General features: G+C 40.1%; 1 protein-coding gene and 1 long non-coding RNA gene across 2 annotated transcripts; both read left to right on the forward strand.

Moving 5' to 3' along the window:
• The first annotated feature begins 4,748 nt into the window (after window positions 1–4,748).
• On the forward strand, window positions 4,749–55,621 carry LOC126108250 (beta-1,3-galactosyltransferase 6-like). Its single transcript, XM_049913479.1, has 4 exons — window positions 4,749–5,231; window positions 13,564–13,751; window positions 33,906–34,022; window positions 55,324–55,621. The coding sequence occupies exons 1-4, from the start codon at window positions 4,749–4,751 to the stop codon at window positions 55,619–55,621; spliced, it is 1,086 nt and encodes a 361-aa protein (XP_049769436.1).
• Window positions 55,622–71,016: 15,395 nt separating this feature from the next.
• LOC126108112 (uncharacterized) lies at window positions 71,017–75,638 on the forward strand. Its single transcript, XR_007523503.1, has 2 exons — window positions 71,017–72,884; window positions 72,949–75,638. It is a non-coding gene; the product is annotated as an uncharacterized LOC126108112 (long non-coding RNA).
• The last annotated feature ends 33,003 nt before the right edge of the window (window positions 75,639–108,641 follow it).

Raw genomic sequence — 108,641 nt, forward strand, 5'->3', positions numbered from 1 at the left:
ATTAATCTCTTCAACAACTTTGTCCCTGTTTATCTTCAAGTATTCCGGATCAAGTTTGACTATTTTGTTTCGTGCTGTTTTTTTTCTGTCTTGGGATTGTCCTGATTGCAACTTGTAGTAAATAATGATCAGACTTGAAAAATCTCTTACATGTTCTGATATTTAGAATTTCCCATGTACATTTGGTGGAAATGGCCACATGATCAATCTGGAATTCTCCCCACAAGGTGTTGGGTGTTTTCCATGTTGTAAGTTTTCGTCTTGGCTTTTGAAATTGCATTGAAATAACTTTGAGACTGAAATTTTGACAATATTTTATGAGGTGTTCTCCATTTTTGTTTGTATGAACATGCACTGAGTGCAGACCTGTGATTTGTTTGTACTTTCTTTTTTTGCCTAATTGCGCATTAAAATCTCCCATTAAAATGTTCATGTGTCTTCCTGGAATGTTGTTGGTAACTTCCGCCATGTCTTCCCAGAAGTTTTCAACTTCTTGTGGCTTTTTTCTATTATGATCATTTGTTGGTGCATGAGCATTGATAATTGTGTATGCTTTATTACTTGATTTGAAGGAGTGTGTGGAAATATGTTCTGATATGGAACTGAAGTCTATGATGTTTTCCATCACTGATTTATGTACAGCAAATCCTGTACCAAAAAATAATGGTATGCCTCTTCTGACAGCAGGTCCCCTTTGTAGATCCTGTAATTTTCTGTACTGAAATGGTTTTTATCTCTGAAGCGCATCTCTTGAATGGCGAGAATTTTGATATGAAGTTTTCTAGTATGTCTGTGAGTTGTTTTAGTTTTCCAAGTTTGAAGAGTGTGTTTGTAGTGAGACTGCCAATGTAGTGTTTGCAGAGAGATTTTGAAAAGCTCAGATTCTTTTCCCCATGATTTTCCTGGATCCCAGAAACCGATGACCAGGAAAATCCAGAGTTGACTGCAGTAATGGATTCATTTCATTTTGTTCCATCACAATCACTTCAAGTTGAGTTTAGCTGTGGTGATCTTTGAAAAAGATCACATTGATTGCAGACTTGATTTTTGAGATCAAGCCATATTTCACAGCTGCACCAACTAGGTGAACAGATGCTGATCACTAGTCTCTGGATCATTATTACTATTGTTTTTTTCTTTCCTTTCTCAGACATTATGTCTGGTTAAAAATGGAAAGTGACGCAGACCTTGATCAAGCGTGACTTCCTTTTAACTGTACAGTATATGTTACATTGCATTTAGGAACTTTCGGGTAATTGAACATGTATCAATAATTACAGATTTCTGTAGTTGTATATATACATTTGGATGTAGCTGTATTGCGTTGATGTACTGGTGGATATTGTGTGGTATGACTCCTGTAGTTGATAGCATAATTGGTATAATGTCAACTTTATCCTCATGCCACATGATCTTGACTTCCTCAGCCAGTTGGATGTATTTTTCAATTTTTTCTCCTGTTTTCTTCTGTATATTTGTTGTATTGGGTACAGATATTTCGATTAGTTGTGTTGATTTCTTCTTTTTATTGGTGAGTATGATGTCAGGTTTGTTATGTGGTGTTGTTTTATCTGTTATAATGGTTCTGTTCCAGTATAATTTGTATTCATCATTCTCCAGTACATTTTGAGGTGCATACTTGTATGTGGGAACGTGTTGTTTTATTAGTTTATGTTGTATGGCAAGTTGTTGATGTATTATTTTTGCCACATTGTCATGTCGTCTGGGGTATTCTGTATTTGCTAGTATTGTACATCCGCTTGTGATGTGGTCTACTGTTTCTATTTGTTGTTTGCAAAGTCTGCATTTATCTGTTGTGGTATTGGGATCTTCAATAATATGCTTGCTGTAATATCTGGTGTTTATTGTTTGATCTTGTATTGCAATCATGAATCCTTCCATCTCACTGTATATATTGCCTTTTCTTTATTATTTATTATTGTTATTATTATTATTGTTATTATTATTATTACTATTGTAGGTACAAATAATACTGCAACCTAAATGCAATACAACAGTAACACTTTCATTTATACTACATTGTACGTATGCATTATTTTCATTTAAGCTATACTTACCTCAAAAGCTCCCTCAGACAGTATCATAATGGTGTAGTCTTTGCTGGAGTACATTGCAGTCATGGAATCAAAAAGTTACCCCAGTATTGGCAGACTATTGTAAATTAACGCAGGAGAATATATTATTGACGAGTAAAGTCTCTGGCATGTGTACTGTTGCATTTATTAAACTTATGGAAAAATAGTATGAACTTATGCATCAACCCAGTACCTTTTTCACAGTTAAACATAACTTTTTTATAACTATTTTATAAACAAATTAATGATATGAATATAATAGAGGGAAACATTCCACGTGGGAAAAATATATCTAAAAACAAAGATGATGTGTCTTACCAAACAAAAGTGCTGGCAGCTTGATAGACACACAAACAAACACAAACATACACACAAAATTCAAGCTTTCGCAACCAATGGTTGCTTCATCAAGAAAGAGGGAAGGAGAGGGAAAGATGAAAGGATGTGGGTTTTAAGGGAGAGGGTAAGGAATCTGCTTGTGTCTGTGTATATGCGGATGGATATGTGTGTGTGTGCGAGTGTATACCTGTCCTTCTTTCTCCCTAAGGTAAGTCTTTCCACTCTCGGGATTGGAATTACTCCTTACCCTCTCCCTTAAAACCCACATCCTTTCGTCTTTCCCTCTCCTTCCCTCTTTTCTAATGAAGCAACCATTGGTTGCGAAAGCTTGAATTTTGTGTGTATGTTTGTGTTTGTTTGTGTGTCTATCAAGCTGCCAGCGCTTTCATTTGGTAAGTCACATCATCTTTGTTTTTAGATATATTTTATAAACAATCTGTGCATACCCACTGGTGATTCCTGCACCACGAACAAACTGTTATGCTCCTTGCAATCCATCCTGTCTATTCAGAAATCTTATTCCAGGCTATTCCATATGCTTGTCTTTGTTTCCTCCCTTCAGTCCATCTGTTGTTATGGATACCATATAGTATAATTGAAAAGAGTACTGCCTGCTCAGGAAGAGCAATGTCCACATAAGATTTCTTAATCTGACTTGAAACATATATGTATGTAAGATATGAAAGGGTAAAAATGTCTAAAATTTCTTGGTCGATGTACTTAAAAGTTTCTACATTCAGGTGAAACAATGAAGAAAATTAATGAAAAATTAAATGCCTAACAAATGAAAGATATCATAGTAAACTGGCTTAATTCCTATTGTGAGAATAAACTACAGTGGCAGTACCCGCCTTGGAGACAGTACCATCAGATATCACTAAATTGCAGGATGAGGAGCTCAAAAATTATTTGCAAAATTATATTTATTCATTAATTGCTATTGTTACATATGCAACGCAGCAAGGCTGGCCGTGAAGAACTTATTGGTGAATCTAATAGAGGCCACCAACATCATGGGATGTACCTCAGATGAAGACGAATTTGCTCCACTCATTCTGTCAATACCCAGTTATTTAAATATACCCTTCAATTTCAAGTGATTGCAGTTTCCTCCCCTTCACAAGTACTGACGAGGTACAGGGCCAGTCATTGTGTGTGGTACATATGAATAGTGAGACTGAACAGTTCAAATTTGTAGATGTTCAGATAAATAGTAAACTTGTCACGGAAAGCCCCTGTTCGGGATCTTGTTCAAAGATGTATGCTGCCATTTTTATTATTAGAACAGTATCTAATGTAAGTGATAGTTTGACATGAAAAGTAGTCTACTTTACTTATTTTCATTCGCTTATGACATATCATATTATATTTTCGGATAACTCTTCCTTCTGAAAGTGTATTTTTGGCTCAGAAATGGGCAATTTGGGCAATAAGAGGTGTGAGTTTGCTAATCTGTTGGCAACACATGTTCATTAGTCTGGGTATTCTGACATTGGCCTGTCCATATATATATATATTCTTTAGTGTCATTTCTTGTTAACAATATCAGCTTATCCCCAAGAATTAGCAGCTTTCACTCAGTTAATACTGGTCAGAAATCCAATCAGCATTTGGATCGCTATTCCTTAACTCTCATGTGGAAAGGCGTGTGGTATTCTACTGCATCCATTTTTAATAAGATACCACAAGAATTCAAAAATCTTAGCAGAAATCCATGCATTTTCAAATCCAGACTGAAGAGTTTCCTCATGGGTCACTCTTTCTATTGTATTTAAGACTTCTTTGAAAAATTATGAGCCGTGCGGAGTGGCCGCGCAGTTTGAGGTGCCACGTCACGGATTGGGGGGCATCTCCTGCCAGAGGTTCGAGCCCTCCCTCATGCATTGGTGTGTGTCTTGTTCTTAGTGTAAGTTAGTTTAAGTAGTGTGTAAGTCTAGGGACCGATGACCTCAGCAGTTTGGTCCCTTAGGAATACAACCACATTTGAACATTTGAAAAATTATGCAAATTCCTGTGTTACACTGTTGACTGATTTTATATAAACTTATAGGTTGTCGTCTTTCCAGGATTCATAAACGTTTAATTTTATCTATTATTACTTTTGTGTTGTAATTTTATGTCTGACACATTCCATGACTGAGGAACTTTTGTCCTACGGAAGTAGACGGGGGAGGGGGAGAGGGGAAGAACGGATAGTGCCACGTACTGCAGCTAGTTTTCAAGCTTTGTAACACTGCGAATGACATTCGTGTACACAGGCGAACTTTCTGCACCAGGTTAGCTCAAAGAGCCAGAGCCCTGCCGCCCACGGACATGTTTTCGAAAGTGCTGCTGCACGCGATCGTGCGGCGCGTGCTGTTCGCGACGTACACGGTGGCGGGCGTGGGGCTGGCGTGCCGCCTCACGATGGTGGTGCTGGCGCTGACCGGCCTGCCGCAACCGTGGCCGTCGTGCACCGACCGGCGGCTGCCGCCGGCGGCCCCGCAGCAGCTCTCCGCGCAGCAGCTGCCCGCGCAGCAGCCGCCCCCGCACCCGCCGAGGGACGAGGAGCCGATCAGCCAATTCCTGGTGGTGCTGGCCGTGTCGTCGCCCGCCTCCGAGGAGCGGCGCCGCGTGCTGCGCGACACGTGGTTCCGGTCGTGCTCGCAGGACTTGGACGCCAAGTGCTACTTCGTCGTGGGGATGGCCGGGCTCGACGAGGAGGACACGCGCCGGCTGCTGGAGGAACGCGACCTGCACCACGACATGCTGCTGCTGCCCGACCTCGTCGATACTCCTGCCAACCTCACACTCAAGGTTCACGTCTTAATATGCGTCCTATCCTCCTGTCCTTTCTGTTAATTATGAGGTGTACAACTCTGCTTCCGCCGTTTGCCGATAGGTGGTGACAACAGAAAGTAGCAGTTGAAAGAAACAGATCGCAGATGTCAGGCAGTTAGCTCGGACCTCGGTCAACGTAACCTCATTCGAACATTATTCGATTTATGTCTGCATCATAAAGTTGTTCTTGATGGGCACAACTAGTGCCACAATTTCAAGTAATCCTTAATGAATTGGCCTATCACATATGTCAACAGGATTAGCTCCTGTAGAAATTATGAATAAAACCTTTATAGAAGAACCCTTGTTAAAATTGTTAACAATGCTGAATTCACCAACGATTGACTTGGAAAAGTTGCGAGAGAAGGTACAAGCGAATCTGATGACGCAAGCACAAAAAAGATTCAGAACCTTAATGATAAGGCTGTTGTACCAAACTTTCAAGCCTAGTTAATAATCCGATCTATAAATTGACATTTCAAGGAAAATTTTGAAGATGTATGATGTACATGTAGTACATGAAAAGCCAAGAATAAGAATAATTTTAGCTCTATTATCCTATGATAGTAATAGAAAGTGGAGTAAGTTACAGTACTATGACATTTGCATAGATATGCTTTAAATCATAATGTCTTTGCATAAGCTATGAATATACAAGGTGTACAACTTTGCTTCTGCCGTTTGCCGATAGGTGGCGACAATGGTAAGTAGCGGTCGAAAGAAACGGATAGCAAATGTCAGGCAGTTAGCTTGGACCTCAGTCAGCATAACCTCATTGAATCATTACTCTATTTGTGTATACATCATAAAGTTGTTCCGATGGAAAATGTCAGTTTACAAGCATAATTCTCATCATTTGCAGGAGGTGTTACTGTTTTGTTTCAGTACGAAGAAAACAGTGGCTGAGTCTCATTGAATGCTCTCATGTTCATATGGTAAAGATGCTATTAGTGAAAGAATGTGTCACGAGTGGTTTTAACGCTTCGAGAACAGTGATTTTAACATCATCGACCAGCATAGTGGTGGAAGAGAGAATGTTTTTGAAGATGCAGAATTGGAGACATTGCTGAGTGAAGACTCACACCAAACTCGAGAGTAATTGGCATGATTAGTGGGAGTGACACAGCAAGTGATTTAAAAACATCTCAATGCTATGGGCATGATTCAGAAAGAAGGAACTTGGGTTCCGTGTGAGCTGAAACCGAGAGAAAATGTTGAACAGCGCTTTTGTGTTTGTGAACAGTTGTTTCAGAGGCAAAAATGGAAAGGATTTCTGCATCACATTGTGACCAGGACGAAAAATTGGTTCATTACAATAACCCTAAACGAAAAAAATCATGGGGATATCCCGGCCATGCTTCCATGTCGATGGCCAAACCGAATATTCACGGCTCCAAGATTGTGCTCTGCATCTGGTGGGACCAGCTCGGCGTCGTGTACTATGAGGTTTTAAAACCAAGTGAAACAATCACAGGTGCTCGTTATCGAATGCATTTAATGTGTTTTAGCAGAGCATTAAAAGACAAACGGCTGCAATACAGCGAGAGGCATGATAAAGTGGTTTTGCAGCACAACAATGTTCAACCCCATGTTGCAAACCAGGTCAAAACATACTTGGAAACATTAAAATGGGAAGTCCTACCCTATCCACCATATTCTCGAGACATTGCTCCCTCTGACTATCACCTGTTTAGATCAATGGCGCACGGCCTGGCTGACCAACACTTCCGATCTCATAAAGAAGTCAAAAATTGGATCGATTTGTGGATTGCTTCAAAAGATGAACAATTTTTTTGATGCACTGCCCGAAAGATGGGAGAAAGTAGTGACCAGCAATGGAAAATACTTTGAATGATGCATGTGTAACCAATTTGTTTCATTAAAGCCTCAAATGTTGGAGAAAAAATGGTGGAATCAAAGTTGTACACCTTGTAGTATTTTCTACATACATGTAAATCTCGTTATACACGTCAGCTACATTCCACAGAATTGCGCTGTGTACTGAATTTGTGTGAATTGAGAACCATATTATATATAAAATGTGGGGTTAGGTTCTCATTTACTGGCATTTTAAGTTCAAAATCGCAGAGTTTCATAGTACTTTTACCAAAAATAGCCATTATCATCCTTTTGAAATGCATTTTAATGCTAAATTAATAAACTTAATAATTTAATGCTGAGACACATAGTAACACACAAAAATCATTTTCTTTATTGTGTGATCTTCAGCAAATATTATGTTACAGTAGGACATTATGCAGAGAATAGAGAATTAGAATAGGGTATGCTGCTTGATATTTTATGGAGGACAGACAGAAAGAAATTTCATCATTAGATTCAGAAAACACATGAGACAAACAAATAACAACCAGTCCACCTTCTTTACACACCTTGAAAATATGAAAAACAAAGTTGACAACTTTGAAAATGCATCTCAAATCCTGCATAAAATTTTGGAGGAATCTGAAATATATGTACACAACATGATTATCCATACACTATACTAAATAAACAAACTGATTTCAAGTGCAGACAGTTTTTTAAAATTTTTATTGATATTTTGCATAGAGATAACAAATAATCAAAACACCGGAGATTACAAACACATCAGTGACAGTTCCATAGAAATATGACCCACAACAACTTTAGTATCTTTGACTAAACAGTTAGCTGTTACCCTTGAATTTCTACAACTTTCATATAATAAAAAACATATTATAATATATGTACAACAGCAAATTATCGAACAATTTATAATGTTGCTGAGAAATAATATTACATGCAACAACTGTGGACAGTAATAGTGGTTTACACAAAGTAGACATATGTCCATCTACAATGTCAGGGATTGAGTAAAAAAAAAAAAAAAAAAAAAAAAAACAAATCCTCATACAGCCTAAATAGCTTCTGGATCATCTAAGAGAGACATTTCGTAAATAATGCACAATATTTTTTTTTACTTACATGTCTATTTTTTTCAGTGTTTCTTTACAGCCCTCCAACATAGTCTTCCTGCTTTGCTATGACTGAATCCCAATGTCTTGGAAGCTCTAGTATTCCATCCAGGACACATCTTCTGTTCATCTGTCAAATGGCTCAGGTAATGGTGGTAGAAAGCTCTTCCTGAGAAAGATAACGACATCCACGCATATTTTTTCAACTTAAGGAACATATCAAAGTCTGCTGAACTCATATTCAGCAGCATATGCAGCAACACTTCCCATCCGTATGTGTGAACTTTTGGGCTGCGACACTGCTGATATAAGAGTGAGCGTTGTCGTGGAGAATGAGGGGCACAGCCTCGACCAACTGAGGTTGTGTTTTGTACATTTTTCTGCACAGGTTTTGCATGGAGGTACAATAACACACTGCTGTGACACTTGTTCCACATGGGGTCTAACTGTCATGATGATTCCTTGGTGATCATAAGCAAAAATCATCTGTTGCTTGAGCTGTGACTGAGCACATCAAAATGTTTCTGGATGGGAAGAATCTGAAGCTCTCCACTCATTGGACTGTCATTTCAGCTCCGGTTCAAAGTCTCTAACCCCCAGTTCGTCAGTAGTGACAATTCGACACAAGAATGCTTGACCTTTGTGGTCAAATCATTGTCTGAGCAAGGTTACAATGTACAGCAATTTCTGCTTGTCTTCAGCAGTCAAAACGGGGGGGTCCATCTCACAGAAATTTTCATCTTCTTCAAATCATCTGTCAGAATACAAAATACTGATGTTGGGGGAATTCTCGTGGCTTCAGAGAGTTCCTCACAAGTCACACTGTGATCTGGTTCAGGAAGCCACAAGTTTCACACTTTATTCATCTGTTGACATTTTTGGCCTTTGGATTATCATCTATGCTCATATGGCCATCATAAAAGTAATTAACCCAACACGAAACTGTACTACAGTCTACTGTAAACTCCCCACAAACTTCACTTAACACACTGTTGATTTCTGTTGGGTTTTTGCCACATAAAGTTTTGATCATGATGTCTGGCCTCTGCCCTTCAACAGTCACAGTACCTGAGACACCTGCAGTGTCCGTTTGTACCTCTAACCAATTTTTTGTTAGAGTACATTGTGAAAAAACAAAGACACATACTTCTTCCTCAAACTCCCAACTACATCTGTCATAATTTTCATTGTTGTTGCATTAAACAATACCCAGAATAATACCAACCGGTCACTTATTTATGAAATATTGGAAGAGTCTGATGATGCTGTAGTTGGTTCAATTTCTGTAATGGATTTTCTTCCATGCAAATCTTCATCGCTAAGATCTTTGTAATGAGAGTTTAGGAGGTCGCAAACATTCTGTTCGTCAACATCAGTGAATCTAATCTGCTGTGCCATGTCCACAGCTTCTTTTATTGCAGTGGTGAGATCACTACTTCTTCTAGAACTGGCACAGAATTGCACCACATTTACCTCCATTGACCATTCGCACATTTTGGAATGATATCAGTCCGTGTGCCTCTAATAACATCAGTCACTATCTTAATATTGAACTGTTGGCAGAAAATACTGATGGTAAGTTTGTCACTCAACTCACATACTTCTATGAGACTCAAGAAAGTTTTATGCAAGTAGTATGCCCTGAATGTAGAAATAACTCCTGGTGCATTGGTTGCAGAACAGATGTAGTGTTCAGTGGCAGAAATGGGCTCCAGTGTTTTGATTTCAATCAGTAATGGTAAATGGGTGGCTGGGAACTTTTTCAAGGAGGAGAAGAATTCTGAAAGATTTTTTTTATTTCTCACAGCAGGCCTTCAGTTCCCTATTCTGTTCATTAATAAAATAATTCTGAGTACAGCAGAAGTCATCCATTCTTTTTCACTCCACCTGAGTCGATCTTTTTATGACCCTTCAGTGCCCTAGGATTTGGAGAGCGGTAGATCATAAAGGGCTTTAATATGCTGTCCCTTGTAACATTTCCTCTGGAAAGAATAGTGCACCAGTCCTTGGCAGCCTTAAATCCAGGTGCTGTTTTTTTCAATAGAAAGGAATGTGCAGGTTGGCATCCATTTCCAAATAAGCCTGTTTCATTGAGGTTGAAAACTGGCTTCAGAATATAGCCTTTTTCTGTCACAATTTCCTTAAACCCCTTTTAAAGATCCTCAGCTCCAGCTTCAGGTACTACAGCTGCCTCTCGTGCCATTTTCAATGTTGCGAAAGTCAAAACAGTGCCATAAGCAATCGAACCGAGCTCAGCTGGCTGAGAAAGTTGCCAGATCTTCCTCTTCTTTCATTAAATCTGTATAAGAGCTCTCAACTTCAGCACGAATAGCAGCTCCAGAGAGAGGCAAATGCTGTCGGTCGTGGTGCTTGGTCGAAAGGCTTAGCATTTTTTCTGTTTTTTCCAATGTCTCCGAGCGAGATTTTGTCACTCTAGGTACACTTAATTCAATTGAAGATTGAGTGGTTTTTCAAACTGATTCCGCACTGTTGTGATCAGTTCTCACAGTGGATAAACTACATTCTAAAGCATGCCGAATGTCAACAATACACTCACCTTTCTCATTGCAATCCAAAACTTGTAACTTTATTTCTAATGAATAAGATCTTTGTACACTTATATTTCCCTTGAAATTCCTTTTACACAGTATTTTAAATGCAGAGCCTGTCAAGTGCAACTTCACAGCTCTACTGATCTGAACTGATGATTCAGGTCTCATCAGACATGACGTAATGTGCACCAACACATTACTGCTTCGTGTACTCATAACAAATGGCAGCATTGGACTTAATTAAACTAAAATTGTGTATATGTGAAAATGCATATAATGAATCTGCTTATAATGGGGTCGTCCTGTATTCCTTCCCTCGCCAATTTTGTGGAGTACCTTTCTATTGACCAATAAAATTGCGGGCATTTGGCTCTAACTAAAATTTGTATACTATTAGTATTTCAGGTGTGAACCTTTCTTCCATCTTCAGAGCTAATCAGAAAGACTGATGGTAAAGTGCTTCCACCCACCCTGTATACAAGTAAGACAAGTCAGCTGTATTTGAGTATGTGGCAAATCATAGTGGAATAAATACCGTGTGTGAGTCAGAGGTATGTGCTGCCGTGACACATCTGTGAAAGATGTTTCACTAATTCTGGTCAACAGGGGGTATCTATGAGAGTTACCTATTGCCTGTGCCAGAGTCCACATGTTTTCAAGCTTAAAATCATTATCATAATTAATTAAATCATTTGTCAAATGTATTTCAATAACTTCCCTGAAAACTTTATCCCAAAAGGATGAAACAGATGTTAAAACAGGATGTCCTCATAACCTGATTCCCTATGTACAGTTCTCAGTCACAGCAGATTTTTATTGGCTGCAGAAGCCTCCGTGTTCAACAATCATTTAAATGTGGGAATTGATCTCAAAAATTTATGCATTTATGCATTTGTATATGTAATATTAATGGCAGTAAGAAGCAATGAGATTCTTATCCTATGTGTTGTGCATGTAATGCATATAACATTGGTCAATTTGATTGTATAGCAAAGTAGTGGATTGTGGTGTGTACCAAAGCAGTGTTATCAGGTTCTATACTAAAATTAGTGTAACACACTGTCCACTTTCTTTACAGGAGCAACTGACAGTCATTTGCTCCTGACAGAGATCTACATCTACATCTACATGATTACTCTGCTATTCACAATAAAGTGCCTGGCAGAGGGTTCAGTGAACCACCTTCAAGCTGTCTCTCCACCATTCCACTCTCAAATGGCATGTGGAAAAAACGAGCCCTTAAATTTTTCTGTGCGAGCCCTGATTTCTCTTATTTTGTTTTGATGATCATTTCTTGCTACGTAGGTGGGTGCCAACAGAATGTTTTTGCAATCAGAGAAGAAAAATGGTGATTGAAATTTCATGAGAAGATCCCGTTGCAATGAAAAAGCCTTTGTTTTAATGATTGCCACTCCAATTCATGTATCATGTGGCACCTAATACAAAACGAGCTGCCCTTCTTTGAACTTTTTTGATGTCATCCGTCACTTTCAACTGATGCAGATCCCACACCACACAGCAATACTCCAAAATAGGATGGTCAAGCATGGTGTAAGCAGTCTCTTTAGTAGACCTGTTGCACCTTCTAAGTATTCTGCCATTGAATCACTGTCTTTGGTTTGCTCAACCCACAACATTATCTATGTGATCGTTCCAATTTAGGTTATTTGTAATTGTCATCCCTAAGTATTTCGTTGAATTTACAGCCTTCAGATTTGTTTGACTTATTGCGTAATTGAAATTTAGTGGATTTCTCTTAGTACTCATGTGAATAACTTCACACTTTTCTTCATTCAGGGTCAGTTGCCACGCTCCACACCATACAGATATCTAAATCATTTTGCAATTTGTTTTGGTCATCTGATGACTTTACAAGACAGTAAATGACAGAGTCATCTGCAAACAATCTAAGATGGCTACTCAGATTGTCTCCTATGTCATTAATATAGATCAGGAGCAATAGATGGCCTATTACACTTCCTTGGGGAACACTGGATATTACTTCTGTTTTACTCGATGACTTTCCATCTATTACTTTGAACTGTGACCTTTCTGACAGGAAGTAACGAATCCAGCTGTACAGCTGAGGCAATATTCCATAGGCATGCAATTTGGTTAGAAGACAGTTGTGAGGAACGGTGTCAAAAGCCTTCTGGAAATCTAAAAATATGGAATCAATTTGACATTCCCTGTCAATAGCACTCATTACTTCATGAGTGTAAAGAGTTGATTGTGTTTCACAAGAATGATATTTTCTGAATCCATGCCGACTATGTGTCAATAAATCGTTTTCTTTTGGTTACTTCATAATGTTCGAACACAGTATATGTTCCAAAACCCTACCGCAAATTGACATTAGTGATATGGGCTTGTAATTCAGATGATTACTCCTACTTCCCTTTTTGGGTATCGGTGTGACTTAGCAATTTTCCAGTCTTGAGGTACGAATCTTTGTGTGAGCGAGCGGTTGTATATAATTGCTAAATATGGAGCTATCGTATCAGGTGCAGGTGATTGTTGAAAGCTTGAGGTTTTGCCAAATTTTGGTGTGGCAAGCAAAATGAGATTGTTTTATACAAGAATTGCACCAAACTACTGATAAATACACTTCAATCTGTCAGTTTTCATTTTGCCCTCTCCTGAACGGGTCTTATGACCACACAATATAGAAAAGGAATACCAGAAAAATGGAAGAGCTCTTTACCATAATGGTCATTTTCTGTCAGTAGTGATGCCATCATTGTTTAGTCTTTTTGTGTCAGTTTGCATTCATTGAGAGCTAAATGAATTTATCCTTTGCAGGTGCTGAAGGCGTTCGTGTGGGCAGACAATAAGGCTCTCGCACAATACGTGATGAAGTGCAACGACGACTCGTTTGTCAGGCTGACGCAGATAATGAACGAGATCAAAGAAGGAGACACAGCCCCATCTGCAGCTTCTATATATTGGGGTTTCTTCGACGGTCATTCCCCCGTAGAGGCTGTGAGCAAGTGAGTAGCGGAGTTTGCAGTAATTTTCAGTGACTTTTCTCTTGGACGTTCTCACTGTAACTGGGCTGTTGCATACAATCCACATATCTCTTATTTTCAAAAGCTGTAATTTTGAAAACAAGGGTTGGTTTTAACGTTGTTATTTATTTAATTTATTCTGTGCATGGCATTTTTAAAAATCTTATCTCATTTGTATTGTAACTGGTTTTCATACAGAAAAGGTAAAAATGATGACATCATTCATTTAATGTATAAATGATTATTGTCCATTTACTTATACGCCTGCACCACGTGCGATCAATGCCATAATGAAGAAGAGCCTTCAGTGATGTGGAATGCATCAATTAATACATTAACAGGGGCAGTTGCAGCTGGCTACTTACTTATAAAGCATACTGACAACAAATTATGACTAGTGCTAATATTCTCAAACTCATGGTTATGGCAATTACTTCTAGATTACTTTGCATACATATGTTAGGATAAAAACACTTACATTGAAACAAACTATTTCCCCTCCTACAATAGTGAATGGCTATTTTCATCTCAAACTGTACTACAGGCAAATCATTTTATCTTTACAGATGACTATGTAATGGATCTGGGAGATGTGTTATTTTCTACCGGATTTGTCGATACCGAATCTAATGAGGGAGGTTCTAAATGTTTTCTTATATTTTTGCCAGAATATTTTTTTTGTGAATTGTAATTTGCCTTATTTTATGTTAATTTGCTTATATGTTCGAGAGTGACAGCATATTGATTAATATTAGTAGATGTGACGAAGAATATCAAAGAGACTGGTTACAAGCGGAAGCTTGCATGTTGTGTGAAATGTCTTTGACACTGGAGTCGTCTTTGACCGTAGTCAGTCGGCAGTGAACTCTCGGTGTGTGTGACAGTGGAACAATGTGCAGGTCACCGTTATAATAATTTGCAAGTGAACAGTAAAAATGAATTATGTTACTACTTTTTTTATATAAACATCAAGAAGGAACCACATTCGAAGAAATGGTATTTGAAGCACCAAAAATGAGGCAAACGCATTGAACCAGGTCATTTCTGCAGCCGACGAAACAGCATTGTGGAATCATACTTTCACTAGACGACTGAAGCTAACATAGAAAAGTCAAATATCATCTTGTAAACATTTCACGGAATAGTGAGTACTGTCACGAAATATGCTAAATTCAAGTATATAAAAATAGTGAGCATATTTCAACTACCAGCCATCAATGTACTGGCAAAGAAATATTGGAAGTACACAGAATTTACAATCTTGAGTTAAAGTTCTTCAGATATGTTGGAGAAATAGTGGATAATGAGTTATTCTTTTGAAACTTCCTGACAGATTAACACTATGTGTTGGACGAGGACTCAAACCCAGGACCTTTGCCTTTTGTAGGCAAGTGCTCTACTGACTGAGATGCCTGAGCATGACTCACAGCCCACCACCACAGCTTTACTTCTGCCAGTACCTCATCTCATACCTTCCAAACTCCAGTGAACTTCTCTTGCGAAACTTTCAGGACTAGCACTCCTGGAAGAAAGGATGCTGTGGAGACATGGCTTAGCTCCAACCTGGGGAATTGTTTCCAAAATGAAATTTTCACTCTGCTGTGGAGCTGTGCTGATATGAAAGGTCCTCGTGGATTAAAACTGTGCCAGACTGTGACTTGAACACAGGAACTTTCGCAGGCAAGTGCTCTACCAACTGAGCCACCCGTCCACAACACATCTACATCTACATACATACTCCAAAATCCACCATACAGTGCATGGCGGAGGGTACCTCATACCACAACTAGCATCTTCTCTCCCTGTTCCACTCCCAAACAGAACGAGGGAAAAATGACTGCCTATAAGCCTCTGTACAAGCCCTAATCTCTCTTGTCTTATCTTTGTGGACCTTCTGCAAAATGTAAGTTGGCGGCAGATAAACTGTACTGCAGTCAGCCTCAAATGCTGGTTCCCTAAATTTCCTCAGTAGCGATTCATGAAAAGAACGCCTCCTTTCCTCTAGAGACTCCCACCCGAGTTCCTGAAGCATTTCCGCAACACTCGTGTGATGATCAAACCTACCACTAACAAATCTAGCAGCTCGCCTCTGAATTGCTTCTATGTCCTCCCTCAATCCAACCTGATAGGGATCCCAAATGCTCAAGCAATACTCAAGAATAGGTCGTATTAGTGTTTTATAAGTGGTCTCCTTTACACATGAACCACATCTTCCCAAAATTCTACCAATGGACCGAAGACGACTATCCGCCTTCCCCACAAGTGCCATTACATGCTTGTCCCACTTCATATCGCTCTGCAATGTTACACCCAGCTTTACGTCCACCAGTACCTCACCTCCTACCTTCCTGTGTTCGAGTCCTGGTCTGGCACACAGTTTTAATCTGCCAGGAAGTTTCATATCATCACGCACTCCACTGCAGAGTGAAAATTTCATTCTGGAAACAGCCCCCCAGGCTGTGTCTAAGCCAGATTACCACAGTATCCTTTCTTCCAGGAGCGCTAGCCCTATAAGTTAACAGGAGAATTTTTGCAAAGTTTGGAAGGTAGGAGATGTACTGGTGGAAGTAACGCTGTGAGGGCAGGTCGTGAGTCATGTTTGGGTAACAAGAGAGTGAAAGTATTATTCTGGACATATTATTTTAAATTGCTTCTAAACATTTCGGGATTTTCAATCTTCCATTACAGACATTTTCACCAGAATATAAAACTGCATTCTGGAGACACAAGAGTGCATAGTCTATATGGAAATGATTTCTACTTCTAAAAATGGAAAATCCAGGATGGATATTAGCAATTGTTTGATTTCTGTTTCTGTTATTGTTGTTGCGAACTGCAGAATTCACTCTCAGTTCATTCTTGTTATTAATCACGAATACCAATATGTACTGACTTGTAAGTGTAAGAACCGTGAAACTTTGAATTGGCTTGTGCAAGAAGTTCAGATATCTGTTTTACACAATATTCCTATTGGACACTTATGTAGGACAAACACTTTTTTCACTTGTGCTGCAGATCCCCAGAAGATAATGCCATAGGAAAGAATTGAGTGAAAATTTGCTAGCAATCTTATCTTCGGATCAACACAGTGAGAGACATTTCTAAGTGCAAAGCAAGCAGATTTGAGCTTTTTGTTTAACTTATCCACATGATGGTCCAACCTCAGATAATTACTCATCTGAACTGTCAGGAACATCATAGATGAATCAGAATACATCCACACCAGAGACAATCAGGAGAAGAATGAAACAGATTTACAGCTGGTTCACAGTGAAAAGTTTAATCAATTGTCTATGCAGTTCAAAACAAGTCAAAGTAACTTTAAGGTTCCAGATTTAGAGATCAATGAGCATACACTGGGTGAGGTTCAAAGACAGTACAAATTAAGAACAAAGACATAGAATAAGTTGATGAGTTTTTACATTTAGGGCAGTTCAAGACATTGACTGTAGGGATAGCAAGGAACACAAACAGAAAAGTAAAAATAGCTGGAAGCGCTTTTAGCAAGTTAAATAGGACTTTAAAAACTAAGCCTTAGATGTGTCTGAAGAGAAATCTACACAAAAACACACACACACACACACACACAAAAGAAGTTGCATTGCCCCCCCCCCCCCCCCCCCCCCACACACACACACACACATACAAAAGAAGTTGCATTGCCCCAGTTCCCAGAACTCCTGAAGATAGACATTGACTGTGGATATTGTATCAGCGATACATTCCCTTTGACTGTTCAGAGATGTCACTAAACCTGCCTAAGTATGTAAACAACCATACATGAGCAGTGCCTATTAGATTGAGGGGGTCCGACAGCTGGTCATTTCCAGTCATTCCACATGGAAGGAGGTACATGGCTCATGTTGTTTGCAGTTCAACCATGCCTAGACAGTCAATTGTGTCTACATTGTTACTTTGTGCCAGAAAGGGCTCTCAACAAGGGAAGTGTCTAGGCGTCTTAGAATGAACTAAAGCGATGTTGTTCAAACATGGAGGAGATACAGAGAGACATGAACTGTTGATTATATGCCTCGCTCAGGCTGCCCATGGGCTACCACTGCAGTGAATGACCACTACCTACGTATTATGGCTTGGAGAAACCCTGACAGCAACACCACTGTGCCAAATAATGCTTTTCATGCAGCCTCAGGACATCATGTTACGACTCAAACTGTGCATAATAGGCAGCATGATGCGCAACTTCACTCCCAACATCCACGGTGAGGTCCATCTTTGCAACCACAACACCATACAGTGCGGTATAGATAGGCCCAACAACATGCCGAATGGAGTGCTCAGGACTGGCATCATGTTCTCTTCACCAATGAGTGTCGCATATGCCTTCAACCAGACAATCATCGGAGACTTGTTTGGAGACAACCCGGTCAGGCTGAATGCATTAGACACACTGTGCAGCGAGGTGGAGGTTCCCTGATGTTTTGGGGTGGCATTATGCGGGGCTGATGTACGCCGCTGGTGGTCATGGAAGGTACCATAACGGCTGTACGATACGTGAATACCATCCTCCGACCAATAGTGCAACCATATCGGAGGCATATTGGCGAGGAATTCATCTTCATGGATGACAATTCGCGCCCTCATTGTGCATGTCTTGTGAATGACTTCCTTCAGTATAGCTCGTCTAGAGTGGCCAGCATACTTCTTGCAAAGAATATGCATAATTTCAAACCTTTATGAAATTTCTTTCCCCTGTCACCCCCACAAAATGATTAGAGGGAGTCGCTACGCGCCCCACCACCCACCTCCCGGCAGGCAAAGACCAGCTGACGCAACTGTGCGTGCGCAGTATGCTGCTGCCATCTAGCGGCAGCCCACAGAGTTACCCAGAGGTGCCTCACACAGAGAGCATCCCAGAGTGCCCCTGAGTGCTACAACACCCAGAAAAATTGTTCTCGGCTTTTGGCAAGATCAATGTGTTTTTTTTTTTTTTTTTTTTTTTTAAGAAGGAAAAAGGTTCAAGGACACACACTTTATTTAATGTTTATAATAATAAAGAATATCACCAACAACTTTTATTTCATAACAAGTTCCGGATCCTTTGACCCAAAAACAAACACCTTCTTGTTCATTTATTTTGCGATGATTCCGAGTCCTCAAAACAAAAGCCGTGTAAAATAATATGTTCCCATGTCCCTATTGAACACCTCAGAAACTTGAAATGTATGAAAGGCAATTACATCTCTGTTATTAAAAGCCTCCAATCCAGAAACACCATTAATGGTACTACCATCGTACCGTACAGTAGCAACAGTTATCCAGCCATTACTATGCTGTGCAGCTGTACTTTTGGTAACAGTAAAGTTCAAAACCCCTCCACAATACGTAGACGGGCCCTGAAGGATCACTTGACCTCCAAGACCTGATGCAGTAGTAATTTCAACATCATCTATTGCCTTATAAACAGGGAGGCGCGAACGCCTAAACATTAAATAAAGTTTGTGTCCTTGAACCTTTTTCCTATTAAAAAAAAATAAATAAATAAATAAAACTACACATTGATCTTGCCAAAAGCCGAGAAGCGATTTTTCTGGGTGTTGTAGCACTCAGGGGCACTCTGGGATGCTCTCTGTGTGAGGCACCTCTGGGTAACTCTGTGGGCTGCCGCTAGATGGCAGCAGCATACTGCAGATGCAAAGTTGGCTCAGCTGCTCTCTGTCTGCCGGGAGGCGGGTGGTGGGCCACGCGGTGACTCTAGTTTTAACAAGTCGCTGCTGCATTTTCACTGTTCCTGCAGTAAAAATTCAGCAACAGTCATAACATTTTAATTTATTACTTGTTTACTACCAGCTCTATTGGCAATACAGTTTGCAGACAATATGCAGCTATATCACTGTTTGTACCTGCAAAATTATATAATTTTATAACTCATAGTTAAGGAAATATGACATCATAAACAATGAAATAGATTGAAACCTAGGTTTTGCTTAAAATGGAACACAAATTACCCAGTTTATATTCATCCAGTGTTTCATAATGAGAGTACTTGGTGACTACCATCAAACCTCAAGCATAATTTCAAACCTTTCCTAATTTTTTTTACTTACCTGTTTAAAGATAAATATTTAATACATTAACCCATCTATAAAGTAATCTGATGTTTGAAGCTTTTTTATTCATGGGAGTTTGATTCTTTAAAAAAACTGGAGGTTTGCTGGTGCTTGCAAGAATGAAGTACAGAAATCTTAGTGTATCTCTAACTAAAGGTGGTACCTTTTCATTTAATCATCTGAAATTACATCCTTGTATGATTGAATTCAGTGTATTCAATGAGTTACATATTAGTGTGATGTCCCACAGCTGTTATTGAAAGTCCTCCATAGTTCTGCTGCTGATGTCTTCCTTTAATTAGGTTTATGAAATGTTCGAAATTATAGATGCAATACTGCATCATTGTGCTTGACACTTCTTCAATTTGTTGGCACAGGTATCATTATAATGATTAGTTTGTCTAAGATAATTTTTCATATGACTTATTACCAATATTTAAATGAAACTATTTTGCTGTAATACTATGAAATATTCCAGGGGATTCTTTACCAGAGGTTAAATCATTAGCATTTCATAAATAAACATTTTCTTTGCATATAAAACACATACTTAGTCATATTTATCTTTCCACACTTCTGTTATCTTTCTAATTAAACCAAATTGTAGTGGGCAAATTCAAATCTGTTCTTTAATATTTTATTCTATACAGGCTCATAATTGTAATAACATCAAACATTTTTTTCTTCTACTGTTAGAATGAGCCTAGAATATAAATGTTAGTCCACATCACTTAAGAATTCAGTGATAAAATTTTCAGGGCTGCTATTTAAATATTAAAGATTCGTCTTTTCTGCTTTAAACAAACAACACATTTATTACTTCTTTTACTTACAGCTGCAGTGTAGCTTTCTGAACAACATAAAAATTCTATTTCCACTTCTACCTATTGCATTTACCTTGTAGATGTCCTAGAAACTAATATAACAAAAATGATTTCTGACTGACGGCATCACTTTTAAGATATCAAACAAAATTTAACATTTCCATTCAGATGTCATCTATCTAAACTACTCTCATTTTCCAAAACTAAGATAGATAAATTATTGAGTTTACATGTTAAACATTGAAACTCTGGATTGACAAAGTATTACAGTTTGGCATGTATTACGTGAGAAATGCTACAGATATGTGACTCTTGCTGGATCCAAATCCTCTTTGGGTGTCAGACATTAGTCTATCCCAAACTTTTTAACCAGGCCAAAATGAATAACACTTTGACCTCCTTACAACAATACATTCCATTATAGTATCATATGTCAAGTTAATTCATGATAATATATTATTCTGGTCCAGATTTGCTCCTCTCAAGTGTTATGGTGGATGGTTTATTCACTGCCCACCTGCAGCCAACCAGGTTGTGATTCCCATCACTGCTAGGAGATGTCTCTTCATACACCAGTGAAATAGATTACAATATTCATATAAACACTCATCATTTCTACAAATAGTATTCACTCTTTGCTTGTACCACTTGGTTATAATTAAATTCCTGCTACTCACGTCCCGTGTGAGCTGTAAATATTGTATGGCAGCAAAACTTGGTAGATATGCTAATGCATTAATATGGAACCGATTTATGCTGGAAAAAAGTTAGTTTCAATTTTGGCCACCAGATGCAAATCTGGCACTGTACGACATCTTCTGGATGTCTCCAGTGCTCATATTGAACACATTTTGTAAGTGGCAGCTAATAATAACAACAGCATTACACAGTTCTCACTTGTTTGACCTTTTCTGCCCATATCTTGTTCCTAATCCATTACGTGTGTAAATATCTCTATATGTCTTTCTTACTTTCACAGCACCAAATGCATATCTGGTGTCCAAATTTGGACCTAATTTTTTTTCCGGCGTAAACTGGTTCCACATTAACACATTAGAATATCTAGCAAGTTTTGTTGTCATACGATAATTACAACCCACATTGGACCTCTGTGAGTAGCTGGCACTTTAATTATAACCACCTGGTATATACAAGGTGGGGCAGAGTGGGCTCCCTGATTTGACAGGTGAATTGTAAAAAAGCCAATGAAGATGATTGAAAAAGATTTTTATTTCTGAAAACTACATTCAGTGTCATTTTATTTTCATTAGGTTTTGAAAATTATATCATCCAGGTGATGACCTTGGCGAGCGATGCACATACATTTAAAAAAGTTTTCAAAAACTCTTCTCAGCATATCTTGGATTATTCCAGCGATGACATCTGTAATTGCCCTCTTAAGAGCTTCCAAGGTCGTTCATTGAACTTTATAAACCTCTGTATTGAGATATTTCCATAGAAAAAAACACAGGGACTCAAATCCCTGGAGCGAGGGGACCACGGAACACCCCCTCATAAGGAGATCAGGTGGCCTTTCTTGCAAAATTTGGCATGAACAAGCGGCAGTATGAGCTGTCGCATCATCCTGTTGAAACTAAAATGCTTCTGTGTCATATTCCTCACCATACGCACCTATTTTGGTGAGTACAAATTTATCCATCATCTCACAATAGCGCACAGAGTTCACAGTAACAGTTGCACCTCGAGATTACAAAAAGTAAGGCCCAGTAATGCCTATGGAGGACATAGGACACTGAACTGTCTTTTTGGTGCAGAGGTCTTTGGTGAAGTTTATGATGGTTTTCTGCCTCCCAGTAACAAAAATTTTGCTTATTTACTGAGCTGCGTAGGTGAAAATGCACCTCATCACTAAATCACGTAATAGTGTTGGCTTGCACAGAGGCTAAGACTGCATTGCAAGCATCTGTATGATTCACACAATCTTCTGGACTAACAACCCTCAACTTGTAGGGGTGTTAGTGGAGGTCAGAGTTTGAAATTTTTCCTACCATTCTGGATGATATTCCAAGAGCGACAGCATGTTTCCATGCAGAGCACCATGGAGACTGTTCAATGGGCACTCTCACTACCACAATGTTTTCAGCTGTCCTCACTCTTTTAGGTCGCCCAGCTCATTTTCTAGGAAGTACACATCCTGTTGTCCTAACACTAGTAATCCATTTCTTAATGGTTTTAGCATCAGGAACCCTACCGTGACGATTCAAATGAAACCACCTATGAAAAGCCCTCTGTGTCGCCACCACGCTATTGTTTTTAAAGGACGTTTCTACAACAAAGCCTCGATGCTCGCCAGATCGCGACATGGTGACTACTGATAATGACATCATTTCCCCCACCAAATGCCACTACTCCCACTCCTGCATGCCCTCCAGTGATTGTTTGAAACCAGGGAGTCCATTCTACCCCATCTTGTACCTTGACATGTACTATTCCTGGCACAAATACCCCAGGGTAGTGGATTTTGTCACATGTAAAAGCTATGTTAAATAAATGGTGTGTTACAAAACATACACACACACACACACACACACACACACACACACACATATTTTACAGAAAACCTAGAAAGAACACATTGCTCCACTGCAGAATGTTACCCTAAGGAGTACTTTATCAAGGGCCTAACAAGTCCAGAAAGGATGGATTTTGCAGCAAGAGAAAGTAATGACAGGATAGACTCACTTCGTGGGACAACTGCTCACATGCTGTGTTGGTGTAGATGGATTGAGAACAACTGCACAACTGATCTCTTATCGATGAAATGCTGGCAGCTTTGTAGTTTCATTGTTCAAATTTTTCATTAATTGAGCCTTCCACAGCATGCCTCTGGATCACAATCACTACCTCGCAAAGTCAATGGCAAGCACCTCATACAGATGGCATGACACAGCTACGTAGTGCCGCAAACAGGATATGTGTGTTGTGTGCTGCTCCTGTGGCACCATGCTCTCAGGAATCTGGCTGTCTCTCCACATAATGCCCAAAATATGTGATCATTTTATTGCACCAAGACTTTTGAAGGAACCTTCCTGCACTTATTTGCAACATAACTGTTAACACTTTTGAGGTGAAGCCCAAAATACATTATGTGATCAAAAGTATCTGGACACCTAGCTGAAAATGACTTACAAGTTTGTGGAGCCCTCCATCGGTATCGATAATGCTGGAATTCGATATGGTGTTGACCCACCCATAGCCGTGATGACAGCATCCACTCTCACAGGCATACCTTCAATCAGGTGCTGGAGGGTTTCTTTGGGAATGGCAGCCCATTCTTCACGGAGTGCTCCACTGAGGAGATGTATGATGTCGGTCGGTGAGCCTGGCATGAAGTCAGCATTTCAAAACATCCCAAAAGTGTTCTGTAGCATTCAGGTCAGGACTCTGTGCAGGCCAGTCCATTACAGGGTTGTTATTGTCATGTAACCGCTCCACCACAGGCCGTGCATTATGAACAGGTGCTCGATCGTGTTGCAAAATGCAATTGCCATCCCCGAATTGCTCTTCGATGGTGGGAAGTAAGAAGGTGCTTACAACATGAATGTAGGCCTGTGCTGTGATGTGCCATGTAAAACAACAAGGGGTGCAGGCCTCTCCATAAAAAACATGACCACACCATAATACCACCGCCTCCGAATTTTACTGTTGGCACTACACACACTGGCAGATGGTGTTCAGTGGGTATTCGCCAAACCCACACAATGCCATCAGGTCGTTACATTGTGTACCGTGATTCATCACTCCACACAACATTTTTCCACTCTCGAATCATCCAATGTTGATGCTCCTTACACCAAGCGAGGTGTCATTTCTCATCGACCACCGTGATGTGTGGCTTATGAGCAGCTGCTCAACTGTGAAATCCCAGTTGTCTCACCTCCCACCTAACTGTCATAGTACTTGCAGTGGATCCTGATGCAGTTTGGAATTCCTGTGTGATGGTCTAGGCAGATGTCTGCCTAATACACATTACGACTCTCTTCAACAGTCGGTGGTCTCTGTCAGTCAACAGATGAGATCAGCCTGTTCGTTTTTGTGCTGTATGTATCCCTTCACATTTCCACTTCACTGTAACATCAGAAGCAGTGACCTGGGAATGTTTAGGAGTGTGGAAATCTCGCGTACAGACACAAATGACACCCAATCACCTGACCACGTTCGAAGTCCATGAGTTCTGCGGAGTGTCCCATTCTCCTCTCTCACGATGTCTAATGACTACTGAAGTTGCTGATATGGAGTACCTGGCAGTACGTGGCAGCACAATGCACCTAATATGAAAAATGTATGTTTTGGAGGTGTCCGGGCGCTTTTGATCACATAGTGTAGGTTGGGATGGAACTTTGTGTTAAAAAGACCACACCAGAGTATAGGTTGGGCCACGATTTTCCTGATTCACGAGCCACCTGTCACTCAAAAACTGTACTCATTTTGTATGAAAACAACGTACAGATGTCTCATGACCTACCACTTGACTAGTGCTGCAGTCTTTTGTGAATTTCTAGGATTATTTTGAAAGAAACTTTAGCGAATGTAAGAGCTGCTGTTGAGGATGGCTGAGCCAATACGATCGCTTTAACATAATGCTGTGTGTGTACTGGTTATATTTCGCAGCTAGTTGTAATTGTGCTGCAAATACATCATGTTTCCTGAGTGAGCAAGATATTTTGAAAACTTGCTCAAAAAGTCATCTCCACTCTTTTCTTGGTAAGACAATTATGCTTTCTGCCATCATTATTTTAGAATCTGTAATCTATCAAAGAACTGTGAATTATGAATTGTGAATTGTGGATTATTTGTCTCATAATGTACATAATGTAAATCATTTGATTCAGATACAGGAGACACATCAAAATTGCAGTAAAATTTCTCCATAAACAAGGAACAGCTGATGTTAATAAACAGCATAATAATGATAATAGAATTTTGTTACATATACGTACAATTAAATCTAACACTTAATTACCCATTGCTCAAATTATCATTTGATCATCTATGGATTCTTGTATTCAATAGTAGAATTTCTCCCACAAATCTGTTATAGCTTCATTTTTTAAAATTTCTGGCTTTATATTAAATATGTTTTCCCCATTAACTTGTTATATGTTGTCATCCCCATATATTGTGGAGTCCCTGCATATATTTTCAAGTGGCGTTTGGGTAGCATAAAATTAGTTTTAATTCTCATGTTATATTGATTCTCATCAAATAATTTCTGTCTGCTGTGTAGGAAGATTATAATTTTGTAAACATATATGGAGGGAACTGTTGGGATTTATAGTTTTTGAATTAATAGGTGACAAGTCTCTGTTTGCTGGACAGTACACATGTATCTGACAACTTTTTATGCAGTTTCAGTATTGGATATACACTAGTTGAACTTCCACCGAAAATTATACCATATCTAATAACAGATTCAAAATAGCTATGATAAGCAATATGAAAAATAAATCTTGAAGCTTGACCATTTTTTACTATGTATTAATTTTGATACATCAATAACATATGTGCCAATAACCATTTAACACTGGTATAAAGGTCCATTTTCCCAGAACTAAGATTGTTGTATTTGGCCAGTCTCCACTCAGTTAGTTTAAATAAATGTGGCTTCAATGTCACACTTACTGTCTGAAAGTGGAAGTGGGGGCAGTTTAATAACGTGACTAGCTATTCTGGCAATTTACAATTATTATGTTTAATTGGCTGATTAAAGATTGGTATGCCAAGGATGAGCCATTTTTAATTAATTATTTCCCACAAATGTATTCAATATATTCTAGCCATTAATTCTTCCAGTTAGAGCCATTAATCCTTCCAGCTAGCAGTACCCTACTAATATGTCAGTTTACACTGTCTTTTTACAGAAAGGATGGCAGTTGCGGTGTCTTGCACCTGTTTTGGAAACAAAGTGCTATTTGCTTTACAACCTATAGAAATTAAATTGTACTGCACAAGAAACTTTTTGATTTATCAGTATTGTAATGAGTTTTCAGCAATTTATAAAAATCGGTGTATGAGGGGTGTTTAGTAAGTAATGCAACACATTTTTTTTCTCCGTCAGTTTTGGGTTAAAAAATGCAGAATTTGTAGTGGAATATTCAGTGATAACTTCAAATTGAACAAATATATTTGAAGGAAGACGCAATACATGAAAGTCACAGATCAAGTAAACAGAGTAAGACGTGTATACACTTTAACAGCAAATCTTAACTCAGTCCAAGTCTAGCGGCCACTGGCTGGCTGGCCACTTAGGTGGCGCGGCTGCTGCACAGCTAGCAGACAGCGCCGCATGTAGAGGACGAGCGTAACTGTGCGGCGGCACTTTGAAAGATCGGCAAGTCACAACACTTTTCCCCCATTTGAATTTTTTGCACAGGTCTCGATGGAGGTGGCCTGTAGATTGCTAACGTCCATAGGTGTCGTTTGACTGGCTGTAAAGGCTCAAGGAGGAGGCTTCCCGTACGGACGGAAGTGTCCCCGATGATAATGGGTCGAGATGACAGGAGACGTGGGGGTCGAATCTGCTGGGGCCCCGTGCACCAATCTGCCCATTGCGGCAAGTCCGGTTGTTATAACAGGAGACACGGGCAATGTGTCCGCGTCCGTAGGAGAAGGAGGCGAGTAGAGTTGCTCCGACAGATGACAGTCATCCGGTTCCTGCATGGGCTCGTCTCCTGGTGGCGTCAGTTCTCGTGTTGGCACCGATATGACGGTGAGAGGACTGCGTTGTGAGTAATGAGAGATTCCAATATCCCGAGAATCAGGTAGAGCCGAAGGTGGTGTAGCAGCATCCAGAACAGGCGTTGCCGGCACACGAGGCCGAAGCTGGTTCGAATGACGCACTGCAACACCCGTGTCCGTCTGAATTTCATGCAGGCGTCGGCCACGGTGTCGTAAGATGTGGCCAGGACTCCATTTCGGCCGCCTGCCATATCCCCGTACCCATACGAGGTTGTTGTCGGTGAACCGGCCGAGCGAAGGCACCCGCGGCTGTGAGGTGGAAGGCCGCAGAAGATGAAGTAGTGTGCGGGGCTGTCGGCCGTGTAAGATCTCAGCCGGGCTGTGGTCGCCCATGGGGGTGAAACGGTAAGAAGCCAGATGTTGGAGAAGCAGAAGAAGTCAGGAGTTTCCTCATCTGAGCCTTAAATGTGTGGAACGGAGGGGCCGTGACATGCATGACGCCGTGATGAGCACAAAAATCCTCAAATTCGGAAGAGGCAAATTGCGGACCATTATTAGTAACAAGAGTAGAGACAAGGCCTTCCAAAGAGAAAATGCGAGCTAGAGCATTGGTGGTTTCCGCGGTGGTAGGCGACGTGCAACGGACAATGAAAGGAAATTAGAGTAGGCATCAATAATGAGAAACCAATAAGTACCTGAAAAAGGTCCCGCAAAGTCAGCACGAATACGCTCCCATGGCTTCTCTGGCGAAGGCCACGGTGACAAAGACGACTTCGGGGCGGCGGCCTGTGACGCACAAGGGCTGCAGGCAGCGACCGTGTGTACGATTTCAGAGTCGATGCCAGGCCAGTACACGTGACGGCGCGCCAGAGATTTTGTGCGAGAGACACCCCAGTGCCCTTAGAGAAGGAGGCGCAAGTCGAAGCACACAAAGACGCAGGTACCACAACACGCGGCGAAGCATTGTCGGTGGAGAGGAGGATAACACCATCCCTAGCCGTGAAGCGGTAGTAGTAGTTCCACAGTGGATCAGAAGTCTTAGTGGACAGATGATCTGGCCAAGCCTTCTGAATACAGCGTAAAACCCGGGAGAGGGTAGGGTCAGAACCCGTAGCAGCCGCCAGCCGGTCCCCGGTGATGGGGAACCCGTCCACAACCCACTGCTTGGCAACATCCTGGTGGAAACACAAAAGTTCAACCCTATCGAATGCCAGATCAGGACCCATGGGAAGGCAAGACAGTGCATCAGCATTCGCACGTTGAGCCGTCAGCCGGAAATGAATCTCATAATTGAAACGAGACAAGTAAAGAGCCCAACGCTGGAGGCGGTGTGCAGCCTTGTCGGGAAGTGACAATGATGGATGAAACAAGGAAACAAGTGGTTTGTGATCCGTAACAAGATGAAATTTGGATCCATAGAGAAAAACAACAATCTTATGAAGAGCATAAATAATGGCCAAAACTTCTTTTTCAATTTGAGAATAATTTTGTTGGGCATCCGTGAGCGTTTTGGAGGCATAAACAATGGGTCGTTCAGAACCGTCAGAAAAACAGTGCGCAAGGACTGCACCGACCCCGTATTGAGAGGTGTCCGTGGCAAGAACGAGATGTTGGCCAGGTCGATAAGTAGCCAGGCACGGGGCCTGTTTCGGCATAGTCTTCAATTTCTGGAAAGCCACATCGCATGACGCGGACCAGTGAAAAGGCACGTTTTTATGCAACAGGTGATGCAACGGCTGAGCTACTGAAGCAGCAGATGGTAAAAATTTGTGATAGTAAGCTATTTTCCCCAAGAAGGCCTGCAGTTCCTTAACAGATGTAGGGCGAGGAAGGGCATCGATCGCAGTGACAGTTTGCTGAAGTGGACGAATGCCATCCTGAGAGAGTTGAAACCCCAAGTACATGATAGATGCCTGAAAAAATTTTGATTTCTGAAGATTACACTTAAGACCGGCAGTTTGTAAGACATGAAAAAGTGTGCGGAGATTTTGAAGATGTTGGTCAGTGGTGGAGCCAGTGACAACAATGTCGTCCTGGTAATTTATACACCCAGGGGCAGTGAGCAATAATTGTTTCAAGAATCACTGAAACAGAGCAGGGGCGCTGGCAACCCTGAATGGCAATCAGTATTTATAGAGGCCAAAAGGCATGTTAAGGACCAGAAACTGCCAGGAAGCAGTGTCGAGAGGAAGTTGATGATTAGCTTCTGACAGGTCAAGTTTAGAAAAATACTGGCCTCCAGCAAGTTTAGTGAACAATTCTTCAGGTTGAGGCATAGGGTAAGTGTCGATAAGGCATTGAGCATTTACAGTGTCTTTGAAATCGCCACAGAGACGAATATCACCATTTGGCTTAGCAACGACAACGACAGGAGAGGACCAATCACTGGAAGTGACAGGAAGCAAGACCCCTGACGCAGTGAGACGATCCAGCTCCCATTTGACCCAATCACGAAGGGCCACAGGAATGGGCCGAGCCCGAAAAAACTTAGGCCGAGCAGTGGGTTTGAGTGTGATATGAGCTTCAAAGTTGTTTGCACGGCCTAACCCAGGAGAAAAAAGGGACGAAAATTTCGTCGACAAGGCATCTAATTGAGCATAAGGAATAGCATCAGAGACGAGACTGACAGAGTCATCTATGGAGAACCCAAAAACGCGAAAGGCATCGAAACCAAAAAGATTCTCCGCGTTACTATGGTCGACCACAAATATGGGAACAGTGTGAACAACAGATTTGTAAGATACCTCAGCATCAAATTGTCCCAATAGAGAAATCTTCTGTTTATTGTAAGTCCGTAATTGCCTAGTGACAGGTGACAGGATTGGAGAATCCAACTGAAGATACGTCTGAGAATTGATGATAGTGGCAGCAGAATCAGTATCCACCTGCATGCGAACATCTCGACCAAGTATTTGGACAGTGAGGAATAACTTCCCTGAAAGGGAAGAAGTACAATTGACAGACAACACAGAATCAGAATCAGCATCATGTTCACAAACATCATGTATATCGGATTTTCAAACGGATGACACGACCATTTTTTTTGCATTTGTGACACACGGTCCAACGTTGTGGAGAATCTTCTCGTGAATGTTTTGTAAAACACCGTGGACACGAAGGAAGTTGCCGTGGGTTTTGCTGCAGTTTCTTAGAGGTTTGTTTACGATTAGGCCGAGGCTGTGCGTGGGAGCGTACTGCGGCCACGTCGGCTGGCAGGGACACACCACACGCTTCGTCAACATCGCACAGAGGTTGTATTTCCCCGACGTCACCCCATGCCTTTCTTTGCGCTCCAGCGGTACGAGAAATTTCAAAAGACCGAGCAATGGATAGGACTTCACCTAGAGTCGAATTTGCCAAGTGAAGGGTACGTTGCCTAACTTCTTTGTCGGGCGCTGATCAGATAATAGCATCCCGTACCATGGAATCGGCATATGATTCTTTGTGAACTTCAGTAACAAATTGATACCTTCTACTGAGGCCGTGAAGTTCAGCAGCCCAAGCACAATAGGATTGATTCGGTTGTTTTTGAAAATGATAAAAGGCAACACGAGAGGCTACCATGTGCATTTGCTTTTGAAAATAGACGGACAGAAGTGAGCACATTTCAGCAAAGGACAGAGACGCAGGATCTTTCAAAGGAGCCAATTGTGACAACAACCGATACATTTGAGGTGGAATCCATGAAAGGAACAGAGACTTACATGTTTGTTCGTCTGCGACATGAAATGCCAAGAAGTGCTGTTGAAGACATTTTTCGTAATCAGACCAGTCTTCTGCCGTCTCGTCATAAGGAGGAGAAGTAGGTAGAGACAACGACGAGAGATGCCCCGCATTTGATGCCGTGATGAAATCATGAATTGCATTTTTGAGAAGCGTTAGCTGTTCTATGAGACCTTGCAATAGTTGCTCTAAAGTAGCCATGGAAACACGTGGGTCAATGATAGAAAAGAAAAATCACTACCTCATCGCCAATTGTTATAACTTCAAGCTGAACAAATATATTTCAAGGAAGACTCAATACATGAAAGTCACAGATCAAGTAAACAGAGTAAGACGTGTGCACACTTTAACATTCAAATCATAACTGAGTATGAGTCTAGCAGCAGCAGCTGGCTGGTTGGGCGCTTAGGTGGCGCGGCTGCCGCATGGCTGGCAGACAGCGCCGCATGTAGAGGGTGCGTGTAACTGCGCGGCGGCACTTTGAAAGATCGGCGAGTCACAACATATTCTTGCTTGAGCCCTATAGTTTCATGACATTTCGATAGGAGGCGGTGCTATATGTAGCCTTCAAAATGGCGTCTGTAATGGAGGTGTGTTCCAAGCAGAGGGCTGTCATTGATTTTCTTTTGGCAGAAAATCAGTCTCACCGATATTTACAAGCACTTGCTAAATGTCTATGGAGACCTGGTAATGAGCAAAAGTATGGTGAGTTATTGGGCAAACCACCTTTCACCATCACAACAAGGTCGCATAAACGTGTCCGATCTCCTGTGCACTGTGTGACTGCACAGAGCCATGACTCCTGCAATGTTGGAATGTGTGGACTCTCTGATTTGAATTGATGGACAGATCACAATCAAACACCTCACTGCTCGACTGGGCATCTCTGGTGGTAGTGCTGACTCATCCATCCACCAGGTGAGGTACTTGAAGGTGTGTACGAGGTGGATTCCTCACCACCCTACAGCCCGAATCTCACACCTTATGACTCCCGTCTGTTTGGCCTAATGAAGGATACATTCTGTGGGGAGCAGTACACGGATGATGGGAAAGTTACTGATGCAGCAAGATGTCAGTTCTGATGTCGACCAGTACAGTGGTACTGTACGGACATACGGCCCTTCCAGTAAGGTGGTGCAAGCCTGCCGCATTGAGCGGAGAGTACATTAAAAAATACAGTTTTGTAGCCAAAAGAGTGGGGAATAATATGGTGTGTTGGAATCCTGAATAAAACCATCTTTCAGAAAAAAACATGTTGCATTACTTACTGAAAGCTCCTCGTACATGCCATATGCGTACACAAAATTACTTGTCAGTGCAGACACTGTTTAAGACTGAGGTTCTTTGGTTATACACACATCAAAAAAAGTTTTGCATCACCTCAGTTCTGAGAGTCTCGGAACCTGTACAGATAACTGGAATAGAGAACAGCATAAACATCATTTCCACCCTTTTTATTGCTCATGAAAACAACACATTGCATGTTGTACCACCATACAGCGAGACCTTCAGAGGTGGTAGTCCAGATTGCTGTACACAACAGTGCCTCTGATATCCAGTAGCATGTCCTCTTGCACTGATGCATGCCTGTATTCATTGTGGCATACTGTCCACAAGTTCATCAAGACACTGTCAGTCCAGATTGTCCCACTCCTCAATGGCGATTCGGCGTAGATCTCTCAGAGGCATTGGTGGATCACAATGTCCATAACCAGCTCTTTTCAATCCATCCCAGGCATGTTCGATAGGGTTCGTGTCTGGAGAACATGCTGGCCACTCTAGGCAAGTGATGTTGTTATCCTGAAGGAAGTCATTCACAAGATGTGCATGATGGAGGCACGAATTGTCATCCACAAAGACGAATGCCTCGCCAATATGCTGCTGATATGGTTGCACTATCGGCTGGAGGATGGCATTCACCTATCAAACAGCCATTATGGCGAATTCCGTGACCACCAGCGGTGTACGTCGTCCCCACATAATGCCACCCGAAAACAGCAGGGAACCTCCACCTTGCTGCACTCGCTGGACAGTGTGTCCAAGGCATTCAGCCTGGCCGGGTTGCCTCCAAACGCATCTTCAACGATTGTCTGGTTGAAGGCATATGCGATACTCATCGGTGAAGAGAACGTGATGCCAATCCTGAGCAGTCCATTCGGCATGTTGTTGGGCCCATCTCTGCCGCGCTGTATGGTTTAGTGGTTTCAAAGATGGCCGTTTGGAGTGAAGTTGCGCATCATGCAGCCTATTGCGCGCATTTGAGTCATAACATGATGTCCTGTGGATGCACAAAAAGTATTATTCAAGATGGTGATGTCGCCATCGGGGTTCCTTCGAACCATAATCTATAGATAGATGTCATCGACAGTTCCTGTCTCTTTGTGTGCCCTCCATGTCCGAAAGACATCGCTTTGATTCACTCCGATATGCCTGGACACTACGTTTGTTGAGAGCCATTCCTGCCGCAAAGTAACTATGCGGATGCAATCAAACTGTGTAATTGACCGTGTAGGCACGGTTGAACTACAGACAACATGAGCCGTGCACCTCCAACTTAGTGGAATGACTGGAACTAATCGGTTGTCAGACCCCCTCTGTCTAATAGGCGCTACTCGTGCATGGTTGTTTATACCTTTGGGTGGGTTTAAGTGACGTCTCTGAACAGTCAAAGGGACTGTGTCTGTGATACAATATCTACAGTCAGCGTCTATCTTCAGGAGTTCTGGGAACTGGGGTGATGCAAACCTTTTCTTGATCTTTGTAGAATGAACTATCTTTGTGAAGTGAACAACATTCAGTGACCACTTGCTGTGTCCTCACAGGTGGTGGGACACTGACTGGGTACTGTGTGACTACTACCTCCCATATGCCCACGGAGGAGGCTTCGTACTGGGTTCCCGGCTGCTGCGTTACATCACTCGCAACCAGGATGATCTGCTGTAAGTATTGTTGCCTCTACATCTACATCTATATCTATGTCTTCATCTACTCTACATTAAGACTCTGAAAACCACCTCACAGTGCATGGTGGAGGGTACTTTGTGCACCAACATCACTTCCCCTCTCTCCTGTTGCAGCTGCAACGGATCCGCAGGAAGAACAATTGTCGATGACCCTCCGTGTGAGCTCAGAGCCCTCTGATTTTTCCGTCATGGCCTTTTTGTGAGATACGCGTAAACGGAGGCAATTATTTAGTATCTATTTGTCATTGTTGCTGTTGTGGTCTTCAGTCCTGAGGCTGGTTTGAAGCAGCTCTCCATGCTACTCTATCCTGTGCAAGCTTCTTCATCTCCCAGTACCTACTGCAACCTACATCCTTCTGAATCTGCTTAGTGTATTCATCTCTTGGTCTCCCTCTACGATTTTTACCCTCCACACTGCCCTCCAATACTAAATTGGTGATCCCTCGATGCCTCAGAATATGTTCTACCAACCGATCCCTTCCTCTAGTCAGGTTGTGCCACAAACTTCTCTTCTCCCCAATTCTATTCAATACCTCCTCATTAGTTATGTGATCTACCCATCTAATCTTCAGCATTCTTCTGTAGCACCACATTTCCAAAGCTTCTATTCTCTTCTTGTCTAAACTATTTATCATCCACGTTTCACTTCCATACATGGCTACACTCCATACAAATACTTTCAGAAATGACGTCCTGACACTTAAATCAAACTCGATGTTAACAAATTTCTCTTCTTCAGAAAGACTTTCCTTGCCATTGCCGGTCTACATTTTATGTTCTCTCTACTTTGACCATCATCAATTATTTTGTTCCTCCAAATAGCAAAACTCCTTTACTACTCTAAGTGTCTCATTTCCTAATCTAATTCCCTCAGCATCACCTGACTTAATTCGACTACATTCCATTATCCTCATTTTGCTTTTGTTGATGTTCATCTTATACACTCCTTTCAAGATACTGTCCATTCTGTTCAACTACTCTTCCAAGTCCTTTGCTGTCACTGACAGAATTACAATGTCATCGGCGAACCTCAAAAAGTTTTTATTTCTTCTCCGTGGCTTTTAATACCTACTCCGAACTTTTCTTTTGTTTCCTTTACTGCTTGCTCAATATACAGTTTGAATAGCATTGGGGAGAGGCTACAACCCTGTCTCACTCCCTTCCCAACCGCTACTTCCCTTTCGTGTCCCTCGACTCTTATAACTGCCATCTGCTTTCTGCACAAATTGTAAATAGCCTTTTGCTCCCTGTATTTTACCCCTGCCACCTTCAGAATTTGAAAGAGAGTATTCCAGTCAACATTGTCAAAAGCTTTCTCTAAGTCTACAAATGCTAGAAATGTAGGTTTGCCTTTCCTTAATCTTTCTTCTAAGATAAATCGTAAGGTCAGTATTGCCTCACATGTTCCAACATTTCTACGGAATCCAAATTGATCTTCCCCGAGGTCGGCTTCTACCAGTTTTTCCATTCGTCTGTAAAGAATTTGCGTTAGTATTTTGCAGCTATGATGACGATAGAAATACTAGATAACTATTTAGAACAAATACATGGTGACTCAAAAAGAAGAAACAGATTTCAGTTGTTTATTACAGACAACCTGCGAAAGACAGAAACACGATGTGCATGTCACTGTATAGAGGAAGGTTCAAAGTTTTGTGTCTGCACAAACACTATACTGTACACCCAACCTGAGCCCCGTATGTTGCTCAAGAATCATCAGAATAGTAGTCATTTCATTCCACACAAAAATCAACAGGTCCCTGTATATTGAATCAACAGCTTCAACAATTCAGATACTCAGATCTTGAAGAGTAGATGCCATAGACGGGACAAAGACTCCGTCTTTCACCTATGCCTACAAAAAAGAATCACAAAGTGTAAGAAATTACAATGAAATGAACACCCTTAGCTGCTTACAGGTGTTGACATACGTCAACAGGGACAGATGAAAATGTGTGCCCCGACTGGGACTCGAACCTGGGATCTCCTGCTTACATGGCAGACGCTCTATCCATCTGAGCCACCAAGGGCACAGAGGATAGAGCGACTGCAGGGATTTTATCTCTGGCACACCTCCGCGAAATCCACATTCTCAACGTATTGTCCTGCACTGGGTTTTGCAGGAGGCGTGCCAGAGATAAAATCCCTCGGTGGCTCAGATGGATAGAGCATCTGCCATGTAAGCAGGAGATCCCGGGTTCGAGTCTCGGTCGGAGCACACATTTTCATCTGTCCCCATTGATGTATGTCAATGCCTGTAAGCAGCTAAGGGTGTTCATTTGATTGTAATTTCATTCTAACGAGCTGCATGGTCACCGATAGTATCTGTTCTTTTGGACATGTCTGAAAGAACAGATACCGTTTTAGTATATACAAAGTGTAAGGTCTGGTGACCTGGGAAGCCAAAACTGATGAACAAGATCTTGTTGCCCACCTCTTCCAGTCTGATATTGTGGTTGGTATTGTTAATATGACACCAAATCTGAAGGTGAAAGTGAAGTGGTGTTCCATCATGCATAAAATCGAGATCACAGGAATTTTCATGAAGTTGAGGAAAGAACCGATTTTGCAGCATTGTCCAGGAATGACATCCCTGTCACATTTACCTCTGCAAAAATGAAAGGTCGATAAGCTTTTAAACAGAAACTGCACAAAATACATTCATTTTTGGTGAGTCTCTTTCATGTGCAATGACAACACCAGGATTTTGTGACTCCCCCCCCCTCCCCCCCCACACACACACACACAAATTCTTACATTATGGTGATTTTCATTTCCCAGTAGATGAACCATCGATTCATCCAAAAAGATTAGTCATTCAGAAAAAGTGTACTGTGCTGTACCGTGGAGAACTGAAATGCAAAACTTGTATTTCTGTTATGATTGTTTGGATGCAATTGCTGCAGTAACTGCAACTTGCTAGGCTTCATATGCAGGTATTGTTTCAGAACATGTCACGCTGTTGTCTGAGGAAGTTGAAGTCCTGGCCTACCTGACTTGTAGAGTTTGAGGGTTCCATGTGAACCCATTTCAGATACGCTCGGTATTAGAATTTTTTGTGCCAGTCATAAATCTGCTTGTGCAGAGGAGGCTTCTTGCTGAATTGACATTGAAATGCACATTGCACTTGAACAATTGATTGGATTCATGCAAATTTCAACATACAATGTGATTTTTCTCGTCGGATAATTGCCATTTTGGTCCAGAAAAACAACTGTTCAGCTTTGTCAAAACTTCGAACCTTCCTCTATCCAGTGAGATGTGCAATGTGTTTCCATCATTTATATTTTGTCTCTAATAAATAATTGAATCTGTTCTTTCTTTTTGAATCACCTTCTATATACATTTTTACACAGATACACACAACCTAAAGTTTATAATGGTTTCATAGTTTTAAATTCAGGTTTGAAATCCCTTCAGAAGCTTCCACAGATAAGCTGTTAAGGTCTTCCATTGTCCATTTGAATGCTTTGAGAGAGCATTCAAATATTATACAAGAAACTATCTACATCTACATCTACATCCATACTCCGCAAGCCACCTGACAGTATGTGGCGGAGGGTACTTTGAGTACCTCTATCGGTTCTCCCTTCTATTCTAGTCTTGTATTGTTCATGGAAAGAAAGATTGTCGGTATGCCTCTGTGTGGGCTCTAATCTCTCTGATTTTATACTCAGAGTCTCTTCGTGAGATATACATAGGAGGGAGCAATATACTGCTCGACTCCTTGGTGAAGGTACGTTCTCAAAACTTCGACAAAAGCCCGTACCGAGTTACTGAGCATCTCTCCTGCAAAGTCTTCCACTGGAGTTTATCTATCATCTCCGTAACGCTTTCGCAATTACTAAATGATCCTGTAACGAAGCGCGCTGCTCTCCGTTGGATCTTCTCTACCTCTTCTATCAACCCTACCTGGTACGGATCTCACATCAGTGAGCAGTATTCGAGCAGTGGCCAAACAACTGTAACCTACTTCCTTTGTTTTTGGATTGCATTTCCTTGGGATTCTTCAATAAATCTCAGTCTGGCATCTGCTTTACCGACGATCAACATTATATGATCATTCCATTTTAAATCACTCCTAATGCGTACTCCCAGATAATTTATCAAATTAACTGCTTCCAGTTGCTGACCTGCTATATTGTAGCTAAATGATAAAGGATCTTTCTTTCTATGTATTCCCACACATTACACTTCTCTACATTGAGATTCAATTGCCATTCCCTGCACCATGCGTCAATTCGTTGCAGATCCTCCTGCATTTCAGTACAATTTTCCACTGTTACAACCTCTCGATATACCACAGCATCATCCGCAAAAAGCCTCAGTGAACTTCTGATGTCATCCACAAGGTCATTTATGTATATTGTGAATAGCAATGGTCCTACGACACTCCCCTGAGGCACACCTGAAATCGCTCTTACTTCAGAAGGCTTCTCTCCATTGAGAATGACATGCTGCGTTCTGTTATCTAGGAACTCTTCAATCCAATCAGGCAATTGGTCTGATAGTCCACATGCTCTTACTTTGTTCATTAAATGGCTGTGGGGAACTGTATCGAATGCCTTTCTGCTCTTCACCACAGGCACATTTAGGGGAGGACTTAGCATCTCCATTGGTGCAGCAATGCTCCACAGCTGCTCCCAGTCAGTTGTGATCCAATTCAGTGTGCACCAGTGCCATCAGTGTAGATCGAAAATTAGTGGTTGCTCCTAGAGAGTTTTAACTAGTTGGTGATGCTTCAGGGAAGACTGGTCCTACCATTGATTGTCCCAGGCTTCTTGCAAGTTGAAGTAATCATCCCGCAAGCTGAAGGCTGCACACCGTGATAGTTTTCGCAGCCACGGGGCTTCTGAAAATAAAATTTGTGAATGAATTGGTAATTCTGAGGTGATACTGCATGAAGAGTTTGACAGAGCACTGAAAGACCTAAGCTGAAACAAGGCCCCGGGAGTAGACAACAATCCATTAGAGCTACTGATAGCCTTGGGAGAGCCAGTCCTGACAAAACTCTACCATCTGGTGGGCAAGATGTACGAGACAGGCGAAATACCCTCAGACTTCAAGAAGAATACAATAATTCCAATTCCAAAGAAAGCAGGTGTTGACAGGTGTGAAAATTACCAAACTATCCCGGGTTCGATTCCCGGCGGGGTCAGGGATTTTCTCTGCCTCGAGATGACTGGGTGTTGTGTGTCTTTCATCATCATTTCATCCCCATCGACGCGCAAGTCGCCGAAGTGGCATCAACTTGAAAGACCTGCACCAGGCGAACGGCCTACCCGACGGGAGGCCCTAGCCACACGACATTTCATTTTTCATTTCAGTTCAATAAGCCACGGCTGCAAAATACTAACATGAATTCTTTACAGACGGGTGTCCCTATGACTTATCTTAGAAAATAGATTAAGGAAAGGCAAACCTACATTTCTAGCATTTGTAGACTTAGAGAAAGCTTTTGACAATGTTGACTGGAATACTCTCTTTCAAATTCTGAAGGTGGCAGGGGTAAAATACAGGGAGCAAAAGGCTATTTACAATTTATACAGAAACCAGATGGCAGTTATAAGAGTCGAGGGACACGAAAGGGAAGCAGTGGATGGGAAGGGAGTGAGACAGGGTTGTAGCCTCTCCCCGATGCTATTCAATCTGTATATTGAGCAAGCAGTAAAGGAAACAAAAGAAAAATTCGGAGTAGGAATTAAAATCCACAGAGAAGAAATAAAAACTTTGAGGTTCCCCGATGACACTGTAATTCTGTTAGAGATGGCAAAGGAACTGGAAGAGCAGCTCAACGGAATGGACAGTGTCTTGAAAGGAGGATATAAGATGAACATCAACAAAATCAAAACGAGGCTAATGGAATGTAGTTGAATTAAATCGGGTGGTGCTGAGGGAATTAGATTAAGAAATGAGACACTTAGAGTAGTAAAGGAGTTTTGCTATTTGGGGAGCAAAATAACTGATGATGGTCAAAGTAGAGAGGATATAACATCTAGACTGGCAATGGCAAGGAAAGTCTTTCTGAAGAAGAGAAATTTGTTAACATTGAGTATAGATTTAAGTGTCAGGAAGTCGTTTCTGAAAGTATTTGTATGGAGTGTAGCCATGTATGGAAGTGAAACATGGACGGTAAATAGTTTGGACAAGAAGAGAATAGAAGCTTTGGAAATGTGGTGCTACAGAAGAATACTGAAGATTAGATGGGTAGATCACATAACTAATGAGTAGGTATTGAATAGAATTGGGGAGAAGAGAAGTTTGTGGTACAACTTGACAAGAAGAAGGGAGCGGTTGGTAGGACATGTTCTGAGGCATCAGGGGATCACAAATTTAGCATTGGAGGGTAGCGTGGAGGGTAAAAATTGTAGAGGGAGACCAAGAGATGAATACACTAAGCAGATTCAGAAGGATGTAGGTTGCAGTAGGTACTGGGAGATGAAGAAGCTTGCACAGGATAGAGTAGCATGGAGAGCTGCATCAAACCAGTCTCAGGACTGAAGACAACCATCACAACAACAACAACAACAACAACATTTACCAATGATTGTGATCTTCTTACAGATGGTGGTGTAATGTTACTAAGTACTGGTAGCCAGTACGTGTTTGTGACACAAATACAACCACTTCTAGGAATGTGCACTCTCGGAATTTTAACAGGAAACTGCACTGTGATGCAGTATGCCTCTCTTGCAGCACCTGCCGCTGGAGTTGGGTGAGCCTTGCCTACATGCTTTAACACTTTGAATGAAGTGGACTGCTCTCCTTTGACTCTTTTCATTTCCCCTATCAATTCCAGACTGACGAGTAATATTCAAGCATCGGTCGAATGAGGTTTTTTTAAGCTGGATCCTTGCTGGGTGGACTACGCTTTTGGAGGATTCTTCAAATGAATCTCAGTCTGGCATGTGCCTTAACCACAATTAGTGTTATTTGGTCATTCCACTTTAAATCACTCCGTACGCATACGCCTACATATTTTACAGGTGTGACTTGTTCTTCTGATTCTTCTGCAGTGGTGAAATGATGTTTCTTTCTGCCTATGTGTACAAGGTCTGTCTAAAGAAAAGTATCCGACCTTTGATTTTCCCGTGCAAAATAGACAATAGCGTGGCACAACTGTACACAGTAAATGAAGAGACCTTTATGAATGTGAGTGAATTTTGTCCCCACCTGTCAGTCGCTGAGTGAGATGCTATGCAACATGTTGATTGTATTATTGATTCTCTCAAGATGACTGAACATTTGAGCAAAGATACTGCATCAAATTTTGTCAAAAGCTCGGTGATTCTCAAAGCGAAACAATTTGTAAGATTCAGCAAGTGTTTGGAGAAGATGCGATGGGTGTAACACAAATTAAGAAGTGGCTCAACCGTTTCAAAAATGGCCGCACATCAGTGGAGAGTGACCAGTGTTCTGGCAGGCCCCGAACTGCTCAGAGTGCAGCTGTTGTTGAGAGGGTGCAAACTTTGGTGATGGCAGATCGTCGTTTGACTGCATGGGAGATTGCCCGAGAGGTTGGAGTGCATAAAGATTCTGCACGTGCAATTTTGTGTGACAATTTGAATGTGCACCGAGTGGCTGTGATATTCGTGCCCGAGTTGTTATCGCTGGAACAAAAAGACCTTGGTTCTGGCATTGCAGAGGACCTTCTGGACACCACCAACACTGGTCCTGGGTTTCTGAACAACGTGATAACTGGAGATGAGTCATTGGTGTATGGGTATGACCCAGAAAGAAAAAGACAGTTATCGCAATGGAAGCATCCCGAGTCTCCGAGACTGAAGAAAGTGCCGCACGTGTGAAGCAAAATCGAGGTGATGCTGACTGTCTTCGCCGGCAGAAGTGGCCGTGTGGTTCTAGGCGCTACAGTCTGGAACCGAGCGACTGCTACGGTCGCAGATTCGAATCCTGCCTCGGGCGTGGATGTGTGTGATGTCCTTAGGTTAGTTAGGTTTAATTAGTTCTAAGTTCTAGGCGACTGATGACCTCAGAAGTTAAGTCGCATAGTGCTCAGAGCCATTTTGACTGTCTTCTTTGATGTGCATGGAGTTGTGCATCATGAATACACACTGGAAGGACAAACAGTGACAAAGGATTACTATCAAGATGTTCTCCAGCAACTCTGTGATGCAGTTTGGCACAAAAGACCAGACACGTGGATGGCGAAAAACTGGCAACTGCATCATGACAACGCCCCTGCATATTCATCCCACTTGATCCCAAATTTCCTGGCAAAACATGGAATTACAACCGTTCGCCAACCTCCCTACTTTCCAGACATGGCTCCTTGCGACTTCTGGTTGTTTCCAAAATTGAAGACACCACTGAAAGGATTCCATTTTGAGAGTAGAGAAGAGAGAATGCGGAAAATGATGATGGAGCTGAACACCATTCCAAAAGAAGACTTCCAGAGGCATTTCCAGCTGTGGAAGGATCGGCGAGCTAAGTGTGTGCAAGCACAAGGGGCCTACTTTGAAGGGGATTAGAGTCCCAACCCCATCAGGTATTCAAAATATTTTTTCTGGCCAAAGGTTGGATACTTTTTAGACAGACCTTGTATACTCACAATATGGCACCTTTGTTTATGTTGAGGGTCTACTATAATGATTCTCGAAAATTAGCAAGCAGGCTTTCACAACATTGTATGCATTTCTCGTCAAGTATCTGCCAGTTTACATTTTTCAGCTTGTTCCTTCCTCGAGGAAGAGGGAGCGTTGTGTTTGGTTAAAGTTAAAAAAGGAAGGGTGGACCACTCAGATCCCAAGATGAGAGGGACCCACCTGTGGTGAGGATAAGGAGAGGCAAAGGTGAAGGGGAAGTATCAGAGACAAACGCTGTCTGAAAAAGAACACTGAATTTGAAGCTACTGTAAATTGAATTTATTTATTTGAAAGAAGTAAACACAACACACCATTCTTTTCAGAAGATGTTGAGGTTTAAATCTGAAACACAATATCAGGTATATGGCCCCCTCTACTAGTTTATAATTACAATTGTTTGGTCCTTGAAATTAACCTGCTGTCACATTTGCCCATCAACTTTGTCAAGGACACGTCAGATTTATTATTTGAGTTCCAACAAATTACAAGGTTTGTTCTTTTAAACTTGTAACTCAGAGCACCTCTGTAGGAAAAAGTCACTAGGTGTCACATCATAGCTGTGGTCTCTTTGCAATGAGATCAGACTGTGTGGGAACTTTTTCCACACCAGAGCAATTGTGTCTCCTGAAGTGTGGCAAGGCACACCTGTATTGAGGTGCAACCATATATTTTTGAGGTTCATTTGTTCTGAAAGGGGCCAAAGGAAAGCAGTGAGCATCACATGATGATGAAATCCTTTCTCTCTGACAGCCCTTTGTTGTTCATCTTCAAAAAAGTAATGACTGATTGAGCGTCCACTCTAAATCCCACACCAAACCATAACTCGCTGAGGATGCATGTCTTTTTCGTGAATTATTCTTGAGTTCAGAATGAGATTCTCACTCTGCAGCGGAGTGTGCACCGATATGAAACTTCTTGGCAGAGTTTGGAAGGTAGGAGACGAGATACTGGCAGAAGTGAAGCTGTGAGATTGGGCGTGAGTCGTGCTTCGGTAGCTCAGATGGTAGAGCACTTGCCCACGAAAGGCAAAGGTCCTGAGTTCGAGTCTCGGTCAGGCACACAGTTTTAATCTGCCAGGAAGTTTCATATCAGTGCACACTCCACTGCAGAGTGAAAATCTCATTCTGGAAACCTCCCCCAGGCTGTGGCTAAGCCATGTCTCCGCAATATCTTTTCTTTCAGGAGTGCTAGTTCTGCAAGTTTCGCAGAAGAGCTTCTGTAAAGTTTGGAAGGTAGGAGACGAGATACTGGCAGAAGTAAAGCTGTGAGGACCGGGCGTGAGTCGTGCTTCGGTAGCTCAGATGGTAGAGCACTTGCCCGCGAAAGGCAAAGGTCCTGAGTTCGAGTCTCGGTCGGGCACACAGTTTTAATCTGACAGGAAGTTTCATATTCTTGAGTTCTCCGATCCCCATATTTGGCAATTATGCTTCTTCACAAAACTGTTTAAATGGAAGTGAGCTTCATCTGAGAAAGTGATGTGCTTTGTGAAACAGTGGCTCTCTCATCTCTTTTCCAGGGCCCGTTGCACAAACTGCCATCATTTTATATCTTCTGCTGGTCTAAGCTCCTGTGTTAAAGGAACTCTGCACAGATGTTAAATTCAAATCTTTTTTAAGATTCTTTGCACTGTTGCTGGACACATTACACATTTCTTGAGCATCATGGTGACACATTTTTCACAGACCCACATTAACACAGAGTGGTTAGCACACTGGGTGCTTTGGGAGGACAACAGTTTAATCCTGCATCCGACCATCCTGATTTAGGTTTTCCATGATTTCCCTAAATCTCTTCAGTCAAATGCTGGGATGGTTCCTTTGAAAGGGCATGGCCGACTTCCTTCCGAATAGACCGATGACCTCGCAATTTGTTCCCCTCCCCCCAAATTAACCCTTAACCCACATTAACAGAATCACCAACAGCAACAGCATTTGCCTCCCTCCAGCCACTTTGAGAGTGTCCACATCTGTTGATGTCTACTGTTGAATCTCTTTTTAATCAAACTGCTGACAGTGGATTCACTTGGTGCATTGTTGTGTTCCTGAACAGTTTCTGCAGAACTTTCACCAGCCTTCTAGTGAGTTTTCACAATCAACATTCACTGTTTCATACTTTATCTTTCTGTGCTGATGCTGCACAAACAGTGACCTGGAAAATAAAAATGCAGTATCAAAACATAACGTCAATGATCACTGATAACAAAACATGCAAACACAATGTTGCCAACAACAATAAATAAAAGTAACAGGCTTTTTAGATCTGGCATTATTTTTGAGACACCCATTAGTACTTTGGTGAGCACTGTGCCACCTTTAGTCAGAAGATGGTGGAGACCAGCTGAGGTGTAAAGGTAGGTTAAGAAGAACGAAATTATAAAAATAGTGTGATTAAGAACTAGGAGGAGATAATATGATTGCTTTTATATTTTCATCTTCATTTTTGCCACCTGCCCCCCTTTTCACTTTTTTCCCTGTCACGTATTAGTTATTAATTGCACAATTCATTTAATTTCTCTTGCTCTAATCTATCTTTACTTCTCCATTTCTTGATTATCTCTGGACTGAAAGTGGAACAGTGCTTAGCTATGTACTATCTTTGACATCTCCTCTGTCTTGCACCTCTCCTTTCTTCTTTCTCTCCTTTACATCCTCACCTCTACCTGGGCTCTGAGTGACCTGTCTTTCCTTTCTAACCTTTCCTGACCTCTCTCTCTGTCTCTGTCTCTGTCTCTGTCTCTCTCTCTCTCTCTATCTGTCTGTCTCTCTTCACCAATGAAAGAAATATTATTTTGCAGAGCTAGGATAGTGTTACACTTCCACTTTTATATGTGCCTGTCAGCAATTTTTTTTTTTTTTTAAAAAAGCTATCTCCTGAGGGTAAGAACCAATGACCAATTCTGTCTCAAATTTTATAGTTCTCTCAAGTGAATTTTCCTTTTGTTACAGCTAATGTTTCACCATTTCTGTGGCACTCTTCTGTGACTCGAACAAACCTGTGACCATTTGTGGTGTCCTTTTCTATATACACTCAGCATCATCTTGTAAAGATGCCGTTCTCACAACCTGTGCAAATATCGACATATGTGTATGAGCCTAGCAGGCAATGGTGGTCGCACATGTCAGTCTCAATACTTGGACTTTAAAATGGTAGTTTGCAGATGTTAAGAAAGTTTTTTTTATATTGTTTGGTCACACAAAATGGTCCAAGATTTAGTTACAGTGCTGATCAGATAGTTCAGTTAGAGGCAGTGAAACACAGTATTCTGAGAAGCTTGACTGTAGTGGAGAAGGCTATAAATAACAATAAATGGTTATTATTACTCAGAACCCTGCTGTAAGATAATTCAACTCAGTTTCCTGATTTGCTTTAGGACAAGGGAGGAATAAGAAATTTTTGAGATGGCGCAGAATGGGAGAAAATGGCAGGAAGGATATTTAAATGCCTTGCAGCATAGGTGTTTATAGATTCTATATACAGCTGTGCCAGCATCAATGGAGAAGTAACATAAGGTGTGTCCCAGTGATGTGTGTTGGGACCCTTGCTGTCCATATTGCATGTTAATTACCTTGAGGCAGACAATGTTAGTAGTTACCTCAGGTTGTTCCAGATGATGAAGTTATCTGCAGTGAAATAATGTCTGAGAAAGGCTGCTCCAATATTCAGTCAGATCTTGGTAAGATTTTGAAAAGGCGCAAAGATTGGCAACTTGCTTTAAATGTCGAGAAAAGTAAAACTGCAATGGAAATTCCAGACTGGAATATCAACAATCATGATGTTAAAGGTGACATGTTGAGTTGCAGACAGGCACAACAAAAAGACTGTTACACATTATGCTTTTGGACAAAGCCTTTATTAGAAAAGAAAAACATAGACTTAATCACACAAGCAAGAGCACCTGACACACACATGACCACTATATAAATGAAGTATCCTATGGCTACAATATCAGTGAGTCACAGTTGGAATCTGTCAAGTCATACAATTATGTGGGGGTAACAGTTTGTGGGAATATGAAATGGAATTATCATTTAGGCTCAGTCATAGGAAAAGCAAATGTCAGACTTTGATTCATTGGGGAAATTCAATCAGCCTGCAAAGGCAATATCCTACAAAACCCTTGTGTGACCCATCCTAGAATATTGTTCAACTGTGTGGGACAAGCACCAAATAAGACTTAACATGGATATTGAATGTATAGAAAGACGGGCAGCACACTTGGTCATGATTTTGTTTGGCCCATGGTGGAGCATCAGGGAAATTCTGGTGAATCTGATCTCAGGACCAATCGAAGGCTGGCACGAATTATGCCATAAAAGTCTGCCTACAAAGTTTAAAGACCAGTTTTATGTGATGAATCTAGCAATATACAGCAACACCCTATTAATCACTACTGTAGGGATCGTGAAGATGAAATGAGGTATGAGGTGTTTAAGCTGTCATTCTTTCCGTGCTTCATACATGAACGGAATGGGAAGAAACCCTAACAACTGGCACAATGATAAGTACACTCTGGCATGCATTTCACATAGGTTTGCAAATTGTGGATGTAGACTTTTAAAGTTAATGATTTACAGCTGGTCTGCCTCATTTGTAAAATTAATGCAAATGGTTTGTACCTTTACAATTTATTTGTACATTTGACTTCAGAGATTAACAGTCAATGCTCACATATATTGTTTGTTGGCTACACCAATTTCAACAATTTACATCATTCTCAGTAACTCACATCATCATCTATATATATAAAGAAGAGTGTCTGTTTCTTTGTTTGTAATTCATACAGATCTACAGTGTTATTCCAATGTTGATGAAATTTTGCTCACTTCACCTTTACCTACAGGATGAGAGGAAGATCAATGTCTATGTAGGTTTTGTAATCTGACTTGAAACATATGTGTATGTAATATACAGGGTGTTACAAAAAGGTACGGCCAAACTTTCAGGAAACATTCCTCACACACAAAGAAAGAAAATATGTTATGTGAACACGTGTCCAGAAATGCTTACTTTCCTTGTTAGAGCTCATTTTATTACTTCTCTTCAAATCACATTAATCATGGAATGGAAACACACAGCAACAGAACGTACCAGTGTGACTTCAAACACTTTGTTACAGGAAATGTTCAAAATGTCCTCCGTTAGCGAGGATACGTGCATCCACCCTCCGTCGCACGGAATCCCTGATACGCTGATGCAGCCTTGGAGAATGGTGTATTGTATCACAGTTGTCCAGAATACCAGCAGGAAGAGTCTCTACATTTGGTACCGGGGTTGCGTCGACAAGAGCTTTCAAATGCCCCCATAAATGAAAGTCAAGAGGGTTGAGGTCAGGAGAACGTGGAGGCTATGGAATTGGTCCGCCTCTACCAATCCATCGGTCACCGAATCTGTTGTTCAGAAGTGTACGAACACTTCGACTGAAATGTGCAGGAGCTCCATCGCGCATGAACAACATGTTGTGTCATACTTGTAAAGGCACATGTTCTAGCAGCACAGGTAGAGTATCCCGTATGAAATCAGGATAACGTGCTCCATTGAGCATAGGTGGAAGAACATGGGGCCCAATCGAGACATCACCAACAATGCCTGCCCAAACATTCACAGAAAATCTGTGTTGATGACGTGATTGCACAATTGCGTGCAGATTCTCATCAGCCCACACATGTTGATTGTGAAAATTTACAATTTGATCACGTTGGAATGGAGCATCATCCATAAAGAGAACATTTGCACTGAAATGAGGAATGACACATTGTCGGATGAACCATTCGCAGAAGTGTACCCGTGGAGGCCAATCAGCTGCTGATAGTGCCTGCACACGCTGTACATGGTACGGAAACAACTGGTTCTCCCGTAGCACTCTCCATACAGAGACGTGGTCAACCTTACCTTGTACAGCAGCAACTTCTCTGACGCCGACATTTGGGTTATCGTCAACTGTACGAAGAATTGCCTCGACCATTGCAGGTGTCCTCGTCGTTCTAGGTCTTCCCCAGTCGCGAGTCATAGGCTGGAATGTTCCGTGCTCCCTAAGATGCCGATCAATTGCTTCGAATGTCTTCCTGTCGGGACACCTTCATTCTGGAAATCTGTCTCGATACAAACGTACCGCGCCACGGCTATTGCCCCGTGCTAATCCGTACATCAAATGGGCATCTGCCAACTCCGCATTTGTAAACATTGCACTGACTGCAAAACCACGTTCGTGATGAACACTAACCTGTTGATGCTACGTACTGATGTGCTTGATGCTAGTACTGTAGAGCTATGAGTCGCATGTTAACACAAGCACCGAAGTCAACATTACCTTCCTTCAGTTGGGCCAACTGGCGGTGAATCGAGGAAGTACAGTACATACTGATGAAACTAAAATGAGCTCTAACATGGAAATTAAGCATTTTCGGACACATGTCCACATAACATCTTTTCTTTATTTGTGTGTGAGGAATGTTTCCTGAAAGTTTGGCCGTAAGTTTTTGTAACACCCTGTATAAAGGGGAAAGGTTACAAAAAATCTCTAAAAGCTCATGGCCAATTTATTTCAGATTTCTACATGGTTCCCTGATCAACATTTGGGCAGACAGGCTGTAATTTGATACACATAATTTATATATATAAAATATATAACATCTTGAAAAGGCCTTGGCAAATTTACCTTAATGTTCTTGGACAGTTTACTCATAATTTCTACATTCAGATGAAACAATGAAGAAAATTAATGAAAAATTAAATGCCTAACAAACAAAATATATCATGGTAAACTGACTGTAATTCCGATCATGAGAATAGATTACAGAAGCAATACCTGTCTTGGAAATAGTACAATCAGATGTCACTAGATTGCAGAATGAGCGAAAACTTGAGAATTTATCAGCAACGTGTTTATTGATTAGTTGCGATTGTTGCATATGCCATACACCCTAGAGGATATTTTAGTCTGTGCTTCATTCGAGCTTGATAAAATTATACCTTTGCTAACTGTAAAAACACTTTCATTATGTTTTCATAAAAGGGAAGTTTCACAGCTTGCAATGTAGAAACGGTTAACTCAGTATATCCTTTTAAGTATTTAGGGTTTCTTTCATCCCTCATGACTGTAAATCTGTATTTACATTGTCAAAAACATTAATAAATATGTGAAATATTTATTCATTAAGCATATGCACATATTTTTAGAGTAAAAATATTTTTTGCAGAAAATTAAGTACACTGAAAAAATAAAAGTATGTATTTTACAGTTAGATTTTTGGTACACTATGTGTCACAAATATATTTCTTTAATTTGTAATTTAAAAAGGAACCAAAGCATGATCTATGATGCAATTATTATTACTAAACTTTTCATTTAAAATTGGTGTATATTTGCAAAAGTCAGAACGGGGATCTTAGAACCTGGTTTTTATGAGTGCCACAGGTGAAGACTTATTCATTTGATATAGTTCATTGACACCCAGTCATTCAAATATGCCATTCAATTTAAAGGGATTGCATTTTCCTATGCAGCTTGCATTCACTGTGAGTATCAATAAGTTAAACATCCCGGGCAATGTCGGGACTACAACTAGTTGTCAATAACCCAGATTAGTGCTGTGCTTGAGTACAAGTTGAACTGCTTGAGCAGTTTATACTACACATTAAAAATTCTTGGTTCTGTTCAGTCTGTCAATCACCTTGTGATCTAGCAACTTGATGCTATCTTCCTGTCAGGTCTTGTCACTGTAATTCGTTCTCATGATAGCAGTTACAGTTAGTTTGATGTGATTTGTTTTACCTATTGGCCATTCTTAATTTTAATCTTTATTTCATTTGGATCTTACCATCTTCTTTTTGAGCTGAACAAAAGCCGATACCGTTTTTACCCATTATTTTAATATCTGAATCAAGATCGAAATGCTCATTTGAAATCCACTTCGTAAACCATTACTGTTCTCTAATAGCAAAATAAAAGAATGAACTGGCTTCATAGTCAAGCAATATTTTTTGAAAGACAGAACTTTGGCCTTAGAGTGTTAGTATTACTAAAAATTCAACATAAATGTCTATGTATCCTTGTAAGTAGTTCTGTAAGAAAACTCTTTGTTGAAATATAACAAGATTTTGTACAGTGGTAGGATTTAATGGTATTTCCTGATGTGTTTCACAAAATTTTCTAATTTTAACCATCAAGCGGATGCACCTGGGCAAAAAGTCTGCCAGCCACAAACAACATTGTCTTGTACTGTTCCAGTGTTGTTTTACAATTGTGAGACCTTATCTATTCCTTCATTAGTGATTCAGGTAATACTGTGATGAGTTGCATTCTCATATGTCCAAGACAGTAGCAGTAATATGAGGTAAACAGTGAGCAAGGTGAGAAAATGACACAGCCCGCTGTGCAAGAAAATGTCCAAGATTTCGAGCAAGAAGCACAATCCCACAATTAGGCAGCAATCTATGAGATAATTAGCAATCGAATAAGGAATAAGGAGTTAGCTAGGACCTGATGGAAATGAGTGCAGCTGCATCAGATCCCAGCTAACTGCTTATTCAATTGCTTATTCAGTACACTGAAAGTGGGTCATTACTGAGGGATAACATTTGTGTGTGGCAGGAAAATGTTGTAATGAAGGTTTATTTTATAATTGTTTGAGTAAACAGTGATACAGGATGTATAATGTACTTTTATTTCATCATTGTTAAACTAAACGAAGATTAATCTGTGATATTGCCCGTACATGATTGAACAGTCCACAAGTGAACTGCTGGTTCATAGTGTCCAACGGACACAATATTTTAGTGATCAAACATGTTGCCATCATCAGGTGTGCTGGCAAACTGAGCTTTTGAGGGCATGCGGCAGACTGATAGCCCCTGCCCCTGCAACCCACTCCATCCACTGTCCATGTTGCGCGTCAGCAGTCTCAATGTGATGGCGTTGATGTGATTCCTCTGTCCACCCTGGTCTCCAGATCATTTTAATGCTGAGAGTCTTCATAATTAAACTCAGTACTGAGTCCCAAATTTTCCTAAGATTGTAGCCACAACTCAGTTGACGAGATCATTCCTGGTATGAATTTCTATGCCCTCTCTAGCAATACTGCCCCAGTATTTGGAAGTCTGTGCCCAGATCCTGGTATGTTCGTACTCCATTGCATGATTCTCAGACAAACAGTTCTCTGAGATGGCTGGTTTGGTGGGATATATCAGTCAAGCAGGTGCTGACAGATGTGAAAATTACCGAACAATCAGTTTAATAAGTCACGGATGCAAAATACTAATGTGTATTTTCTACAGACGAATGGAAAAACTGGTGGAAGCTGACCTCAGGGAAGATCAGTTTGGATTCCATAGAAATATTGGAACACGTGAGGCAATACTGACCCTACGACTTATCTTAGAAGTTAGATTAAGGAAAGGCAAACCTACGTTTCTAGCATTTGTAGACTTAGAGAAAGCTTTTGACAATGTTGACTGGAATACTCTCTTTCAAATTCTGAAGGTGGCAGGGGTAAAATACAGGGAACGAATGGCTATTTACGATTTGTACAGAAACCAGATGGCAGTTATAAGAGTCGAGGGACATGAAAGGGAAGCAGTGGTTGGGAAGGGAGTGAGACAGGGTTGTAGCCTATCCCCGATGTTATTCAATCTGTATATTGAGCAAGCAGTGAAGGAAACAAAAGAAAAATTCGGAGTAGGTATTAAAATCCATGGAGAATAAATAAAAACTTTGAGGTTCGCCGATGACATTGTAATTCTGTCAGAGACAGCAAAGGACTTGGAAGAGCAGTTGAACGGAATGGACAGTGTCATGAAAGGAGGGTATAAGATGAACATCAACAAAATCAAAATGAGGATAATGGAATGTAGTCGAATTAAGTTGGGTGTTGCTGAGGGAATTAGATTAGGAAATGAGACCTTAAAGTAGTAAAGGAGTTTTGCTATTTGGGGAGCAAAATAACTGATGATAGTCGAAGTAGAAAGGATATAAAATGTAGACTGGCAATGGCAAGGAAAGCGTTTCTGAAGAAGAGAAATTTGTTAACATCAAGTATTGATTTAAGTGTCAGGAAGTCGTTTCTGAAAGTATTTGTATGGAGCGTAGCCATGTATGGAAATGAAACGTGGACGATAACTAGTTTGGACAAGAAGAGAATAGAAGCTTTCAAAATGTGGTGCTACAGAAGAATGCTGAAGATTAGATGGGTAGATCACACAACTAATGAGGAGGTATGAATAGAATTGGGGAGAAGAGAAGTTTGTGGCACAACTTAACTAGAAGAAGGGATCGGTTGGTAGGATGTGTTCTGGGGCATCAAGGGATCACCAATTTAGTATTGGAGGGCAGCGTGGAGGGTAAAAATCGTAGAGGGAGACCAAGAGATGAATACACTAAGCAGATTCAGAAGGATGTAGGCTGCAGTAGGTACTGGGAGATGAAGCAGCTCGCACAGGATCGAGTAGCATGGAGAGCTGCATCAAACCAGTCTCAGGACTGAAGACCACAACAACAACAACAACATCAGTCGAGTGTGCCTCTGGTGTTCTTGGCAATAATCCTTGACGGTGTGCATGGTCTGTGTGATATATGTCTTCCCACATTGACATGGAATCTTGTGTACACCAGCCTTCCACAAACTGAAATCATCTTTGACACTTCCCAATAATACTTATTTTTTGTTGGGCAGGCAAAAGATGGTTGTTACTCTGTACTTCTTCAATATGCATCCAATTGTTCCTGATAGTGTGCCAGTGTATGGCATCAAGGCAGTGGCTACATCTTCCTTAGTGGCTTCTTGCATCTGCACAGATTGTACTGTTTTGTGGGATGGGGAGCATGCGTAAACTGCCATTCTGGGTACCCTTTTTTTCGGAATACAGTTTTGAGATATTCCAGCTCCTGGGACAGACACTCTGCACCTGAAACGGTGCGCCCTCTGTACTAGTGTTTTTAGTACCCCATTTCTCTGCAATTGGTGGTGGTAGCTCTCTGCATGCAAATAAAGGTCAGTGTGCATTTTCTTCCAATCCTCACCGTGGCCCATCAGATGTTCTCATGACCGTGACGTCCAGGAATGGTACAGTTCCTTCTGCTTCAGTCTCCATCGGGAATTTGATGTTGGCGCGTATAGAGTTCAGATGTGTATAGAAGTCAAGGAGTTTGTCCATTCCATGGGGTCAAATGATGAACATGTCATCTGCATAATGGAAAAAAAACACATGGGTTGCCATTTGGATGATGCCAGGGTTTTGTCCTTGAAGTACTCGGTATACAAGTTTGTGACCACAGGTAAGAGTGGACTGCCCATTGCCACTCCTTCCATTTGTTTGTAGTTTTCTCCATTAAACAGAAAATATGTGGAGGTCAGGTCACACCTGAAAAGGTCGGTGGTCTTCTTATCAAATCTCTGACCAATAAGCTCTACTGACTCTCGGGTGAATAACGAAATGATGTCAGAACTCACCAGGGTGTATGTGTTTTTCACCCTGAAGTTGTCAAGGCATTCTGTAAAATCCACAGAATTGCAGATAGGATGAGTACACTTACTGACATAAGGGCTTAGTATTTCCTTCAGGTATTTTGTCAGCAAATATGTAGGTGCCCTAGTGTTGCTGACAATCAGGTGTAATGGCACCACATCTTTGTGAACTTTAGGGAGTCCACAATGTCTTGGCGGTACAGATCCTTGAGATAAAAGTTGTTTCGCAACACCCTCTTGTAAATCTGTGTCCTCGAGAAGAGCCATAGCCTTGTTTTCACCTTCTTTGTGGGGTCACTATTGATCTTCCTGTAGGAGTCATCATCTATCAGACTGTGCATCTTCTCAATGTAGTCCTTGTGGGTAAGTTCAACAGTAGCATTGTCTTTGTCTGCAGGTAAGACAACAATCTCAGGGCACTGTTTCAGGTCCCAAATCACCACCCACACTCTGCTGGTTTGATCAACAAAAATGCCATGAGATACTGAAGAATGACATCATATACCTCTTGCTCATATGTTTTTACCCCGGTAGCATGAAGACAGCTACTATTGACATGCGCACAGAATACAAGTGTGCCTGCTCGTGTTATAAAAAACAGTGTGCCCACTCGACAGTTAAGCACAGTTGTAGCTCGTTATTTTGGATAGCTCCTAATGTTTCACATATCACACACACACTCATGCCAAACAAATCAAATGTCGCCGGCCGGGGTGGCCGTGCGGTTCTAGGTGCTACAGTCTGGAACCGCAGGACCTCTACGGTCGCAGGTTCGAATCCTGCCTCAGGCACGGATGTGTGTGATGTCCTTAGGTTAGTTAGGTTTAAGTAGTTCTAAGTTCTAGGGGACTGATGACCTCAGAAGCTAAGTCCCATAGTGCTCAGAGCCATTTGAACCATTTTTTGAATCCAATGTCACGTGACTGCGAGCAGCAATACAGTATCGAGTGCTGCGGCATACGGGGAAATCTCGAGTCTGTTCGAATGTATTAGTTACGCAGCCTCGCACATCACTCCTTAGCCAATGTAAGTATGTAGTAGGATAGTTAATCTCCTCAGATCTCCTAGTAGAGTAGTAATACAGCCTATTGAGAATGAAATAATTATCAAAATTGGTCAACCGACAAACAGTATATCTTGGAATTGACTGTTAACCTAGTGTGCTCACCGACATTCTACACCGACAGTATAGCACGCACAGACAAATGTCGACAGGTTGTACTACAAAGACGACGTGGCTGTGGGTACGTGGCTGGCCCCCCTGAAGAACGTGCGGCGCGTGCACGACCCGCGCTTCGACACGGAGTTGGTGTCGCGCGGCTGCCACAACAGTTACCTCGTGACACACCAGAAGAGTGCCGACGAAATGGTGGCCATGTGGCAGCGGCTGCGCTGGGGCTCCAACCAGCCATGCCCGGACGGGCAGGAGACACGCCACCGCCTCTCCTACAACTACGACTGGACCTCGCCGCCCTCCCGCTGCTGCCGCCGCCGCGACCCCTCCGTCCCGTGAGGTGGCGTAGCGGTGCGGGAAGGTCCCGCTTCTACTCGCCGTCTTGTTGTGTCGTAACTCTGTTGTATGTCTGTAGAGCTGAGGGTGCTGCTCGCAGCTGTGTTTCCTCTCTCTTGCTTCATCTTACACAAAGCCGACTCTCTCTATGCGAATGCTTGAAAGGTAGCTAACATTTCACTGGGACTTCTGTGGTTCTCTGTTTACGGTATAAATAATAAGGAGCACTGTCCCCCTTTAAGTTTTTTTTAAATTTATGACAGAGTTCAAAAGCTTGCCTCTGTCGCAGGGTGGCAGATCAGGTATTTCGTTTACTGTACGCACAGTGTATCTCGGCAGTTCTGCAGAGGATGCTGGGAGTACGAGCAAACGATCACCACCTGACACACGGCTTGCTCCGGTAGTTGAACAGAGGTGTGGGACAGAACGAGCCCCACCTCCTCCTCACAGGGCGAGCAGTGTACTAGACTCGACACTGCATTCGCTGTGTGTACGGCAGTGCCGTATTGCCGAGGTGCGCCGTATCGTCTCCGAGTTGAAATCGGCAACAGACAGAAACAGTCCGTCGTTTCCTACACTCCCGGACAAGTGGCAGGTTATACTGTGCGTGTAGTAAGCGTATTGTCTGAGGGAATCCACCAGCATCAAAATATATGCACTTCCGTACATCTACGACGCATTCTTTCACTGTGAGCGGTGTTTTCGATGAAGTATACGACAAATGTGATTCACGGGACTGCAGATATTTCGACCGACTTTGATTCCGTCAGAAACCATTGTGCACAGTGACTGTAGATTGTAAGGAAGGAGAGGCACACAACAGTCAGTCACAGTCCCATTAGCTTTTATTACAATTGTAAATCTATATCTCAGTTACAAATAGCCATCTTCAGTGAATTTTCGGTACAATTCAACACAGCAGTGCATGTCACCATATGTTCTTACAGGTGTGTAGGCAGAAGGACTTGTACATCTGTAAGAACTTATATTGACATGAACTGCTGCGAGTCTGTCGAATTGTAATGAAAATGCACTGAAGGTGGCTATTTATAGCCAAAATGTAGATTTGGAAACATAATAAAAACGAATGGGATTGCGTCTGACTGCTTTGTGTCTTTTCTTTGTTGCAGATATTTCAACTCTGTCGGTTCTTTCCAGGAAGTACACCTCGGCTGAACTTCTGATCTGCCACCTGATGATAGGGAATAACCTCTGAAATATGTTGTAAAAGGTCACTGAATGATTACATTGTGATTTTTATTCAAATTAAAAAATATTGATGTTTTACGAAAGTTCAAATACTTTAGGATTAATGGAGACCACTCACCAAAAAGCAGAAGCATTGAGTTGTCAATAGGCACACACAAAAGAAGGACAACTTGCTGGCATTTGGAGTTATCCTTTGATGAGCTAGAGTACACAATCACACACACAGTGTGTGATTGTGTACTCTAGTCTGTCAAATGATAACTCTGAAAGTTAGCAATCTTTCCTTCATCTATGTGTGCCTGTTGACTACTCAGTGCTTCTGCTTTTCAGCGAGTGGCCTCTTTAGATCCTAAAGTATTTACATCCTAAAAGAAAATATTAATATTAACAGATGTATTGTGAAGGGCTTTCCACAACTGTACCTTACAGGTAAGCAATAATTTTGTTAGTGGTATGCTGTATTTTGTTACAATATTTTTGTTTTCCTGTTTTAACCAACTGTGTTTCCAAGCTACAGTTCTACATTTAAGGACAATGCCAGCATTTTCTAGGTGCTACACATGCTTCAGTTTATCACCTCCATCACCCAAACATTATGAAACATGTAACAAGAACACAAGAAGGAAGCTAAGTATTTATAGATAGACAACAAAATTAGAATTAGTAGATAACAGTGGACATATCAGTGAAGCAGTGAGCACAGCTAATTCCAGAATCCGTATGACCACAAACTAGCGATCCATTTGCAACAAAATTTAAATCTGTTTTAACCAACTGTGTTTCCAACCTACAGCCCCACATTTAAAGATAATTTCAGCATTTTCTAGGTGCTACACATGCTTCAGTTTATCACCTCCATCACCCAAATGGTATGAAACATGTAACAAGAACACAAGAAGGAAGCTAAGTATTTGTAGATAGACAACAAAATTAGAATTAGTAGATAACAGTGGACGGATCAGTGAAGCAGTGTGTACAACTACTTCCAGAATCTGTACGACCACAAACTGGCGGCCTATTGACAACAAATTTTAAATCTTTCTTTGTAAGTAAATGTCTACTTTCACTGAAAGAATTCTAGGCTCTTTAAGTCCCTGATGTAGACTCATCGTCATCATATCCCAAGTTTTTCCATCCTATTCGATGTATCGACAAATGAGGTTTCTCGACCGATTACAGTTCTTAAATTTCTCTCCCTCTCTGATGCTGCCCCAAGTATGCCCTCTCTGATGAATGTCGGATTTCAATATGTCCTTGTAACTTGACCTTGGTCTTACTCCCGGTCTTTTGCGTCTGAGTTCCAGATCGTACATTAGTCTCGATGGCCCGGTTGCGACCGTGTGTCTCATACGTCCGTACCATTTCAGGCTCTGTGACGTTATTTTGTCTTCCAGCCTTAAAACTTGTGCCTGTTTCTGGCTTCCTCATTCCAGAGTCCAGCTCTCCACGTCTTCCTGACTGTTGTGTGAACATACCTCACCTCACCTCACCTCACCTCAGCTGCCAGAATTCTGCTGATGTATTTACTTCTCTTGGTGCATGTTTATAACAATATGTCTGAATGGGACTATAATAAGTTTGCTCTGTTCCATTTGAGATCTTTAACTATGCAGTCACTAGCTGCTTGAATTCTGTAAGCAGTTTTTTTGTTTATAAAACAAGTAGCAGAGACATCACTGTCATGACATTTGAAATGATAGTTTATCTGTGCTTGTTGCCCCTTCATTTCACATGTCTCATCAGCTACACATATCTTTTCACTACCATCACCTCCCTTATCTCCTGACTGAAGATGAGACTGTATACTTTTGGGGCTTCTGCCCAGGCGTTTAACTGATGTTGATGGTCTTCTTTAGAGTCACTCCCGCAGACGTGTGTTATGTGCAAACAACACGGATTTCATTTTTTTGCATCCTATGGCTTGGCGTACTTTTCTCTGGATATCACTGACCATAGTAATGAAAAGAAGAGGAGAGAGAACTTCACCTTACCTACATCCAGATTTAATCACTGTATGTGTTTTGACATTACTACGGGTTGTAGAAATTCTAGATCCTGTGTATCATGTCATCATTATTCCAGTTTTTTTTCCAGGTATTGATTCCCACACTGTTTCCCCATTCACAGCATCAAATGCTGTCCTTATATCCAGACTGGCTAACCACAGAGCTTGGTTGCATTCATAGTATTTTTCCATTAATTGAATCAGTTCTTCATCTCCACTTCCTCAGCCCATGCTGTTCTTCCAAGGGATTTTCTTCAATAAATAGTCTGATCTTATTCCTTGATAAAGTTTGCCCAGTTGGCATGTTAAAGTGATACCCTAATTAATACAATATTTCTTCCCATCAACTTTCTTGAAAACTGGGATTATGATGTAGACTATGAGGCGAAATTGTACTTGACAGCCAAAGCTGCAAGATGTTATAAGGTGTAGATTTTTGTAAGTAGTGGAAGAGGCAATAGAAATAGCTGTAGAGTACGAAATAATCTATGTAGGAAAATAGAAATTGTAAGATAGAAGCAGATATAAACATTTGCAAATACGCACAGAAACTATTACCTTAGTATGCAGTCTGTACTTAGCAAAACACTTATATTTATAGGAATTATAGTATGTATTAACCTTGTAGATAAGAGTGATATATATTAATATTTATATAAATTATATTATGTATGAATCTTCTAGATAAATATGATATATATTACATATTTGTACACAAGTATGTTGCATATTAATCTTGTACATAAACATAAACTTAATCCTGTACATAACATAAAAGTCATCATTTGGTGACTACAAGCAAAAAGAAATGTAAATGAAAAGAAAGGGGGAAAAATTGCTCACAGAATACTCAGCTTGTGCTTCAGTGAAAAACTTTTGCATTTGCAATTCAACTTTCAATAATACAACATTCTTACGTCTACTACATTATTCTATACTGTGAAGGGTAGTTAAGTTTTTATTATAACCTCAAAAAAGTAAAGTTGGGCCATTACTAAAGTACCCGTTACAGATGGTTGAAAATAGAAGGCAATGAACTCTAAGTTTATTTGAGTTAAGAGACCACACCGTTCCTCCTTGTAAACAAGCTGTAAACCAGTTAGGAACAAAATAAACTCTTCTGGTTTGAACACAAACTGTACTTGAGACAGAGTGCCTATTAATGGAAAAAAGAAACAGTTCTAAACTGGAATTAACCCTAAACAGTTACTGTGGCAAAAAGCCGGTGATATCTGAAGTAACTAAACAAAATTTCAGAACTAAAGTCATCACATACAAGGTGCTAGAATTAGAGCCCAGGAAAATGTCAGTCTACAACTAAGTTTGGCAGAGCTGGCAACAAGAAAGAATTAACTTAAATATAAGTGGAAAGCAGAAGGCCTCTAGAATGGAAGCAAAAACTGTTGAAAACTGTTACTAACTAGTAATTACGCAAAGAACTATGCAGGGAAATGTTGAAGTGCTGACAGGACAGTCACTTGTTAAAATCCCACAATTAGAAACATGGCTGACAGTAAAAACTGTAAATAATTTTTTAATATATAAAGTATACAGCCAACTGGTTGCAGAAGTTTATTGTATTAGTCTCGACCAGGTTTCAACATCACCAAGGGTGTCTTCTTCAGAAGGAAAGTCACCAGTGTTAAGTATTTTTCTTCTGACATCTTGTTATGCAGTAACAGCCTTGGATACTTGGGCATTTAGAAACCTCAAAATTTGAAACATGGCTGACAGCAGCAACAATAGATAAATTTTCAATATATAAACTATAGAGCCAGCCAATTGCATAAGTTTATTGTAATAATATTTACCAGTTTTCAAGTTAAAATGTTGAGAACTCTGACTAAACTCAAGTTAAAATCCCTGAAGAACAGTCCAATATTAAGGTTCCAGTATGATAAAAACATAATCAAGTGCAGTGTATCGCAAATGAAAGCAGATCCAGAATTTGTACAAGATCACTCACAGGAACATTAACTCGAAGCCTTGTGTTGTCATTGTGGCAGCTCCAAAGTGACTTCCTGACACTCAGAGTGAACTGGCTGCCCAGGGATTATACACCAGCCTAAGTACAGCCCTCGGTGCAGGATATGGTCGGTCTCACCTCCTGTCGTGCAGTCGGTGAAGGAGAGTGATCGTCTGGCCAGCGACCTCTGCCGACACTTCGGTCACCGTCTGGTGGCCGTGTGTAGTGAGCGTAATGTATAAGGAAGTGGGCTGCCTGCAAAACTTGGACATAGTACTGGTCGCTGGCTGAGTAGGCGTAAGCCTGTGATACAGCAGTTACTTTTTGGTTTGCTCCTAGGTATGTGCCCGAAATTTTGGCACTTACTGAAATCTCCGCAACAGAGGAACCAAAACAAAATACTGCATTGAGAAGTAGCAGTATTTCACAGTAGTTCCACATGACTGAATAGGTCATTTGGATTGGTCTGACTCAGCTGCAACATTTCCTATGCTGCCAAAAATGAATTACCACACAGAATTGCACTGTACCAGTGGTCTGCACCATTCAGACATTACTGTGGGGTGGAGATTTCAGTGTTTGCCAGGACTGTGAACAAGCGTCGAACTGTGCATCTCCATATTATTGTAGCGCAATGACTGCTCCTTTAAATTTCAAGAGTGCAGTCACATAAATTCCACTTCTTCTTCTAGTATTTTAGTTGTATATCGTTAAGCCATCTTCAGAGCAATCCAAAACAGTGACGCTCCAGCACTTGTTCTGTCCTGTTAAACTCATGGACCACACCACTGTGTAAGTGGCCACAGATATGTGGGCAAAGGAGACATCAATCAGTGACAAAGAATTACAGTGTGCACAAATTGTATCTGTGGTTGCACGTTCGATTCACGGTGGGATATCAGTGTATCACTCTGAGCTGCGCTGTCGTGATGTCTTTGTAACTTTATTACAGAAAGCATTGGACTCTGTGACTGCAAGCTAAAGCCACTATCTCCATTAATTGAATTCATCACCAAGTGAATTCCGATTGCCTCTTTCACCACCGAGTCCCAGAAAGATGATGTAGATGCCACAGTTTTGATGGTTTCGTACAACGGAGGCTGATCAGTATCAATACAGTGTTCTGCTATAGTTGATTTATTTGGTTCTGTTACAGTCAAATAAATCATTTGTGGCAGACCACAGTATGTTGTACAAAGCCATCAAAATTTGAGCATCTATGTCATCTTTCTCAGACTTGGTGGTGAGAGAGGCAAATGAAATTTGCATGGCAGTGGATTTAATTAATAGGGATGGCTCCAGCTTTGATAATTCATGGAATCTGGTACTTCCTGTAATAAACTTACAAAGATATCATGACAGTTCGGCTCAGAGTGATACACTGAAATCCCGGCGTATACCAACTGCGCAGCCACAGAGATAATTTGTGCACACTGTACTTCTTTGTCGCTGATCGACGTCTCTAGCACCTGTGTGTCTGTGGCCACTTGCACAGTGATACAGTCCACTAGTTTCAAAGGACGGAGTTAGTGCTGGACCATCAATCTTTTGTATCACTGTGAAGATGGCTGGATGATGTACAGCTGAAATATTAGAAGAGGAAGTAGAATTTATGCATCTGCACACCTGAAATTTAATGGGCAAGTAGTGAATTAACTACATGACTAAAATTTTTTGATGTGATAATTAAAACTTTATGACTATCCTTCACAGTCTAGTATAATTCCTTACACCCATAGTATGTTGTATTATTTGAAGTGCAAATGCAACAGTAGAAGTTTTTCACTGATGCAGGGGAATGTTTTGTGACCAAATGAAGGTGATAAACTGAAGCAGATGTCCATCCATTCATTCAGGTGCCGTATATCCAGCCTGTGTTATTCTGGGACTCATACAATACCTCTGCAGTGTCACGGAGAACCATGCCATGGTGGGTACCACTTCCAAAGGCATTTTAAAGCTACTGCCAGCTCCACTTCGGTAGGAATCTGTGCACCACTTCAGCCTGCATTTCACTTTTGTCGCACTGTCAAATGTGACATGATGTTTCAAAGTGTTTGCGCATTGTGTAACTGTGGTGTAACTTGGGAATGAGCCTTGTATTTACCTAAATGGGTGTGGAAAACCACCTAAAAGCCATGTCTATGCTGGCTGGCACACTAATCCCCATTGTTACTCCACAGGGCAGATTCAATCTGAAGCTAGTACACCTCCCCTTGTCCCAAAAGTGGTCATTTTAATGCTCTTGGCTATATACACCTACACCTACATCTTCGTACATATTCCACAAGGCACCATATGTTGGAGGGTACCTTAAACCACTAGTAGCCATTTTCATTCCTGTTCCACTCTGCAAATGGAGTGAAGGAAAAACAATTGTCAATATGCCTCCATACAAGTCCTAATTTCTCTTATCTTATCTTTGTGTCTCGTATACAAAATGCACATTGGCAGCAGCAGAATTGCTCTACAGTCAGTTTAAAATGATCATTCTTTAAATTTTCTCAATAGTGCTATGTTAAAAGAATTTTGTCTTCCCTCCAGGCGTTTCCCGCTTGACTTCATGAAGTGTCTCCATAATACTTGCATGTTGGTCAAACATACTGGTAAAAAATTTAAATGGGTGGGTTAAACTGAAGCGGATGCCTAAAAACCATATTAATGTAGCCCTTGAAAATGTAAACTCAGCTCTGAAACACAATGAAATAAAACAAGACAAAAATATATTGTGACTGAATATGACTTATTACTAGCAAAAATGTTGATAACTAAAGCAAAAAATTATTTTTTATTTAGTAGGATCACCTTTTATTACAAAAAAGTTTCAATCATTGCCATTGGCAGATGTGGCATGAATATTCACAAAAAAACTTTGTTCACAGATAAAAAAAATAGGGACTGAAAGGGAGGGTGAGACAGGTGTATCATTCAGTTCCAAGCAGTACATTCTACACAATTAGATTTCTTGGCTCTGTGGCAATTAGGAAAATTAATTCAATATAAAGTATAGAAAATATATTGTCATCAATTTTAAAAGAGGTGGTGTTTCTTTTTGTTTCACTAACCAAAGTTTCTTCAGTTCTGTTGGCAACCATATGATGCATCTTTATTCTGTGAACCACAGTATGTAGTAATTGATCTTCGCTTGGTAATCCTGGCCACTGCAGAAACATTGTCTAAACAAGATACTGTTCTTTTCTGTATTCTTCTTTTACCCTTGATATTCCCTTCTGTTATCAACAACAGAAGTATATATTTGGTGTTTCATGGGCTATGTGCTAGGTTGCAGTTTTTCTTCTTTTTACCAAAACTTCCTGGTGGATTAAAACAGTGTTCTGGACCAAGACTGGAACTCAGGACCTTTGCCTTTTGTGGGCAAGTGCTCTACTGACTGAGCTACTGGAGCATGACTCACATCCCATCCTCACAGATTTCGTTCTTCCACATTTCACAGAAGTTCTCCTCACAGGAGAATATTTCTTGCCATTTGTCTATTTATCGCAATAATTCAGTGTTAGTTAATCTCAGTGTTCATGGTATTTTAAGCATTCTGCAGTAACTCCATATTTTAAAGGCAGTAATCTTCTTTGCTCTTAGCGTATTTAGTGTCCAGCCTTCAGAACTGTGTAGGAGTACAGACCAGATATAACATCTTACAAATCAAACTCTGTGGTTTATGTGTAGATCTGTACTTATTAGAATTTTCTTTAGTTTTATGAAAGCATTACAGTTTTTCTCCACATGACATTTTAGATCCATACCTGACCTACTGGTTTCACAGAGCCATCTTCTGAGGTATTTAAACCTGTCTATTCTTTGTTTTAAGGAGGCACTGAATTGTAAATTTTCATTTGTAAAGGAGCCAGGCTGTTCTATTCAATTAAATTTATTGCATGTAACACATAATTTTACATACATGTGTGTTGCAACTAAGTATAAAGTTTTTACAATTACAATTTTTTAGTTTATATTATTTCTTATTATATTATAATTCATGATAAATTCAATTTATAAGGGCGTTTTTGGATAAGCCACTGCTTAACTCTATTTTTAAAAGTATCTCCTGTCAATATCTTAACTTCATTTGGTAACACCTTTGACATAGGGGATTTTTGCCATTAAAGTTAATCTTCTGTTAACCATATGAAAATATTTTCTGTGACTTGTTTCATAGTTGTGGGTATCCATGTTTCTTTTTGTGATCTTACAGTCTTCTTTTGCTAGTGTTATAGTTTCTAGTATATACACGGCATAAACTGTGGGAATATTGTGTCCAGTGAATAGGGGTTTGCAAGACTTTCCTCATTTTACTTTTGCTATGATCCTCAAGGCTCGCTTCTGCAGTATGAAAACCCTTTTCATATTAGTTTGGCATGTCCCACCCCACAGTACTGTACTATAAGACAAGAAAGGGTGCACTAACTCATAATATACAGTCCTTAGGGTATCAGAATTGAGATATGGTGATAATCTTCTTAATACATATAGACTAGGTGTTATTTTTTTACAGACTTAATCGACTTGCTGACTCCATGAAAGTCGATCATCAATGCACAAATCCAAGAATTTACAATCTGTACAGGTTTGTGGTAGAATTTCATCAATCACAGTGTTTTGTCTGTTTGGACCACTTAGTTTAAAATGAATAATACTAGTTTTTTCTATGTTTACTTTAAAGTTTTCTCTTTCAGAATTAGCTCTTGCCTTCTCAATAAAGTTATGTATCTCTTCAACTAGGCTGGCTCACTGTCTGCTTACCAGACACCAGGTGTATTGTCTGCATACATAGTGATCAATTGCTTATTGTCAAGAGAATTTACATAGCATGTGAATAGGACTGGACCTAAAATGGAGCCCTGAGAAACACCAAGATGTATATTTCTTATACTTGATCTTCTCCTCTCCAATATTTCTCCATTAGAGTACATAATCTCTGTGCACTGCTGTCTACCCTTTAAATATGTTTCTAGCAATTGCAACCCTTTAAATATGTTTCTAACAATTGCACATTTTTTTCCAGGGATACCACTCTTCACTTAGCGAATGAAGAGTCCGTTAATCTTAATGCCTTTTGCTATATTACCAAGTGCTCCCTGAAAATCTTAGTCCCAGCTATAATCTATCACCTAATTTTTACATTAATTATAAAGCATTTATGTCTTATATTTACTTATTTCATTTCAACTACTCTAATTGATATATAAAAGTCTAATTGTGTGGAGCACCACTAGTGTCGCACCTGTTTCCGGCTCACATCTCCCTCTTCCTCAACCCATCCAATCACCACTCTTTTGTTACCACATTTGAAAGCTACACAAACAAACTTCAGTTTCAGTTTATTGTGTTGTGCAGTGTAACATTTCTCTAATTGGGTAAATTTGTATTTACTATTATTGAAACTTTCTGTGTATACAGACCTATTTTATTTAGTTTTGGCCAAACTGTTTTGTGAATATTAACACCACAGCTGTTGACAGCAATGGGTTGTAGACATATTTCTAATGTTTGATTATCCATAATGATGCCCAAGTGAGTCATAAAAATTCCATTCAACAATATATCAGTTCTTAAATGTCATTATGTGGATGATAAATTACCCACAGCTGGTAGGAATAAAGTTCTTGAGTTGTAAATGTAAATTTTTTGTGTTGTGCTTACAGCAGTAACTCACACATCATGTAGAGCTAATCAGCTGTTGGCTGTTTTACAATGGCACCTTTGATGCCTTGTGAGGTGGGCATGGGGGAGAGTGACGATAAACCAGAGACTTGCTGCAGTGCTCACAAAGTGGACACAACCACAGTAGCTGAGTGAAAGAAAAATGGCATGCATGCCAGGCAGCAATCATTCTTTGGAATTTACATTACAATTTTGAGTCTAGATCATGAATGCTTTTGTTTTCTATACTTCTTAACCTAGAACAAAATACAAAAATTACACTGCTCTCAGAATTTTACCAGTAAACCACATCATGATGCGTAACAGCTCTCTTTAGTGTCTGCCACGGGAGATGGTTGTGAATCTCAATGGCAATTTTGCACTTCCTAAATGAACTTGTGGCAAAATGCTCTGCTTTCCTTTGCATCTTTTCTATTTTCTCTATCAATCCTATCTGGTAAGGCTGATACTGATGAGCAATAGTCAAGAATTGTTTGAATGAGGGTTTCATAAGGTACCTCCTTTGCGGGTGAACCACACTTCTACTGAATCTCATGTTGGCATCAGCCTTACCTGTAATTAGTGGTCATTCAAAATTAAATCACATTGTATGCATACTTCTGTTTATTTAATGGAACACATTAGAACACAAAGGTAGGCTTACATTTACTTTGTAAATGAAATGTAGAATCAAATTTGTCAGTTCTCAGACACACTTGATGTTTGTCAATTACAGTGTCATCTCCCTTGAATGGGGAACAACACTTTGAGTAAACTATACATATTTTTTGGTGTAGAATCCAAATATGCAATAACAGTAGGAGATTCCTATTTTAAAATACAAAGACTCATACAGAAGGGGTGATTAGGAGGTGCCACATTTACTAAAATTAACATTTCACTTAGAACAGTTTTTTTTTGTTCAATGTGTCATTTTCGAGATATTTAGTTGTCCCAGGTTGGGGGAAAAAATACACTGTATATTATGAAAAGTAATGGTCTGATTTCACTCTCTTCAGGTACACCCAAAATTTCGCTAAAATATGAATGTCGCTCCGTTTTCTATTTGCTAGAAATTCTTGAATTCAGTCACACAGCTTTCCTGATATTACACATGCTCATATTCTGTTCATTAGGTGGCACTGTAAAACTGTCCTCTGCCTCCTGGTAGTCAAAGGACAACAGCATCAATTTGAGTGCGGATGCCTACTGCTTTCTTGGTCTCATGGATGAACAGAGCAAACTGCATGTCACACAACAGCAACTTACAGAATTCATTTTGATTCTACAGAGACAGTTTTTGCAGTAATATGTGTGCATACAATGTGTTCCAAAATTGTACAACAGACTGATGTCAGTGGTGTAGGACTATAGTTGTCTTCTTCTGTTCAATTTTTGAAAACCAGAACGATGTGCTCTGTTCATCCAGTCACCTGTGGCACACTGCTCCTAAAAGAGAAGCAAGTTCCTTTACTTTCTCCATGTAGCATCATGTAGGTATCCCATCAAGTCCAGAGACCTTTCCCCTGTCAAGAAATTTCAGTCAATTTTCTGTCTCACCATCGGTTATCCTGAAACCTGTCATTTTGATGTTCCTGCTATTTGAAGGTATTGTGGTCCTTGTGATACCAGAACAGAGGCAGTTCAGTAACTTTCAGGTAGCCAATTCTTCTACACGGTCCCTCCTACACTACACGAACATCCTTTTCGGAATTCACTTTCGTTTTCTCAGGTGAGTGTCTCAGGTAGGAATTTTTCTCTGCTGTTTAAGATTTGTGACCAGATCTCAAAAACAGTATTTAGTAGTACCTCTGTAAGTTCCGAATTTGTAGTTACTGTCATTTTTAAACGAGGAATTAACTTCTGCCATCTTCTGCAATTTTGAGATTTCACACTTTCTCCAGCACACATTTTTAAGGTGAACTCGCTACCTTACAACACCTGCATACTGACTTTACACAGGTTGTACAAACTGAATAAGCACCACATCTGTCCTCTATATTTTGCACGCAGTTTGGAGGAAACATTGCTCAGCAGCATCCAAATATATAATCATAATTGTACCTGAGTAGATGCTGATAAGTAGTATCCCGCTATGTGTTGTAACGGAAATTAATTGGTTTATGTATGGTACTGGTACATCATAACCATTTTGCTAGTAGTGCAAGTAGTATTTCCTCACATAAAATGTAGAGATTATTGGAAACAGGTGAAATAATGACACCATAAGATAATATCCTTTTCAACAGTTACTGTATGTGTCTAACTTTAATGTCTATTGCCTGGCTCTGCAATGCTGTGTCTATGTACCATATGTATCGCTGCTAAACTAACTGACTGCTCTGTGTAAATAATGAAGTAATAGAAAGCAGTGGAATCAATACAGGTAACCACTGACCATAAAGTGGAAGCATTTAGCCATGGAAAGGCATGTGAAAGAAGACTGGAGTGCAATAACTTGTCGTGGCCCATGTTGCCTTACATTCAGTGTAGTTTATATTATTACAACACTGGTTGCAAGTTGCAAATATTACAAGCTCCAGGCTTGGGGGGGTTTGCTCTGACATTTGTTTCATAGTGTGCCACCGGCTTTAATTACAATGGTAAGCTGCATTCTACAGTGTATATTAAATGAGAATTGTTTTAAAGTGATTTGCTGCAAGGGAGCATTTGAAAACTGGTGGCTTTACATCTAGATACAAGCAGCCAAGATAAAGTTCTTACACATTTTGATATTTGACAGTGGATCACTTGACTGAAAAGATAAGTTGTGAGAGTATTAATTGGAGCATCTGATACTGTTTGGGCAACTCCCAACCAGTCACTTTTCATCCTTACCTAGAACTAGGGCTACTCAGCAGATCAGTATGTCACAGCTGAGACTTTGTATTCACATCTGTCGGTTCATCAACTCACTACAACCCAACCGAGATCTCAGACTATGCTACAGACTAATCAGTCACCACAATCTACATTCCAAAAAATAATATAGACACAAAAGAAATGTTGTCAGTGTTGTGTTCACTTCTGTTTCTTGCGCGTATGACGTCGTGAAATGAATCCGATGTCTCCCTCTACGAACTCAGTTTGTAAACTCTGTTTCTTCTCCAGCGCACACTGATAAATGTAGCTACATCTACACAAGTACTCTGCAGTTCACAATTAAGCGTCTGGCAGAAGGTTCATCGAACCACCTTAAAGCTACTTCTCTACCATTCCATTCTCAAACAGTGTGTGAGAAAAATGAGCACTTAAATCTTTCTGTGCGAGATCCTATTTCTCTTATTATGACGACAGCAGTGAAAAATGCCTTTGTTTTAATGACTGATACCCAGATTCATGCATTTATTATCTGTCAGTTGGATCATGTATACAGCAGTGTACTCCTTGATATCAGACATCGTAACGCTTTGCACTCCATAATGTAGACAAGGCCATCTCTGTGCACTGTTCTTTTTTTTAAATAATTGCCACCACCCGGATAGTGAGAATACCACACAGAATTGCGTGAGTCTCTTTGTGGCAACAATGAGGCCACTGATCAACAATTAGGGTACGCATTAAAACAAAAAGTATGCTTTTGTTCAAATATATGTACATCAGCATTACAATACAAAACTTTTCATTGCGTGATATTTTTTGAAACTTTTCAGGGTGGGCTGTTTCCATCATCATTTCACTCAAATTGTTTAGAAAAAAACCACTGTCACAATCAAAATCATTGTCATCAAAATCATCACCACTCTTTTTTTCACTTAGACATTCCTGTAAAAGCTCTGCAGTCTCTTCCTCAGAAAGAACTGTGTATGAAGAGCAAGCCATTTTGTGTCTACTAACTTGAATGTAATAATTACAACCTTGCTCTCAACACAACTGCTACAGTTCAGCCCCAGTTGACACGGGCTTCCTAGATGGCAGTACTGTGCAGCATTCATGCCTAGGACAGTCAGATGTGACTGCTACGAAAAATTGTGTCGAATGATGATCGACATCGGAGTGGAAAAAAAAAAAAATTCCCAATGTTGAGCACCACTCGCCATTCGGGTGGAAAGGGCTAAACCTGTTGTTCTACTATATTTGTTTACAGTTGCATATTCTGCTATATAGCTAGAGAAGGCCGATATGCACGCGTCAACTCATGCAGGCTGGATTTAGGTCTGAAACAGGATACGTAATGAATGCTATAAGAAAAGTATGTAGCTGCTGGAATACTTAACTTTAATCCATCATTTGTATACAGCATTCTTGATGATACAAGTGAGACTCTCTCTAGATATGGTTCATGGCGCCTTGCTAGGTCGTAGCCATGGACTTAGCTGAAGGCTATTCTAACTGTCTCTCGGCAAATGAGAGAAAGGCTTCGTCAGTGTAGTCGCTAGCAAAGTCGTCGTACAACTGGGGGGCGAGTGCTAGTACATCTCTCTAGACCTGCCGTGTGGTGGCGCTCGGTCTGCAATTACTGACAGTGGCGACACGCGGGTTCGACATGTACTAATGGACCGCGGCCGATTTAAAGCTACCACCTAGCAAGTGTGGTGTCTGGCGGTGACACCACATATTCTGTTTTGTAGATCTGATTTAAGAGGTCCGTCTATACAAATACTAAACATCCACTGAGTAAAAGTCTACCTGTGTATGACTATGTGTCATATGTAGCCTCTTTTTATTGAACAGGAGTTGTGGAAATGTAGATTTTTGCCATTACTTACCTCTCAGAGTTGTTTTGTATCATAAGCAAAATCCACTCGAGAAAATCATAAGATTATGAGATGGAATTTCTGGACAATACTTACCTTCAGGAGGCAAAATGTTTAGGAAGCCCTACTGCTAATAGACACACATAATAGTACACGACACTGTTTTAGTTTTCAAAATTATTAGTCCCTTCGTCGTGGAGGAGAGACAGGTAGGGCATTCCCGAAGCTATAGTAGTGTCTACTGGCACTACCAACTATTTTGCTTCCTGCTAGCAATTCTGTTTCATATGTTTATAGTTTTCTCAAGCTATCTTTTTTTTTTTACATCTGATGGATTTTTTTACCATCTTGGAGTTTGTTGTATAGTGAAAGTGTAGTTCACTAGATATCTCACAATCTTTTAAGGTGATTGTGAATATTTTTTCTCAAGTTTTCCTTCCAGATTTCTTGTGTCTTAAGAAACAATATTGCTTCTGAGATGTAAGTACAAACTACCAGTGGTATGTTGAACATTTTAAACAAAGGCATACATGAATTTCAAATATTATTTCCAGTAATGATTCAATCTGAAACAGTCACATGCTCAGTAGAAGAATGCAAGTTCGCAAGCTTTGATGCTGTACTGTGTTTGATCTCCAGTTTGTTTACATATCTGCTGCTCAATGCCTCCACTATTTGATCAGTGACTATCCTTACTCATTTTGCTACTCTAGGATTTTACAGTGTTGTGCTAAAACATGAGACAGAAAGAGAGAAATGTAACACATCTGTCTGTGGAATAATGAATTTCTTTGCTTAGCTTCCGCCTCCAATAAATGTTGCTGTAGAACTATTGATGTCCTGAATGTTAAATGTTTCCCCATAGTATAATCATCTTGCTGTATGATTTCCTCACATGTTGATGTAATCTTTAGATCACCTAAATATATCCTGAGCAAGAGATAGTATAGACAAACTAGTGACTAGTAGAAAGAGAGAGAAATGGGGATGAGGGAACAAAAAGAAAAGGGGGAAAAAACAGGAACAAAATGTTCCTCCAAAGAGTCTAGTTCATATTGCTGTAACTTTTTATTTGCTTTAGTATGAATGTAATTTAAGCCATTTGCTCATAGAATGTGTAGTTTATGTCTCCCGAAAAAAAGTGAACATAAGTAAACACTGGTATATTATGAAGATAAAAGTAGTTTAAATGTATAATATTTTGGCACATACTACATGCCCATGCATTTTCATGTATTGCATGTGAATTCCAATATCAATGTATTGTCAGCACTGAAATAACTGAATGGTCTATTTAAGTCACTAAACACAACATTCTCTCAAAAAATATAAATGTTAAAAAAGAGAAAGAAAAGAAACAGAGATAGATGAATTAGCAATTAACTGTTATATATAAGTCTTTGAATAATGCATGTTTTTCCTTAATTTTTTCCACCAGTGAATGTATTTTCATGTTTAACATGTTGGTGTTTTAACTATTGATGTTACATAATCATTGACGTATATTCACTTTAAAAGAACATTCTGTGAAAATGTAGTAAATGTTATGTGTTTCCCCCTTGTACACTCTTTCCAACCTTTGGTCTCCTCAGGTGTTGATCCTATCAAAAGACACAAGAAGTTATAAATCTAAAAGTTTCATCAGCGTTGTAGGGAAGTTCTGGCAGAATGAGAGTGTAAATACTTCAGAGTGAAGGAGACCACTCACTGAAAAACAGAAGTGTTGAGTCAGTGGCAAGCACAAACATAAAAGAAAGAAAATTTGCTAGCGTTTGGAGTATCCTATCTCTGAAAGCTAGCAAGTTTTTTTTCTGTTCTCTGTGTGCCTGTCAAAGACTCAACACTTCTGCTTTTTAATGGGTGGTTTTCTTAACTTCAAAGTATTTACAGAAATGTGTCTTCAGTGAGGCAAACTAAATAAGAGAGAGCTATAATGAACTGTGTAGCAGAAAAAGAAAAGAATGTAACTGAGCAGTTGTGTATATTATTGCAGTAAGTTCAAATCAAATGCTTTAACTTCTCATTGGTCTGAACACTGATATTAGTTACTATGTTGAGTAACAAAATGTGTGGTTCATGCCTCATGCAAACATTTGTAATTTTGTGAACATAAGGAAATTACAATGTTATTGTCGCTGAGTAGTATATGTTATTGAGCTTTTGAATCTGTCACATGCCAGTTTAGTGCTTATGTGGCATTTGTGTTCGTGATGATGTAGCCTAATCTCGGTAATAACTGAGTCATCGATCAATGTCATCAAGCAGTCAGTCACAATACTCATGTATGTGAAACGGAAAAGCAGAAATGGTAATTATCTTTAATGCATTAGTTTTTGAAAAATACATTTTTCCCCCATAGACAGTGCCACCAGTGAGTGCATTTTTCACATCTGTTGAAGAAGTCTATATTCAAGAGATGCTATTACATAATGAATGAGCAGTGGTTGTCTGTAGGGGGAAAAGAAATAATAATAAAAAAAATTAATAACTTGTTCAGGAGAAAAAGCTATCAATGTTACGTGTAATCTCTTGCGGCCTATGATCTTGGCCTTTTGTCACATTAAATATTAATATTACCGGTACCTAATGACGTAAGAACTGACTGACCTGAATATATGTTCTGTGAGGAAAAAAGTGAGAGAGACAGAGGAATAAATGGCAACAGAAATACATATATTATTAAAAGAAAATTTGCAAAGAATCTCCTCTTACCAAATATCACAGCTTTTTTTAGAAACTCCTCTTAGTATTTGTGTTGAAAAATGTTGCATATTAACACTTCTAAGTACGATAGTTGGCAAAGTCTTGTCCACTGTTGCCTCCTATCCAACAGTGAAGGATTCTGTCAAGTATTATTTGTACCTCACTTGACTCCTGTGCTAGTCTCTATGCTTTAATGGGTTTTTAACTTTTTTCTGGAGGAAAAAGTGTTTTCTCCACAATAGGCCATTTACCTTATTGGGAGAAGTTTAACAATCGCTTCAACATTTATTTTGCAGAATGTAACTGTGCATACATTTAGAATCAATTCATGTATTGCAAGAATAAAACTTTGTTCGCACCTGTCGGTCAAATTCCTTGTATATGAAAGTGAGAACAACACCCAGGATGAGTGTCATTGTCTTCATACACAAAAGCATTTGTCTTGTGTGTGCAGACAAATTCCTGTTTATACATAGCATGAATTGGTTTTAAATGTCCCAATACACTTGTCGTTGATGTACATCTCCTTTTGAAGGCCTACATTGACTAGTATTGCAAAGTAAATGTTGAAGTAAAAGTTCAAATACATTATGACTATGTACCTGATTGTGAATAAACTAATAAGTGTTTAATTTTTATTGACAGTTTTATGGTAACTGAATAACTAAGTGATTTAAGCTACATAAGTTGTATATTCATTAAAGAGGCAATGTTGATTTGGGGCAATATTTTACCTAGTCTCTCCAAATGTCTTTGAGATCTTCCCAGTGTATATTGAATCCCTGTAGCATATTAGTGTTGAATTATTTATGTTATCAAATAAAAATGGCATAATATTTGCTAGTGATACTCAAACAAACTACCAAAGAAACCTTAATTTGTGTGTATGATAGTGACTATGTAGTAACTGCCAGTCCCTTGTCTTCCTTCCACAGCCTCTATATATTTTTGTGATGGAATAGTGTATTGAAGGTTAGGTAGCAATGAAATGTTAAAGCCATGGCAAAAGAAGTGTGGTGCTCATATTCTAGTCAGTGAAAATATTGCTTGTCCCTTTTCTTTTCAGAAGCTGCCTGTACCTTCTTGTACTGATTTTTCTTACATATTGTGTTAACTTAATGTGCATTTCACCATGTGTGAAAAAATTGATCATCCAATAGGAGATAATGTGACATGGCTGGTTGGTGATATTCTGCTCACTTTGTATTTTGGTTTTCTATCTGACAGAATTTCTGCATAGTGTTATATGTTTTTATTGCATTGTTAGAAGACCACTATTAACCTTGAACGAAACACAAAAAGTGCCCATTTAGACAAAAACATGAAAATTAATTTATGATGATATTTTACTAATTTTATAACCTAACTTCATAACCAGTCAGCTGATGCATGAAAGTATACTGCTTTTTGTCAATGTAATGCATAAATAAATTGTCGAGCAAAATGAAACCAAAAGAAAAAGCCTAATCTCTGATTATATTGTAATCACTGAATAGCATATCACTCGCAAGATTTTTTACTTTTCAGTCATTATGTATAGTAAGTTCTGTTATGTGGGCATTGTGATAACTGATGACAAATCAATCCAGTTCATTGAACTGCTCACTCAGAAAAAGAGAGAGAGAGAGAGAGAGAGAGAGAGAGAGACGAAAAAGTAAGTGTATTTTCTGATGATGATCTACTTAATTAATACTGTGTGTTCCTTCCTTGTCTTTCACCACCTATCTGTGTATTTTTGTGACTATTTAGAAGCTGAAATAAATGTTTTGTGTGATGCATATATTCCATTTGAGATGGTTATTTGATTTTTATTTGTATTGTCACAAATCACAACTAAAAATTAAGTAAACACATAGATAAGCCAATGAAGAAATTCAGCATATTTTGCTGAAGTGCTTTTAATTGTGTCAATTTAAGAGACAAGAGTTCTCACTTATTTTGCATACTTTCAATCTTTTTTTTAATTGTTTGGGAAAAGCTTCTGGAGTATATATGGTGTACATAAAGTCTGGGAACACTTTCAATTATTTGTTGCACAAGAACCAAACATTGTACAGATATCATACATATGTCATTTTGAAGAGAAACCCTGAAAGTTTTTTTTCGCGTATACCGCCACAGCGTAGTTTGGTGATTTGCAGATAGTCAGCACTAGTTGCAAACATAGAGTTCATGAAATGGCCTCCCCGATCACAGGATCTCACTCCGTGACACTTTTTTCTGTGGGTACACATTAAAGATCTGGTGTACGTACCGCCTCTACCACGTGATGTAGCAGAGCTCTGGGAGAGAATACGGGCAGTGACTGCCACAGTTGACGATGCCATTCTGGGACGGGTAGGGCAAGAATTCTATTACCTTATTGACGCCTGCCAGTTCGCTCATAGTTCGTATATTGAATGTTTGTAAAAAAAACTTTCAGAGTTTCTCTTCAAAATGCAATATGTATGACATCTGAACGATGTTTACTTCTTGTGCAAGAAATAATTGAAAGTGTCCCCGGACTTTATATACACCCTGTATAATGTACATCCTTGGTGCGCATAAAAATTTTCTAGGGATTAAAAACTGCCAAATCGGGAAAATATTGTCAGGTGTGAATGTCTTGCTGTAATTGTGTAACGTTAATAGAAACACATGCCTTTAGGGAGTACAATTTAATTATTTTTTTTAAAGTTACACATTATTCCTCACTCCTTTATCCATTTGGCAAAATTTTATGTTCCCAACCCGTCAAGATACGTTAAAAATTAATAATTTTAATAAAATTAGAACAGTAGGGTGATTCTGATGTCTTAATACCACATACCAGTAATGAAGTCAGCAGTATCAAAGAAGTAATAAAAACTATTTACATTTATTATTAATACTCATCTTTGGTGCAGGTTCACTAGGTCCTGACCTTTTAATTTTGAAAAACTTGTTCCAGTCTGCTTGAAACTTTTCATTTTATTTTCTTTAGGCAAGGAAATGACAGTAATACATGTAAAGAATCACCTTATGCACTCAGTGTGTCTGCCTGTAGGCCTCATTAAGGCGGGGTAGGACATCAAATGGACCGACTAGGAGCAGGAGAGGCACCACAGGACATTTTAATTTCCACTGTCTATACTTTTATAAATAAATTCATAAAACTTTGTCGGCATGACCCGGAAGGATTCAGAATTTACTCTGGTAGCAGTGGAAGTTCAAAACCAAAGCAAAATAAATTTTTTTACACGTGAAATTTCATCATTTTTTCACTTACTACTGGTTGCATTTGTTGCTGTAGGTACACTCTTCTTCGTAAGTAAGAGAGATTCTTTGATGAATTTTGTGCAGCATGCAAACAATACTTACAGGTGTATGAAACTCTAGAGTTTTTCAGATCTATTAAAAACTGTGATAAAAATTGAGATAATTAACTGTAAAATTTGAGTTTTTTCTAAACGTGAAGTTTAAAATGTGACACCTCATTCATTTTTCCATAAATTAAATAAATTCTAGAGTTTCAGACACCTGTAAGTATGGTTTGTATGTTGTGCAAAATTCATTGAAGAATCTCTCTTACTTATGAAGAAAAGTGTACCTACAGCAACAAATGCAGCCAATAGTAAGTGAAAAAATGATGAAATTTCACACGTAAAAAAAAAATTATTTTGTTGTGTTTCTGAACTTCCACTGCTATGAGAGTCAATCCTGAATCGTTCCTGCTCATACTGACAAAGTTTTATGAATTTATTTATAAAAGTGTAGACAGTGGAAATTAAAATGTCCTGTGGTGCCTCTCCTGCTCCAAGTCGGCCCGTTTGACATCCTACCCCCCCATAAACACGCCGATGAAGTTATTCTCGCAGCTGTTAAAGCAACGAGATGCATCTGACTGCAGACTATGGTGTACAATGGGCAAGTGGTGCCCACTGTCTTGGCTCCTGAGGTGCACTCGGATCATTCCAGCAACTGGCAGTGTGTGTCGACCAGACCAGGCTCGTGGGATTTCAACAAAGCTCGAAATTTGCAGCATTGTCCCCAGAACGCTTTGGTGTTGTGGCTTGGTGGTGACTCGACCATCAAGGAGCAACCACACTCTCCGAGAAAGAAAACAAGACGGTTTTGAGACAAATAAAATTTTGTCGTAATCTTGGATGTCATGTTGAGCACTCGAGGCATATGTCATATGAAAAGTTCTACTCTAATTCGTGAGTCGCTCGTATGACCCATGCACCCATTGAAGGAAATATTTGTTTATAAAAGGAAAGCAGTGGACTTGAGTAGAAGTTATCTTTTGCTCCAATAGCAGCTGCAGAACATGAAGAAGTCAAGTCTTTCCTCGACTACACATGGGATTTCAGAATCACTGATTAGCAGGACATCTACTTCAAGAGAATCAACTACATCTGCCAAAGTTTTTGTAAAAAGAGAAAAAAAAGGGGAAAAAAAGTTGAGTGATAGATCTCATGAACTATTCTGATCCAGCTTCAAGTACAAGGAGCAAGCCAGCAACTACTGAAAACTAAACCAAAGGAAAAAAAACACTTCATTCAGTGATCATGATAGGACACAAAGCATTGGAGTAAAAGGAAGAAAATAGAGAACTATAAATATACAATATCTTGAAATTCGATGAATGATAAATTATAGCATTGCTCAAAGACAAGGATTAAACAAAAGGAGAAGCTATAAGTGAATGGACATAACTATATTGTTTAAACTCAGTAACAATCCATTAAGGAGAAAGCAAAAGGAAATATTGGAACAATTCATGAAATCTAAAGACAAACCATACTTATACAACTGTTCTACAAGTACAAGGGCTATTCATAAAGTAGGGAACATTTTGGCATTAAAAAATACTAAGTACAAGAAATACATTTTATTATACATCTGAAAGAGCAACTGACATACTACTTTTCCACATAGTCACCAAACACATTGAGGCACTGTCGTAAAATTCTGCCGCCTGAGACTTCAGCCAGTGAGTCACGCCTGCGTGGAGCTCTGCGTCATATCAAAGCGCTGCGTTGCAAGCCAGTTCTTCATCTTGGGAAACAAGTGGAAGTTGCTTAGGGCAAGAGCGGGGCTGTAGGGTCGATGAGGGAAAATTTCCCATTTGAATGAATTAAGGAGTTCTTTAGTGCGGTTTGCCATGTGAGGTTGGGCATTGTCGTGCAAAAACAAAATTTTGGACGTCAGCTTTCCTCGGTGTTTGTTTTGAACTGCTCTTCTAAGGCTGTGCAAAGTTTGACAGTACCGGGCAGAATTTATGGTTGTTCCATGTTCAACAAAATCAATAAGAAGCACACCTTGCCTATCCCAAAACACTGTCACCATCATTTTCCTTGCTGACAAGGTTTGCAAACATTTTCTTGGTTTTTGGGGGGACCTTGTGTGCCCCAGCTCCACGGACTGTAATTTTGTCTTGCAATCGAGGTGTTTCACCCAAGTCTCATCACCGGTTATGATTTGATTCAGTTATAAATCACCATGTTTGTGGTAGTCCTCCAGAAATGTCAACGTTGCCCCCATTCGCTGTTCTTTATGGTGCTCTGTAAGCATTTTGGGCACCCATCATGCATAAAATTTATGTAGCCTAGCTTTTGAGTGACAATTTCAAACAACAAAGTCAGTGAAACTTGTGGAAAAGAAAGCGAAAGCTCCATTATTGTAAAGTGACGATTTTCACAAATCGTTTCATCAACTTCAGCGACAAGATCGTCAGTCACAATGCTCGGGCGTCCACTCATCTCTTCACCGTGAACGTTGGTTTGGCCATAAACCGAATGCACCTTTTCCACATGGAACATTCACTCATTATGTTGTTTCTGTATACTTCGCACAGTTCCTGATAAATTTCTAAAGGTTGTAGGTTTTTTGGCAACAAAAACCATATCACAGACCGCACCTCACAACTGATGGGATTTTCGATTGTAGCGCACATTTCAAATTCGAATATTGAAAAAACCAGACACGCAGAGACAGTCCCGCTGTCACAAATGGATGCCGACTGAGCTGCTGAGGAGGCACATACCAAGATATACGCGATTGGCGCGCGCCTAGCAGCATGATACGGAAATGTTCCCTACTTTCTGAATAGCCCTCATATTACAGCAACTTCGATTAAATTTATATATAACGTAAACAATGGTGGCATATGGATAAAAGAATGTTTTAACTACAATGGAAATGGAAAAGAATTTTTTGTTGGATCCAGAGAAGAATATTTCAAATCCTGACATCAGCAGGGTTGCAATCATAGCTCAGCAACACTGCTGGGGTGCTGCTATACGACACAGTGTAGTCCACCTGTCACTGTGATCGAGATATCAGCTGCACCGGGCAGTGCAAATCGTCACAGTACATCGCCACGTACATGCAGTCGCATTGGTTACTTGATGAAAGAGTGCAGTTCACCGGAAAGGGTGAGTTGTTCAGAAAATACAGAACTCCATTTTGAAAACTTTTTTTTTTATCTAGGCAATGACACAGTGTTTCAGAGTTAGCACATTCAAGAAATCTGTTTGGGCCCGCATCTCGTGGTCGTGCGGTAGCGTTCTCGCTTCCCACGCCCGGGTTCCCGGGTTCGATTCCCGGCGGGGTCAGGGATTTTCTCTGCCTCGTGATGGCTGGGTGTTGTGTGCTGTGCTTAGGTTAGTTAGGTTTAAGTAGTTCTAAGTTCTAGGGGACTGATGACCATAGATGTTAAGTCCCATAGTGCTCAGAGCCATTTGAACCAACCAAATCTGTTTGGTAACCCTGTATTACCATAACAGAGGGTAATAATAGAGAATATTTGCATTTTTATGGCCGCCATTACTAGGAAAAATGGCCACAGAGGCTCCACAATGGTTTAAAGGCATATTACAACAAATGTTTGACGAAATTATTTCTATTATTAAGGAACTATCTGACGAAGTAGAGTCTAAAAGTAATGAACTGTCTTTCAGGCAGAAAAGAAGAACTAAAATTAGATATAAAAGAATGTGTCAAACAGGAAATAGAAGCTAAGTTAACTAACATTCCGATACTTTCACCCATTTGCCTCAGAAGTTGAAAGATGAGGTCAATAACCATGTGATTTAGTTCATGAGGAAGCAAAAGAGCAATTCAAAGAATTAGATGGTAAAACTAACAACTGCCATTAGAGAATTCAACCAGGTTAAAGAGCAAATCTCAAAGGCAAATGACCATGTAACTGTTTTAGAACAATGCAAAGAATTTAGAGAAATAATAACACACCTGAAACATTATCTACGAGGGCTATTCAGAAAGAAGGGAACATTTTGGCATTAAAAAAAAAAACTGTTGTTGTGGTCTTCAGTCCTGAGACTGGTTTGATGCAGCTCTCCATGCTACTCTATCCTGTGCAAGCTTCTTCATCTCCCAGTATCTACTGCAACCTACATCCTTCTGAATCTGCTTAGTGTATTCATCTCTTGGTCTCCCTCTACGATTTTTACCCTCCACACTGCCCTCCAATGCTAAATTTGTGATCCCTTGATGCCTCAAAACATGTCCTACCAACCGATCCCTTCTTCTAGTCAAGTTGTGCCACAAACTTCTCTTCTCCCCAATCCTATTCAAAACCTCCTCATTAGTTACGTGATCTACCCACTTTATCTTCAGCATTCTTCTGTAGCACCACATTTCGAAAGCTTCTATTCTCTTCTTGTCCAAACTAGTTATCGTCCATGTTTCACTTCCATACATGGCTACACTCCATACAAATACTTTCAGAAACGACTTTCTGACACTTAAATCTATACTCGATGTTAACAAATTCCTCTTCTTCAGAAACGCTTTCCTTGCCATTGCCAGTCTACATTTTATATCCTCTCTACTTCGACCATCATCGGTTATTTTACTCCCTAAATAGCAAAACTCCTTTACTACTTTAAGTGTCTCATTTCCTAATCTAATTCCCTCAGCATCACCCGACTTAATTTGACTACATTCCATTATCCTTGTTTTGCTTTTGTTGATGTTCATCTTATATCCTCCTTTCAAGACACTGTCCATTCCGTTCAACTGCTCTTCCAAGTCCTTTGCTGTCTCTGACAGAATTACAATGTCATCGGCGAACCTCATAGTTTTTATTTCTTCTCCATGGACTTTAATACCTACTCCGAATTTTTCTTTTGTTTCCTTTACTGCTTGCTCAATATACAGATTGAATAACATCGGGGAGAGGCTACAACCCTGTCTCACTCCTTTCCCAACCACTGCTTCCCTTTCATGCCCCTCGACTCTTATAACTGCCATCTGGTTTCTGTACAAACTGTAAATAGCCTTTCGCTCCCTGTATTTTACCCCTGCCACCTTCAGAATTTGAAAGAGAGTATTCCAGTTAACATTGTCAAAAGCTTTCTCTAAGTCTACAAATGCTAGAAACGTAGGTTTGCCTTTTCTTAATCTTTCTTCTAAGATAAGTCGTAAGGTCAGTATTGCCTCACGTGTTCCACCATTTCTACGGAATCCAAACTGATCTTCCCCGAGGTCGGCTTCTACCAGTTTTTCCATTCGTCTGTAAAGAATTCGCGTTAGTATTTTGCAGCTGTGACTTATTAAACTGATAGTTCGGAAATTTTCACATCTGTCAACACCTGCTTTCTTTGGGATTGGAATTATTATATTCTTCTTGAAGTCTGAGGGTATTTCGCCTGTCTCATACATCGTGCTCACCAGATGGTAGAGTTTTTTCATGACTGGCTCTCCCGAAGCCATCAGTAGTTCAAATGGAATGTTGTCTACTCCCGGGGCCTTGTTTCAACTCAGGTCTTGCAGTGCTCTATCAAACTCTTCACGCAGTATCTTATCTCCCATTTCGTCTTCATCTACATCTTCTTCCATTTCCATAATATTGTCCTCAAGTACATCGCCCTTGTATAAACCCTCTATATACTCCTTCCACCTTTCTGCCTTCCCTTCTTTGCTTAGAACTGGGTTGCCATCTGAGCTCTTGATATTCATACAAGTGGTTCTCTTCTCTCCAAAGGTCTCTTTAATTTTCCTGTAGGCAGTATCTATCTTACCCCTAGTGAGACAAGCCTCTACATCCTTACATTTGTCCTCTAGCCATCCCTGCTTAGCCATTTTGCACTTCCTGTCGATCTCATTTTTGAGACGTTTGTATTCCTTTTTGCCTGCTTCATTTACTGCATTTTTATATTTTCTCCTTTCATCAATTAAATTCAATATTTCTTCTGTTACCCAAGGATTTCTATTAGCCCTCTTCTTTTTACCTACTTGATCCTCTGCTGCCTTCACTACTTCATCCCTCAGAGCTACCCATTCTTCTTCTACTGTATTTCTTTCCCCCATTCCTGTCAATTGTTCCCTTATGCTCTCCCTGAAACTCTCTACAACCTCTGGTTCTTTCAGTTTATCCAGGTCCCATCTCCTTAAATTCCCACCTTTTTGCAGTTTCTTCAGTTTCAATCTGCAGTTCATAACCAATAGATTGTGGTCAGAATCCACATCTGCCCCAGGAAATGTCTTACAATTTAAAACCTGGTTCCTAAATCTCTGTCTTACCATTATATAATCTATCTGATACCTTTTAGTATCTCCAGGATTCTTCCAGGTGTACAACCTTCTTTTATGATTCTTGAACCAAGTGTTGGCTATGATTAAGTTATGCTCTGTGCAAAATTCTACAAGGCGGCTTCCTCTTTCATTCCTTCCCCCCAATCCATATTCACCTACTATCTTTCCTTCTCTCCCTTTTCCTACTGACGAATTCCAGTCACCCATGACTATTAAATTTTCGTCTCCCTTCACTACCTGAATAATTTCTTTTATCTCGTCATACATTTCATCTATTTCTTCTTCATCTGCAGAGGTAGTTGGCATATAAACTTGTACTACTGTAGTAGGCATGGGCTTTGTATAAAGTATAAAGTATAAGAAATACATTTCATTATATACATCTGAAAGAGCGAGTGATATATTATTTTTCCACATAGTCACCAACACATTGAGGCACTTATCATAGCAGTGAATGAGCTTAGAAAGACCTTTGTCAATAAAATTCTGCTGCCTGAGACTTAGTCCAGTGAGTCACGCCCAACTGCAGTTTTGCGTCATCATCAAAGCGCTGCGTTGCAAGCCAGTTTTTCATCTTGTGAAATAAGTGGAAGTCACTTGGTGCAAGATCAGGGCTGTAGGGTGGATGAGGGAAAATTTCCCATTTGAATGAATTAAGGAGTTCCTTAGTGTGGTTTGCCATGTGAGGTCGGGCATTGTTGTGCAGAAACAAAATTTTGGACCTCAGCATTTGAGTGACAATTTCAAACAACAAAGTCCGTGAAACTTGTGGAAAAGAAAGCGAAAGTACCGTTATTGTGAAGTGATGGTTTTTACAGTTCATTTCATCAACTTTAGTGACAAGATCGTCAGTCACACTGCTTGGGCGTCCACTCTTCTCATCATCATGAACATTGGCTTGGCCATTTTTAAACCAAATGCACCATTTCTGGACAAAACTTTCATTCACTCATTGTATTGCTTCTGTACACTTCGCACAGTTCACAATAAATTTTTATAGGTTTTAGGTTTTTTGCCAATGAAAACCGTATCACAGACCGCACTTCACACCTGGCGGGATTTTTGATTGCAGCACACACGTCAAATTCGAATATAAAAAAACCAGACACGCAGAGACGTTCCCACTGTCACGGGTGGATGCTGACTGAGCTGCCGAGCAGGCACATACCAAAATATACACAATTGGTGTGTGCCTAGTGGCATCAGACGGAAACGTTCCCTACTTCCTGAATAGCCCTCATAATTTTGAGGAACGATTACACAAATTTGTAAAGTCTACTGAACAAGAGAAAGTGGAGTCACTTAATACAAACACTCTTTCTAAGGAAGGTGCTGAAGAAAACAAAAAAGGACTTGACGAGACTATGGGAGGCTATTCAGAGTACTAAGCAGCTAATCCATAAGAAGGTAGGCATGAATAACAGTGGTTATCAAATCTCAAGAATGTGAGTCAGAAGGCAGTTATTGTGTCGAGATCATGTACAACCTGTCAATTTGTTAAAGAGGATAATAGTGATGTGTACTATAAACTACGTCTGATAGTTTCAAGGTTTGCATGATTTAATGGCAGCAAACTTCTTTGGCCAATTACCCACAGGTAGGGGAGGAGTAGCTTATATATTGGTGTTGGTCAAATGTTGGTCAAAGTATGTCAAACTTTATCCCATTAAACAGTTAAATAGCGATACAGGAAAGCATTGTTTGGAAGAGTATTTTCAAGATGTGGGTAAACCATAATGTCTATTAATTCACAATGGTTGACAATTTATTATCCATAATTTCAAGGAATTCTAGGCTCGAGAAGGGCTAAGACACGTAACTATATCCAAGTATAGCCCACAAACTGTTTTGAATGTGTTATGAAGGAATTAGGACAACTGTGTAAAACATATTGCTCTATGAGGCACACTACCTGGACACAACTAGTGCCACAATTTCAAGTAATCCTTAATGAATTAGCCTATCACATATGTCAATATGATTAGCTCTTGTAGAAATTATGAATAAAATCTTTATAGGAGAACCCTTGTTAAAATTGTTTACATGACTGAATTCACCGATGATTGACTTGGAAAATTTGCGAGAGAAGGTACAAGCGAATCTGATTACGCAAGCACAAAAAAGATTCAGAACCTTAATAATAAGGCTGTTGTACCAAACTTTCAAGCCTAGTTAATAAACTGAACTGTAAATTGACATTTCAAGGAAAATTTTGAAGATGTATAATGTACATGTAGTACATGAAAAGCCAAGAACAAGAATGGTTTTAGCTCTATTATCCTATGACAGTGATAGAAAGTGGAGGAAGTTAAAGTACGATGAAATTTGCATAGATATGCTTTAAATCGTAATGTCTTAGGATAAGCTATGAATATACCAGATATACAACTTTGCTTCTGCCGTTTGCTGATAGGTGGCAACAATGGTAAGTAGTGGTCGAAAGAAACAGATCGCAGACATCAGGCAGTTAGCTTGGACCTCGGTCAACGTAACCTCATTCAAACATTAGTCGATTTGTGTCTGCATCATAAAGTTGTTTTTGATGGAAAATGTCAGTTTACGAGCCTAATTCTCGTCATTTGCAGGTGTTACTGTTTTGTTTCACTATGAAGAAAATAACGGCTGAGTCTCATCAAATGCCCGCATGTACAATGGGTAAGGATGCTATTAGTGAAAGAATGTGTCATGAGTGGTTTCAATGCTTCAAGAATGGTGATTTTAAAGGTGTAGACTGCCATAGTGGTGCAAGAGAAATGTTTTCAAAGATTCATAATTGGAGACATTGCTGAGTGAAGACTTGCGTCAAACTCGAGAAGAATTGGCACGATTAGTGGGAGTGACACAGCAAGCCATTTAAAAATGTCTCAAGGCTGTGGGCATGATTCAGAAAGAAGGAACTTGGGTCCCATGTGACCTGAAACCAAGAGACATTGGACGGCGTTTGTGTGTTTGTAAACAGTTGCTTCAGAGGCAAAAACGGAAGGGATTTTTGCATCACATTGTGACTGGGATGAAAAATGAGTTCATTACAATAACCCTAAATGCAAAAAATCATGAGGATATCCTGGCCGTGCTTCCACATCGATGGCCAAACCGAATATTCACGGCTCCAAAATCATGTTCTGCATTTGGTGGGACCAGCTCGGCGTCGTGTACTATGAGGTGTTAAAACCAATTGAAACAATCACAGGTGCTCATTATCGAATGCATTTAATGTGTTTGAGCAGAGCATTAAAAGACAAATGGCCACAATACAGCAAGAGGCACAATAAAGAGATTTTGCAGCACGACAACGCTCGACCCCAAGTTGCGAAAGAGGTCAAAATGTACTTGGAAACGTTAAAATGGGAAGTCCTAACAAATTTGTTTCATTAAAGCCTCAAATGTTGGGAAAAAACAGCAGAAGCAAAGTTGTACACCTTGCAGTAAGCTAAATATTCTGGAATTCACAATAAGAAATTATTGGTTTTGTACATTTTTTAAACATAAGGACAGAAGAATAGAATGGCTGGTGGCAAGTTCATTCTATAGGGAATACTAAACAACTTCTCTCTCCAGCACCATGATCAGATGGGTCCCTGCGATGGAGGGTGGTAAGGGAATCTGCCTATGGGGCAGTGTCCGCTTTTCTTGATCAGTGCTAATGTACCCATCTCTCTATTTCCATTTCTTACTCCTCCATTAGAAGTGTCAAATCTATCTTCCCTCTGTCCATATGCAAATTCCCTGTTGCAGGATCCCTTCTTTTTACAGTTTTCATCATAGAATTTATGACCTACAATGGTAGAATTGCACTGGCAGGCATTTCATGTATGACAAAGACAATAGTCTAACAGAATTTTTTTAGGGTTGAGTAAGTGACACATGTTAGTCACACCACATGTTGTAGGGGTCCAGGTAGGAGATGGAAGGCAAGACAAACTGATGGAGTGATAACATGCATAGCCGAATAAGAAGCGAGATCCTAAGAGTTAACAAGAGAATGAGAAGGTCTGATAACTAGTATTCAACAAGGAGTAGACCCTTAAGGAATAAGTTTTGATAACAGGAGAGAAAGTGCTAACATTATCCTTGTGTATTCATAAGATAAAATCTTTTGTATTGTCTAAATCTACACTCCTGGAAATGGAAAAAAGAACACATTGACACCGGTGTGTCGACCCACCATACTTGCTCCGGACACTGCGAGAGGGCTGTACAAGCAATGATCACACGCACGGCACAGCGGACACACCAGGAACCGCGGTGTTGGCCGTCGAATGGCGCTAGCTGCGCAGCATTTGTGCACTGCCGCCGTCAGTGTCAGCCAGTTTGCCGTGGCATACGGAGCTCCATCGCAGTCTTTAACACTGGTAGCATGCCGCGACAGCGTGGACGTGAACCGTATGTGCAGTTGACGGACTTTGAGCGAGGGCGTATAGTGGGCATGCGGGAGGCCGGGTGGACGTACCGCCGAATTGCTCAACACGTGGGGCGTGAGGTCTCCACAGTACATCGATGTTGTCGCCAGTGGTCGGCGGAAGGTGCACGTGCCCGTCGACCTGGGACCGGACCGCAGCGACGCACGGATGCAAGCCAAGACCGTAGGATCCTACGCAGTGCCGTAGGGGACCGCACCGCCACTTCCCAGCAAATTAGGGACACTGTTGCTCCTGGGGTATCGGCGAGGACCATTCGCAACCGTCTCCATGAAGCTGGGCTACGGTCCCGCACACCGTTAGGCCGTCTTCCGCTCACGCCCCAACATCGTGCAGCCCGCCTCCAGTGGTGTCGTGACAGGCGTGAATGGAGGGACGAATGGAGACGTGTCGTCTTCAGCGATGAGAGTCGCTTCTGCCTTGGTGCCAATGATGGTCGTATGCGTGTTTGGCGCCGTGCAGGTGAGCGCCACAATCAGGACTGCATACGACCGAGGCACACAGGGCCAACACCCGGCATCATGGTGTGGGGAGCGATCTCCTACACTGGCCGTACACCACTGGTGATCGTCAAGGGGACACTGAATAGTGCACGGTACATCCAAACCGTCATCGAACCCATCGTTCTACCATTCCTAGACCGGCAAGGGAACTTGCTGTTCCAACAGGACAATGCACGTCCACATGTATCCCGTGCCACCCAACGTGCTCTAGAAGGTGTAAGTCAACTACCCTGGCCAGCAAGATCTCCGGATCTGTCCCCCATGGAGCATGTTTGGGACTGGATGAAGCGTCGTCTCACGCGGTCTGCATGTCCAGCATGAACGCTGGTCCAACTGAGGCGCCAGGTGGAAATGGCATGGCAAGCCGTTCCACAGTACATCCAGCACCTCTACGATCGTCTCCATGGGAGAATAGCAGCCTGCATTGCTGCGAAAGGTGGATATACACTGTACTAGTGCCGACATTGTGCATGCTCTGTTGCCTGTGTCTATGTGGCTTTTTTGTTCTGTCAGTGTGATCATGTGATGTATCTGACCCCAGGAATGTGTCAATAAAGTTTCCCCTTCCTGGGACAATGAATTCACGGTGTTCTTATTTCAATTTCCAGGAGTGTAGTAATTATAAGAAAGTAAATGATAATCTATACACACCGGTATGCAGAAGAAAGATACATAAGCATGAGAAGTATGTGTACTTGGTGATGTTATATGTTTGAAATCATTTTGACTATTTTTTGACCATGACTGTCTCAAGAAATATGTAAAGGTTTCTTTAAATTAACGCTACCAGTGTTTGTGACTGGTAGTGGTAATTTAGAGAAACCTTTACAGATGTTATATGTGTTAAGTAAAAAAAAAAAAATATATTAGAAAGGAGGAAGTTAAGATATTTAGAGAGAGAGAGGAATCAGGTAATGTCAGCAGAAAGCAATTATGGGAGAAACTTATCGTTTAGAGTGAAAAAAGATAGTAAAAGGGGACTAGTAACTGTGTTTACTGGTGATGCTCAGATGTGGCATAATGCCCAAATAGTGGATGATCTGTAGGAGAGTAAAAGGGTAGGCAGATCTTTAGGAGGAATGGCCTATAACTTGGTCAGGTGAATCCGTGTGAGGAATGACCTGTACCATTTAATGTAGGTAGGAGAGAGATAAGATTGGACAGACCCCTAGAGGGGATGGTCTATACCTTGTTCAGGTGAATACACTGAAGGAATGACCTGTACCATTGTTTTAGGGAAACAAGGATACACCCACATCTGTTTGACGCAGTGATTGCCCAAAGAAGGTGTGTAAGTGCAGTGAATACTGAAGTATGAAGCTGTATAATGACTGGTGGTCACAATATGACAGTTTTGTCCAAATTAGTTCTATAATCAAATAGACTTACCTGATAGTAAAGACAAAAATGGTTGGAGCAGGAATGTTCCATGCTTGTAGACTAGAGCCTGTACTGATATTTGACTCTAGAGACCAAATAGTAGGTATTTACCCAACAAGCAAGTCCACAGGTAACAATAATGTGAGAAAGAGTAAAATGTAACTATGTACATATACAAGAAGTAAACAAGAAACTCTGCAGTTTACAGGCTTGGCAGCAATGCATTGTTAAATAATTAAATAAATAAATATAAAAACCTTAAGTAACTTGAAGAAGTTTATTTAATTTTGAGCATGATATATATATTAAAGCAATATCTTGCTATATAGAGAGACTGGTCATTATGACAATTTCTTGCATCACACAGGATGCGAACTAAATAAGATGGAGGTACACAAAATAGACTAAAATTTTTAGCGCAATTTACCTGAAATGAAGCAACAAAATCGAAAAGACATATTAAATATGAAGTTTTATTTATTTTTAAAGAAGGAAAGCGTATCAAGTGTTTATAAGTAATTAGATTGTTTATAGTTGTATGTTAATGAGAAATCAATTTTTTTTTGAGATTGTGAGAGGTGCCAACATCTTTAAGGGAGGAGTATATGAAGTGTTACATGCCGTTTAGGCAAATAATGTTTCACACTCCTTCTGTAGTACAATGAAAGATGACCATGGCAGAATAATATGAAGTAGGGAGTAAGATGCAAAACATATACTGCGCACAGGTGCTTGTTTTTGTGCATGCTGACATTGAACAGGAGTTGTGGAATACGAGGAAGAGGCAGGAGTGACACCAAACCTGCTGTGGGCAGGGCCTTTTACATTTTGGTGTTGCAGCATTGTGGGGGGGGGGCTCGACCATCAAGCAGCAATTGCACTCTCCAAGAATGAAAACTAAAGACAAGATGGTTTTGTGACAAATAAAATATATTGTAATCTTGGATGATGTGGAATCTTCAAGGCATAATTCGTATGAAAAGTTGTGTTCTATTCTAATTAATGAGTCACTCTAATGTTCTGTACACCTATTCAAGGCAATATATGTTTATAAAAGTACATGCTTTTTCATGATACAAGTGGAAGTTTTCTTCTTTTGCTCAAATAACAGCTGCAGAACATGAAGAAGTCAAACCTTTCCTTGACTATGCATGACATTTCAGACGCTCTGATAAGCAGGACCTTTACTTCAAGAAAACCAACTACGGCGACCAGATTTAAAAAAAAAAAAAAGGTAAATATGTCAGATGTTGTATCAGGTGACAGATCTCATGAGGCGTTCTGACTCAGCTTCAACTACAAGGAGCGAGCCAGCAGCTACAAAAAACCTTAAATCAACAGGAAAAACATTTCAATGGGTGACAGTAACTGAAATTGAGTGCATCAAAGTGAAAGCAAAGGTACTGAACTCCATCTTCAAACATTTCTTTATTAAGAAAGACACTGTGCTTATTTTACTTCTTGCACACATAAAAGATGCATGATTTAGGTATTAATTGCAACAAAGCAGGTGAATTTTTTCCTCTGTTATGTTTTTCTTCCCACAAAATTTTCATCCTTTTTTGTTTTGTTTCAAATATCTTTGAGATTATCACTTATATGGCATGTGTACAGCACCAGAAATATTGAATATTAACTCAGGACTTAGCCAGCTTTATTATCTGTTATATTCTTCTGATTATTTGGAATTCATGTCTATAATTACTTTCACAAACTGCCTTTTGGCTTCTGTCTCGGGTTCTTCCACTGATGTTCGTCTCATGATTTTCCTGACATTTCGCCAACAAAAGTGGCTGGCATTGTCAAAGGTCACCCTCCATTGCTGGTGGTGGAATGGAGGATGAAACTCTGACAATGCCAGCCACATGTGCTGGCGAAACATCAGAAAAATCATCAGACCAAAGTCGACCGATGACCCCGAGACAGAAGCCAACAGGCCGATTGTCAATAAATGCCCACAAAAGCCTTAACAATTTTGTATAATTATTTGAAGAAAACTGTGCTGATTATGAATACCAGTAATTTCAAACTTTGTTATCATTGTTGATATAACATCCCCGAAATGAACCGTGGACCTTGCCGTTGGTGGGACGGCTTGCGTGCCTCCTCAATACAGGTAGCAGCACCATAGGTGTAACCACAACAGGTCAGACAAACATGTGGTTCCTGAAGAGGGGCTGCAGCCTTTTAAGTAGCTGCAGGGGCAACACTCTCGATGATTGACTGATCTGGCCTTATAACATTAACCAAAACGGCCTTGCTGTGCTGGTACTGCAAACGGCTGAAAGCAAGGGGAAACTACGGCTGTAATTTTTCCCGAGGGCATGCAGCTTTACTGTGTGGTTAAATGATGATGACGTCCGCTTGGGTAAAATATTCCAGAGGTAAAATAGTCCCCCATTTGGATCTCTGGGCGGGGACTACTCAAGACGATGTCGTTATCAGGAGAAAGAAAACTGGCATTCTATGGATCGGAGCGTGGAATGTCAGATCCCTTAATCGGGCAGGTAGGTTAGAAAATTTAAAAAGGGAAATGGATAGGTTAAAGTTAGATATAGTGGGAATTAGTGAACTTCGGTGGCAGGAGGAACAAGACTTCTGGTCAGGTGAATATAGGGTTATAAATGCAAAGTCAAATAGGGGTAATGCAGGAGTAGATCTGATAATGAATTAAAAAAATAGGAATGCAGGTAAGCTACTATGAGCAGCATAGTGAATGGATTACTGTAGCCAAGAGAGAGACAACACAAAGCCCACACCCACCGCAGTAGTCCAAGTCTATATGCCAACTAGCTCTGCAATGAGGAGATTGAGGAAATGTATGATGAGATACAGAAGTTATTCAGATAGTTAATGGATATGAAAATTTAATAGTCATAGGGGACTGGAATTCGACAGAATGTAAAGAAAGAGAAGGAAAAGTAGTGGGTGAATACGGAAAGGAATGAAAGAGGAAGCCATAGGGTAGAATTTTGCACAGAGCATCATTTAATCATAGCTAACAATTGGTTTAAGAATCATGAAAGAAGGTCGTATAGATGGAAGAGAACTGGAGACACCAGAAGGTTTCAGATTAGTTATGTAATGGTAACACAGAGATTTCGGAAACAGGTTTTAAACTGTAAGACATTTCCAGGGGCAGATGTGGACTGTGACCACAATTTATTGGTTATGAACGACAGATTAAAACTGAAGAAACTGCAAAAAGACAGGATTTTAAGGAGATGGGACTTGGATAAACTGAGAGAACCAGAGGTTTGTATAGAGTTTCAGAGAGAGCATTAGGGAACAATTGACAAGCACAGGGGAAATGACTACAGTAGAAGAAGAATGGGTAGCTTTGAGAGATGAAATAGTGAAGGCAGTAGAGGATTAAGCACAGATAACACCCATCCACAAGAAGGGTTACAGAAAATATTGCCAATATCATTGACATATATTTGCTGTAGAAATAGTGAATGTATCCTGAGCTCATATTGCCTGATATCATTGACATATATCTGTTGTAGAAATCTCGAATGTATCCTGAGCTCAAACATATTGAGTTACATGTGGGGTCCCACAAGGTTCCATTTTGGGGCCCTTACTTTTTCTTGTGTATATCAATGACCTTTCATCAGTAACATTACCAGATGCCAAGGTTGTTTTGTATGCCGATGATACAAACATTGAAATAAATAGCAAATCAAGTGTAGTCTTAGAAAGATCAGCCAATAAAATATTTGTGGACATTAATCACTGGTTCCTAGCCAATTCTTTGTCACTAAACTTTGAAAAAAACACACTACATGCAGTTCAGAACTTGTAAGGGGTGTCCCAAGAGTATATGTCTAACATACGATGACAAGAAGATAGAAGAGGTGGACAGTGTTAAATTCTTGGGATTACAGCTTGATAATAAATTCAACTGGGAGGAGCACACTACAGAACTGCTGAAGCGTCTTAACAAATCTCTGTTTGCAATGCGAATTTTGTCAGACATAGGGGATATAAAAATGAAAAAGCTGGCATACTATGCTTACTTTCATTCCATAATGTCATATGGGATTATTTTTTGAGGTAATTCATCAAGCCAAGCTAAAGTTTTCCGGGTACAAAAACGTGCAGTAAGAATTATATGTGGTGTGAACTCAAGAACATCCTGCAGAAGCCTGTTTAGGGAACTAGGGATACTAACTACAGCTTCCCAATATATTTATTCCTTAATGAAATTTGTCATTAAAAATATATCACTTTTTCAAACCAACAGCTCAATTCATGGAATCAGTACTAGAAATAAGAATAATCTTCACAAGGATTTAAAGTCACTTAGTCTTGTACAAAAAGGTGTGCATTATTCAGGAACACACATTTTCAATAACTTGCCAGCAGCCATAAAAAGCTTAACAACCAATGAAATTCAGTTTAAGAGAAGCCTAAAGAATTTATTGGTGGCCAACTCCTTCTACTCCATTGATGAATTTCTTAGTAAAACCAACTGATTTGTATGTAAGTACAACATAACTTCTCCACAATTTCAGTGCAGTAATGTGTTCACTGAAAATTTGTGTGTCTGTGTCTGTGTCTGTGTGTGTGTGTGTGTGTGTGTGTGTGTGTGTGTGTGTGTGTGTGTGTGTGTGTGTAAGTATAATCTAACTTCTGCACCATTTCAGTGCAGTAATGTGTTCATTGTAAATAAGTATTACAGTAGTTGTATTACATGTTTATTACCTTATAAATAAATAAAAACCTTTTTTATTTTAAATTCAGTGCATTAGTATTTGTAAAATGACTCTTAGTGTTCATTAAAAAATGACGATCATTCCACTTGGGACCTGTGAAATGGTACATTAGCTTATTTGTTTTAGTTGTAAATATTTGTCATGTATTGTTGTTTTTCTGACATGTTCCACATCCTGGAGGACCTCCTAACTACAGATCAATTGGAATGAAAGTAAATCTAATCTAATCTATCTCAAACAGGATGACATTCTTCATGCCAAACAACATGGACTCTGAAAACATTGATCATGAGAAAACCGACTTGTTTGATCATGATATCCTCAAAGCCATGGCTCAAGGAAATTGGATAGATACAGTATTTCTTGACTTCTTAAAAGCACTTAATTCAGTACCATACTGACATTTATTAAGAAAAGAATGATTGTGTGGGACATCAAACAAAATGTGTGACTGGACTGAGGAGTTCTTGGTAGGAAAGACAAAGCACGAGATTCACTGTCAGATGTAGAAGTAACTTCGGGTGTGTTCCAGGGAATTGTGTTGGCATCTTTGTTGTTGTATATTAATGGCCTTGCATAAAATATTAATAATAACCTCAGACTTTTCACAGATGAAACAGTTATCTATAATGAAGCACTGTCTGAGAAAAGCTGTACAAACATTCATCCAGATCTTGATAAGGTTTCAAACTGTTACCAAGATTGGCAGTTTGTTTTAAATGTTCAGAAATGTAAAACTGTGCACTTTGCAAAATGGATGAAAGTACAGTAGAGTCTCGTTAATCCGAACTAATTGGGACTGGACCTTGTTCGGATTACCAATTTGTTCAGATTAGCCGGGATTATGGTGACAAGTTTCTAGAATGAAGTATACCAAGCAGATAAGTAGGTACACGATGGTAACAAATGGCTTAGCCACAGGAAGGTAGGAGACGAGATACTGGCAGAAGTAAAGCTGTGAGGACAGGGCGTGAGTCATGCTTGGGTAGCTCAGTTGGTAGAGCACTTGCCCACGAAAGGCAAAGGTCCCGAGTTCGAGTCTTGGTCGGGTACACAGTTTTAATCTGCCAGGAAGTTTCATATCAGCGCACACTCCGCTGCAGAGTGAAAATCTCATTCTGGATCATGTGACTTTATTAGCGTGTAGCAAAGATGCTGGTAATCACAAGCTGCCTTTAATGCTGATCGGCAAATCTGCTGGACCTAGAGCTTTTAAAAACTGCATCATGAAGTCCCTGCCTGTATATTATAGCAACCAGAAAAAAGCATGGATAGATGGTAAGCTGTTCAAATAATGGTTTCATGGCCAGTTTGTTCCCTCTGTTCAACAGTTTTCTAAGGAAAATTATTTGTCTCCCATGCAATCCTTTTGACTGATAATGCACCATCTCACCCCAGCACTGAGGAATTATGTGATAGAGAAATTATGGCGAAGTTTTTGCTGCTGAATGTTACACCAATTCTACAGCTGATGGACCAGGGCATACTGCAAACATTAAAACTGATTTATAGAAAACAACTTTTAAGAATGCTGATCCAAGATGACAGCATTCCTTTAGTGGACAAAATAAAAAAGACCAATGTTTATTGGGCCGCTGAGGCATGGCAGAATATTTCAGAAAATACACTGAGAAATTTGTGGGGAAAACTGTGGACATCTCTTGAATTTCAGGACAGCCTAGTTGAAAATGAAGAGGAGAATCTAGTGCAAATGATACAGACAATTGCTGGCTGTGAAGAAGCTTGTGAAGGAGACGTAGATGAGTGGATGGGGCATGTGTGGAGAACTTTACTGACGCTGATTTAGTTGCTGCTGTGACTCGAGACCAGGAAGAAGTTTACTGCTGTGACGAAAGTGACAATGAGCCTGAGAGTGACAAAGCAGAGCTGGTGCCACACTGTGACACAGCAGAAGCCCTTGACCTCGCGCCACGTTATTTGGAGCAACAGCCCACTGCTACACCTGCTGATTTGATGCTTATGAGACGATGGCGCAACTATGCGTCATATAACAGACTGTCCTCATTACGCCAAAAAACAATGACTGAGTTTTTGTCATTTAAAAAATAGGGATCAAATGTCCGCTGTATTTTAGTTTGACAGTTTTTCTTTCATTGTTATGCATTGTTTAAATCTAATACATCTTTACTGTGTAAATTAAAATAGTGTGTATGTACAGCAGTTTACCACACAGTTTTCCCTACTTACAAGGGAACCTCCCCATCGCACCCCCCTCAGATTTAGTTATAAGTTGGCACAGTGGATAGGCCTTGAAAAACTGAACACAGATCAATCGAGAAAACAGGAAGAAGTTGTGTGGAACTATGAAAAAAATAAGCAAAATATACAAACTGAGTAGTCCATGTGCAACATGAAGGATGATTTGAGCTCAGGAGCACCGCGGTCCCGTGGATAGCGTGAGCAGCTGCGGAACGAGAGGGCTTTGGTTCAAGTCTCCCCCCCGGGCGAAAAGTTTACTTTCTTTATTTTCGCAAAGTTATGATCTGTCCACTCGTTCATTGACGTCTCTGTTCACTGTAATAAGTTTAGTGTCTGTTTTGCGACCGCACCACAAAACCGCACGATTAGTAGACGAAAGGACGTGCCTCTCCAATGGGAACCGAAAACATTTGATCACAAGATCATAGGTCAACCGATTCCTCCGCAGGAAAACACGCCTGATATATTCTATACGACACTGGTGACGGCATGTGCGTCACATGACAAGAATATGTTGTTGACCCACCTAACTTGTACACTTGGTGAATGGGTAAAAAGATTCTTCTACCTTGCCCGATTTAAGTTTTCTTGTGGATGTGACAATTGTCTGAAAATAAAAATTAAAATTTTTCACTCGAGTGAAGACTTGAACCAAGGACCTCTCATTCCACAGCTGCTCACGCTAACCACAGGACTGCGACACTCCTGTGTTCAGACTATCCTTCATGTGGCCTATCTTGCACGTGGGCTACTCAGTTTGTATATTTTGCTTATTTTTTTCATAGTTCCACACAACTTCTTCCAGTTTTCTCGATTGATCTGTGTTCAGTTTTTCAAGGCCTGTCCACTGTGCCAACTTATAACTAAATCTGACGGGGCTCCGGTGGGGAGGTTCCCTTGTTAGACTAACATTTTTCACGTTCGGATTAACCGAACATTCGGATTATCGGGGTTTGGATTAGTGGGATTCTGCTGTACAATAGTGATCACAAAGTTTCCACTTGAAGGCTGTACAGCCTAGAATCAGTATGCCAATCAGCCAGAATTCCTGTGAGCACTCGGGTAATGATCCCACTGATGCACTACATTGAAGATACCCATTTGGCAAAACACTGTGTCCTGCTGTATGAGGAAGTCCCTTAATGCCTGCTGCACATCCTCGTCTGAATGGACTCGTCAACTCTGCAAGGCATTTTTAAGTGACTGAAGGCACGATAATCACACGGGGAGAGATTAGAACTATAGGGCGGGTGCTCAAGTGTCTCCAACTTGAGTTAGCGTAACTTCAGGATTATGACATTTGTGATATAGGGACATACATTATGACGAAGCAGCAGAACCTCTTGTTGAGTTTTCATGGACATTTTGCCTCGATTGGAGACTGTAATTTCTTCAGTGCTTTGTAGTACTATTCTCCAGTGGTGGAGACATCAGATTCCTTGAAATCACTAAGTAATAGGCTCCGGTAATCGAAGAACTGAGTGAGCATCTCCTTTTCAGCAGATTGATTGGCGACTCCATGGCGTATTGTGTGCACCACGACCAAATAGTGGATAGAATTTTGTTGTATTATTGTCAGCAAAATCGATTTTCGGTCACTTAGTGATAATACTCAGTGTTAGAAGTTAAAAATTTTCACATAACGATCAGAGAGTATAAAACCGAAAATCACAACTACACCTGTGTACGAACATAACAGTTGGTAGGAACATACCTGTAATATACAATTAAAATTAGTAGGCACTGGTATCAAGCTACAACCACAAGCTTAGAGCGACCACATAAACTGAGGCTGCTGTTTACATGCACCTGTACAGCAGATCTCGCTGTGACAGGGCTTGGAACACCCTCTATGTGACATGTGTCACGTAAAGACTTAATATTACTGGTTTTGCAAGATATTAACACAAAATACCTCCTGTGCATTTGTGAATCATGAAGTAATTCAAATTTAAAGTGTATGTAAAAAACATAGCAGACGAAGGGGGAAGGAATCATCTAAAATACACTGGCATATTGTTTTCTTAAAAAACCAACTTACAAAACATAAAACAGATCGATAATAAGTTGTCAGAGTGCAGGACAAGTAAAAGAGAAAAAGAAAAGGAAAAAGAATAATATATGAATAACATGAAATGAGGTATAACACAGCTCCATCTGGCGTGGGAAGTTAGAAGTACAATGTTCGTGATTTATGTAAACTGTTACGTTAAGACTAAGGAGTCAAATATAAAAATAGTTATAGTATGAAAATGCCATTACACAATATTTAAAATTCCATGAAACACAATATTCATTACAAAAAAGTTTTGAAGGTGTAGAGAAACAATTTTCCTTTCATATTTGACTGACATGATGATGTACATCTCGTTTGTCCCTTTGGACAAGCTAACATTATTATAACAATGGTTATACGCTTCCGCATAAGCACTGGGTCAGAACCCATACATACATGACATCAAACACACACGGTTGCGTAGTGTAAAACATAGCACCCACAATTATGCATCATGGGAAGTTAGAATCAGTAATATTAAGTCTTCACGTGACACATGTCACATAGAGGGCGTACCAAGGTGTGCTGTACAGGTGCATGTAAACAGCGGTCTCAGTTTATGTGATCACTCTAAGCTTGTGGTTATAGCTTGACACCAGTGCCTACTAATTTTAATTGTATATTACAGGTATGTTCCTACCAACTGTTATGTTCATACGCAGGTGTAGTTGTGATTTTCGGTTTTATACTCTGTGATCGTTATGTGAAAAGTTTTAACTTCTAGCAGTGAGGATGGTCACTAAGTGACTGAAAATCAATTTTGCTGACAATAAAACAACAAAATACGGCCAATGCTGATTTTCCTTCCAATTCTTGAACTTCCTGGGATGAGGGTGTGACTGACAACACAACTGCATCATCAATACTTTCGACACCGGTTACCAGTGGGAGTGCCAGTTTTCGTCCTCCGCTACAATGCACTTGAGGTATGTGTTGGCTCCAATATTGAAATGCATCAGGTGTTTCGTGCAAACAGCCATCCGGTTTACTTTTTGTTCGACATTCGGCACCCACAGTAACCACTACTGCAAACCTTACAGTATCCTAACTACTGCTGGACAATGTGTTGCATACTACTGAAGCTGATGTCAATATCCTCTGCTATAGGTCAATTCTTTTATCTTGGCGGTTCGCGCATGCCCTCCAGGTGTGGGAGATTGCTGCATTGCCAGTTGCATGCACCAAGAGAAGCAACGCCATAGTATAGTATAGTTCGCAAACTTACATTTAGGGAGGGTGGAGCTTGCAGTTTATGAAGTAAAGCCACCACGGCCGCATTAACCCTTTCGCTGCTACACAGACGTGCTCCCCGCATTCCGCGCTGTGCGCGATTTTGTCGTCACTGCACTGCTCGCCTGTACAGGTAGTGGTGGTTAGTGTTTAACGTCCTGTCGACAACGAGGTCATTAGAGACGGAGTGCAAGCTCGGGTTAGGGAAGGATTGGGAAGGAAATCAGGTGTGCCCTTTCAAAGGAACCATCCCGGCATTTGCCTGAAATGATTTAGGGAAATCACGGAAAACCTAAATCAGGATGGCTGGAGACGGGATTGAACCGTCGTCCTCCTAAATGCAAGTCCAGTGTGCTAACCACTGTGCCACCTCGCTCGGTTCGCCTGTACAGACACATGGTGTTCCGACTGCTTTCACACACTTATCATTTGATTTCACAAAAACTATTTGGCCCAAAAATTTGATTTTTACACATCTTCTTGACTGATACCTTCCCCCCATAAATGACTTAATTTTGTTTCGATGTTCAACACAGTTATTGTGCAGCATTAAATGTAGTAAACCATTGCACGAAATTTTGAAGAGTTTGCAGAGGTAAAAGTCCACAGCATATACTTTCTGTATGGTCGATTTTAGTTGCCACTAGAAATTTCAAAAAATTACATTCAAACTAATAAAATTCATGAAGTAAGACACTTCAATATTGTTTTTAAATAAAGAAAATATTAAGCACCGAACACAGTTTGAACTCAGAACCTTTCACTTATCAGCCAAACACTTTAACCATTACACTACTGCAGCTTGTCGTTCAATAGACCTCCTGGAGGACTTTAAAATATTACGCAAAATACCGACAAACACTGTTGGTATGACTATGAATTACTCACGTTTCATCAAAGTACAGTAGGAAATAAACAATTACCGCTGTTCTTTATTGCGAAAAAGCAGTTAGTGAGAATGATACAAACACCTTTCCTTGCTATCGCCTGAATTAGGAGGCTTATTGCTTGTTGGGCTTAATTAATTAATAGAATATGAAGCAATTGGTATAAAGAATGCTTTTTCCAAACTTCCTATAAAAGAAAGTCTGCTATCAAGAAATTGCTTTTGTTCAGTTACTTTATTTATGACTGAACGTTTCTAAAACTGAAGACACTCGTCCGTGCTCTGCACTGCAGTCGAGCTCTGGCAACGTCGTTCTCTGTTCATTGGCTGACTGTGTTTTGTGACGTCAGATGCGCAGAACAAACCTAAACTCGGCCACCGTCGTAAATGATGCGCACTTTAGTGCAAAAATGGTCTGCGCTGGTCCACCCTAATCACATCATCAGCCGTCTGCTTCTTGTCCGTAACAGACGAAGCTGGTCACCCAGATCGACCAGCATCTCGTGTCAGATTGCGACCAGCACGGAACTTGGTCCTCCATTCCACAGATTCTTGATTCCTCTATTTTTACTATGTTTTCCTGCCTCTGTATCTGAAATGTCATTTTCTTCAGATCTCATATAGATATGTGCTACTAAACTTACCATCATGCAAATATTTTCTGGAGTGTACAGATGTTTCTAAAATTTTTCTATATTATTCTGTCCTTTCTTTACATTATTGTTTAGAAACAGTCTTGGTTGCAATTTTATTTTTTTTTTATTTTTCAGCGACGCATTTCACCTTATTTAGGCATCTTCAAGTTATCTTTTCTAGATGGACGCGAGAGGCACCAAGATCTGCATAACGCGTTTCCGTTCACAAGATTCGTGTGGTGCCTCTCACATCCATCTAGAAAAGATAACCTGAAGATGCCTAAATAAGGCGAAATGCGTTGTTGAAAAAGAAAAAAAAACTAAAATTGCAACCAAGACTGTTTTTAACCAATTCTAAGCACTGGTTTGCTGTTATGCCACATATGGACTGGAAGAATTTCTTTCTTTACATACTAGTAATTTCTGTAAAGCCTAACAGATGACTCTTGGTTACATTTAATCTGCTTGACTATTGAGTATTTTCAAAAATACATTAAATTCTCTTCCTTTAACTTTTGTTTTTAAAATTAACTGTCTTTTTTTAAAATTATTTTTGTTATGGTGTTTCAAATGGGCACACGTCACTGTACATGCCCAATAAGTGGCACAACGTGTATTGTTTTCGTGGCAGCAATGTAAACTACTGGGCCGATCAGTTTGATGTTGTTCCTTGCTAGGCAAGGAAAAAAAAAGAAAGTACACTACATCGGTAGTGTGTGGTGTAAATTGAGAATTTGGGTCTGACATGTGGAGTGCCAGGATATTCCATGCAGTTGTGGTGACCACTGCGTCCAGATGGCAGAACAGCCAGCACAGCTGCCTAGCAAGCAGGAGACTCGGACTCGAATCCCGGTCTGAGCAACTTTTCGATTTCCCCCATTGATATAAATCAAGGCCTTTAATTCCTTTGTGTCTTGGTTCTGGGGTAACTCATCTTTAAGAAAGAAATTGTTGATAGATTACAAATATACTGTAAAATTAGCATCCTGTGCTCACTCAAGATTGTAGACATCTGTCCAAGGAGTTGGACGTATGTCACTGCTGCCTCACAGTAAATTTATTTCCTTGTCAAGTTTGTTGTACATAATCTGCAGTTTTAAAAGAATAATGTATATAATTACAATACCAAAAGGAATAATGACATTCATTGCTCCACATAAGCTTGTCTTGCACACTGATGCAACCAAAAATTTTTAACACTTATGCAGTGTCCGACATACAGAAAAATTAAACATGAAAGCAAACTGAAGAAGCTTGTCTCTGACAGCTCCTTCTGTTCTGTGGAAGAATTCATGTTTTGGTAAAGTTTGACAGATGGTGGGTAGGAATTTCTAACTCACAGCTATTTTAAAAAAAAAATAAATAAATAAAATAAAATTGTAATGCAAATGTAAAATGACTCATTCCACATTATTACAATTGACTGCACTAACGATCCCTGGAACATGACACTAATTTTATTTCACATGAAGAAAAGAGCAGCCAGACTATGACAAAGAGACCATCAATCTCTATAGGCTGTTTCTGTAAGAGTGTGCAAAAATATAATAGGACATAGAGAATGCTCCATTGAACAATTTGGGGCAGGGAACCTGGGGTTGGAGAAGCCAGTTTAAGGAGATACGGAAGTAAACTTTTCTACTGCTTTGTCTAGCATTACTGTTCTCCAGCATATTTACAACGAACATGTGTTTAAGTTTACAAGTACTGTGCTGTTTATTTACTCGTTCATTCTTTATTTCCTGCAAGGAAACAAGGAGGACGAGCCTGATTACTAGGAAGTCACGATGCAGGTTTTGTTTACTTTATTTGTCCATAAGTATTTCTAACAGCAGGAATAGCCATGTTTGGGATGAGGAAAACCCTCACGCTGTAGTAGAATCGTACCATCAAGTATGTTTTGCTGTGAATATCTGGGCCAGCATTGTACGCAACAATCTCATTGGGCCATATCTTCTACCTGGCCATCTGTACTTGAGGTTCATGCAAACGGTTCTGCCTGAGTTTTTGGAGAACGTATCCTTCGTTCTTCATGATAGGAAATGTATACAACATGACGGTGCACCGCCTCACTTCAGTATGGACGTCCACAACCACATCAGTGCTGTATTTTGTGTCACTGGAGTGGAAGGGTAATCCTATTCCATGGTGTGCAAGGTCACCTGACCTGAATCCCCTCGATTACAAGGTGTACAACTTTGCTTCCGCCATTTGCCGATAGGTGGTGACAACAGTAAGTAGCGGTCGAAAGAAACAGATTGCAGACATCAGGCAGTTAGCTTGGACCTCGGTCGACATAACCTCATTTAAACATATTTAAACATTGGTCGATTTGTGTCCGCATCATAAAGTTGTTCTCGATTGAAAATGTTTACGAACCTAATTCTCGTCATTTGCGGGAGGTGTTACTGTTTTGTTTCAGTATGAAGAAAACAGTGGCTGAGCCTCATCAAATGCTCTCAAGTACATATGGTAAGGACGCTATTACTGAAAGAACCTGTCGTGAGTGGTTTCAACGCTTCAAGAACAGTGATTTTAATGTCATAGACCGGCATAGTGTTGGAAGAGAGAATGTTCTCGAAGATGCAGAATTGGAGACATTGCTGAGTGAAGAGTCGTGTCAAACTCGAGAAGAATTGGCACAATTAGTGGAACTGACACAGCAAGCCATTTCAAAATGTCGCAAGGCTATGGACACGATTCAGAAAGAAGTAACTTGGGTCCCATGTGACCTGAAACCAAGAGACATTGGACGGCATTTGTGTGTTTGTGAACAGTTGCTTCAGAGGCAAAAACGGAAGGGATTTCTGCATCACATTGTGACCGGGGACAAAAAATGAGTTTATTACAATAACCCTAAATGAAAAAAATCATGGGGATATATCGGCCATGCTTCCACGTTGCTGGCCAAACTGAATATTCATGGCTCCAAGATCTCGTTCTGCATTTAGTGGGACCAGCTCGGCATCGTGTACTATGAGGTGTTAAAACCAAGTGAAACAATCACAGGTGTTCATTATCGAAGGCAACTAATGTGTTTGAGCAGAGCATTAAAAGACAAATGGCCGCAGTATAGCGAGAGGCACGATAAAGTGATTTTGCAGCTCAACAACACTCGACCCCACATTACAAAACAGGTCAAAACGTACTTGGAAATGTTAAAATGGGAAGTCCTACCCCACCCACCACATTCTCCAGACATTGCTCCCTCTGGCATCACCTATTTAGATCAATGGCGCATGGCCTGGCTGACCATCACTTCTGATCTCATGAAGAAGCCACAAATTGGATTGATTCGTGGATCACTTCGGAAGATGAACAATTTTGTCAACGTGGGATTCACACATTGCCCAAAAGATGGGATAAAGTAGTGGCCAGCAATGGAAAATACTTTGAATGATGCATGTGTAACTAAATCGTTTCATTAAAGCCTCAAGTGTTGGGGAAAAAATGGCGGAAGCAAAGCTGTACACATTGTATTTCCTATATGGATATCTAAAGTTATTTATGTATGAGATCGCAGTGGATACAGAGATGGAATTAAATGCCAGAACTGTAGCCGCCTGTGACGTGATTTGAAACACACAAGGGTATTTGTCAGGATGCGTCAGAATCTTGTTTGCATTGAGGTCAATGGCCACAAGTTTCAGCACATTTTGTAAGATACAGTACAAATGGTACACTCATTGCGTCTGTTGGTGTATTTGCAGTTAACTGTAACTAATGTAAATAAAAAAGTACACAGTAATGTGTTTTTATTCCTATTATCTCCTTAAGATCTCTTCGCCAGCCCCAGGTTCCTTACCTCAAATTGTTCAGTGGAGTATCCTCTATGTCCTGTTAAATTTTTGCACGCTCTTACAGAAACACCCTGTATAACACTGATGAAGACAAAAACTAAGACTAAAACCAAGACCCTGTGATCATGACCGCATTTTTATTTTCAATTTTAAACAATCAAGTGAAAGTATTGCATTATTAGAAAACAGTTGCAATTAATTTCATTACTATGAAATTGTTGTAAAAAGTTTCTTACATACTAGGTTTTTCCATTTTTCTGTACCCAGTAATATTACAATCTTTTATCATTCTAATATTCTTTTGATACAAATATGTTTTTCTTTTTACAAGTATGTCATGCTTTACATTTCTTGATGGCTATATATTTTCATTTATGTAAATACAAATGCCAAGCACTGATTAGGTCTTAGGCCTATTCTGACGACCTGAGTCCTCTCTGCTTCTGTGTTCATAGTCTACAAATTGACATTTGTGGTCCGAGTAGTGGAAGTCCACATTCCAGCAACTAATAATATTTTTTACCTCTTTGCTTAGTATTATGTAGTCTATTCTACTGGAAGTAGCCTGAGTTACTCTTGTATCTGAATTTACTTCTTTCATAATATTATAGGAGTTAAGGGTATCTATTAGCCTGCTGTTATGTTATTGCAAGATGGTGCTTCCGTATTCAAGTCACCAAGTATTGTTACCTTGTTTCGGTCACAGTGCCCCACTATTCTACTAAAAATATCTATGAAACGCCCTACCTCTGATTTTGGTGGACGATAAATCTCAATACTTTTCTGTTTCACCATGCCCTTTCTTCAACCTTTGATATGGAGTTCAACACCTGCCACTTCAGTCAAGCCTTCATTATTATACAAATCTAGATGGTTTAATTTATTTACTTTGAGTTGCTCTCTAACAAATACTGCTACAACCTCCTCCTTTATGATGCTGTCTGCTTTAGCTATTTCCTAGGAAATAGCCATCTAGTTTAAAGTAAATAATTTCCTCAGATTTCAGTCCATGCTCAGTTAACACAACTACATGAGGTGAATGATCATTTACAAAGGTGTGCAAAACATTGAGCTTATTTCTAAGATATTGTATATTTATATAATAGAGGGAAACATTCCACGTGGGAAAAACATATTTAACAAGAAATTAAATATATCTAAAAACAAAGATGATGTGACTTACCAAATGAAAGTGCTGGCAGGTCGACAGACACACAAACGAACACAAACATACACACAAAATTCAAGCTTTCGCAACAAACTGTTGCCTCATCAGGAAAGAGGGAAGGAGAGGGAAAGACGAAAGGATGTGGGTTTTAAGGGAGAGGGTAAGGAGTCATTCCAGTCCCGGGAGCGGAAAGACTTACCTTAGGGGGAAAAAAGGACAGGTACACACTCGCACACACACACATATCCATCCACACATATCAAATTAAATATTGTATATTTAAGTGCATGAGCCTTGATGGTACTTTTAGTTTGTCACTTTGAATTTCCTCCTGTTCTGGATTGTTTATATTGGGCCAAATCCGGTTGGAGTTGGCCCTTTCCACTAGTTTCCTTGCATGTTGGGATTTAGGGCGATAGCTCATCTGTTTTCACAGCTGTTTTCACGAATTATTACGTCAACAGTCTCTTTTTACCAGATAGATTTAAATGTTGACCATGCATTGTGAAAGTAGTGTTTTCATAGCTGTTGACATCAAAAAGTTTTATGTTTTTAAACTTGGAGCAGAAATGTTATAATTTTTTATTTGTTCATCGAATTTCACTATTCACACAAGACCAGACAACCAGATCAGATCTCAGAGGTAAATTCGCTAGTATCACATTTGAAGTCGATAGCAACTGCAAGATAATGATCAGATTTCTTATAAATGCACTGGCCTCATTGCAATAAACATCGTTTGGTCCCACTATGAGAACAACACAGTCACTTTTAGTGGAACTGGCACATTCTTTTTGTATACTGCTGGTTACATTTCCGAATTTTGCTCCAGGCTTAACAACAGCTGACACACTCACGTACATGCCATTGTACCTTTTTTTAGTGTTTCTTCCTGTTCTATTCATGTATAGAGCGTGGGAAGAGTGATTGTTTAAATGCCTCTGTGTGTGCAATAATTATTCTAATTTTATTCTCATGATCTGTAGGTGAGTATACTTACGGAATTTTAGCATATTCCTTGAGTCGCCATTTAAAGCTGGTTCTTGAAACTTTATTAATAGACTTTATGGGTATAGTTTATGTCTACCTTCAAGAGTCTTCCAGTTCAGTCCCTTCAGTATCTCAGTGACTCTCTCCCATGGATCACACAGACTATGAGGAATTGTCTCAGTTTTTTCTTGAATACCTGAGGATTATCAATATCCTTTTTATATTCAGTAGATCCTTATCCAGATTGGGTAACTCCTTTTTGTAATGTGTTGAGTTGTTGAGCCTTTGCAAGGGCTTTGCTTCTGCATTGGGTCGTGAGTGTGAATGTCACAGATATTGGGAAAGTGTTTTGTTGATGGGTACAAATAGTCTCAGTGAGTGGATATACTGAATTGTATCAATATCCTAAGGGTAGGTGCCTCCAGAGTGTCCAGTCTGTAACATCACAGATCAACATCAAAGCTCATTTTTGTAGTTTAAAAACTTTTTCCACTTTTGCAGCATTTCCTCATAATATTCTACCATAGAAGATCCAAGAGTGGAAGCAAACGGAATAAGACAAGATTATTATTTCCCTGTCAGCAGGGGATGAAATGTGTCTTTGTGCAAAGCATATTGAGCTTATTAACTTCTCATAGTTTGGGTTTACAGTCATGCAGAATTTTTTAAAGGACATCATATTCACCATTGACTGTGGAAATTATTTATTTCAGTATTGCAATTCCAGCCATTGGGCCATTTTTCAAGTGGTACAGCAAAGGATTTTGCTTCATTACATATCAGATTTTAAAATTCTCAGACATGCATACATGTCATTGTCAAAAAGAGATATTTTCATCGTAGATATACAGTAATATCAGACGAGTGTGAAGCTCTGTACGCTGTGAAATGATGTAAATTACATGAAATGTTACCAATATTAACATCATTCATGTGAATCATTATAAATCAATGTTCTAGCACACTGTTTACATGTAAACTAAGGCCTTATTTAAAGTCTGGCATGTGCTGAAGCAAAATCTTTTGCAGTACCACTTGAAAATGGCTCAAAGGCTGAAATTGCATTAGTGAAATAAAACATTTCTGCAGTCAGCAAGAAATCCAACACCAACATCTATACTCTCCAAAGCATTGTAAAGTGCATGACAGAGGGTGCATCCCTTTGCACCAGCTATTAGGACTTTCTCCCATTCCATTCACATACAGAATGTGAGATTCTGCCATTTCAGTTCCTTCAGTATCTCTTGTGTTTGTGT

This window comes from Schistocerca cancellata, chromosome 11 (genome assembly GCF_023864275.1).
Source record: "Schistocerca cancellata isolate TAMUIC-IGC-003103 chromosome 11, iqSchCanc2.1, whole genome shotgun sequence".
In the NCBI taxonomy this organism is placed as follows: domain Eukaryota; kingdom Metazoa; phylum Arthropoda; class Insecta; order Orthoptera; family Acrididae; genus Schistocerca; species Schistocerca cancellata.

Excerpts from the sequence above, each read along its gene's own strand:
- LOC126108250 (XM_049913479.1), top strand. The coding sequence starts at position 4,749 with ATGTTTTCGAAAGTGCTGCTGCACGCGATCGTGCGGCGCGTGCTGTTC. Across the intron at positions 5,232-13,563 it reads CTGCCAACCTCACACTCAAG|GTGCTGAAGGCGTTCGTGTG; the intron begins GTTCACGTCTTA and ends TATCCTTTGCAG. Across the intron at positions 34,023-55,323 it reads CGCAACCAGGATGATCTGCT|GTTGTACTACAAAGACGACG; the intron begins GTAAGTATTGTT and ends AAATGTCGACAG.